The sequence below is a fragment of the Oncorhynchus nerka genome, linkage group LG1 (genome assembly GCF_034236695.1).
Source record: "Oncorhynchus nerka isolate Pitt River linkage group LG1, Oner_Uvic_2.0, whole genome shotgun sequence".
Classification (NCBI taxonomy): Eukaryota; Metazoa; Chordata; class Actinopteri; order Salmoniformes; family Salmonidae; genus Oncorhynchus; species Oncorhynchus nerka.
Genome location: NC_088396.1, coordinates 32485784 through 32614324, shown reverse-complemented (window position 1 = coordinate 32614324; position 128541 = coordinate 32485784). Strand labels below are relative to the sequence as shown.

The following is a 128541-nucleotide window of genomic DNA, read 5'->3' as shown; positions in this document are numbered from 1 at the left end:
GTGAGTGTTTCCAAACAAGGACCAGTTGTGCTCTGAGGCAGCTGTGGTTGGTGGGATTTGGAGGATTATGGAGGCAACAGGGGAAAGAGCCTTAGATCCACAAAGTTCCTTACACCAGGTGGCTGATGCAATATGGCAGTCGTGCCAACATATCTCATCTCCATCCCAAAGTCCTTGCTTGGAAGTGTACTTCGCCAGACTGCCAAGAACCTTGCTCTCATCCAGGCCAAGGTGGCGAGACACGGTAGTAGTAGGCATTGTTGATCTCTGCACCAGACAGGATGCTCTTGCCAGCCTGCTTGGGATCCAACATGTATGCTGCGGCGTGTTTGGGCTTCAAGCAGAAGTCTTCACGCGTTTTGATGTATTTCAGAACTACAGCTTCCTCTGCTTGGAGCAACAGTGAAGTGGGCAGGGCAGTACAGATTTCTTTTCTTACTATCAAGCCCTGATCTGTTTCACATGTCCCTGTGATTGTGTTTACCCCCTCCAGGTGTCGTTTATTTCCCCCATTTTCCCCAGCCAAGCTTCCTGCCATCCAGGACTTATATAATAGGCGGTGTCAGAGGAAAGGCCATAAAATTGTCAAAGACTCCAGTCACCCAAGTTATAGACTGTTTTCTCTGCTACCGCATGGCAAGCGGTACCGGAGCGCCAAGCCTTGGACCAAAAGGCTCCTCAACAGCTTCTACCCACAAGCCATTACACTGCTGAACAATTCAGAAAAATCGCTACCGGACAATTTACATTCACCCCCCACCTACATGTACAGATTACCTCAACTAGCCTGTACCCCTGCACACTGACTCGGTACCGGTGCCTCCTGTATATAGCCTCGTTATTGTTATTCTTATTGTGTTACTTTTTATTTTAGCCTACTTGGTAAATATTTTCTTCTTGAACTGCACTGTTGGTTAAGGACTTGTAAGTAAGCAGTTCATGGTAAAGTCTACACTTGTTGTATTCGGCGCATGTGGCAAATAAAGTTTGATTTGATGGGGCTGTCCATATCGGCAGACTGTGATATGGCCATTTCTTGGAGAGACTCCTTCCCCTCCAGGAGACTGTCAAACATGATGACAACACCAGCCCAACAGGTGTTGCTGGGCAAGTTCAATGTGGTGCTCTTATTCTTCTCACTTTGCTTGGTGAGGTAGATTGCTGCTATACTTTGATGACCCTTCACATACCTAACCATTTCCTTGGCTCTCTTGTAGAGTGTATCCATTGTTTTCAGTGCCATGATGTCCTTGAGGAGCAGATTCAATGCATGAGCAGCACAGCCAATGGGTGTGATGTGAGGGTAGGACTCCTCCACTTTAGACCAAGCAGCTTTCATGTTCGCAGCATTGTCTGTCACCAGTGCAAATACCTTCTGTTGTCCAAGGTTATTGATGTCTGCCTTCAGCTCATCTGTAATATAGAGAACGGTGTGTCTGTTGTCCCTTGTGTCTGTGTTCTTGTAGAATACTGGTTGAGGAGTGGAGATGATGTAGTTAATTATTCCTTGGCTACGAACATGCAACCACCCATCAGAGATGATTGCAAAACATTCTGATTTCTCTATGATTTGCTTGACCTTCACTTAAACTCTGTTGAACTCCGCATCTAGAAAATGAGTAGATTACATTTACATTTAAGTCATTTAGCAGACGCTCTTATCCAGAGCGACTTACAAATTGGTGCGTTCACCTTATGACATCCAGTAGATAATGCATGTCTGGTTGGAGGGATGTATGCTGGGGGAAGAACATTCAGAAATCTCTTCCAATACACATTGCCTGTGAGCATCAGAGGTGAACCAGTTGCATACATAGCTTGAGCAAGACATTCATCAGCATGGGAATCCAGAACACAGAAATAGAATCACAAACAATTCCATTGGCATTCCAAGATGGCGTAGCAGTCGGACGTGTGTTTTGTCTTGTCCCGTCCTGTCTGGTGTAAATATAGTTTTCCTCGTTTTTTTTCTGTATATATTTCGTACATATTTTAATCTCACTTTCCAACTACAGGCTGAATATACTCTCCTGCAACCCGCATCACCCAATGTGGTACGGATCTGCTTTTTCTATACTTTAGAACCGGAACCCCCATCAGAAGCTAGCCAGCTAACTAGCTACTAGCTAGTACTCAGTTAGCCACTGCTAGCGGTCTTCAAAGCTAACCAGGACACCAGCGCGACATCAACCCAGAGCATATCAGACTGCTTTTTCTCTACCACATCTCCGGATTCCTACCGCAAGCTCTGAACCTTTACACCGGATCATCGCAACTAGCTAGCTGCAATCCGAGTGGCTACTCCTGGCTAACGTCTCTGTCCCAAAGCAATCACCAGTTAGCCTTGAGCTAGCCTCGAGCTAAGCCCATCTCCCGACTAGCCGAAGAGGTCCAACAATACCTCTTTTGCCAATTGGCCTGGACCCTTTACTGCCGACACGGAGCCCCGCCGATCCATCACGACTGGTCCGCCGACATAATCGTCCGAGGTGGTTTCAACAGGCTTTTCCGTTGCGACATCGCCAAAGATCCATCTGCTGGCCAAGGCCCGCGAGCTTTCTGAATCGCTGTGTCTCCAGCTCACCTAGCGTACTAGAGCACCTGTAGCATACTCCTGGGCTACAATTACCCGGGCCCACGACCGGTCTGTCGATGTCACCGCATGAAGAGGAATAAACAGACTCACCCCATCGCGACGTCCCCCAAAGGTTAACTCTCTAGCCCTCGCTATCTCCCTGCCTGCTAATTCGGCCTGCTAACGGCTAGCTTGTCTAGCTCCGGTCCGCTAACTGCTACCTTGTCTAGCCCGGGCCTACGAACTGTTAGCTTGTTAGCACAGGCCTGCTAACTGTCTGAATCACCGCGTCCCAAACACTCTCTGAACCCATTTACTTTCTATCTCTTTTTGATTTTAATTTGTTTATATCTTCCGGAAACCTGCCTCACCCAATGTGATACGGAATCGCTATTACTTTTAATTTTATTTTTATGACACACTCAAGAACCTCCAGACGCTAACCAGCTAACTAGCTACAAGCTATTTAGTCATTGTTAGTTTGTTTTTTAAAAAACCTGGATAACACTCGCCAGCCCAGCTTCCCTGCCCATCCACCGCTGCCCCCTGGACACTGATCTCTTGGCTACATAGCTGACGCACGCTGGACTGTCCATTAATCACGGTACTCCATTCTGCTTGTTTGTTTTATCTGTCGGCCCAGTTGCCTAGTCAACGCCATTTTACCTGCTGTTTGTTGTGCTAGCTGATTAGCCTCGCCTACTGTTTTTAGCTAGCTTTCCCAATTCAACACCTGTGATTACTGTATGCCTCGCTGTATGTCTCTCGCAAATGTCAATATGCCTTGTATACTGTTGTTCAGGTTAGTTATCATTGTTTTAGTTCACAATGGAGCCCCTAGATCCACTCTGCATACCCCTGTTACCTCCTTTGTCCCACCTCCCACACATGCGGTGACCTCACCCATTACAACCAGCATGTCCAGAGATACAACCTCTCTCATCATCACCCAGTGCCTGGGCTTACCTCCGCTGTACCCGCACCCCACCATACCCCTGTCTGCACATTATGCCCTGAATATATTCTACCATGCCCAGAAACCTGCTCCTCTTATCCTCTGCCCCCAACGCTCTAGGCGACCAGTTTTGATAGCCTTTAGTCGCACCCTCATACTACTCCTTCTCTGTTCCGCGGGTGATGTGGAGGTAAACCCAGGCCCTGCTTGTCCCCAGGTACCCTCATTTGTTGACTTCTGTGATCGAAAAAGCCTTGGTTTTATGCATGTCAACATCAGAAGCCTCCTCCCTAAGTTTGTTTTACTCACTGCTTTAGCACACTCTGCTAACCCTGATGTCCTTGCCGTGTCTGAATCCTGGCTCAGGAAGGCCACCAAAAATTCAGAGATTTCCATACCCAACTATAACATCTTCCGTCAAGATAGAACTGCCAAAGGGGGCGGAGTCGCAGTCTACTGCAGAGATAGCCTGCAATGTAATGTCATACTTTCCAGGTCCATACCCAAACAGTTCGAACTACTAATTTTGAAAATTACTCTCTCCAGAAATAAGTCTCTCACTGTTGCCGCCTGCTACCGACCACCCTCAGCTCCCAGCTGTGCCCTGGACACCATTTGTGAATTGATCGCCCCCCATCTAGCTTCAGAGTTTGTTCTGTTAGGTGACCTAAACTGGGATATGCTTAACACCCCGGCAGTCCTACAATGTAAGCTAGATGCCCTCAATCTCACTCAAATCATCAAGGAACCCACCAGGTACAACCCTAACTCTGTAAACAAGGGCACCCTCATAGACGTCATCCTGACCAACTGGCCCTCCAAATACACCTCCGCTGTCTTCAACCAGGATCTCAGCGATCACTGCCTCATTGCCTGTATCCGCCACGGAGCCGCAGTCAAACGACCACCCCTCATCACTGTCAAACGCTCCCTAAAACACTTCTGTGAGCAGGCCTTTCTAATCGACCTGGCCCGGGTATCCTGGAAGGACATTGACCTCATCCCGTCAGTTGAGGATGCCTGGTCATTCTTTAAAAGTAACTTCCTCACCATTTTAGATAAGCATGCTCCGTTCAAAAAATGCAGAACTCCAGAACTGACTGCCCTCGACCAGCACAAAAACATCCTGTGGCGGACTGCAATAGCATCGAATAGTCCCTGCGATATGCAACTGTTCAGGGAAGTCAGGAACCAATACACGCAGTCAGTCAGGAATGCTAAGGCCAGCTTCTTCAGGCAGAAGTTTGCATCCTGTAGCTCCAACTCCAAAAAGTTCTGGGACACTGTGAAGTCCATGGAGAACAAGAGCACCTCCTCCCAGCTGCCCACTGCACTGAGGCTAGGTAACACGGTCTCCACCGATAAATCCATGATTATCGAAAACTTCAATAAGCACTTCTCAACGGCTGGCCATGCCTTCCGCCTGGCTACTCCAACCTCGGCCAACAGCTCCGCCCCCCCCCCGCAGCTCCTCGCCCAAGCCTCTCCAGGTTTTCCTTTACCCAAATCCAGATAGCAGATGTTCTGAAAGAGCTGCAAAACCTGGACCCGTACAAATCAGCTGGGCTTGACAATCTGGACCCTCTATTTCTGAAACTATCTGCCGCCATTGTCGCAACCACTATTACCAGCCTGTTCAACCTCTCTTTCATATCGTCTGAGATCCCCAAGGATTGAAAGCTGCCGCAGTCATCCCCCTCTTCAAAGGGGAGACACCCTGGACCCAAACTGTTATAGACCTATATCCATCCTGCCCTGCCTATCTAAGGTCTTTGAAAGCCAAGTCAACAAACAGGTCACTGACCATCTCGAATCCCACCGTACCTTCTCCGCTGTGCAATCTGGTTTCCGAGCCGGTCACGGGTGCACCTCAGCCACACTCAAGGTACTAAACGATATCATAACCGCCATCGATAAAAGACAGTACTGTGCAGCCGTCTTCATCGACCTCGCCAAGGCTTTCGACTCTGTCAATCACCATATTCTTATCGGCAGACTCAATAGCCTCGGTTTTTCGGATGACTGCCTTGCCTGGTTCACCAATTACTTTGCAGACAGAGTTCAGTGTGTCAAATCGGAGGGCATGCTGTCCGGTCCTCTGGCAGTCTCTATGGGGGTGCCACAGGGTTCAATTCTCGGGCCGACTCTTTTCTCTGTATATATCAATGATGTTGCTCTTGCTGCGGGCGATTCCCTGATCCACCTCTACGCAGACGACACCATTCTATATACTTTCGGCCCGTCATTGGACACTGTGCTATCTAACCTCCAAACGAGCTTCAATGCCATACAGCACTCCTTCCGTGGCCTCCAACTGCTCTTAAACGCGAGTAAAACCAAATGCATGCTTTTCAACCGATCGCTGCCTGCACCCGCATGCCCGACTAGCATCACCACCCTGGATGGTTCCGACCTTGAATATGTGGACATCTATAAGTACCTAGGTGTCTGGCTAGACTGCAAACTCTCCTTCCAGACTCACATCAAACATCTCCAATCGAAAATCAAATCAAGAGTCGGCTTTCTATTCCGCAACAAAGCCTCCTTCACTCACGCCGCCAAGCTTACCCTAGTAAAACTGACTATCCTACCGATCCTCGACTTCGGCGATGTCATCTACAAAATGGCTTCCAACACTCTACTCAGCAAACTGGATGCAGTCTATCACAGTGCCATCCGCTTTGTCACTAAAGCACCTTATACCACCCACCACTGCGACTTGTATGCTCTAGTCGGCTGGCCCTCGCTACATATTCGTCGCCAGACCCACTGGCTCCAGGTCATCTACAAGTCCATGCTAGGTAAAGCTCCGCCTTATCTCAGTTCACTGGTCACGATGGCAACACCCATCCGTAGCACGCGCTCCAGCAGGTGTATCTCACTGATCATCCCTAAAGCCAACACCTCATTTGGCCGCCTTTCGTTCCAGTACTCTGCTGCCTGTGACTGGAACGAACTGCAAAAATCGCTGAAGTTGGAGACTTTTATCTCCCTCACCAACTTCAAACATCAGCTATCCGAGCAGCTAACCGATCGCTGCAGCTGTACATAATCTATTGGTAAATAGCCCACCCATTTTCACCTACCTCATTCCCATACTGTTTTTATACTGTTTTTTATTTATTTACTTTTCTGCTCTTTTGCACACCAATATCTCTACCTGTACATGACCATCTGATCATTTATCACTCCAGTGTTAATCTGCAAAATTGTATTATTCGCCTACCTCCTCATGCCTTTTGCACACATTGTATATAGACTGCCCATTTTTTCTACTGTGTTATTGACTTGTTAATTGTTTACTCCATGTGTAACTCTGTGTTGTCTGTTCACACTGCTATGCTTTATCTTGGCCAGGTCGCAGTTGCAAATGAGAACTTGTTCTCAACTAGCCTACCTGGTTAAATAAAGGTGAAATAAAAAAAATAAAAAAATAAAAGTTCTCTGACTACATTCCTCCATTGAGTCAAAAAACTTCTGATTCCAGGAGGACCATGAGCTGTTGCTATCGATAAGGTGTCTGATTCATCATTTTCACCTCGAATATAAAGTGGGACTTTTGTCAGAGGTTGCTTGCTGTGAGCGCTGAGGGAACTTTATGCACTTGGCCAGATGATTCTGCATCTTTGTTGCATTCTTCACATATGATTTGGCACAGTATTTGCAAATGTACACAGCTTTTCCTTCTACATTAGCTGCAGTGAAATGTCTCCACACATCAGATAGTGCCCGTGGCATTTTCCTGTAAAGATGAGGAAAAAATGAGTACATAAAAAAAAAAATACAATTCCATGTACAGATAAATAGATTAAAGTTAGATTAAACAACTCCTTTGTAAGATACATGTTTTAAAATGAAACATGGAAACTGTCACAGAGTCTGTTTCATTTTTGATTGTGCTCCCTTAGGTTACTGCTGGAGGGCACCCTTACTTTGTTTCTAGTGTCCAGGTTACCCTGATTGTTATTATTGGTTTCACCTGTGGTTGATTGCCCTCTCGGTTCACCTGTTGCCTGGCTATTTAAGTTCTTCTGTGGGCAGGGATCTTTGCTTAAGTCTCATGTTTTAATTAGTGTGCTCTTGCTTTGTGTTTTCTGTGAGGACCTTAGTAAATATTCTGGATTTACCCTTACTTCTGCCTGCTGTGTTTCTCTGCGCCTGGGTCTGAGTTCGTACTGGCATTATTGTCACAGTAGACCTAAGCCATAATGGACCCAGCAGAGATTTCTCCATCATCCGAGTGACACTCTGAGCTCCACCATTTACGGTCGGCTCTCACCCACCATGGAACTATGATTAGTCGTCATGAGGCACGGCTGAAGACATTGTCTGAGGATTTAAGAACTCGTGTCCGCTCTGCAGACAGGACAGAAGGGAGCAACGGCTGCTACACCTGTGACGATTCCTTACCCTCCACTCCCTACCAGCTCATCGTCTTCCTTCCCTCGGGAGCCTCATCTCCCGGCACCGGAGCGCTAGGAGGGGCATCGTGGGAGGTGTCCTGGGTTCCTGCTCCATTGATCGCTGGTCTTTGAGCTGCAGGCATCAACGTTTCCCACCGAGCGTTCCAGAGTAGCATACGTCATCTCCTTGCTCTCAGGACGGGCTCTGGTCTGGGCCACGGCCATATAGGAGCAACAATCAGACATTTGTTTTAATTGGCAAAGCTTCAGCCAGGAAATTAACAGGTTTTTGTTCACCCCATCAGTGGCAGGAATGCTGCCCAAAGACTCATTGAGCTGCGGCAGGGCAGCCGGAGCGTAGCTGATTACGCATTGACTTTCGGACGCTCACCGCTGAGAGCGGTTGGAATACAGAGGTACTTCACTCAGCCTTTCTGAACAGACTCAGCGAGGTTCTCAAGGATGAATTGACTTCCCGAGACAACCCTGACACTCTGGATGAGCTTATCTTTCTGGCCATTCAGATTGACAACCGGGTTCGGGAACGTTGTCGGGAGGGGACGGAGGAGTTAAGTGTTGGTTCCAGTGTTTTGGGTTCTGCTGAGGGAGTTGATTCTTTGTTGGTTTGCACTGCCTTGTATGCTTGTCCTGTACCCCGTCAGTGTTCTCAATTCAGCTCTGGGCCTCCTTCATATCCTTCAGAGGAGTTGATGCAATTAGAAAGCACCAGACTGTCTGCTCTGGAGAGAAGGCGCAGGATTAACGAGTAACGTTGTCTTTACTATGGACAGTCTGGACATTTCCGTGCCTCCTGTCCCGAGCTGATGGGAAACGGGATGACTCGTCAGTAGATGGAAGAATACTGGTGAGTCAGATACAGTCTCCAGCTGCTGACACAGTATGCGCCTTGCTTCCGGCCAACCTGCAGTGGGACAATGGTCAGTTGTACATTCCTGCTTTCATAGACACTGGGGGCTACCGGCTGTTTTCTAGATCGCACGTTAGATCTCCAATAGGGGCTGCCTCTCACTAAACTGGACATTCCATTTTCGATCACTGCGCTGGATGGTCAACCCCTAGGGTCTGGGGAAGGTGAAGCAATGTACCATGCCTATTCAGCTACGAGTTCTGGATTACCATGTGGAGCTTATACAGTTACATCTGGTGGAATCCCCTGAGCTCCACCTGGTTCTTTGACATCTGTGGCTTTCCACCCATAATCCTCAAATTGACTGGCCCTCTGGAAAAGTTCTGGAATGGAATCCTTCATGCCAGTTCACCTGCCAGCAACTCTCTCCACCTCTTTCCGGCCCTGCTCGTCTTTAGGTTTCCGACTCTCCTGTTCCCCCGACTGGGGATGACAAGCCTGATCTTTCTCGCGTACCTCGGGATTACTGGGATCTGGGTCAGGTCTTCAGCAAACGAAGGGCCAGCGAACTACCTCCTCACAGGTCCTACGATTGGGCCATTGACCTCCTGCCCTGCACCACTCCTTTGAGAGGAGGGATGTATTCTCTCTCAGGTCCAGAGACTGCAACCATTAATAGTTATCTTAAGGAGGCGCTGGTGGCTGATTTTTTATTCGGCCGTCCACTTCACCTGCAGGAGCAGGTTTTTTCTTTGTTGGGAAGAAGAACCGTTACCCTCTTCCTCATATGTTGTCAGCTTTTGAGAGACTCCAGGGAGCTACAGCTTTCTCAAATGTGTACGCAATCCGTAAATCCAATATGGTGCGTATCAGACAGGGAGATGAGTGGAAGACAGCGTTCAACACCCCTAATGGACATTATTAGTACCGGATCTTTGGACTTACTAATACTTCCAGGTCCTTCAAAGACTCCTCTCTCATCACTTGTTATTGAAGGCCGAAAAGTGAGTTTCACGTTCTTCAGATATCCTTCCTACGATACATCGTGTCTCAAGGCTGTGTAAGTATGGACTCCCAAAATATAGAAGCAGTGGTCAACTGGCTGATGCCCAACACAGTCAAACAAGTCCAGTGTTTTTGTTTTGCTCATTTCTCCCAGAGATTTGTGAGTGACTTTTTAGTTCTGTGGCTGCGCCATTGACAGCGCTCACCAAGGGCTCGGCTGGGCATGTATGCTGGACCTCTGCTGCTGAGATGGCATTCCAGTACCTGAAACATCGGTTTTCTTTTGCACCCATTCTTGTTCATGCGCATCCTTTTATTCCCTTTGTGGCAGAGGTGGACGCCTCTGACGTCGGCGTGGGTGCGGTTCTGTCTCATCCCACGGCTAAAGACCAAAAGCTTCATCCCTGTGCCTTTTTCTCCAGGCGTCTCTCTCCAGCGGAGAGGAACTATGATGTCAGAAATCTGGATTTTCTTGCAGTCAAACTGGCTTTGGAGGAGTGGCGACACTGGTTGGAGGGTTCGGAACACCTCTTTACGGTTTGGACTGACCACAAGAACCTGGCCTACATCCAGGAGGTTAATGCCTCAGTCCCCGGCAGGCTCTTATTCACTCGGTTCAGATACACGTTATCTTACCGTAAGGGGACTAAGAACGTGAAGCCGGATGCCCTTCTCACCAGTTTCCCAGCTCCAGTGAGGATCGGCCACTTGGTTCTATCATCCCCAGGTCGCTCATCCTCGCGCCGGTGTCCTGAGGTATAGAGACTGTAGTGAGCGAGGTGCATGGTATGGAGGCAGTTCCAGACGGCTGTCAACCTAACAGACTTTTGCCCCTATTGGGGCATGGTCCAATGTACTTCAGTGGGCTCACTCGTCGTGTCTCATCTCTCATCAGGGAGGGCAGCGAACGATAGAGTTTTTGAGGAGGAGGTTGTGGTGGACCTCAGCAGAGGCGGACACTCGGACCTTCGTGGCTGCTTGTCCGACCTGTGCCCGGAACAAGACTCCTCGTCAGCAGCCTCTGGGGCTTCTTAATCCGCTGCCAACACCTTCCTGACCCTGTTCTATGGATCTATGTATTTGTGGTCATTGTGGACCACTATTCCAAGGTGGCACATTTTAATTCCGCTGCCTAAGCATCCATCTGCCTGTGAGACTGCTCAGCTAGTCATTCAGCATGTTTTCCACCTTCACGGACTTCCTCTGGACATCGCCTCCGACCGGGGCCCCCAGTTTGCCACCAGATTCTAGAGGGCATTCTGTACTCTTCTGGGGTCATCAGACAGTCTGTGCTCGGGATATCACCCTCAGTCCAACTGTCAAACAGAGCAGGTGAACGCCTTACGGTGCTGTGTGTCCACCAACCCCGCCACTTGGAGTCGGTACCTTCCCTGGGTGGAGTATGCACACAACACTCTCCAGTGTTCCTCCACTGGCCTGTCACCATTCCAGGTGTTGTAAGGTTACCTGCCCCCCGTTTCCTGGTCAGGAGATTGAAGTGGCGGTCCCTTCCGCTCAACGCCTCATCTCTCGTTGCCGCCAGACCTGGAAGAGGGCTCAGTCAGCGCTCCTGAGGTCCTCAGCTCGGGTTCAACGACAGGCTGTTCATTGACTACAGCTCAGCATTCAACACCATAGTACCCTCCAAACTCATCATTAAGCTTGAGACCCTGGGTCTTGAAGATGCCCTGTGCAACTGGGTCCTGGACGTCCTGACAGGCCACCCCCAGGTGGTGAATGTAGGAAACATCTCCACTCCGCTGATCCTCAACACTGGGGCCCCACAAGGGTGCGTTCTCAGCCCCCTCTTGTACTCTCTGTTCACCCATGATTGCGTGGCCATGCATGCCTCCAACTCAATCATCAAGTTTGCAGGTGACACAACAGTGGTAAGCTTGATTACCAAAAATGACGAGACAGCCAACAGTGAGGAGGTGAGGGCCCTCATAGTGTGGTGTCAGGAAAATAACCTCTCACTCCATGTCAGCAAAACAAAAGATATGATCATTGACTTCAGGAAACAGCAAAGGGGGCACCCCCCTATCCACATCGACGGGACAGCAGTGGAGAAGGTGAAAAGTTCCTGTGTTCATATCGCCGACAAACTGAAATGGTCCACGCACACAGACAGTGTGGTGAAGAAGGCGCAACAGCGCCTCTTCAACCTCAGGAGGCTGAAAAAATGTGTCTTGTCACTGAAAACCCTCACTAACTTTTACAGGTGCACAATTAAGAACATCCTGTCAGCTTGTATCACCGCCTGGTATGGCAACTGCACCACCCACAACCGCAAGGCTCTCCAGAAGTTGGTGTGTTCTGCAAAACACATCACAGGTGGAAAACTACCTTCCCTCAAGAACACCTACAACACACGGTGTCACAGGAAGGCAAAAAATATAATCAAGGACAATAACCACTCGAGCCTCTGTCTGTTCACCCTGCCTCCACCCAGAATGCGAGGTCAGTACAGGTGCATCAAAGCTGGGACAGAGAGATTGAAAAACAGCTTCTATCTTAAGGCCATCAGTTCGTTAAACAGCCACAACTGGTACATAGAGGCGGCTGCCTACCTACAGACTTGATATCATTGGCCACTTTAATAAATGGAACACTCGTCACTTTAAGAATGTTTACCCATCTTGCATTACTCATCTCATATGTATATAATATACTGTATCCTTCACTATCTATTCTTTAATATCTGTTGCATCTTAGCCACTCTGTCACTACTCATCCATATATTTTATACTTATGTATTCTTATCCCATTCCTTTACTAGATTGTGTGTATTTAGGTTTTGTTGTGGAATTGTTACATATTACCTGTTATATACTGCTGCACTGTCGGATCTAGAAGCATAAGCATTTCGCTACTCTCGCAATAACATCTGCTAACCATGTGTATGTGACCAATACAATTTGATTGGATTATATTGTAATGACCTGACTAGATCGTAAAGGAACAATTGTCCAGGCAGAAGATTGAGTTTACAAATTTACGGTTTATTAACCCAACTTCACACAGGCTACTGTTTGGCCGTAGCCCACGCCAAATAAATGAAGGATGCCCTGTAAAACAACCATACCCTATAAAACAATCAGACGTAAGAGCGAGAACAATGGCTAAATCTGGTTTTAACTTCCAATGCTCCATCCCCCTGCCCAACCCCCCTCCACGCTACTCAGCCAACCACCAGGATGCCCGGCATCAGAACATTCCAGGCATTCCCGTGATTGGAAGATAGCAGGTTGATTGGCACGTTGATTGGCACGTCGGACCCCGCGAACACTGGGTACTTACTGGTAAGTACAACACAACCAACTAATAGCCTAACACACACAGCTGTCTGTGCGGGTCGCTACAATATAGACCTAAATAGATGTGTCTAGTCTATGAGACAGTAAACTGTACTTGGAAAACACTTATTTGTCACACTTAACATAGTCATACATACCTTTTCTGCCATATTTGCATTGACATACTGTAGTGTGGTAGCAGACCTTTATGCACCTTTGAACCTGGTTGACTCAGATTCCTTGATTTGATATGTCGGTTGCCAAGGAAAACTCAGCGATGAGTTTGCCCCCAAAAAGTGACAATATGATGTAAACTAGGTAACTAAATGCGAAATTACGAATGTGATGTTAATTTTGAACGAGTTTCAAATGTCATTATTTGGTAGATTCATTGGTTGCTGTTATTGTATGACTGGTTGTTGGTTAGCTTAGCTGGCTAGCTAATGAATATGTTTCATGTGTGTCAACTACTAACGTTAGCGTCAATGCTGCGTTTAGACAAGACACGCAAAAACCGTCTTAGAGTGGGTATAGCGGGACAAGAAAGCAAGAAAGAGGGTTACGACAAAAGGAAGTCAGCACGACGGAATGCGTTGCTATGGTGATTTTAGTAAACAAACCGTGCCAATCAACATCCGGTAGAGAACAACGCTAAGACAGACAGAAAAAGTTTAAATGTTTTAACTGTCTCTGGCGGTAAATCCCGTCTACTGTGGCGGCTGACGGCATATACAATCGTATGTTCATTGAAAACAATGGCATCCGGTTTGCCGTCTACCGACGACGTCTACCGCCTACCACATAAACGCAGCATTAGGCTTGCCAGTTTTTCTCCCTCAGTTGATTAATTAGCTACTTAAAACAGATTACAGGCCGTTTAACCAGGGGATGACGCTTAGGTTATATTGGGCAGACACACTTGATGCTGATGGGACTGGATAGGTAGCCTATAAAGACTTTGGTGATGGTTCTAACTTACTTAGCTAGAAAACTCTAGGACTTTTATATTATTCCCATCATACTGCTACCATTGGCTCCCATTTACAGCTTCATGAAATATTTGTAGATTGGTTTGTCAGGCATTTATGCTACTCTAAATGTCTACAGTTAACTTAGCTACTTTACTTTTAGCCAGGAATTAAAAACGTTCAACGTGGAGTCGCTATGCCATCAGAACATGCAAGGCTTCTTCGGTGGCCTTTGCCCCCTAAAAAGATTCCCCCCATTGTGAAACCACTTCCTCCACCTATATTTTCAGGTAAGTTAAGTACTTTACCCTCATTGAGCATGTCTCATTGCATTTGATAACTGCAGAAATGAACTGCAGGAAGCATACAATTAGTATCCTTCTTAATCTAGATTTATGTTTGATGCAACAGTTAAAAGTGTCATGGGAAACTTGTGAACTCATTTGTATTTGTTTTCTCCAAGTACAATCATAGACTCATTGCCATCAACAGAGAGAAAGGCTCTGAAGGACAGTGCCACAGAGGGGATGGAGTCGAGTTGCCATGTGCTTCCTCTTTGGGACTATGACCCTGCAGCCTTCAGAGTGGCCCCCACTCCCCTGACCTCAGTCCCAATGATGCTGATGCCTAAAATAATTGAGGGCTTCTCCTGTTAACCCCAATGCACCCTCCCTAAAATACCCCTCCTCGACCGCCTCAAGACAGACCCCAGATGCATCCCTTCTCTCCCTACCTTTAGCTTCAATGATTTCCTGCGGGACCCTAATGGCAGCAGTGGGCACCAGTTGCTGGAGGGCCTGAAGAAAGTGGCCCTGTCTCGCTGCAACTAGAGGAAGTTGGTTGGGTTCTTCCTAATGTAACTGCACCAAGGGCAGCGGGCTGAAGTGGCCAAGCAGCTGAAGTGTCCAAGTCCACTGAGAAAGTGCTAGAGGCAAAGACCAGAATCCCACAGAGGCAGATCATATGTGAAACACACTGTATATAATATATTACATTTACATTTAAGTCATTTAGCAGACGCTCTTATCCAGAGCGACTTACAAATTGGTGCATTCACCTTATGACATCCAGTGGAGCAGCCACTTTACAATAGTGCATCTAAATCTTTTAAGGGGGGGGTGAGAAGGATTACTTTATCCTATCCTAGGTATTCCTTAAAGAGGTGGGGTTTCAGGTGTCTCCGGAAGGTGGTGATTGACTCCGCTGTCCTGGCGTCGTGAGGGAGTTTGTTCCACCATTGGGGGGCCAGAGCAGCGAACAGTTTTGACTGGGCTGAGCGGGAACTGTACTTCCTCAGTGGTAGGGAGGCGAGCAGGCCAGAGGTGGATGAACGCAGTGCCCTTGTTTGGGTGTAGGGCCTGATCAGAGCCTGGAGGTACTGAGGTGCCGTTCCCCTCACAGCTCCGTAGGCAAGCACCATGGTCTTGTAGCGGATGCGAGCTTCAACTGGAAGCCAGTGGAGAGAGCGGAGGAGCGGGGTGACGTGAGAGAACTTGGGAAGGTTGAACACCAGACGGGCTGCGGCGTTCTGGATGAGTTGTAGGGGTTTAATGGCACAGGCAGGGAGCCCAGCCAACAGCGAGTTGCAGTAATCCAGACGGGAGATGACAAGTGCCTGGATTAGGACCTGCGCTGCTTCCTGTGTGAGGCAGGGTCGTACTCTGCGGATGTTGTAGAGCATGAACCTACAGGAACGGGCCACCGCCTTGATGTTAGTTGAGAACGACAGGGTGTTGTCCAGGATCACGCCAAGGTTCTTAGCGCTCTGGGAGGAGGACACAATGGAGTTGTCAACCGTGATGGCGAGATCATGGAACGGGCAGTCCTTCCCCGGGAGGAAGAGCAGCTCCGTCTTGCCGAGGTTCAGCTTGAGGTGGTGATCCGTCATCCACACTGATATGTCTGCCAGACATGCAGAGATGCGATTCGCCACCTGGTCATCAGAAGGGGGAAAGAAGGGGAAATATTAAAAGATGACCTGCCATTGTAGTAGGCTAGAGTCCAGATTGTATTATTAAGTGGGTATTGTATGACAAGGATGCTTGCTTTTGTAAGTTACAGTGGTGTACTAGTGGTGTACTGTTTCCTCATGCGTATTGTGTGTGTGTTAGTATTTGTTGTGTTATCTGATTAAAACGGACAGCATTGATCCGTATGGAGGTGCAGGCTCAGATGATGTGTCGGTTGAGCTGTCAGGGAGAGGAGACCTGCAGGTCTGAGCAGAGGTCTGTAGAGATCTGGGTACCACCAGGGGAAAGACAATATGTTCAGAAGCAGGAAAATGTATAGCCCCAGGCAAGAACATGTTTGCCTTCTCACTTACTATACCATAACCAACACTACATAAACAGCCCTCTTAAAACACACCTTTTTATTGGTGTGCTGTATAAATAAAGCTTGATTTGATGAGTTGTTTGTACCAAGCCAAGCTCAGAATTTATTGTAGAAAATGAATCTACTTTTAATTTGAGCAGGAATGGAGGTAATCCTGAACTCTGAAGCTCAAGCACTTCCGGGACTTTCGGCAGACCCACTCCCTGTTCAGGCACTCTGGAGAGGCCATCAGCCCATCTGAGCTGGCCATACTCGACTGTCTGATAGAGGGGGGCAAGGCATTCACCCTGAATGTGCTGTGTGTTGTTGACTGTGTTTTTGTGGGGGTGTGTCCTTTGGCAATTATTTATATATTATTATTTATTCCTTATGTCTTTGTTGCCTTTGAGGCTTTGCAGCATAATTTAGAGAGTGACAGAAACACAAACATCCTTTGTTCGACCGACCTAACATTAAAAGGAAATAAAAAGACTATCACTCAAATATAGCATAACAGGAAGTAGAAGAGGAATATGTGAGCTAGAGCTTATCTTTCTCTCTGAACCTTGACAGAGGGATTCACAGTGTGTTTCTCAGACCCACATCATCGCCCTGCTTCCTGATCCGGCTCCTCTGGACCAGAGTCTGCTGTACCTTAACCTGTCCTTCAATGACCTCACTATCTTCACAGTGGAAGTGAGATTCCTTGTGAACTGAGACAAACCACAAGCATGTCATACCGAATTACAGGGGCTTATTTTAGAGCCTATTTATTTGAAAAGGGTCTTCTGAATGCATGTCGCAAAATGGCACTGCAATTCCATGGCAAGACAACGTCCATGTCTCTGGGAAGTATGTATATAGCCAAATATGTATTTCCCCCACTCTCTTTAAACAGGTGTATGAGCTGCAACAGTTGGTGGTGCTGAAGATGAGAGACTGCCCCATAGAGGAGATTCATACCAACATCCACAGACTCACCAGGCTCAAGACCTTTATCATGTCCTTCTGCAAGAACACCTCCCTGCCATCTAAGTAAGAGCCACAATGTGGAGCTCCAGTGTTGGGAACCTGTTATACACAGTGTTATAAACCTACCCTGCTGTCAGAAGTCTCTGTTGGTGTCCCAGATCTGAGTCCTGTGCTGTTTGTCCTACCTACAGACTATACCAGCTGCCCTCTCTGCAGTTTATAGATGTCTCCTACAATCTTCTCTCATCCCTAACCAATGGCATCAGAAAACTCAGGTACAGTCCAGCGAAGGCAGTAAGGTTGCAAATACCATAATATAGAGCTTTTCCCAAGATCTTACATTGTGTGGGGGTAACTCACCCATTTCAACACCTTTGTATAGTACCCACCTTGTGTTATTATTGTACCAGAACACCTCTGGCTGCAGGACTCTGGAGTACCTGAATGTGTATGGGGGAACCAGTTGCCTGGCCTGCCCTGTGGTGCCCTGCGCCTCTCCCTCACACAGCTCAGGATGTCCCAACTACATGCACCCCTACTTCTGGAAGAGCTGCACCTGGAACTGCTAAATTACATTTACTTTGATACTAAGTATATTTAAATCCAAATACTTTTAGATTTTTACTCAAGTAGTATTTTATTGGGTGACTTTCACTTTTACTTGAGTCATTTTCTAATAATAAGGTATCTTCACTTTTACTCAAGAATGACAATTGGGTACTTTTTCCACCAATGCATATTTTAGCCATCAAGTAGCGTGTAGCTTTAATTCTGACATCCTATGTAAACAACGACATATGGACCAATCACATACACTCACCTCAAAAGTCAGCGCTACAACTACATCTGGTGTCAAAGTTTGTGTTGTCAAGATGGCTGGCCATGCTCATCATCATGCGACTTCATCAGGTAATAATCATTAAATAAATGATGTTGCTTTGTTTCTAACACCTGTCGTAGTAAATGCAGATCGTAGTTATCTTAACCTTGCAGTTATTGCCAACAGAAACTGGCTATATGAAGAAAGAACAAGTGACAGTCATAGATAGATAAAGTTAGCTAGTTAATAACCATATCTATGACTATAAAGAAAGAACAAGTGACAGTCATAGCTAGCTAGTAGCCATATCTATGACTAAAAATACATTTTAAAACCGGAGTTCATTGTATCGACATAACATTGTCAAATACTGGTGTTAAATTCATAGCTAGCTAGCTACTGAGAACCAGTCAGCCAGCCACCCACCATGGTGTTATCGCTAGTAGTATAATTCTTCCTGTCTTTAAACAGATTAGTATGGGCAATGGTGCTGCCACGCATGTATCTGAACTTGGTGCTGACGCTGCTTCTGTTTCTACTGGCCATGGGTGTCGGAATGTGGCTGCAGAGGAGTCGGAAAGCACGCCTGGCTCAGCACAGCTCCCCAACGGTGGCCTTTTCCCACCCCTACTGCAATGCAGAAGGGGGCGGGGAGCGTGTGCCCTCAGAGAGCTTCAGAATAGGTAGTTTTACACTGTCTGAGCCTATTTTTAGATTTTAATGCATTCATAGAGTGCTCATGATCTTCATAACCTGTATTTTCCATTACTTAATCTCCTGATGTGTTGAGTTGTCTCTTCTAAATCAAATCTAATTTGATTTGTCACATACACATGGTTAGCAGATGTTAATGCGAGTGTAGCGAAATGCTTGTGCTTTTAGTTCTGACAATGCAGTAATAACCAACAAGTAATCTAACTAACAATTCCAAAACTACTGTCTTATACACAGTGTAAGGGGATAAAGAATATGTACATAAGGATATATGAATGAGTGATGGTACAGAGCAGCATAGGCAAGATACAGTAGATGGTATCGAGTACAGTATATACATATGAGATGAGTATGTAAACAAAGTGGTATAGTTAAAGTGGCTAGTGATACATGTATTACATAAAGATGCAGTAGATGATATAGAGTACAGTATATACGTATGCATATGAGGTGAATAATGTAGGGTATGTAACATTATATTAGGTAGCATTGTTTAAAGTGGGGCGGTAGTCGTTTAGCTCAGTTACCTTAGCTTTCTTGGGAACAGGAACAATGGTGGCCCTCTTGAAGCATGTGGGAACAGCAGACTGGTATAGGGATTGATTGAATATGTCCGTAAACACACCGGCCAGCTGGTCTGCGCATGCTCTGAGGGCGCGGCTGGGGATGCCGTCTGGGCCTGCAGCCTTGCGAGGGTTAACACGTTTAAATGTCTTACTCACCTCGGCTGCAGTGAAGGAGAGTCCGCATGTTTTCGTTGCAGGCCGTGTCAGTGGCACTGTATTGTCCTCAAAGCGTGCAAAAAAGTTATTTAGTCTGCCTGGGAGCAAGACATCCTGGTCCGTGACTGGGCTGGTTTTCTTCTTGTAGTCCGTGATTGACTGTAGACCCTGCCACATACCTCTTGTGTCTGAGCCGTTGAATTGAGATTCTACTTTGTCTCTATACTGACGCTTAGCTTGTTTGATAGCCTTGCGGAGGGAATAGCTGCACTGTTTGTATTCGGTCATGTTACCAGTCACCTTGCCCTGATTAAAAGCAGTGGTTCTCGCTTTCAGTTTCACGCGAATGCTGCCATCAATCCACGGTTTCTGGTTAGGGAATGTTTTAATCGTTGCTATGGGAACGACATCTTCAACGCACATTCTAATGAACTCGCACACCGAATCAGCGTATTCGTCAATGTTGTTATCTGACGCAATACGAAACATATCCCAGTCCACGTGATGTAGATACCCACACATCTCTGTTGTTGTGTACACCGGTGACCAAGGTGTCACGGGGGAATAGATTCGGGAGGGTGCCACGACAATGATTCAACATCAGCTTGCCTCGTCCAGTGACTTTCATATTCCTGAAGAACCGTATTTTGCTTGAGGATAGCTCCTACCCCCACTTCACCCTGCTGGGGCAGAACATGGACACCATGTTCCTGGGCTGGGAGACCCTCACATCCTTTAAACCAGACCTCTATATGGACTCCATGGGCTATGCCTTCACCCTGCCTATCTTCCACTACCTGGGAGGACGCAGGGTGGGCAGCTATGTGCACTTTTCCACCGTCAGTACTGACAATAACCTGCCCAGGGACTGCGGTTGAAAATTAGCCGGCTGGCTAAAACCGGCTCTTTTACTGAAACGTTGATTAATGTGCACTCTCCCTGTAAAAATAAAATAAACTCAATAAACTCAAAACTCAACATGCTTTCTGTGGTGAGAGGAACCCCAGGTCAGTACTGCTTATTTGAATTACATAAAGCATATTGGTATTGTTATTAATTGTGATACTGAAGATAATGTGCTCTTTAATAGTGTTTTTGTTATAGGCCTAGTTATCAAATTGATTTTCCTCTGCAGTATTTGTAATCATCCACTCTCTCCTACAAACCCAACAGGTTCAACAATGCAGACTACATCTCTACTAACCCTGTCCTTAGTATGGCTAAGGTGATGTACTACTGTGCCTTCACTCTGATCTACGGCCCAACTCAACCTGGACACTGGGCCACATCCCGGCTCTGTGGCGCACCCCCAGCCGCACCGGCGTGGTCTACCCGCCCTGTGACGTCCGTTCCTTCATTGACATGCCATTGGAGGATGAGGTGAAAGGGGAGGTTATCAGAGACAGGAAGTGCCATTCGATAGTGTCCGTGGGTCAGGTCAGTTCTGACCAGAAAAGACCATCGGCTACATATAAGGGCATTTCAGAAGCTTCTGGAGAGGAAAGGGGCGAGGGCGGGAGTCTCAGAGACTGGTGTTGATTGGTTGCTGCCATAACCAGGAGGATGAGGATAGAGTACTGATGCTAAGGGGTTGTGCCAGGAGCTGGGTGTGACTGGCAGGGTGGAGTTTAAACTCAACGCTTCCTTTCAGGAGCTAAAGAGGGAGCTGATGGATGCCACCATTGGCGTGCACACTATGTGGAACTAGCATTTTGGTTTAGGTATTAATCTTATCTCTACCATGTTATCTTTTAGACAAGTATTGTAAATGCCAAACTTGTGATCCTTGTCCCTACTCTGCCTCCTATTCTCTTCTGTCTCAGGTGTAGTAGAATGTATGGCTGCAGGGACTCCTGGTTCACAAGTCCGGCTGCCCCAAGCTGGACATCGTGGTTCCCTACAAGGGTGGACAGACTGGCTTCCTGGCCGACAGTGAGGAGAGTTACGCCACCGCCATGGAGACCATGGAGATCAGACCCTGTCGGTGGCGGCACGATGAAGATCCGGCGGAACACCCGGCGGTCCGTTCACCGTTTCTCAAACCATGAGTTTGACTCTAGCTTCCTGTCTTCCATGGAACCTCTGATGGGAACACAGCAGCGATGAAGGAAGACCAATCACTCCCACCTCCGACTGAAGCCCCAGGCCTGATTGGTCGAATCAATTTGAATGTTGGAACGCTGATGGTCTATCGGAGCTTGGCTGGCTTTATTAATATGAATAAATAAGGATGCTTATCTTACCTGCTCTGTCTTGATAGAGTTACAGTGAAGTAACGTGGTGGGCATTCTATTTATACATTTACACTCAAAAAGCATTTGATCCTGAATAGAGGTTTCTGTACTGGTTTCACCTGTGAAGAATGACCAAATATCATTGTGCTATTTTTTTACTGTGTGATTTTTATTCCCGCCCTCTGTAAGGGACCATGGCTCAGAAATGTTACTGATTTAATGTGCAGAAAAAGTAAATATACAAGTTTTATTTTGGAAAAGTACATGTATTGTTCATATGTCTGATGAATAAAACATTCAACCTTGTGTTGTATTTTATTATTTTGATTTAGTCTTTAGAGGTTGCTCCATGTAACAAACATTTTCAACACCCAAATACTTGTCTGCCTGCTTGTTATACTGCCACCCTGTGGCAAGAATAGGTAGCACCAAACTAACCTGCAGTTTAAAAAAATGTAAGGCAGGTCTACTAGGTTAAAGTTTGGGCCAAGTGATACCTATTTTTGCCACAGGTTGGCAGTGAAGGCTGCTGAGGTGAGGACGGCTCATAATAAAGGCTGCAATGGTGCAAAATCATGTATTTGATACCATTCTACTCCAGCCACTACCATGAGGCCGTCCTCCCCAATTAAGGTGCCACCAACCACCTGTGACGTCTACTTATAGCCAAGAAAACAATATATGCAAGTTATGTTGCTGAAAATTATAAAGATAGCTTACTCAAACTTGCTGTTTTTTGTAGAAAATAATCCATTAACAAGGTCCTTGTCATCGTTTCACTTAAATCTCAATAATATGAACACTAATTTTCTGGCTGTTGCTTCTTATTGGCCTCACAGTCCTCGTCTGAAACCTGGGTATTCCTTGGTTGCTCTGCCCGAGTCTCACACCCTGCAGCTTGAGTCTGAGAGGGTTTACCCTCTATGGAGGTGTAACCAGTGGGCTCTATCACAGGGTGTATTTGCTGGAGATCTACAGTTTCCTGACTGTCTAACTCTATTTCCCCCACTACTCCATCTGTTACTCCCTCCTCTTTCACACTCTCTCCATCCTCCATTATAAAAAGGTTCATCATTGACTCTGCCACCTCCTCTCTCAGCTCATCTTCAGACTCCTCAAAGTTCCTGAGGAAGGAGAGATTGAAAAATGTAGGAAGATTGAAATGTCATAAAGGTTGGCCGAGTAACACAAGCACATTCATTGTCAGCATCAGCCCAGTGTCACACTCACGTGTCGTCATCATCTGATCTGGGCTCTAGACGCTCCTCGTCCATCTCCACATCTGAGTCTTCATCCTCCTCCGCTTTTTCCTCTGTTTCGGCTCCCTCTTTCTCTGGCTCCTTGGCGCGGTCTTTCTCAGTCAATGGTTCTAAGAGGGAAGGAGAAAGGTGTTTAATGGCTGTGCTCTTGTATTTGAGAATTCTAGACCTGGGGAGAATCTCAATTGCATACTCCTCGCATCCTCTCTCCTCGCCTCCTTCTCAAAACCCAAAGCCAGAGGTCCCTTCCATGTGACTTTCTCAACCAATGGGTTTCGAGAAGGCGAGGAGAGAGTATACAATCGAGATTCTCCCTATCAATCTAAAACCCTTGGGTCAAGTCTAAGAGGAGTCTGACCTGGCATTACAGAGTCCAGGGTGGAAGTCAGCTCAGCCTGGCCCAAAGCATGGAGCAGGGTGTTGGGGGGACCCTCTCCCCACGATCTCCTCTCCCTTATTGCATTCCCTTCGAGATCTGCAGCATCACCTGGGGGAAGGAAGAGAGTACAGTACTGACCCTGCTGAACACTGACACTAAGGGAAGATCTCAATTGGGGTGTTTTTCAACTCCTGCGTCCTCTCTTGAGGAGAGGCGGCAAGGAGAGGGAAAGTGGACAAAAATGCACTTGTATGAAGTTAGACTCTCCTTCTCCAATCATGTGTCATCAGGAAAATTCCATATACAGGGTGGAATCCCAAAATAAATGTGTACATTCGTAACACTATTTAAGTTAGTTGTTCAAGACATTTTATAGATTAAAGGATAAGTAGCGTATAGTTTTTAAAAATGTTTAAGCTTTCCTCCTGCAAGAAAACAACAGCTGATTCAAAGGGCGTGTGGCGGATTAAAAAAAAAACATCCACACTTGCCGCTGGGAGGATACTCTTGTGGATCCTTTGGCGAAGTAGGTAATTGAGGAGGGTAGCATACTCCTCGGTTCGCCTACTAACGAATTGACACTCCCCTTGACCACTTATCAGTTTCTGGGACACGAAGGACAGAGGACAGAGGAGGGATTGGTCCTGGCCGCTTCAAAACCCATTGGAGGACCGCTGGCTTTCTCATCCAATGGGTTTGGACAAGGAGACAAGGAGAGAGGATACGAGGAGTATGCAATTGAGATTCTTCCATTGTGTCACTTCCACTCACCCAGTTCAGGCACAGCCATGGTGGTACACACTGATGACACGTCCATCTCAGCCAGGGCATCCAGTAGGGTCTGTGGTGCTGCCTGGCCCCACCCCTTCCTCACCTTTGACCTGGGTGTGCCTTCATCCTGCCCTGCCCCCAATCCTGCCCCGGACCAATCCCTGTGCCTCAGCTCCTCCCCTGCCTGGAAGCTCAGGGTCTGGTTCAGTGGGTCCACCTCCCAGACAGACAGACACACAGACACACACACACCGGGTAAACGGTGAGATGCTTGAGAGCCCCACCATTGTCCTAAGTGAAGTCACACACCACGTTGAAATGAACATACTCACTTAGGCAACATGGTAACATGTCATCTTTTACCTCGTCTTTCTCGTCTTCCTTTTTGTCCTCCACTATTCTCTCCTCATCCCTCTTCTCCTCTTTTTCTTTGTCTTCATCCTCTTGAATCCTTTCATCATTTAACTTGATCTCAAACATGATAGCTTTCTTGTCTTTGTGCTTCTTCTGTAGCTCTCTCCTCTCCAGTCTGTTCTCCTGCCTGATCTGTCTCAGGGCTCCTTCAATGTCCTAAATGTTGCAGATAGAAATTTAAGATACAGGCCTGAAATGATTATTTATTGTGAGAGACTTCTGTTTTACACAATCCATTTCTATGTGAACGTTCGCAATAAGCCCCTTGTCTTACCTGGTCAGTTTGGGGTCTGTCTCTGTCCTGGTCTCCATTATGTGTTGGTGGCTCTATGTGTCTGGGCTTCTCTACCAGGTATGTGCCTGGTTTCACTTGTGGCTGGGGCTGAAAAGATATGTCTGTTCTGTTAATATCAATGTCATTGTATAGACTTAAATGTTGGAAAAATCTGTGTTTGGTACAGTGAGAATGGTATTAGAAACATGCCGTGGTGTTATGCAGATAGCACGTGGTTATGATAAAGAATGGTAGGGCATAGGGAATGACAGAGAAACCTTTACGTCAATATGTTATTGTGTTTACCTCAGCATCAGCTCTCATTCTGATATCTCTCATCTCATTATAGTATTGCTGTCTGATGTGCTGCAACTTCCGTAGATACTCCTACACATATAGACATGAACCTGAATGTTTGACAAATAAACAATAAATCACGTATTCACTTTTCCGCACCTTCTCCTGCCGTTCCGTCTTACCTGCTGCCCATCCTGCCTCCTGTCGTGAGGTGTGGGTGGGTGTGCAGGTCGCCCTGCCCCCTGGTCCTGCTCAGGCTGTCTGTAACGCTCAGCGTCTGCTGTGGATGGCCGCAGGCCCTGGGGGGGAAAAAGGGAAGGGCCAGGGTTCATATTTACAGATATTACAGTTACAATACATCAGCAGCATGTCCAGGTTGTCTAGTATTTAACAGAAGCCAGCAAACAGCTGGCTGTTTCAACACAATACAGCCTGAGACCCACCAGCTGTTTCTCTGCCCTCAGCTTGTACTGGTTGGCCTCCTGTCTCCTCTGGCGGTATTCATCATGAGCAGCAGCCACCCTGAAGGCAGAACACACACAAATTAACAAAAGCCTGCAAACCCTGTATCTCGCAAGGACCAGGTTTGAAGAACACTTCATTATTCTATAATTATGGTTATACTTGAATGAACACTCACAATTGATAAGGTTCTGGGCGATTCTCTCTGTCATCATAGCGCTCCACAGGTCTCTCCTGAACCACCGGAGGATGACGAGAGGGAAGAGGAGGACGAGGAGGTAGAGGAGAGTATCTCCTCTGGATGGCGTCCAGCTGGGCATAGTAGTGGTCATAAGGGTTGACTTCAGCCTGACCGTCCCACCTGGGGTTCTGTTGACCGTATTGTCTGTCCACTGGAACCCTAATCTGTGCTGCTCGTGGATGAAACGGCTGAGGAACAAAAACATAAACCCAAAAGATAAGATGGAACAAGATCAAATGGAATTTCAGTGGTACAGTTCTAGGAACATGCTTTCATGTAGTAGCTGTTATACAGTAGTAGGCTACTGTAGGAGTAACTGATTTAGTTGTTCTTTAGACAGGTGAGTTACTTTGTGCTGTGGCATGACTCTGGTAGGGGGTTTCCAATTTGGTTTGGGGGACGGTTTCTTCACCGAGGGCCCAGGCTTCGACCGAGGAGGAGGCCTCTCTGAAACTCTGGCTTTGGGGACTATGTCTGGACACCAACAGAGGATGAAAAAATGGAAAGTTACAAAAAACAAAAAGGAGATACATACAGTATGCAGCTAACAGATAGGAGGTAAATCATTGTGATGAAATATCACAAGCTACAGGACTGTTTTGTAATCACAGACTGGAATGTGTTCCCGGGATTCCCCCGATGGCACTGAGTACACCACATCAGTCACTGGCTTCATCAATAAGTGCATCGATGACCTCGTCCCCACAGTGACCGTACGTACATACCCCAACCAGAAGCCATGGATTACAGGCAATATCCGAACCGAGCTAAAGGGTAGAGCTGACGCATTCAAGGAACGGGACTCTAACCCGGAAGCCTATAAGAAATCCTGCCTTCTGACGACCCATTAAGCAGGCAAAGCGTCAATACAGGACTAAGATTGAATCGTACTACACTGTCTCCGATGCTCGTCAGATGTGGCAGGGCTTGCAAACCATTACAGACTACAAAGAGAAGCACAGCCGCGGGCTTCCCAGTGACACGATCCTACCAGACGAGCTAAATTACTTTTATGCTCGCTTCGGGGCAAGTAACACTGTGTGATCACTCTCTCTGTAGCCAATGTGAGTAAGACCTTTAAACAGGTCAACATCCACAAGGCCAGACGGATTACCAGGATGTGTACTCCCAGCATGCGCTGACTACCTGGCAAGTGCCTTCACTAACATTTTCAACCTGTCCCTGACTGAGTCTGTAATACTAACATGTATGACCACCAAAGTCCCTGTACTCAAGAACACTAAGGCAACCTGCCTTGTTCTGGGATTTAGGCAACCTGCCTAAATGAATACCGACAGGTAGCACTCAAGTCTGTAGCCATGAAGTGCTTTGAAAGGCTGGCCATGGCTCACATCAACACCATTATTATCCACAGATGATGCAATCTATTGCACTCAACACAGCCCTTCCCCACCTGAACAAAAGGAACACCTATGTGAGAATGCTATTCATTGACTACAGATCAGCGTTCAACACCATAGTGCCCTCAAAGCTCATCACCAAGCTAAGGACCCTGGGACTAAACACCTCCCTCTGCAACTGGATCCTAGACTTCCTGACGGGCCGCCCCCAGGTGGTAAGGGTAGGTAACAACACATCCACCACGCTGATACTCAACACAGGGGCCCCTCAGGTGTGCGTGCTCAGCCCCCTCCTGTACTCCCTGTTCACTCGTGACTGCATGGCAAGGCACGACTCCAACACCATCATCAAGTTTGCCGATGACACAACAGTGGTAGGTCTGATCACCGACAACGATGAGACAGCCTATAGGGAGGAGGTTAGAGAACTGGCAGTGTGGTGCCAGGACAACAACCTTTCCCTCAACGTGATCAAGACAAAGGAGATGATTGTTGACTACAGGAAAAGGAGGACCGAGCAAACCTATTTCCCCTCAGCAGACCGAGAAGATTCGGCATGGGTCCTCAGATCCTCAAAAGGTTCTACAGCTGCACCTTCGAGAACATCCTGACTGGTTGCATCACTGCCTGGTATGACAACTGCTCGGCCTCCGACCGCAAAGCAGTAAAGAGGGTAGTACATATGGCCCAGTACATCTCTGGTGCCAAGCTTCCTGCCATCCAGGACCTCTAAACCAGGCAGTGTCTGAGGAAGGCCCATAAAAATGGTCAAAGACTCAAACCACCCTAGTCATAGACTGTTCTCTCTCCTACTGCACGGCAAGCGGTACTGGAGCGCCAAGTCTAGGTCAAAAAGGCTTCTACCCCCAAGCCATAAGACTCCTGAACAGCTAATCAAAGGGCTACCCAAACCCCTTTTTTCCGCTGCTGCTACTCTATTATTATCTACGCATATTCACTTTAACTCTACCTACATGTACATATTACCTCAATTACCTCGACCATCCGGTGCCCCCACACATTGACTATGTACCGGTACCCCCTGTATATACAGTTGAAGTCGGAAGTTTACATACACCTTAGCCAAATACATTTAAACTCAGTTTTTTACAATTCGTGACATTAAATCCTAGTAAAAATTCCCTGTCTTAGGTCAGTTAGGATCACCATCAGAATAATAGTAGAAAAAAATATTTCTTTCAGATTTGATTTCTTTCATCACATTCCCAGTGGGTCAGAAGTGTGCATACACTCAATTACTATTTGGTAGCAATTGCCTTAAATTGTTTAACTTGGGTCAAACGTTTCGGGTAGCCTTCCACAAGCTTAGCACAATACGTTGGGTGAATTTTGACAGAGCTGGTGTAACCGAGTCAGGTTTGTAGGCTTCCTTGCTCGCACATGCTTTTTCAGTTCTGCCCACAAATTGTATATGGGATTGAGGTCAGGGCTTTGTGATGGCCACTCCAATACCTTGACTTTGTTGTACTTAAGCCATTTTGCCACAACTTTGGAAGTATCCTTGGGGTCATTGTCCATTTGGAAGACCCATTTACGACCAAGCTTTAACTTCCTGACTGATGTCTTGAGATGTTGCTTCAATATATCCACATCATTTTCTTACCTCATGATCCCATCTATTTTGTGAAGTGCACCAGTCCCTCCTGCAGCAAAGCAACCCCATGGTGTTCTTCGGCTTGCAAGCCTCCCCCTTTTCCTCCAAACATAACCATGATCATTATGGCCAAACAGTTCTATTTTTGTTTCATCAGACCAGAGGACATTTCTCCAAAAAGTATCATCTTTGTCCCCATGTGCAGTTGCAAACCGTAGTCTGGCTTTTTTATGGCGGTTTTGGAGCAGTGGCTTCTTCCTTGCTGAGAGGCCTTTCAGGTTATGTTGATATAGGACTCGTTTTACTGTGGATATATATAATTTTGTACCTGTTTTCTACAGCATCTTCACAAGGTACTTTCCTGTTGTTCTGGGATTGAGTTGCATTTTTCGCACCAAAGTTCGCTCATCTCTAGGAGACCTTCCTAAGCGGTATGACGGTTGCGTGGTCCCATCGTGTTTATACTTGCGTACTATTGTTTGTACAGATGAGCATGGTACCTTCAGGCATTTGGAAATTGCTCCCAAGGATGAACCAGACTTGTTGAGGTCTACAAAAAAAATTCTGAAGTCTTGGCTGATTTCTTTTGATTTTCCCATGATGTCAAGCAAAGATGCACTGAGTTTGAAGGTAGGCCTTGAAATACATCCACAGGTACACCTCCAATTGACTCAAATGATGTCAATTAGCCTATCAGAAGCTTCTAAAGCCATGACATAATTTTCTGGAATTTTCCAAGCTCTTTAAAGGCACAGTTAACTTAGTGTATGTAAACTTCTGATTCACTGGAATTATGATACAGTGAATTATAAGTGAAATAATCTGTCTGTAAACAATTGTTGTAAAAATGTCTTGTGTCATGCACAAAGTAGATGTCCTAACTGACTTGACAAAAATATATTTTGTTAACAGGAAATGTGCGGAATGGTTGAAAAACTAGTTTTAATGACTCCAACCTAAGTGTATGTAAACTTCCGACTTCAACTGTAGGCTCGCTATTATAATTTTACTGCTGCTGTTTGATTAATTGTTACTTTTGTTTTTTATTTTCACATTTTTACTTAACACTTACTTTCTTAAAATCTACTTAAAGCATTGTTGGTTAAGGGCTATTCAGTAAGCATTTCACTGTAAGGTGTTGTATTCGGCGCATGTGACAAATAACATTCGATTTGATTTGACATCATTGTGATGTTGAGTTGGCATACCCAGACAAGCCAAAGTTGCTATAATGGTACCATAACAATACAGGTGCCAGAATTGACGTCAGCACTGGCATGCTTCCTATTAGAATGACAACATCTATTGCCATTCACCAGATGATTGTACTCTGAGAATGAGAGACACGGCTGAAGTCATTTACATTTCATGCCCAGCAATCTTTGAACTGTGCTCACAGTTCAGTTCTGTGTAACTGGTTTTGATGCCAAGAGTTTTAGTGAATGTATTCTGATGACGATGAGCAGATATCGGAGAGAATGCTATGACCCTGACCACCAGGTGGTGTAACTGACAACACTTCATCACAGCTACTGTGAAGCCAAGCCTATGAGCCAAGCCTATTTAAGTAGGAAACTTTGTTGTTGGGTAATGTGTGGCTGAAACCATTCTGAGAAAAGCTAATGATTATGTTAAGGGGATGTTTGGACTCAGACAGAAATACAGCAATACAATCTTTTCACTTATGTCCCTTAAGCATGTGTACCGGTGATCTGTACTGGTGCGGCCCGCACTCTAGGTAGTGGGCCTGCAGCTCTCTTTCTGTGCAGCACTGTGTGGCTGAATTCCTCCTCAATGACCTAGAAACACCCAGAACAAAGTAAGGAAACAGCACAGGACATCCTGAAGTTAACACAATAATACAATAACACACACACTGTACATGTTTATTTTACTATCCTTGTGGGGACCAAACAATTCATTCCCATTCAAAATCCTATTTTCAGTAGCCCTTAACCTAACCTTAACCTAAACCTTGACCCCAAACCCTTAACTCCTAACCCTAATTCTAACCCTAATTGTAACCTTAACCATAAACCTAACCCCTAAGGCTAAAATATGTTTTCTTGAGGGGACTGGCATAATGCTCCTTGTTTTATTATCCTTGTGAGGACTTCTGGTCCCCACAAGGATAGTAAAACCAAAAACACACACACAAACATGCAAGCTAATAATATCTGTTATTGACAAGAAGTCACAAGACTTCTATAAAGTGTGAGTAGTTAGGACATTTGGGTTGTGCAAGTTTTGTTTAACCGTTTCAACCCAAAAATATTTCAATGTTCATTTCCGTAAACAGAAAGTCACCCCTCTGTTTATAATTATCTAAGCCTAAGGGGGAACGTATAGAAAGGTAACCGGCCGAGCCTCCAGTCCCTTTCTTTGTACCCTAGTAGTTACCTGGGGGTCCAGGTGTTTGCTGATGTGTTTCTCCAGGAAGGGCCGTTTGAGGACAGAGTTGACGGAGGGCCGGTCTCGCGGGCTGACCTTGAACAGCTGAGTGACCAGCAGGCGCAGGTCGTAGGAGTAGCGGGTGGAGACTGGGTTATAGCGCCCCCTACAGATCTTCACTACCAGCTGCCTCAGGCTGTTGCCCTCAAACTGCAGGTGGAGAGAAATACTATTGAGATAGTGTGGCTTTGAATTGCATGTGCATATGTGTGTGCATTCGTGTGTTTGTCTGAGTGTGAGTGCGTGTGAGTGTGTGCATTTGTGTGTTTGTAGCAGTGCTTACTGGATGTCTGAGGGTGCAGAGCTCATACAGGACACAGCCCAGAGACCAGATATCCCTGAGGAACAGAGAGAACCAGTCAAAGATTGCTGTTGAATATAAGAGCAATCATTATAAAATGCACAAGGATACTTTGCAGCTGTGGTAATGGTGGATGACAGTTTATGATATATATGATGATCTGTGAACTATTCGTGATAGAGGGGAAATTACACATTAAAATGTATGTGACAGTAAAACTCAGGGAGCGCCCTCTCTATCCCAGCTCTAGAAAGCAGAACAATAGCTGCCTAGACAAAGTGTGTATGTGTGCTTAGTAATGGAGGGAGGACACCCATTTCAGACTAGCCAGAATGAGAGTATGATGGAAAAAATGGTGGCGTTGTTGCAGCCACATGGCTGATTGATCAGGCAGCTAGCTAAGGCTCTAAAGTCCTGTCTGCTTGCTTCACTGTTTACACAAACAAGTTCCAACACGAAATACATTACGTCACACAATGTTTTGATTGCTCAGATGGAGCAAGGTGTTTGCAACACAACAGTTATGGCCATATACTGAATGAACGTGTTAACTTCTCCCCACAGTCAGTCAGTGTCTCATCAGGTAACATATCACCATATTAGACACCGCCGACATATGTTATTGGTAGAAAGTAACACAGGGTCTATTTTTGGGTTGTCTAAACACATAACAGCATAACAGGAAATCCTGCGGGTGTGCTAGGAAGAGGTACAGTAGCTCATTTAATCAAAACACAACACTGACATTTTGGCTTTTACTTTTGCAGGCCAAGACACTGGATGAATCAACGTTGTTTCCACATCATTTCAACCCCAAAAATCTATGTGATGACAAACTAACTGGATTTCGTATTTTTTTCAACAGCATGGTGATTTTTTTGTTGTTGATTTCATGTTGCATTCATGTTAGACAACTCCAACAAATGTAAATCAAAACTAGACGTTGAACTGACGTCTGTGTCCAGTGTGAGGCTGTGTGTGAATAAGAGAGAAAGACATCGGTAGAGTGAGAGAGAGAGAGAGAGAGAGAGAGAGAGAGTAATAAAAAGAAGGGATGATAATATGGTACATACGTTTTGTTATTGTACGGTCTGTTGTCACAGATCTCAGGAGACAGGTAATATGGCGTCCCAACACAGGTCCTGGCTAGCTCCATGGTACTAGCCAATCACATTCATCAGAACATAAATATACATGAGTTGTAATACACAATGTAACAGTATGGTTGTGGAATGTGGAATGTTAATAACACGGTTTGGAACATGTCCTAGCTCTCTGTAATCAGCAGCTGTTATGGAGAAAATACCAGTAGTCTCTTTCCTGGCTGTGAGTCTTCTGCCACTATCATAGAAACTCACTTGTTTAACATTCTTGCAATGCCAAAGTCTCCCAGCTTGGCTTTCATCCCCTTCATGGTAAGGAATATATTCTAGAGGAAAGCAATACAAAAACAAAACAATGATCAGGTAGATCAAGTTGTTATAAGTGGTAACTGTGCTTTGATATCTATGTGGCTTTTGTCTGACTATGACAGCTGTCTAATACCTGTGCTTTGATGTCTCTGTGCAAAACCTTCCTGTCATGGATGTGCTTCAGTCCCAAACAGATCTGTACAAACCAATCCACTATCTGAGTGGGAACAAAATAGTTTACATGAGTATTTCCTTGAACCTTGTGTTTGTGTGTGTGTCTCAGTGGAGGCTGCTGAGGGGAGGACAGCGCATAATAATGTCTGGAATGGCGCTAATAGAATGGCATCAAACACATGGAAACCATGTGTTTGATGTATTTGATACAATTCCACTCATTCTGCTCCAGCCATTACCATGAGCCAGTCCTCCCCAATTAAGGTGCCACCAAACTCCTGTGGTGTGTGTGTGTCTGTACCTGCTCCTCAGTAAACATAACCCCTCTTTGCATACTGATCTTCTTCATCAGATCTCCTCCATCACAGTACTCCATCACTATGTACAGGTTAGTGCTCTCTGTTTCAGACAGGATAAACTGATCAACATCACACACAAGCAAGCACGTACGCATGTATGCACACACACACACAGACATATTGACTGGATACAAACCTTGAAATGATTTGAAAAAGGTGACAATATTTGGATGCTTCATCTTTGCAAGCAGCATGACTTCCTTTTTGGATGCTTCCTTTTCCATAGGTGACATCTATGAATGACATTGCAACAAAAAAGGGGATGGAAATTCTCATAACAAATTCCTGGCCTACTGGTTAAAACAATGCAGTTGGCTGTGTAGAGGCTTGGTTATGATTTGATGAGCATCACAGATAAGTCTATGGTTGGTACCTTTCTGAGGTTGATCTCTTTGACCACGCACTGGCTCTCACCACCCCAGTGTCTGTCCCTGTCCAGGGCCAAGAAGGCCTTCCCAAATGCCCCCTCTCCAATCTGATGGACCACCTCATACTGGTTCATAACACAACAGCTGAGGAAACAGTGGGAGAAACTTAGGGGTTTTGAAAACACACACCTATCGTCATACATTTACAATTCATCCTTATGTGTGTTCTCAGAAAATGAGACCTCTAAGTGCATGAACTTGTATAATGCAATTTCACACACACGAGAATGGTTTGGATTTCATATGCTTAATTCACCACGCCACATTTATTTATAGCAAGACGTGATGGCGGGTGATAGCAGTATTCCTGTCATTGGTTGGGGATAGGATGGATCAGATGATACCCACAAAATCAGCTGCCAAAACGCCAGGACAGCATGAGCCCGTTACCATGACGACAGATACACAGAGCCGATTGCATGTCTGCTAGCTAGTTTACTAACCTTCTTTGGTGTAATATTGGGCTTTACTTTACATTAAAAACAAACAAACAAAAGTGGTACTTACCAAGACGACACGTTCCCTTTCAAATGTACATTTGTGGGAACACTGTGTGGTGATGTGTTTTTTTCAACAGAGTTAAATCTAACCCGAAAAGTATGTTGACAAAGATGGCAGAATGCACAAAAAAGCAAAGTACTCTGGGACTTGTAGGCAATGTCTTCAATACAATTGTCTACCTGGAGCCAAATACTAGGAGTGTCATATTTCAAGGGCTAATTATTAGAGAGAGAGATTTTATGGCATTGTTTGTTACACTTCTTTCAATGGAATATTCTGGCAATGCTGAATCAAATGTTTAGCACTGAGCAAAATTACCAACACCGAAAGCACACTTCATTGAGATGGATTAGGTAACAGGAGCCATCTAAACTAGTGGTGTCAAGAGCCTGAAATGTATCATACATATATCCTCAGTGAATTCAGTTATTATTACACTGTTAATGAGGGACAAATGTGTTCCAATGGTCGACACCACATTATAAATATCAATACACACCATGATGACATGGTTATGCATCAATGATTGATGGAATGTATATTAATAATGCAATTCTATCTTTAATTTATCTTTGACTGGTAATCTGATATGGGTTTGAGGCAAGTGCAAAGACAAGTCACTTTTTAACACTTGGTATGGCAGCTGAATTTTTTAGGCTTATTCAAGGCCAAGGGATCATATGGCTGTTACAAGATTAGCCTATATCACACCCAAAGTTGAAATGCAAGGGAGTGTGTTTGTGCTCCAGACCAGTCAGTGGATAAGGTGCAGCTGGACCAACTAATGCCAATGTAAGTTATACCCTATAGCCCAGGCCTGCGAGCAGAAACACAGGACACTAGCTAGCCATAAGGCCTCTACTGTATGTGGGATCAGTGACTCTTTAGGAGGCATCAGACTCATAGCACTCCATGTAATCCCCTGCATTACCAGCATCTCTGTGGTCTGTCAACAGAGCTGAGCTCTCCCACAGGGTCAGTGGAGGGCCAGCCCTCTGTGTGCAAATGTGCTTCACAGATTCCTCCTCTAACTGGGAGCAATGTTCCCATAATGCAAACATGGAAACACGTACTGCCCGAAATACACACATGCACATCACTTTAGATTCTAACCTGTACTGTGCCTTTTCTTAACAAAAATGAAGTCATACTGAGATATTTTGAACTTCAATCTATTTGATGTGATCCTTATGAATACATATGAATACACAAGCCACAAGACTTGACCAGGCTTCCCATCCCTAAACTGTCAGTGCAGTGGATCCACATACATAAGAGCTATTCAATCATTCATCCTTTCTGGTGTGAAGTGACAGCAACCATTCAAGAATATCAGGCAACAGAATTCAAAGAGCATATTCCATGAATCAGTGACTCAGAGCAGGCCTCATAAATTTATGACAGGAAGCCTTCCTACTCTGGGCTGACAGCCTTATTGATGGCTGGCATCTCCCTCCTCACAGAGGGAACTAGCTTACGACAGGAGTCTAACGACTGCTATATCGGTCTCTTCTTGTCGCCTGTCTACGTGTTCCCCTGCCATCTGTGTGTGTGTGTGTGTGTGTGTGTGTGTGTGTGTGTGTGTGTGTGTGTGTGTGTGTGTGTGTAGAACAGGGTGATAGAAAAAGCAGGATGTTCTTGAGATGGGAGTGGAAGTCACAGAATTTTGATAATTCTGAGAAATTAAAAAAGATTGTCCCAACATGGACTAACTAAAATGAGAGAAAGTAAGAATTGGTTATTCAAAACAATATCAAAATGGTGCTCACAAAAGCATATGTACTCTACATGCTGTAGAAAAATCTATAGGACCCTCATCACCTTGAGTACGTCGGTGTGAAGGTGAACATGCAGAACCCATCTGGCATCTCTCCCATGACACCCTTCTGCAAGGTCCAACTCATTAGGATCTTAACCAGAGATATTTCCACTATGATCATATAACAGGGCTTATAGTTATAGTACACGTCAATTGATAGCTATCAGAGATGAGACATACTGCTATGGGAGCAAACGTAAGCAAATGCAACCACACAAAATAGACTGCATACAGTGAAGAGGATCCAATGACAACAGAGGCGAAGCCAGCATGACTACATTCAAACAAGTGGCAAATGTGTTCACATAGGGCTGACATAGGGACAGGAATGGATGAGGTTGCCAAATGTAAAAGAATGAACATGTGTATTAAAAGGAAAGCATCTACACTCCTACAGTGCATTCGGAAAGTATTAAGTCATCTTGACTTTTTCAACATTGTTATGTTACAGCCTTATTCTAAAATTGATTAAAATGTTGTTTTTTTCTCCTCATCAATCTACACACAATACCCCATAACACCAAAGCAAAAACAGGTTTTTAGAAATGTTTGCAAATTTATACAAAAATATTGAAACTGAAATAACACATTTACATAAGTATTCAGACCCTTTACTGAATACTTTGTTGAAGCTCCTTTGGCAGGGATCACAGCATCCACACCTGTATTTGGGGAGTTTCTCCCATTCTTCTCTGCAGATCCTCTCAAGCTCTGTCAGGTTGGATGGGGAGCATCGCTACACAGCTATTTTCAGGTCTCTCCAGAGATGTTCGATCGGGTTCAAGTCTGGCCTCTGGCTGGGCCACTCAAGGACAGGAAGTTTGTCCCGAAGCCACTCATGCGTTGTCTTGGCTGGGATGGTGCCAGGTTTCCTCCAGACGTGACGCTTGGCATTCAGGCCAAAGAGTTCAATCTTGGTTTCATCAGACCAGAGAATGTTGTTTCTTATGGTCTGAGAGTCCTTTAGGTGCCTATTGGCAAACTCCAAGCGGGCTGTCACATGCATTTTATTGAGTGGCTTCCGTCTGGCCACTCTACCATAGAGGCCTGATTGGTGGAGTTCTGCAGAGATGGTTGTCCTTCTGGAAGGTTCTCCCATCACCACAGAGGAACTCTGGAGCTCTGTCAGAGTGACCATCGGGTTCTTGGTCAACCTCCCTGACCAAGGGCCTTCTCCCCCGATTGCTCGGGAGGCCAGCTCTAGAAAGTCTTGGTGGTTCCAAACTTCTTCCACTGAAGAATGATGGAGGCCAATGTGTTTTTGGGGACCTTCAATGCTGCATAATTGTTTTGGTACCCTTCCTACAATCCTGTCTCGGAGCTCTACGGACAATTCCTTCGACCTCCTGGCTTGGTTTTTGCTCTGACATGCACTGTCAACTGTGGGACTTTATATAGACAGGTGTGTGCTTTCCAAATGATGTCCAATAAATGTAATTTACCACAGGTGAACGCCAATTAAGTTGTAGAAATATCAAGGAGGATCAATGGAAACAGAATGCACGTGAGCTCAATTTCAAGTCTCAGACAGTGGTGGAAAAATAATCCAATTGTCATAAAAGTGAAGATACCTTAATAGAAAATGACAAGTGAAAGTCATCCAGTAAAAGTATTTGGTTTAAAATATACATACAGTGGGGCAAAAAAGTATTTAGTCAGCCACCAATTGTACAAGTTCTTCCACTTAAAAAGATGAGAAAGGTCTGTAATTTTCATCATAGGTACACTTAAACTATGACAGACAAAATGAGAAGAAAAAAAATCCAGAAAATCATTGTAGGATTTTTTTATGAATTTATTTGCAAATTATGGTGGAAAATAAGTATTTGGTGACCTACAAACAAGCAAGATTTCTGGATCTCACAGACCTGTAACTTCTTCTTTAAGAGGCTCCTCTGTCCTCCACTCGTTACCTGTATTAATGGCACCTGTTTGAACTTGTTATCAGTATAAAATACACCTGTCCACAACCTCAAACAGTCACACTCCAAACTCCACTATGGCCAAGACCAAAGAGCTGTCAAAGGACACCAGAAACAAAATTGTAGACCTGCACCAGGCTGGGAAGACTGAATCTGCAATAGGTAAGCAGCTTGGTTTGAAGAAATCAACTGTGGGAGCAATTATTAGGAAATGGAAGACATACAAGACCACTGATAATCTCCCTCGATCTGGGGCTCCACGCAAGATCTCACCCCGTGGGGTCAAAATGATCACAAGAACGGTGAGCAAAAATCCCAGAACCACACGGGGGGACCTAGTGAATGACCTGCAGAGAGCTGGTACCAAAGCCTACCATCAGTAACACACTACGCCGCCAGGGACTCTAATCCTGCAGTGCCAGACGAGTCCCCCTGTACATGTCCAGGCCCGTCTGAAGTTTGCTAGAGAGCATTTGGATGATCCAGAAGAGGATTGGGAGAATGTCATATGGTCAGATGAAACCAAAATATAACTTTTTGGTAAAAACTCAACTCGTCGTGTTTGGAGGACAAAGAATGCTGAGTTGCATCCAAAGAACACCATACCTACTGTGAAGCATGAGGGTGGAAACATCATGCTTTGGGGCTGTTTTTCTGCAAAGGGACCAGGACGACTTATCCGTGTGAAGGAAAGAATGAATGGGGCCATGCATCGTGAAATTTTGAGTGAAAACCTCCTTCCATCAGCAAGGGCATTGAAGATGAAACGTGGCTGGGTCTTTCAGCATGACAATGATCCCAAACACACCGCCCGGGCAATGACGGAGTGGCTTCGTAAGAAGCATTTCAAGGCCCTGGAGTGGCCTAGCCAGTCTCCAGATCTCAACCCCATAGAAAATCTTAGGAGGGAGTTAAAAGTCTGTGTTGCCCAGCAACAGCCCCAAAACATCACTGCTCTAGAGAAGATCTGCATGGAGGAATGGGCCAAAATACCAGCAACAGTGTGTGAAAATCTTGTGAAGACTTACAGAAAACGTTTGACCTCTTTGTTGGCAATGACAAAGTATTGAGATAACCTTTTGTTATTGACCAAATACTTATTTTCCACCATCATTTGCAAATAACTTCTTTAAAATTCCTACAATGTGATTTCTGGAGTTTTTTTTCTCTCATTTTGTCTGTCATAGTTGAAGTGTAGCTATGATTAAAATTACAGGCCTCTCTCATATTTTTAAGTGGGAGAACTTGCACAATTGGTGGCTGACTAAATACTTTTTTGCCCCACTGTACACCACTCGGGGGGTTTAGGCTGTATCACAACCGGCCGTGATTGGGAGTCCCATAGCGCACAATTGGCTCAGCGTCGTCCAGGTTAGGGTTTGGCCAGGGTAGGCCGTCCTTGCAAATAAGAATTTGTGCTTAACTGACTTGCCTAGTTAAATAAAGGTTAAATAAATAATAATAAAAACTCCATGTAATCCCCTGTATGACCAGCATCTATGTGTAGTCTGTCAGAGTAAAATGTGGCATTAAGGAACACACTGGCCACACTAAAATAGCTGTATTACTGGTTTAAGATTTATTGTGGTGTTGGTCATATCTTTACAGAAGTTATATACAAATTAGTACGAGTGATAAAAATAAAAAAGTACATTTGGAGGAAGAAACATTCCCTTAAAACAATTGTGAAAAAAAGATAGCGTGTATGTTTTACTTTGCTGTATAAGAATGAACGCATTCTTGATTAGAATTCTTTAGATAATTGTCTTGGTTTTGACTTATTCTTAAAGCTAGATGAAAGAAAAACATGTATCCACACTGTTATCTTATGTTTTACAGTTAAGAAATCATATTTGCAGTATATTAATAGTTACAGCAGACAATTAAAATATAAAACCTAGAAAACTCCTTGGAATAGTCCCTTCTAAAACCAGGTTCAGTGGTACAAAAGTATCAATTTGCCATGCCTTTGAACATTTTCATTTCTGTACTAAAAAATACAATTAGATTCTGTTTCATTAAGTCTATACCATACATGTTCTGCATCAATTCAACCCTTAATCACAGTTTTGGATTATTCAAGTAATCTAAACATTTGACAAGCTAGCAGTCCCGCCCTCCAAAAGATCCTCCCTAAAATAGAACCCTACGGTCTTTTGTTGAAGAATTGCGTCCGTGCATAATAGTAAAAATATACACGCAACTGTTACCCTTTTTTTTACATGTTTTAAGCAGAGACGAATTGCCCCATTTCACATTACAATTCTCACGCACACAAAACTACCTGAAGTAAAATAACAAATGGAAACATTTAAAACAGAAAAAACTACAATTACAAATCTCCATCTGTGCTCGCAGTAAAATGAAGCAAGGTTGTATAGAGACGATGCACCACTTTTCCCACGGCTACAACGACATCACTAGGGCTCACAGATCAAGGTCTCCACCACAAACTTGTTCTCAAAGTGACGGATCTTGTGGCAGTTGAGAGCTTCGCGCTTCTGCATACCTGTAATGTGGGGGATAAAAACCCTTATGAGCTGCCACAATATGGTGGATGGTTGTTCATACAGGCTCATACAAGACTTGGGAAAACATCATTTTGGAAAGGTATGAATCAGATATGTCGCAATGCCCATGTGGTAGTTTTGTAAGACGTGTGCGCTTGTGCGAATGCATGCACATCTGTGTGAGAGGTGTGTTAGGTATGTGAGGTCTAACTGTGTGCTTAGAGACCAGTCAGTCAATATCTCATGCAAAAGATGGCTGAATGTAGAAGCCATTTTCTTTTGGGCATGTTAGCATAATTCTTCACTTGTCCAAACAACTATGTAGCGCGTGTGTGTGTGATCTGTGATGTATATGCATGCGTGTTGTATATGTGCGTGTGTGTATTTATACGAGTCTGTGTGTACTGACCCAGAATCCTGTCTCTGCGCTCCAGCTTGTAGGTGTCTTTGCCCTGGCAGAGGTTGTTAATGAAGTATCCCAGTTGTTCCACATCCTCCAGGCGCTCAGTCACCACCATCTCCTCATGGACCAGGTAGGACTGGGGCAGGTAGGTACCAGCCTGGGGGAGGGGGGAGAAAGAGGGGTACAACATTGAATAACATATCCTACCAGTATGAGCTAAAGCTACTGGGTGGTTAATTTCAAAACATTTATTAAAACCACCGAAACGGTCTTATTTCATTTTTAAAAAATAGTATAGTGGGTAAAAAAATCCAAAGTTTTACAATCATTATTGTAACATATTCATAAAGCAGTTCCTGTTACCTTGATGTTGACCAACAGCTCCAGGAAGTCCTTGGGAGGCATGACGATGGAGGTGTTGAGGGGGATGACGTAGCATTTGTTCAGGAACAGGTCCAGGTAGGCAGTCAGTCTCTGTGGAAGGGTGCCAACAGAACAAACTCAGTCAGGAAAAACCTCATGGAACTCCACTGAATACAGAAAATCCATGATCTGTGGATGGTTATCGCCACAGAAACATCGCAGGGGTTAGCAATAAACAGCAGGGTTGAAGTCGATTAAATTTCCTTACCCTTTGGAAGTCGTGGACGATGTCAGCGGGGTCACTGTCGTCGAACTCAGGCACGGGTACGTTGATGAGAGCAACCTCCTGGTCCTCCAGTACGCGGATGTTCTCCTGGATCATCTTGAATCTGGAGGGCATGTCCACCTCCACATCCTCCTCCTCCAGGATCATCATGTCTTCTTCACGGTACTTCACCCCACACACAAAGACCTGGCCCTTCTGGTAGACGGGAGAACACACAGCACTTGGTGGAAAACATTTATATTTATACATTTTACTGCATGGAGCTCTACCCTTCCAGCATCATGTCTCTTGTCAATTACACATTTGAACTTTAATGTTGTATTCAAAAACAATAAGTTCTTAAAAGTATCAATTAGATTAGAATCAAGCCAGCTACAGTGTATTCAGTAAGCCATAGATCTCCACTGGGGTCTGAGTAATCCAGTCTCACCTCCAGGATGTAGTACCTGTACAGGTAGGCCCCTCCCACCACCACACCAGACAGCATGAGGGCCAGGCCCAGGCACATGCACCAGCACCAGGCCTTGGACTGCTGACGCAAAGGTAGAGCCACCTCTGGATCCTGGAGAAACAGAAAAGAGGAAGGATTTGAGAAAGACATTGTTTTGAAATTTGACAAAGAATTCATTTTAATTCTTCATTGTCAAGTGCACAGTTCACCAGATGTTCCCAAGTCATTCAATCCTCATCTTTCTCTTTACTCCTCACCTCATTCACTTGAAACACTTCTCACCATCTCTACACTCTCCTTTCCCGGCTCTTTCTCTCCAATCACCATGCATTTCTCTAACTTTCTGTAACTGACAGTTAGACTTACAGGTTATGTCGTTGTCTTTTGTTTGAATTGTTTATGTGTCCGCTGTGCGGGGGAAATGATAATACAAGCGGAACTACGTAGCTAATACTGTTGTAACGGGGATCCTTATTGTAGCAACACACTTTTGGAGGGAAGGCAATCCTGCGCTGCGTTAGCTAAGTTTTCATGTCATCGGGTGTAGTTCATAAAGGTTGAAGAGTATATGTTAGGATGAAGTGTGAATTCATGCCAGGAATAATAAGTGTGAAGTTTGATTTCCTCCCTTCTGTAATAAGCAGCCAATGAGGTATTTGTTCCTTTATTCATGTGTTTAATCTGAACCCGTTATAACGCCGGTTAAACTGTTATGCATGTAAGCACTTCAGAGTTATACCAAGCTAATAAGTCACTCGTAAGATAAGGTGTGCTTAACTGTATTTTTCATTTACAGTATAGTTCTCACGGAAGGTGATAATTCTGACTAAAACTACAGAATAAAGCCGCCAGTTAAAATCAAGGAACGGTTGTGCTCGTGGTTACTGAAGGGAGCTACACTTTCCTTGTCCCTCTCACCCCCACTTGCTTCCAGGCAGCGTAGGAGGGATGGGCACAGGCAGCCAAACTAGTTATGAGAGTTTTGGCAACACTCCGGTTTCAAAACAACAAAAAGAGGTAGGGCTCAACGTTGATTAAGGGAGCAGCACATTGGGAGAGGGGGGGCCTGAGTCCAAACAAAGGCTGTGTTTGAGTAAGGGATGAAGAGGGCTCCAGAGTCCACCCGAGGCACAGAACAGGGTGAGTCATCATTATGCAAATCAGAGAAACAAATAAGCACCATGAGAGAGGAGAAAGAGAGAGCAGAAGGAGAACATAGAAAGAAAAGAGGGTGAGGAGTAGACCATTTATCTTCCTAATAGCTTGACGTCATATGATTAGTCAATTTGTAATATCACAGCCTGCTTGATCCTTGGACCTTGGTGTAATAAAGCTGGTCTTATGATCCTTTTGAATTAATAAATTCAGTCTCAAGTTCATTCCTTTGATTGTTATTAGGGAATTTGAGACGGGTCAAATATCTACAGGGCTCTACATTGTAGTGTTGTCATGATACCAGAATTGTGACTTCGATACCAATACCAGGTTAAGTATCACGATACTCAATACCAAAACAATACTACTACAAAAAAAGGTCACAGAATGGCACTTAATCCAGACAGAAACTCAGCTACTGCGCTGTTCAATAGTTGGGAATCAAATCACATGTATTTATATAGCCCTTCGTACATCAGCTGATATCTCAAAGTGCTGTACAGAAACCCAGCCTAAAACCCCAAACAGCAAGCAATGCAGGTGTTGAAGCACGTTGGCTAGGAAAAACTATTTTGGCTAGCACGTTGGCTAGTAATCTTTTGAGTTCAATATCACAACATTATACATTTTTTACATCAACATTTTCCAGACATCCATGTATGCATTGATGAAAAAAAAACAACACAATCAATTTGATATTTATTTTTACCAATCTACAGAACGGTAATCATTTATTCAAATGGTAAATCTATATTGACAAACCGGGTAAATAAAGAACTAGCCTAGGACTATTTACAATACAGTTCAATAGGAATGTGTGCTTACAGGGAGTTATTGATCATGTCTTTGGCTGATTTTACAGGGCTACAGATGTGAATCAGTTTCCATTTGGGACTTATTTTATTGTACTGATCAACAACATTTGCATAGAAGTAGCTAATTTGATCAAAGCAATTTTTTTTGTTTTGTTTAATCATAATACAAAATGATCAACAACTTCCATCAAACATGTTTAACAAAACAAAAACAGGTATAAACAAGAAAATACTAAAGACATACAACAAAAACACACCCACGTCCCTTTTTCAGGACACTGTCTTTCAAAGATAATTCGTAAAAATCCAAATAACTTTCCCATGCTTGTTCAATGAACCATAAACAATTAATGAACATGCACCTGTGGAACAGTCGTTAACCTCTTCAGTCGACCCTCTACTTTTTTGAACATTTTGTTAAAAATCGCGCAACATTTCAGCGCCCTGCTACTCATGCCAGGAATATAGTACGTTCATATGGTTAGAATGTGTGGATAGGAAACCCTCGGACGTTTTTAAAACTGGTTAAATCACCACTGTGGCTATTACATAACGTGCGTTACATCGGAAAGCGCAGGAAAACCTGATCACAGAAAATGGAAATAAATATCCTTGCGCCACTTCCAGCAATTGTTAACAGTGAGCCGAATTAGATAAGACCGAGCATTCAACTCCCACAGCATCCCCATGTTGTCTAGAGTCTTGTGAATTGAATCATCTTTGATTCTTGGTTGAACCGAAAGAGGGGCACCACTTACCTCCGGTCTCCGCCCAGATCATTCCGGAAGAGCTCTCTCCTGAAATTTTTTCCAAGACGACAGCTAATGATATTTACGTCGCCTACGGATGATTTTTATCGCTTATTAACGTTTACTAATACCTAAAGTAGCATTACAAACGTATTTCGAAGTGTTTTGTGAAAGTTTATCGTCTACTTTTTGAATTTTAAAAAATGACGTTACGTTGTGAAATCGCTGTTTTTTTCGTTTATCACACAGTCTACATATAACGATATCTTGGCTTTATATGGGCCCGATTTAATCGAAATAAAGACCCAATAGTGTTTATGGGACATCTAGGAGTGCCAACAAAGAAGATGGTGAAAGGTAATGACTGTTTTCTATTTTATTGTGCGGTTTGTGTAACGCCGAAATGCTAATTATTTTGTTTACGTCCCCTGCTGTGCTTTTCTGTTGTAGTGTATTGGTGCATGCTATCAGATAATAGCTTCTCATGCTGTCGCCGAAAAGCATTTTAAAAATCTGACTTGTTGCCTGGATTCACAACGAGTGTAGCTTTAATTTGATACCCTGCATGTGTATTTTAATGAACTTTTGAGTTTTAACTAATACTATTAGCATTTAGCGTAGCGCATTTGCATTTCCAGAGCTCTAGTTGGGACGCAAGCGTCCCAAGTAGAGGCAAGAGGTTAAGACACTAACAGCTTACAGACGGTAGGCAATTAAGGTCACAGTTATGAAAACTTAGGACACTAAAAGGAGGACTTTTTACTGACTAAAAAACACCAAAAGAAAGATGCCCAGGGTCCCTGCTCATCTGCGTGAATGTGCCTTAGGCATGCTGCAAGGAGGCATGAGAACTGCAGATGTGGCCAGGGCAATACATTTCAATGTCCGTATTGTGAAACGCCTAAGACAGAGCTACAGGGAGAAAGTACGGACAGCTGATCGTCCTCGCAGTGGCAGACCACGTGTAACACCTGCACGGGATAAGCACACAGGATGGCAACAACAACTGCCCGAGTTACACCAGGAACGCACAATCCTGCCATCAGTGCTCAGACTGTCCGCAATAGGCTGCGAGAGACTGGACTGAGGGCTTGTAGGCCTGTTGTAAGGCAGGTCCTTCACCAGTCATCACCGGCAACAACGTCGCCTATGGGCACAAACCCACCGTTGCTGGACCAGACAGGACTGGCAAAAGGTACTCTTCACTGCCGAGTCGCGGTTTTGTCTCACCAGCGGTGAGGGTCAGATTTGCATTTATCGTTGAAGGAATGAGCGTTACACCGAGGCCTGTACTCTGGAGCAGGATCGATGTGGAGGGTCCTTCATGGTCTGGGGCGGTGTGTCACAGCATCATCGGACTGAACTTGTTGTCATTGCAGGCAATCTCAACACTGTGCGTTACAGGGAAGACATCCTCCACCCTCATGTGGTACCCTTCCTGCAGGCTCATCCTGGCATGACTCTCCAACATGACAATGCCACCAGCCATGCTGTTTGTTCTGTGCGTTATTTCCTGCAAGATAGGAATGTCAGTGTTCTGCCCTGGCCAGCGAAGAGCCCGGATCTCAATCCCATTGAGCACATCTGGGACCTGTTGGATCGGAGGGTGAGGGCTAGGGCCATTCCCCCCAGAAATGTCCGGGAACTTGCTGGTGCCTTGTTGGAAGAGTGGGTAGAATCTCACAGCAAGAACTGGCAAATCTGGTGCAGTCCATGAGGAAGAGATGCTCTGCAGTACTTAATGCAGCTGGTGGCCATACCCCCCCTTTATTCAGAGACATATTATTCAATTTCTGTTAATCACATGTCTGTGGAACTTTGTTCAGTTTATGTCTCAGTTGTTGAGTCTTATGTTCATACAAATATTTACACGTTAAGTTTGCTGAAAATAAACACAGTTGACAGTGAGAGAGGACGTTTCTTTTTTTGCTGAATTCACACCAAAAAGTTGGGGTCACTTAGAAATGTCCTTGTTTTTCAAAGAAAAAAATAACGTCAAATTGATCAGAAATACAGTGTACATTTACATTTAAGTCATTTAGCAGACGCTCTTATCCAGAGCGACTTACAAATTGGTGCATTCACCTTATGACATCCAGTGGAACAGTAGTGCATCTAAATCTTTTAAGGGGGAGGGGGGGTGAGAGGGATTACTTTATCCTATCCTAGGTATTCCTTAAAGAGGTGGGGTTTCAGGTGTCTCCGGAAGGTGGTGATTGACTCCGCTGTCCTGGCGTCGTGAGGGAGTTTGTTCCACCATTGGGGGGCCAGAGCAGCGAACAGTTTTGACTGGGCTGAGCGGGAACTGTACTTCCTCAGTGGTAGGGTAAACATGGTTAATTTTGTTAATGACAATGTAGCTGGAAACGGCAGATTTTTAAAGGAATATCTACATAGGCCCATTATCAGCAACCATCCCTCCTGTGTTACAATGGCACGTTGTGCTGATTTAAAGAAGCAATAAAAAAAACTCTAGAACTTCCTCTTGTTGAAATGGACGTCAGGGTGTTACTGAAGAAGGTTGTTGAGTATCTGGAGCAACAGCATGTGTGGGTTCGATTACAGGCTCAAAATGGCCAGAAACAAAGGACTTTCTTATGAAACTGAGAAATGAAGGCTATTCCATGCAAGAAATTGCCAAGAAACTGAATATCTCATACAACACTGCGTACTACTCCATTCACAGAAGAGCGCAAACTGGCTCTAACCAGAATAGAACGAGTGTGAGGCCCCGGTGCACAACTGAGCAAGAGGACAAGTACATTAGTGTTTAGTTTGAGAAACAGACGCCTCACAAGTTCTCAACTGGCAGCTTCATTAAATAGTACCCGCAAAACACCAGTCTCAACGTCAACAGTGAAGAGGCAACTCCGGGATGCTAGCCTTCTAGACAGAGTTGCAAAGAAAAAGCAATATCTCAGACTGGCCAATGAAAAGAAAAGATTAAGATGGGCAAAAGAACACAGACACTGGACTGAGGAACTCTGCTAAGGCGGCCGGCGTCCCGGAGTTGCCTCTTCACTGTTGACGTTGATAATGTCTTAACAAGATTATTAAATTCAATCAAAAATAATAGTAATTTTGGTATAGAACTCTGGAATTTTTGTTTGTGTATAAATTATTTGGTAAAAAGAATCATTGCAAAAATAACATATCCTTCATGTCAAAAACATTGGTAGTGTTCAAAAAAGGGAAATAAGTATTCTGAGAGGTTTTCCCAAAAATCTAGTGAGTCAGATCACCTTTTTTCACAGAAAAATGCAGATATTATCAATAGTCACAAATTTGGACAACAAATAATTACAGAATCTTTAGAATCTTAAAGTGCACTTCCTTAAATTGGTTTGGTATACAATATTCGTAAGGCATCAACCAAGCTTTTTTGCAGGCAATGTCAGGAATAAGCATGTTCCAGAAAGATTTTCCTCTAGGCGTAAGTTGGATCCGTGAATGGAACATTTTTCTTATGTATTTATTACAACAAGATTTCTCAAGTAAGCCCATTCCTTCCAAACAGAGTTCTGGATAAGCTTTGTGATCATCACCAAAGCTAAGATGAGTTTTCATTAGTGTAGTTAGACCACTGGGAATGGATTTGATCACAGGAATAAACTCTCCGAAAGGTATTGGAAACTCATCAATGTTATAAATTGTTCATATGCACGAATATTACCCGTTGTCAAAAACATCAAGAACAAAGTCAATATTCCTCTCATGTCAGCTAGAACAAGTACTTATTCCTTACAGTTAAGTCTGAAATATTCCACAATATTGTGTAGGAAACATACTTCCCAGGACATTAAAGCTTGTTGGTGAAACCTAGTCAATTTAGCAGGTAATCAGTCAGGAATATAATTACATTTCAGTAAAAATTGAAGACCTCCCAACTAAAACACCAAATTGATTCTGTATTGACCAAAGATATTTTCAACCAATTGATCTTGAAAGTGATATTCATGTCAACAAAATCAACACTTCCAGACCTCCAGCTCTTATTTGAGAGGACTGACTTTTTTAGTTTCTGACTAGATTTTGTTGACCTCGTTACAGATAGAGGAATTTACAAATAAAGATAATGAGGGGTACACAAAGCGAGACAGTCCCTCTGCCTTGGGCAGAATCACTCTCCCAAGTATAGAAAGATCCCTTTGTAGCCACTTATTAAATATATTCTTGTTTCTTCATTTTAGGAAAGAAATTCATATGTTGTCCGACTAAGTGTTTTTTTTTTGACAAATGTATTCCTAAATATTTAACACAGTCCTTTGCTTATTTGATCAAAGTGTGCGCCGTCTCTAACCAGTAATGATGTCATTCACGAGGCAAGTGGGGAGGGGTCCAGCTTTTGACAAAACGTCAGATTTGACTTTTTGTAGCAGGTTAGAACTTACACAGCAGGTCAGAATAATTAGGTTAAGGGTCAGAATTTTTTAATGAAAAAATATATATATATATAATTTTTAAACGTTTTATGTTAATTTTACAAAAGCTGGATCCCTTCCGGCCATGACCGGGCCACCCGGAGTCAGTTCGCTGAGACAATAGGTCTCTTTCATGTCTGTCCAAAAGATTAAGTAAATTAATAAAGTTTGTGGCAATCAGTATATTTCGCATTATGGTATCAAACAAAGTACCAAGTTTGAATTGATGATAGCCTAAGCTGTAAGCTAGCAACCAACGTTAGCCTACCAGTAACTTTTTGCCTTGTAAAAAGTGTTCTAGCATGTATGGACATTGTTCATTACTGTTCGCAAAACAGTTTCAAAATGTCATGTCGCATTATTCAAGTGTGTTAACGTCGGTGCAGCATGAGTGGGAAGCTAACATGATTACATTTACATTTAAGTCATTTAGCATGATGCAGCCCAGACTCCCAGTGCAGACTAAGTGGAGCAGGCAGAGGGCTTTCGTGCTATAAGGCGGACATCGGCTACACTTAGTTAATCTGTGAGACACATTTGACAGAAACAGCAAAAAAAAAAATGTTTTTTAAAAACTTGTACGGAACCGTTTTCATGTTCTAGTATTGAAAAAGTACTGAAGTTTCAGCATACCGTGCAACACTACTGTAGTCTGACCATTTCTCCCTCATATGTGCCTAAATATTTTGCTGTTAGACCTGAAATTGTTATTTTAGGAGCACCAGTTCGTTCGCTTTGAATTTTTTTTTAGGATTCTAGCTTTAAATACCAAAAATATTTTCACATGTGCTCCTTGTAAAAAAGGTCAGCGTAGAGCCCTTATCTAAAAAGGGAGGACTGGCACCCACCTAAAGGCACTGCTGGCTATAAAGAACAGCAGAGTGCTCGGATCCACAGCCATAAACGTTGAGCTGATTGAGGTTGACAGAGGGAGTGAGTCAGGTGGACACACAAAGGTGTTTATCAACCAGCGAACATGGGAATACACAGACTTAATGGACTCTGACCAGCAATAAGGTCTCCCTTCTTTAAACATGCCAAGGCATGTTCCCTCCACCAACTGCATATCACCTTGTGAAGGGGTTTTCTAGGCATTGGGTTGACCCCTGGTCTAGCTGACCAGGGTAATGGCATTGGCAGACAATCATTATCCACCAAAGTATTAACCTTCTTCAGTAACACCCCAACGTCCATTTCAACAAGAGGAAGTTCTAGAGTTGGCCTCCGAAGAAACAAGTTTGCTGACTGAGAACATTGCTGAGCTCATCATTACAGTTGTTGTAAAAGATATGACATGAGTCATGTTTCTAGGTCAAAAGGAGCTCATTGAAAGAAAGAGCCGTTTTTCACAACCAAACTTCAGCTGAAAAGCTACAGTGAAACGAGAAGAATCAAGCAACTAGCCACTTCCCAAGAATTAAGTCAGCCTGACCTCAATCAATTTAATAACGTCAACAACTCTGGGAGCAGCATAGTGGTGTTTCTAGGAAGATCAAAAGCTGGCACTGGAGAAAGAGATTAACATTCATCCCATTATTCACTTTGTTTTAGTCTCCTTTGCTGCAAGTGATGTAGCCTACAAGAGATAGCAATAAGGGAATATTTCCTTGGGCTTTCTGGGTGCGTTTACACCTAATCTCTTGCCCATGAGATAAATGCCAGAGCGGTTTTGCCTTTTATGAGTGAATGCAGGGAGTTCCCAGGGATAGGCTTCGATTTACAGTAAGAGGAAATGGGGTAATACGCTGAACAGACATATAAACTCAACATTAAATATTTCACTGAGTTACAGTTCATAAGGAATATCAGTCAACTGAAATAAATTCATTAGGGCCTAATCTATGGATTTTACATGACTGGAAATACAGATATCTGTTGGTCATATATTATTTTTTAAAGGCAAGTAGGGGAGTGGATAAGAAAACCAGCAAGTATCCATTTGCCTCATGCAGTGTGATATCTCCTTCACAGAGTTGATCAGGCTGTTGATTGTAGCCTGTGGAATGTTGTCCCACTCTTCTTCAATAGCTGTGTGAAGTGGTTGGAATGGATATTGAGGAAAACTGGAACAAACTGTTGTACAAGTCAGTCCTGAGCATCCCAAACATGCTCAATTGGTGACTGGGACATTTTCAGCTTCCAAGAATTGTGTACAGATCATTGCGACATGGGACCATTAATTACCATGCTGAAACGAGGCGATGGCGGCAGATGAATGGCACGACAATGGGCCTCAGTATCTCTTCACGGTAGAATGTGTTTGTTGTCCGTAGCGGATGCCTGCCCATACCATAACTCCACCAACGTTGTGAACAGAGTGCCCCATGACATCAACAAACCGCTCGCCCAGACGACATCATACACATCTGCCCGGTAGTTGCAACCATGATTAATTTGTCAAGAATCCACTTCTCCAGCGTGCCAGTGGCCAACAAAGGTTAGCGTTTGTCAACTGAAGTCGGTTACGACCCCGAACATACTATCTGGTCAAGACCCTGGTGAGGACAATGAGCAGGTAGATGAGCTTCTCTTAGACGGTTAAACAGTTTGTGCAGAAATTCTTCCATTGTGCAAACTAGAGGTCAACCGATTAATTGGAATGGCTGATTAATTAGGGCCGATTTCAAGTTTTCATAACAATCGGAAATCGCTATTTTGGGGCGCCGATTTGTCGATATATATATATTTTGTTATTATACCTTTATTTAACTAGGCAAGTCAGTTAAGAACACATTCTTATTTTCAATGACGGCCTAGGAACGGTGGGTTAACTGCCTTGTTCAGGGGCAGAACGACAGATTTTCACCTTGTCAGCTCGGGGGATCCTATCCTTGCAACCTTACAGTTAACTAGTCCAACGCAATATCGACCTGCCTCTCTCGTTGCACTCCACAAGGAGACTGCCTGTTACGCGAATGCAGTAAGCCAAGGTAAGTTGCTAGCTAGCATTAAACTTATCTTATAAAAAACAATCAATCATAATCACTAGTTAACTACACATGGTTGATGATATTACTAGATATTATCTAGCGTGTCCTGCGTTGCATATAATCTGACTGAGCATACAAGTATCTGACTGAGCGGTGGTAGGCAGAAGCAGGCTCGTAAACATTCATTCAAACAGCACTTTCGTGCATTTTGCCAGCAGCTCTTCGTTGTGTGTCAAGCATTGCGCTGTTTATGTGTAATACCTAGGATAGGATAAAGTAATCCTTCTCCCCCCCCCCTTAAAAGACCTAGATGCACTATTGTAAAGTGGCTGTTCCACTGGATGTCATAAGGTGAAAGCACCAATTTGTAAGTCGCTCTGGATAAGAGCGTCTGCTAAATGACTTAAATGTAAAATGTAAATGTTTATGACTTCAAACCTATCAACTCCCGAGATGAGGCTGGTGTAACCGAAGTGAAATGGCTAGCTAGTTAGCACACGCTAACTAGAGGGACGGAAGCTATACTGTTACACTGGCAATACTAAGTGCCTATAAGAACATCCAATAGTCAAAAAGTTAATGAAATACAAATGGTATAGAGGGAAATAGTCCTATAATTCCTACAATAACCACAACCTAAAACTTCTTACCTGGGAATATTGAAGACTCATGTTAAAAGGAACCACCAGCTTTCATATGTTCTCATGTTCTGAGCAAGGAACTAAAACGTTACCTTTCTTACTTGGCACATATTGCACTTTTACTTTCTTCTCCAACACTTTGTTTTTGCATTATTTACACCAAATTGAACAAGTTTCATTATTTATTTGAGGCTAAATTGATTTTATTGATGTATTATATTAAGTTAAAATAAGTGTTCATTCAGTATTGTTGTTATTGTCATTATTACAAATAAATAAATAAAAAACGATCGATTAATCGTATCAGCTTTTTTGGACCTCCAATAAATCGGTATCAGCATGGAAAATCATAATCGGTCGACCTCTAGTGCAAACCCACAGTTTCAGCGGGTGGCTCGTCTCAGACCAAGCCAGATGTGGGAGTCCTGGGCTGGCGTGGTTACACGTGGTCTGCGGTTGGGAGGCTGGTTGGACGTACTGCTAAACGTCTCTAAAACAACATTGGAGGTGGCTTATGGTAGAGACATTAACATTCAATTCTCTGTTAACAGCTCTGGTGGACATTCCTGCAGTCAGCATGCCAATTGCACGCTCCCTCAAAACTTGACATCTGTGGCATTGGGTTGTGTGACAAAACTGTTCATTATAGAGTGTTCTTTGATTGTCCCCACCTGTGTAATGATCACGCCGTTTAATCAGCTTCTTAATATGCCACACCAGTCAGGTGGATGGATTATATTGGCAAAGTAGAAATGCTCACTAACAGGGATGTAAACAAATTTGTGCACAAAACGAGAGAAATATGATTTGTGTGTATATGGAACATTCCTGGGATATTTTATTTCTTCCAATGACAACAACTGATTCAAATGATGTGGTGGGGCCTACATCTCACACCATCGCACCAAAACACACTCAGAGTGATCACATCTCTAGCTGGGGTAGATCACTGCTTACTTCCTGTACTTCTTGGAGATGATTTTGTACCAGTCTGGTAGGGTAACTATGTGCCCAAAACCATGAACGTGACCCAACATGCCAACCGATGGGTTTCAAAATTTCTGAAACACCCCAGTGTCTTTGGTGTGGATACACTCGGTTTGGAGTAAGATGCTTTACCAAAGTTTACTCTCATACCATAACCCACATACTTCCCCTCTGGTTTTTTCTCTCATTGAACTCTGACCACAAGGCTGCTGCGCTCAAATTAACTTGAGTTTTGTTTTCCCGGCCGGCTACAATTCACTTCCTCGTCTGTGTTCGTCTGTTCTGATGATGTTTATTTCCCCATTTCCGTGAGAGAAGGGTTAGAACATACACACATCCAGAGGCTTGAAGCTGGTACGGGATATCCAAGTAGATATTCATCTGGGGGACAGAAAAAAATACCTAATGGTCTCGATAAAGACCAAGTGTCGATTGTTACAATTTTATTATTTTACACTCCATCATTTGCTTGAAAATACTTGACGTGCTTTACTGTATGCAGCTTAATCTTTTCCTAATGCCTATACTTTGTTCATGTTTACTCTCCCACTCTGCTCAGACAGAGATTGGCTTCAGCTCTACTGCTCTGCCAAGCCCCCTCAGGCCACAGGCTCTTCATCTGGGCTGCAGTCACATCAGTCACGCTAGGGTGATGATCAATGCTCTGTCTGTGTGTCCAAACCACCCATATCAAGGAAACCAATACACACTAACACTTGTGCTTCCTCTCAGATAAATGCCCCGTTCCTTATATGGTACGAGACCCCACATGAGCCATGTGTTTGAGCTTCAAAGTATTGCTGGGTCTTCACCCCTTTGGAGGAAGCCACAACAGACAAAGATGTATGCTTTACCTTTGATGAGACCTCATGATGGGGGTTTCACATGGTATAAAGGTAACCAACCATATGCTACGTGGGTTGGGAGGGTGTATTCATGAGTTCCAAAATGTTGTTTTGGCCTCTCCTTTATCCCTATGGCATTGAGGATAAACTCAGCTGCTCACACGTCCTATTGTAAGAAAACTAAATGGGCTGCATTAGAGAGAGTCCTCCTATCCCTTGGTTGTTTTCGTCGTCTAGCCTCTCCCTCTGTTCCGACCAAGACCCATCTGTCCCTCAGGTGTGTTCCTGCAAGTTTACACTTGCTCCCCAACCTACTGCTGCCACGAATGACGATGATACAGCAGGTGTGGCCAAGTTCAGTATGCAAACTACCTGGCCTAGACTAGGCCTATATCTAATTCAGTGGTACTGACACACTGGTCTTCATGATCAAGCTGTACTGTATTACAGTGGCATTTACATTCTCATAAATGACAGTGACATGAGTATAATTTGTTTAACTTCTGAATTTCTATTGTTATAGTATGCCTCTTTCCCAGCAAGGAGAGAAAATACTTCCCTTTCTACTTTCACATTAAAATTAAGATGTTCAGTCAAAGTTCAGAAATGTAACAATACCCTGAAAAGAGGTAGAGTTTCAGTAGCTTGGAGTGATGTAGTCGATCACTGTGCCAGAAGAAGAGCTACAGTTTCAGTAACTCAAGGATTCTCTGTGAAACCTCATCCTTCATTCTGAAAGAGATAATCAGTGTGGAGGTAGAGGCAACCATGTTGTTCAGTCTGTTGGGCACTGAGCAGACTGTCTGGGGTGGAGGTGAGCTTGTTCTGGGGTTTAGGGCCAGAGGTAGTGAGCTCGGGGGGTAAATGGAGTGACAGAAGCGGTGTTCGAATACCCATACTAAAATACTGTATACAACATACTATTATTTAATTTTAGTATACTGTAAACGAAAGGTATCCTTCGGTTGAGCGAACTAGCACATCGCCTGTCTACCGGAAGTTGATAGCATATCAAATGACTAGCTCGACATTTTACGATTTTGGGTGTGTTTGTAAATTCAATCTGGAGCATTCAACGGCAGTCAAGCACCCAAGCTAATTGGCTAACGTTGGCTAGCTACTTCCAGACACAAATGAGAGAACGCCTCACTGTGACCATTTTACTCGTCCTAGCAGAGCTGGTTAGGCTGTTTTCATGTCATCAAGAGCGCTGGCGACTATAACTGTGCTGCAACAATTGAATTACACTTTTTTTGCAGATGTTTACTGACACTGGCCATATTCTACAGGTTTCGTAAATTCAGCAGTTATTCTGCGCTCTGGCACACTCAGCCGAGAGTGATCTGAAATCGGAGTAAATAGCCAGAATTAACCATGTCCATTGAAATGCACAACGACTATACCACTCAGCTAAGAATGATGTCAATAATCAAGTCAACAAACATTGCGTAGTTAGTTAATATACTGCCTGGCAAGTTCCTGACATTATTACATTGCTCAACATTTTATTAACATTTGTCATAATTAGTTAAAGCAAAGAATTTGTATCCGTTTCGTCGGACTTCGGCTGCATATTTTCCGCCATTTTCTTATACTCTGAAAACGTGAAGCCACGGCCATTTTCTGATGAATTGCATTGTGGGCCCTAAAAGCACAGAAATTGTGTACACTGCTTGTATACTTCATATTTTGGCTAATTTAGTACGACACCAGTACACCTTTTGGCTTAATAACTATATCCATACTATGACCAATAAGCAAACTATATACTAAATTCAAGTCACAAATAGTACAGTTTGTATGAGTATTTCAACACAGCCTGAGTGTCAGTCAGTGAGTGAAGTGAAAGCTGCAATGTTACTTTTTAGGCAACCTGACCAAATTCACATTGAAAGCAAGTCTAAGAAGTGGTAGATCTGTTCTATTCCCATTCTTAAATTTAGTTTTTGCGTCTCTTACTTTCGGTTTTGTACACCAGCTTCAAACAGCTGAAAACACAATATTTTGGTTATTGAAAAGATACTTCACAGCGGTTTAGATGGTACAATGGTTCTGTACAGTATACTAGCTTGTTGTCACAAACTGAAATTAGGAGAACTATTCGAATTTTAGCAACCAGGAAATGGCAGAGTGATTTCTACATTGTGTACTTTGAATGGAGTGAATGTAATGAGAGGAGGGACGTTGTACTCTGCTTGCCTTTTCTCGAGGCTGGTTGGTTAATCTCTCCCAGTTTTAGTGGTCGACGCCCTGTGGGAGGCACTAGGCTAAAGCTCCCTGGCTGAGTCCGTCAGAGCGATTAGGGTGTAATCCCCCCAGGGATCCACATGCCTCACAGGCTCGTAGAACACACAGGCGCGTAGAACACACAGGCGCATGGAACACACAGGCGCATGGAACACACAGGCGCATGGAACACACAGGCGCATGGAACACACAGGCGCATGGAACACACAGGCGCATGGAACACACAGGCTCAGATAGCAACATAAGCAGCATGAGCATGCAGTGCCAGTGTGAGAGTACTGTGTACCAGACTAGCCCTCTATTCTCCCTCCCATCTACTTCAATTTGCACCCCTCTCTCCATCTGACTCTTCTACAAGGCCCCAACTGTCTGCTGATAGATCAAATGGTTGTTTTTGGCCTGGGCTCTAGACCAGACAATTCAGAACCATATCACACTTGATTCTGCTGAGGAGCTATGGCTCCATATGTCCACAAGAGAGAAGGAAATCTGTGGGGTGCAACAACCCAATTTAAGCCTTTGACGATAAGCCTTCACCATGGTCATACCATCATGTTTCCACTCGAATTAACCAAAATCACAATACAATAAATTGACACACACCCACAACAACTAGGTAACACAGTAGGTAGCCTAGTGGTTAGAGCATTGGACTAGTAACCGAAAGGTTGCAAGATTGAATCCCTGAGCTGACAAGGTTCAAATCTGTCGTTCTGCCCCTGAACAAGGCAGTTAACCCACTGTTCCTAGGGGCCGTTAAATATAGGTAAGATAAAAAAAACAACAACCAGTACACAGACAAGCAAGCACATGTAAATAAACATGCACAGGCAACTAAATCCTTGTCTCCTCCCATCTCCACCCCAACATGCCCAGAATATCTCCTCAGTAATGCGCAGTGAACTCATTGCCAATAGGTCTTATTTAAGATAGCCATGCTAACCACTTTGCTGTTTGAGCCTAATGAAGAAAAGAGTTCAGAGCCAAGCCAGCTCTACTGTCCGATATGCCTTTACTCTAGAATACGTGGACAACTACAAATACTTAGGTGTCTGGTTAGACTGTAAACTCTCCTTCCAGACCCATATCAAACATCTCCAATCCAAAGTTAAATCTAGAATTGGCTTCCTATTTCGCAACAAAGCATCCTTCACTCATGCTGCCAAACATACCCTTGTAAAACTGACCATCCTACCAATCCTCGACTTTGGCGATGTCATTTACAAAATAGCCTCCAATACCCTACTCAACAAATTGGATGCAGTCTATCACATTGCAATCCGTTTTGTCACCAAAGCCCCATATACTACCCACCATTGCGACCTGTACACTCTCGTTGGCTGGCCCTCGCTTCATACTCGTCGCCAAACCCACTGGCTCCATGTCATCTACAAGACCCTGCTAGGTAAAGTCCCCCCTTATCTCAGCTCGCTGGTCACTATAGCATCTCCCACCTGTAGCACACGCTCCAGCAGGTATATCTCTCTAGTCACCCCCAAAACCAATTATTTCTTTGGCCGCCTCTCCTTCCAGTTCTCTGCTGCCAATGACTGGAACGAACTACAAAAATATCTGAAACTGGAAACACTTATCTCCCTCACTAGCTTTAAGCACCAACTGTCAGAGCAGCTCACAGACTACTGCACCTGTACATAGCCCACCTATAATTTAGCCCAAACAACTACCTCTTTCCCAACTGTATTTAATTTATTTATTTTGCTCCTTTGCACCCCATTTTTTATTTCTACTTTGCACATTCTTCCATTGCAAAACTACCATTCCAGTGTTTTACTTGCTATATTGTATTTACTTTGCCACCATGGCCTTTTTTGCCTTTACCTCCCTTCTCACCTCATTTGCTCACATTGTATATAGACTTGTTTATACTGTATTATTGACTGCATGTTTGTTTTACTCCATGTGCAACTCTGTGTCGTTGTATCTGTCGAACTGCTTTGCTTCATCTTGGCCAGGTCGCAATTGTAAATGAGAACTTGTTCTCAACTTGCCTACCTGGTTAAATAAAGGTGAAATAAAAAATAAATAAATAAAAGCATCCCATGCATAAGCCAGAACACAAGGCCTAGTCTGTGCACTAGAGGTCGACCGATTAATCGGAATGGCCGATTAATTAGGGCCGATTTCAAGTTTTCATAACAATCGGAAATCTGTATTTTTGGACACCAAATTTTTTGTATATTTTTTTGACACCTTTATTTAACTAGGCAAGTCAGTCAATAACAGATTCTTATTTCCGATGACGGCCTAGGAACGGTGGGTTAAATGCCTTGTTCTTACCTTGTCAGCTCGGGGATTCAATCTTGCAACCTTACAGTTAACTAGTCCAACGCTCATACCACCGGATTACATTGCACTCCACGAGGAGACTGCCTGTTACACGAATGCAGCAAGAAGCCAAGGTAAGTTGCTAGCTAGCATTAAACCGATCTTATAAAAAACAATCAATCATAATCACTAATTAACTGCACATAAACCAAATTGAACAGGTTTCATTATTTATTTGAGGCTAAATTGAACTTGATGTATTATATTAAGTTAAAACAAGTGTTCATTCAGTATTGTTGTAATTGTCATTATTACAAATACATTTTTTTAAATTTAATCATCCGATTAATCGGTCAACCTCTACTGTGCACTGTTGAATATTATTTGACCTTAATTTGTATTAATTTCCATACAAGTCATCTCTCTCCCATCTAGACAGGCATTGATACAGCCCAAAACTTCCATTAACAGCCTACTGTACATTTGCATGCCCCATCCTTTATTTCCATGCTACAGTTCACATTGATGTACAGACACGCTGCCACAGCAGTCTAATAACAACTAGCTTAGTAGCTGATACAGCGTTTCCCCTAGGTTTTTTTAAGCAGCAGTGGAAAGGGTAGCTGTCCCCATAGACTTCCAGACATTGCGCTAACAGTAGTTACAAACTTCCTTCAAACTGTATGCAGTTCATTGGACTGTGGGTCAGTAGAAAAAGGGCTTAATTGCCAACGTCTTGCACTATCCCTTTAAAAAGCGCATCTCGGCAGAAATAGAAAATATATTTTTAAAAATGCTATCATATTTTTTTTGAGCCATGGCAACAATTTGGGCCACCGCTGCTAAGTGAATATAGAGGAAACACTGGCTGACACGTTCAGCTGACAGGAAAAGACTGAGGTGTTAACTCAACATCAGATCGGCTTCTGTGTTCAAACAAGCCGACCAGATAGACATCCCCTTGAAAGTTGCCTAGTAGAGGTCATGCATACACCATGGGGATCTGCGATCAACTCTGTCTCCTTCTAGACCTGCTGATGTGCGCTCACTGGGCCGCCTGTTTGTTTGTTTAGAACGTGGCTAGTAACTATAAAAAAAAAAAATAATAATAATTAAAAAAAAATTGGCTTTATTCTTTTCACAAATTCTGTTTTCTCCATTTACTTTTAAAAGTTTTCTGTTTAAGGTTATTGCTCTACAAATCACATTTAATAGAATATCGAATTTTGTTGTTTTTGTAAGACCACAGCAATGCCAGAAACAGCAGGAGACCACTTGAGGTCTGGGAAACATTTTGAATTTTGGGTGTAGTTACCCTTTTACTCAACTGGGCACCAGCCAGAGACCTTTATTTGGTTAGCGGGGTTTCTGTAGCACTCATGTGATTGCAGTGTTTGCAAAACAAATGGCCACTGGATTGATGCAAATAATCATGAGATCATTCTGCCAGGTAGGCATAGGCTACTTTGTAGTTCATATTTAATTGAAAAGGTTTTTGGGAAAGCCTTTCCATTTACCAGAAGGCGGTTGTCATTACATTAGCATCATCACTAACAGCTACACAAAGTGGTAAACAAATGTGCACACAGACAGGGGCATCATTGATGTATTTTGTTCATGTCATATGATAATCTCAGGAAAATTAAGGAATTTTCTACTAAGTTCAATGGAGTTAGTTGATGTCATAAATGTAATACATTTTTTATATTGTTGAATTCCGTTTCAATGTCTTGATTCCGTGTCCGTCTGCATCGCAGATTTTATAGGGCCCTATAATATTACCATATTCTAGGGTGCCTCTGTGTTGTTAGGGAGTGTCTGTATAATTATGAAGTTGGGCAATATTTACATAATATTAGTGAACTGTTAAGTGGTTGCAGAGGAGCACTCTGGCTTGCTCTTGGCAGAACCCCTGATACACACAAGGCATGTGCAGCTGCCCTGTCTCCTGCCCGCTGCCAATCACTCTGCGCCTGTTAATCAGGCAGAGTGTGAACAAGAGCCGACCCTCCCACTGTCCATCTCTCACGCCATCTGATGAGCTTCTGCCACTGACCTTCACTTCCCAGTAGGCAAGATAATGCTTCCCTGGCTGGGAAAGCAGTCTCAGGGAATGTGGTTGGTTATTTAGAAACAAAAACACAACTATGGGGCAAAACAGACAGGGTTGGATTAGACCAGGAGTCTCCAACCCTGTTCCTGGAGATCTACCCTCCTGAAGGTTTCCGCTCCCCAGTTGTAACTAACCTGATTCGGCTTATCAACCAGCTAATTATTAGAAACAATAAGATACAAAGAGCAGAAACAAGCCACCTATGATTCCTCACATGGCAGCTTCTTGTCATTGTTACTAGCTATCTGACCATTCAGAATCATAATGCACACGCCTTCCTGGCCACCGATGCGTGCACATCCTTTTCGTGCCATTGTCAGCCAGCCCATCTACGAAGCCCAAGAAATGTTGGCTATTTGGAATGGAGCCTATGCCTAAATGCCTCAAGGAACAATCCTGAATGAATGTTGCCTATTGGGTCCAAGAGAAGGCTACTCTGGTCCTCTTGCTTTGCCTCGAAACTCAAAACTTATTGATGTAAACATTTGGCCAGCATGAAAACGCTGACTTACCAAAGAAAACAAGATAACGGTTAACAAAATAATTACCCAAGGTTCAAAGGAGCAAGCATACTGTAATGATAGGTCTTATTCATCTTGTTACTCAAGTGAATAAAGTCTGAAGATGTTAATATAAACTAATTATAGCATGTGGAACCACTAGGCAAAGCTACAGAAATCCCCCTGCAGAGGTGAAAAATGCATTTGTTAAAGGCCACTTCAAACCAGGGAGGAAGAACATAACTGTGATTATACAGACAGACAGAAGGACTATAAGGTCAGAGGCTAAGAATGTGTGGGAAGGTGAAGATCAAAAGCCTATCTCTGTACAGTTTGTGGTCAAGATAAAGAGGTCCAATTACACATTTCTAGTGGAAAACCACAGAAACTCACTGAGGTTGGTGGAATATCCCACCTATATGAGAAAGTTAGGGTGGTAGGTCAAATAGTAGCTGATGAGGTCATCATCAATTCAGTTGACACCCTTTAATACCTAGTGGCAAGTGAGTTGACCACTTTCTCTCCAGTTTGAACTTTTGTAAACAATTAAATGGATTTTAATATTCATGTTTACAAAGAGACTTGACTCCAAGGACATTGAATTTAGGAATCTTTTGAGCTCCATGGACTTTATCCAACATGTTACTGGGCCCACTCATAACCGCAGCCATAATCTGGATGTGGTTATTACCAAGGGGCTTTCTACTGACATATCCTCTATTGTTGATGTTGCTTTATCTGATCACCACTGTGTTTTTTACTAGCTTGTAGCCCATAGCACAGGGTATTACTGAACACATTATTAAGAAACGCTATCTTACCTCTGAAGGTACTACAGATTTTATTCCAATCTGTTTTTTTTGTGCCCACCACAGCACAGAGACAGCCTTATCGGTAAATTATCTTAGAGCCAACACAGATGCCAAACAGCTCTCGGTCCTTGTACTCTTGGATATAGTGGAGCATTTGACACTGTTGACCATGATGTCCTTCTGGACAGACTGGAGAGGAGGGTCGGCCTCTACGGTCAAGTTCTAAATTACAAGGCTAATCTGAAAACAAGGCTCCCTAAATTATATCAGCATATCGATTGCGCGACCCGGGCTGGCATATAAGGCCCTCCTCCACCCTCCTTTCGTTAAAGCTGACCACGACTACATTTTGTTGCTCTCAGCCTATAGACAGAAACTAAAACAGGAAGCACCCGAGCTCAGGAATGTTCAACGCTGGTCTGACCAATCGGATTCCACACTTCAAGATTGCTTCGATCACGTGGACTGGGATATGTTCCGCATAGCGTCGAACAACAACATTGATGAAAACGCTGAGCCGGTGAGCGAGTTTATTAGCAAGAGCGTCGGTGAGGTTGTACCCACAGCGTCTATTAAAACATTCCCCAACCAGAAACCGCAGCATTCGCGCAAAACTTAAAGCGTGAACCACTGCCTTTAATCAGGGTGACCGGAAACATGACCAAATACAAACAGTGTAGCTATTCCCTCTGCAAGGCAATCAAACAAAATAAGCATCAGTATAGAGACAAAGTAGAGTCGCAATTCAACGGCTCAGACACGAGAGGTATGTGGCAGGGTCTACAGTCAATCACGGAGTACAAAAGAAAAACCAGCCCCATCGCAGACCACGATGTCTTGCTCACAGACAAACTAAACAACTTCTTTGCTTGCTTGAGGACAATACAGTGCCACTGACAAGGCCCGCTACCAAAACCTGCGGGCTCTCCTTCACTGCAGCCAACATGAGTAAAACGTTTAAACGTGTTAACCCTCGCAAGGCTGCAGGCCCAGACGGCATCCCCAGCCGCGTCCTTAGAGCATGCGCAGACCAGCTGGCTGGTGTGTTTACGGACATATTCAATCAATCCTTATCCCAGTCTGCTGTTCCCACATGCTTCAAGCGGGCCACCATTGTTCCTGTTCCCAAAAAAGCTAAGGTAACTGAGCTAAATGACTACCGCCCCGTAGCACTCACTTCTATCATCATGAAGTGCTTTGAGAGACTAGTCAAGGACCATATCACCTCCACCCTACCTGACACACTAGACCCACTCCAATTTGCTTACCGCCCCAATAGGTCCACAGATGACACAATCGCAATCACACTGCCCTAACCCATCTGGACAAGAGGAATACCTATGTAAGAATGCTGTTCATTGACTACAGCTCAGCATTTAACACCATAGTACCCTCCAAGCTCGTCATCAAGCTCGAGACCCTGGGTCTCGACCCCGCCCTGTGCAACTGGGTCCTGGACTTCCTGACGGGCCACCACCAGGTGGTGAGGGTAGGTAACAACATCTCCACCCCGCTGACCCTCAACACTGGGGCCCCACAGGGGTGCGTTCTGAGCCCTCTCCTGTACACCCTGTTCACCCACGACTGTGTGGCCATGCACACCAACTCAATCATGTAGTTTGCAGACAACACTACAGTGGTAGGCTTGATTACCAACAACGACGAGACGGCCTACAGGGAGGAGGGGAGGGCCCTCGGAGTGTGGTGTCAGGAAAATAACATCACACTCAACATCAACAAAACAAAGGAGATGATCGTGTACTTCAGGAAACAGCAGAAGGAGCACCCCTCCAACCACATTGACGGGACAGTAGTGGAGAAGGTGGGAAGTTTTAAGTTCCTTGGCGTACACATTACGGACAAACTGGAATGGTCGACCCACACAGACAGCATGGTGAAGAAGGCGCAGCAGCGCCTCTTTAACCTCTGGAGGCTGAAGAAATTTGGCTTGTCACCAAACACACTCAAACTTTTACAGATGCACTATCGAGAGCATCCTGTCGGGCTGTATCACCGCCTGGTACAGCAACTGCTCCGCCCATAACCGTAAGGCTCTTCAGAGGGTAGTGAGGTCTGCACAACGCAAACTACCTGCCCTCCAGGACACCTACACCACCCGATGTCACAGGAAGGCCAAAAAGATCATCAAGGACAACAACCACCCGAGCCAATGCCTGTTTACCCTGCTATCATCCAGAAGGCGAGGTGAGTGCAGGTGCATCAAAGCTAGGACCGAGAGATTGAAAAACAGCTTCTCTCTCAAGGCCATCAGACTGTTAAACAGCCATCACTAACATTGAGTGGCTGCTGCCAACATACTGACTCAACTCTAGCCACTTTAAGATGGAAAAATTGATGTAATAAATGTATCACAAGCCACTTTAAACAATGCCACTTTATAGGTTTACATACCCTACATTACTCATCTCGTATGTATATACACTGTACTCTATACCATCTACTACATCTTGCCTATGCCGTTCGGCCATCACTCATTCACATATTCTTATGTACATATTCTTATTCATTCCTTTACACTTGCCCAGCAACAGCCCCAAAACATCACTGCTCTAGAGGAGATCTGCATGGAGGAATGGGCCATAATACCAGCAACAGTGTGTGAAAACCTGAAGACTTACAGAAAACATTTGACCTCTGTTATATACCCTTTGTTGGCAATGACAAAGTATTGAGATAAACTTTTATTATTGACCAAATACTTATTTTCCACCATAATTTGCAAATAAAAAAATCCTACAATGTGATTTTCTGGATTTTTTTTCTCATTTTGTCTGTCATAGTTGAAGTGTACCTATGATGAAAATTACAGGCCTCATCTTTTTAAGTGGGAGAACTTGCACAATTGGTGGCTGACTAAATACTTTTTTTGCCCCATATATATATATATATATATATATATATATATATATATATATATATATATATATATATATTTTTTTTTTTATTAAAAGAAATTGGCCAATTAATCGGTATCGGCTTTTTTTTGCTCCTCCAAAGGTGTTTGATTGGAGGACCAATAATTGGTATCGGTGATGGAAAAAAATCATAAAATCGGTCGACCTCTACATGGACACAAGTAATTTTTTCAACAATTGTTTACAGACAGATTATTTCACTGCATCACAATTCCAGTGAGTCAGAAGTATACATACACCAAGTTGAATGCGCCTTTAAAAAGCTTGGAAAATTCCAGAACATTATGTCATGGCTTTAGAAGCTTCTGATAGGCTAATTGACATCATTTGAGTCAATTGGAGGTGTACCTGTGGATGTATTTCAAGGCCTACTTTCAAACTCAGTGAGTCTTTGCTTGACATCATGGGAAAATCAAAAGAAATCAGCCAAGACCTCACAAAAAAAATTGTAGACCTCCACAAATCTGGTTCATCCTTGGGAGCAATTTCCAAACACCTGAAGGTACCGCGTTCATCCGTACAAACAATAGTAGACAAGTATAAACACGATGGGACCACGCAGCCTTCATGCCTCAGGAATAAGACGCGTTCTGTCTCCTAAAGATGAACGTACTTTGGAGCAAAAAGTGCAAATAAATCCCAGAACAGCAAAGGACCTTGTGAAGATGCTGGAGGAAACAGGCACAAAAGTATTTATATCCACAGTAAAATTAGCCCTATATCAACATAACCTGAAATGCCGCTCAGTAAGGAAGAAGCCACTGCTCCAAAACTGCCATAAAAAAGCCAGACTACAGTTTGCAACTGCACATGGGGACAAAGATCATACTTTTTGGAGAAATGTCTTCTGGTCTGATGAAACAAAAATAGAACTGTTTGGCCATAATGACCATGGTAATGTTTGGAGGAAAAGGGGGAGGCTTGCAAGCCGAAGAACACCATCCCAACCGTGAAGTGCGGGGGCGGCAGCATCATATTGTGGGGGTGCTTTTGCTGCAGGAGGGACTGGTGCACTTCACAAAATAGATGGCATCATGAGGAAGTAAAATTATGTGGATATATTGAAGCAACATCAAGACATCAGTTAAAGCTAAAGCTTGGTCACAAATGGGTCTTCCCGAATGGACAATGACCCCCAGCATACTTCCAAAGTTGTGGCAAAATGTCTTAAGGACAACAAAGTCAAGGTATTGGAGTGGCCATCACAAAGCCCTGACCTCAATCCCATATAAAATTTGTGGGCAGAACTGAAAAAGCGTGTGCGAGCAAGGAAACCTACAAACCTGACTCAGTTACACCGGCTCGGTCAGGAGGAATGGGCCAAAATTCACCCAACTTATTTTGGGGAGCTTGTGGAAGGCTACCCGAAACAGTCAAATCAAAACTTATTGGTCACATACACATGGTTAGCAATGTTCATGCGAGTGTAGCGAAATGCTTGTGTTTCTAGTTCCGACCACACAGTAATATCTAACAAGTAATCTAACAATTTCACAACAACTACCTTATACACACACCAGTGTAAAGGAATGAATATGAATATGTACATATAAATATATGGATGAGCGATGGCTGAACGGCATAGGCAAGATGCAGTAGATGGTAAAGAGTACAGTATATATATATATATGAGATGAGATGTAGGGTATGTAAACATTATACAAAGTGGCATTGTTTAAAGTGACTAGTTATACATTTATTACATCCAATTTTGAATGATTAAAGTGGCTAGAGATTTGAGTCAGTATGTTGACAGCAGCGACTTAATGTTAGTGATGGCTGTTTAACAGCCTGATGGCCTTGAGATTGAAAAACAGCTTCTGTCTCATGATCCCTGCTTTGATGCACCTGTACTGACCTCGCCTTCTGGATGATAGCGGGGTGAACAGGCAGTGGCTCAGGTGGTTGTTGTCCTTGATGTTCTTTTTGGCCTTCCTGTGACATCGGGTGGTGTAGGTGTCATGGAGGGCAGGTAGTTTGCCCCCGGTGATGCGTTGTGCAGGCCTAACTACCCTCTGGAGAGCCTTGCGGTTGTGGGCGGAGCAGTTGCCGTACCAGGCGGTGATACAGCCCGATATGATGTTCTCGATTGTGCATCAGTAAAAGTTTGTGAGTGGTTTTTGGTGACAAGCCAAATTTCTTCAGCCTCCTGAGGTTGAAGAGGTGCCGTTGCGCCTTCTTCACCATGCTGTCTGTGTGGGTGGACCATTTCAGTTTGTCCGTGATGTGTACGCCGAGGAACTTAAAACTTCCCACCTTCTCCACTACTGTCCCGTCAATGTGGATAGGGGGGTGCTCCCTCTGCTGTTTCCTGAAGTCCACGATCATCTCCTTTGTTTTGTTGACATTGAACGTGAGGTTATTTTCCTGACACCACACTCCGTTTGATCCAAGTTAAACAACTTAAAGGCAATCCTACCAAATACTAATTGAGTGCATGTAAACATCTGACCCACTGGGAATGTGATGAAAGAAATTAAAAGCTTAAAAAATAATTCTCTACTATTATTTTGACATTTTACATTCCGAAAATAAAGTGGTGTTACTAACTGACCTAAAACAGGGCATTTGTACTAGGATTAAATGTCAGGAATTGTGAAAAACTGAGTTTAAATGTATTTAGCTAAGGTGTATGTAAACTTCCGACTTCAACGGTGTGAGATATATATATATATATATATATATACATATTACCCCTTGACAGCATTATCAGAAAGCACAGCAAGATACACAACTTTACATTTGTGCCACCAGAGGATTTTAGCACCACAAATCAATTATTAGACTACATAAGTGATTAAAATACTTTGATGACTCACAACTTCCTCCAGCTAAATCAAGACAAGACCGAGGTACTTATTGTCAGAGCCAAAGCACAGAGAGAATCTAGCCGCACATTTAAATTCACATGCAATAAAGATAAAACACCAGGTAAAAAACCTGATTTAGATTCTGAACTAAATTTGTCAACTGCAAAACATACAGAATGCTGCAGCACACGTAATGACCAAGATGGAGAGCACACATTACACCAGTTTTAAGGTCTGCACTGGCTGCCTGTGAGATTTAGAATACATTTTAAGATTCTTCTATTGGTTTTTAAAATCAACCCACAATTGTGCACCAAAATACATGTCAGACATGCTTTAATGGTATCTACCTAGTAGGTCCCTCAGTGATTATGCCCCCAGCCTCTGGAATAGCCTGCCGGAGAACCTGAAGATGCTTTCCTGTAAAGCATATTGTCTGAAATGTGCTGTATAAATAAAGCTTGATTTGACCAATGCATGGTAGTTCCATTATCCATATTGACTGTATGTAACCCTGTATTGTTTTGTGTTGTGATAAATGTAATACAACGCTGGGCTTGTTGGGAGACCCAAGACAAATTTCCTGAAGGGGAAACAGTCTAGGCTGTGAGAATCTTAATGGGTGGAAGGATAGAAGACAGAACTGTGTACTGAAAAATGTATTGAATGGTATGAGTCAGCGAGCGGAGACAGAAGGAGTTATTTGCAATGCAGACTCGCCTGCCACTTCACATCATCTTCTCAGAGGCAACCTGCCCAATTGGCATGGATCTGATGATAAGTGAGTGCTGTCTCACGCTCCTACTCTTCTTATCAGTTGTAAGCATATGCATTGTGTCATGTAGGCATCTGTACTACATATTTCATATACCATATTTATTCATGTATTTTTAAGATGTTGTTAATGTGCAATAGAAATTTCCCCCTTGGGGACAAAGTTTCTTATTTTAGATTATTTCTAAATAGCTGGCATCATACCGTTCTTAGAAATGAATGTTGTGTCTGTCCATTTCTTGGTCCAACCAACACTGACAAACAACAGAATGATGACAATTCAGTGTTGATAACCCTTATCAAAACGCTACTGCTGTCTTGGAATGAGAAAGAACAGTTGATGGTGTATCAATGTAAGCAGCGGGGACTGAACAAGTGCTGGCTTCAAGTGACAAACAAGTTCCAGCTGATCTCCAAAACTCAAAACATTACATCGACATTCAGCCTGCCATTTGCAAAGAAGGGGAAAGAAAGCAGTAACTGGCAGCCCCTGTAGGGTATAATTTCACGTTAGATAATGGTGGTCAGTGAATTGTTGAGAGCTGATTAAGCAAGTCTCAGACCTAATGTTAAATTTAGACACATTTGGCCAAATATTACTTTCGCTTAGTTCAAATGTATCTAATTTCGGTAATTAACTAGCTATATATAATGTATTGGCTAATCTCTGATCTGGCTAAAGGAGCTAACTAGGGGATTGACGTCTTAATTTTGCCATCTGTGTCTGTTCAACTGTGACAATGTTTTCTAACGTTAGATAACCAACGTTAACGTACTTACTATTATTTATTTTTTCACCTTTATTTATTTAACCAGGTAGGCCAGTTGAGAACAACTTCTCATTTACAACTGTGACCTGGCCAAGATAAAGCAAAGCAGTGCGACAAAAACACAGTTACACATAAACAAACGTACAGTCAATAACACAATCCTTGATGGCTATTCGCAGTTGTAATTACTCACCTTGTCCTCGGGAATTAGGGTTTCGCTGTCCTTTTTCATGTCTTTCTGCCCGAGGGCCGAATTAAAGGATACCTTCACCATCGTGAAATTTGCACTGGTTGATTTCAAAATAACAGAGCGAGTGTGTTTAGCACGTCGAAGTTCTTTGGAATCTTGCTGCTGTAGCTAGCTCCTACGACCGCGCAGATAAACACACACAGCTCGTGCTGCCCGACTCAACCAAATATTCTCCTCAACTCAACAGCTGATCGCCGAGCACCTAACTTCTAGAGAATACTATTTTCTTCTGTATAGATGTGGCTCCGCCTCTTTCTATTTTTGCCTCAGTGACTTCGCCAACAGAATGCCTTTTCACTCCTTTCCAACAGACGTCGCTAGCACGCTTTATTTCCACACAACAAAACATCAGCTCTATTTCCTGTTCTGCGCAGTGGCGTGGAAACAATAATGGCGGTGACTGATAAATCTACGAAAGAGCGGTTATTATCGGTACTGGACGATTTAGAAGTGTTATCCAGGTACGAATGTATTATTTTCTCACCGGAATCATTTTTTCCTTAACAACCATTCAAATGATCTAGTTTGTAGTTTATTCAACAATGCCTACGTTTCGTGTTCTGAGTGTAATGTTACTGCTAGGCCAGTGGTTCCCAACAAGGGGTACTGGGACCCCTGGGGGTAATTGGCCTATCCACAAGGGGTACTTGAGAAGACTCATGAGATCATAGGGTTACTGGTTAAATGCACATGAGGGGGTACATTAGGTGTACTCCAGGCAGAGCAAAATTCAGTTGGTGGTACAGTAACCGAAAAATGTTGTGTATAGGCTATAACGTCAGCCATGGATTGTGTATATACACTGCTCAAAAAAATAAAGGGATCACTAAAATAACACATCCTAGATCTGAATGTGTTGAATGTGCTGACAACAAAATCACACAAATTATCAATGGAAATCAAATTTATCAACCCATGGAGGTCTGGATTTGGCGTCACACTCAAAATTAAAGTGGAAAACCACACTACAGGCTGATCCAACTTTGATGTAATGTCCTTAAAACAAGTCAAAATGAGGCTCAGTAGTGTGTGTGGCCTCCGCGTGTCTGTATGACCTCCCTACAACGCCTGGGCATGCTCCTGATGAGGTGGCAGATGGTCTCCTCCCAGACCTGGACGTTGGTGGATGGAGCGAGACATGATGTCCCAGATGTGCTCAAGTGGATTCAGTTTTGGGGAACGGGCGGGCCATTCCATAGCATCAATGCCTTCCTCTTGCAGGAACTGCTGACACACTCCAGCCACATGAGGTCTAGCATTGTCTTGCATTAGGAGGAACCCAGGGCCAACCGCACCAGCATATGGTCTCACAAGGGGTCTGAGGATCTCATCTCGGTACCTAATGGCAGTCAGGCTATCTCTGGCGAGCACATGGAGGGCTGCACGGCCCTCCAAAGAAATGCCACCCCACACCATGACTGACCCACCGCCAAACCGGTCATGCTGGAGGATGTTGCAGGCAGCAGAACGTTCTCCACGGTGTCTCCAGACTGTCACATGTGCTCACTGTGAACCTGCTTTCGCCTGTGAAGAGCACAGGGCGCCAGTGGTGAATTTGCCAATCTTGGTGTTCTCTGGCAAATGCCAAACGTCCTGTACAGTGTTGGGCTGTAAGCACAACCCCCACCTGTGGACGTCGGGCCCTCATACCACCCTCATGGAGTCTGTTTCTGACCGTTTGAGCAGACACATGCACATTTGTGGCCTGCTGGAGGTCATTTTGCAGGGCTCTGGCAGTGTTCCTCCTGCTCCTCCTTGCACAAAGGCGGAGGTAGCGGTCCTGCTGCTGGGTTGTTGCCCTCCTACGGCCTCCTCCACGTCTCCTGATGTACTGGCCTGTCTCCTGGTAGCGCCTCCATGCTCTGGACACTACGCTGACAGACACAGCAAACCTTCTTGCCACAGCTCGCATTGATGTGCCATCCTGGATGAGCTGCACTACCTGAGCCACTTGTGTGGGTTGTAGACTCCGTCTCATGCTACCACTAGAGTGAAAGCACCGCCAGCATTCAAAAGTGACCAAAACATCAGCCAGGAAGCATAGGAACTGAGAAGTGGTCTGTGGTCACCACCTGCAGAACCACTCCTTTATTGGGGGTGTCTTGCTAATTGCCTATAATTTCCACCTGTTGTCTATTCCATTTGCACAACAGCATGTGCAATTTATTGTCAATCAGTGTTGCTTCCTAAGTGGACAGTTTGATTTCACAGAAGTGTGATTGACTTGGAGTTACATTGTGTTGTTTAAGTGTTCCCTTTATTTTTTTGAGCAGTGTATAAAACCCAATGTTACTCGTATTTCAGGGAATTGATAGAGATGCTTGCACTGTCAAGGAGCCAAAAACTCCCCCAAGGAGGCGAGGACACCCAGGTAACAGGCACCTGATTCAACCTTAAACTATATTTAAATGTAGCAACAATATCTGTAATCCAAGCTATTCAAAGAATTATAAGATGTGCACCATAACTGAACATACCACTCAGATTTACTTTGCATTTTGTGAAATAGGTTTGAGAGTGCTTTAATCCACACAACTTTGTGTCAATAGTAGTCTATCTTACAATGTGCAGTCGGTCAGAAGTCTGAATGCACATGTTTTGCTGTGGGTAGATCCTGGAGCTGCTGGTGCAGCGAGACAGAGAGTTCCAGGAGCTGATGAGGGTGGCACAGGAGCAGGGCAAGGTGCACCAAGAGATGCAGGTCCTGGAGAAGGAGGTGGAGAAGAGAGACTGCGACATCCAGCAGCTCCAGAAACAGCTGAAGGAGGCTGAACATATACTGGTGAGAATAGTGGCGCTGGAGAATGATAAGAAATCCTAAAGAGTCTAGAATGTGTTTCCTTTACTAAATTGGAACCCAATAGCACATTGTTTATGGCTTTGATTCAACCTAACCTTTTTTGCCCAAACTTCTCTCTTCTAGGCGACTGCTGTATACCAAGCAAAGGAGAAGCTAAAATCTATTGATAAGGCCAGAAAAGGTGAGCCTGATTTTCACAGCATTTGTCTGAGTACCTGGAGAACTTTCTGATACATAAATACCACCAGAGATTATAGATGTGAAACTAAAATAACTGTTGTCTTTTAGGGAGCATCTCCTCAGAAGAGATCATCAAATATGCCCACAGGATTAGTGCCAGCAATGCAGTGTGTGCCCCTCTCAACTGGGTACCAGGTTTGTCTTCTTTCTGACCTCTTAGATACCCTTCCCCCCTATCACTACCTCTCCCAGATCCTCCTTCCCTTGCATGTTCCTTCTCTCCAGACTGGAATTTCCTCTCAGTAGTGATAGTGGCTGAGGTTCAAATACTCCCTATCACAGCAGTGACTAGCATTCACAATACTACAGTAATTACTCTTCAATCGACTTGATGACATTCCTTATAACAGGTGATCCACGTAGACCTTACCCGACTGACCTGGAGATGCGTAGTGGAATGTTGGGTCACATGAGCAATCTGCCAACTAATGGCGTGAACGGACACCTCCCTGGAGATGCACTGGCTGCTGGGAGATTGCCGGGTATGCTTTTGTTTTATGTGTGGTTCCTTTCTTCTACAAATTAAGTCAACTGTTTTTTTCTTCTATGGTCTGTGTGTTTGATATGATTCTGTGGACTATACTGTATAATACTAACCCTATCACGCAGCTCAAATACTCTTTCCTTCCTTCCCTCCTCAGATGTGCTTACACCCCAGTACCCCTGGCAATCGTCCGACGTCTCAGTGGGTATGCTCCCCCCGCACCATGGCAACGACTTTGGGCTGGAGCCCCCCGGCCACAACAAAGAGAACGAGGATGACGTGGAAGCTATGTCTACAGACTCATCCAGCAGCAGCAGCGACTCGGACTGACTGGCTGAGTGTGTGTCTGTCCATCCGTCCATCAGCCTGCCCACCTGTGTGTATATATCTGAATCATCAGCTGACTGTGTGTTGGGAATTGGACACTCCCAGTACCTCGTAGAGCCAGCTATCCATCACACTCATAACCTATACGAAAAGCTAGAGTTTGATCACTCTGACCCTCTCTTTTCCCAGCTTGTTGATGAAACATTTGTACTAAATTATGTCATCCCCAATGTAATACACTATATATACTTTTTAATGTGGACACTCCTTCAAATGAGTGGATTTGGTTATTTCAGCCACACCCTTTGCTGACAGGTGTATACAATCGAGCACACAGCTATGCAATCTCCATGGATAAACTTTGTCAGTAGAAGGGCCTTACAAAAGAGCTTAGTGACTTTCAACGTGGCAACATCATAGGATGCCACCTTTCCAACAAGTCAATTTGTCAAATTTTTACCCTGCTAGAGCTGCCCCTGTCAACAGTGCTGTTCTCTGGAGTGATGTGTCATGCTGTGCCATCTGGCAGGCCGACGGGCAGATCTGGATTTGGCGGATGCCAGGAGAACGCTACCTGCCCGACTGAATAGTGCCAACTGTACAGTTTGGTGGAGGAGGAATAATGGTCTGAGGCTGTTTTTCATGGTTCGGGCTAGGCCCCTTAGTTCCAGTGAAGGGAAATCTTAACTCTACAAGATACAATGACATTCTAGACGATTCTGTGCTTCCAACCTTGTGGCAACAGTTTGGGGAAGGCCCTTTCTTGTTTCAGCATGACAATGCCCCCATGTACAAAGCGAGGTCCATAAAGAAATGGTCTGTCGAGATCGGTGTGGAAGAACTTGACTGATCTGCACAGAGCCCTAATCTCAACCTCATCGAACACATTTGGATACGCTGATTCAGTTCAGGGAAATGTCTGATACCGCGTAACTCTAATGGTGATAACAATGGCGTATTCCTTTCATTGTCTATCTGGCTCCCCATCATTTGTTTATTTTTTTTTTTTTTAGACTGACAATGGGGAATAGTGTTGAAAAGTACATGTACCCTTGAAGGGAATATAAATGTATTTGTTTTGAAAGAATGTGTTGCAGATTTAAACCCAAGTGCTCCTTAACGTCTCTGCTATTGGTTAAAACATCTCTCCAGGAGTAGATTTTTAATTTCTTCTGCTTGCCGGCCAAGGTTCATCAAGCACACCATATATTCTTTATATAGAAAGTCATTTTTGTTTTGTTTGACTGATGAGTGTTTGCTCCAAGTGTAAATAGGTCTGTATATACAGTAGGTTTTTCCAAACCGGATAAATAAATACCACTTTTGAGTAAATACGTTTGTGTTGCTCATATCTTAGAGAAAACCATTTGAAAGGCCACCATGACCTCGTTTTAAGTATGCATTATATAATGTCCAGTTGACCGTGTGTATTTATAGCCGTCTTCAAATTGTGAAGACCATTGAATGTGAGCCAAGCCTATGCATGGGGCGGGGCGCATGTTTTTTTTATGTCACTACGCATGCACCCAATTCGTTAGCTTGAGAAGGGAACATGGCGGCGTCCCTGATTTGCGGCCGATTGTCGGCAAGCCTGAGAAATTCTGGGGCAAGATCGACGCGTAACACTGCATCCAAAGTAAGTTCTACCTTGACAAAAATGTTATGAAATCCGGCTGCCTGTACCTGTGATTATTTTTCTGCTGCACCATCTTCGATGTCCCCGAGAAATGGGGTGAAATTTGACATTCGCTTATCTCATTTGAGGTAGCTAGGAAGCTGGCTCTTTTGGCTAACTAGCCACATAGCCAGCGAGCTAAACATTAGCAAACGTCGTTGCTTGTTTAGCTATGGAAAGACGAATGTATCAATCAGTACATGTATTTAAACAAGCTTATGGGGGTTCAGGGATTTGTTTGTTCGCAATAGCTTTTCCCTCACATACAGTACTAGTTAAGACTGTGACCTCCAACACAGCTGTCATAGACTAGAGACGACAGGACAGGGGGGTGCCAGGAGCGTCATGCCCATCGGGGGTACAGGGGTAAGTGCCCCCTCAGATTTGTCCTGTATAATAGCACTTAACAACTTTTTGCTTATATATATATATATATGATTATGACTAGATTGCAGGTAAAAGCTGGTTCACGTGTTTGGAAAAAAAAGTTGTTCTAAGTTCTCCAGCCCCCAAAGCATCCTCACATACTTTCTGCCTCCTTGGATTTTTGGGGTGCATGATGCCTCTGGGGGGTGAAGAGAGGATATGCACCATCCAGGCTGTTTGTTCATCCTCACTTGCACTGACAAAGCTGACATTTTGAGACCCAAGTTCCAAGTTTGAAAAAAACAAGTTTGATGTTGACATGTTTAATGTGTTCCTCTTTCATATCTGCAAACTTACAGTATTGCACACATCTACTCCACATTTTTTGTTGTGTGTATGTGCCCTTTTAGTCTTTTGTATGGGTGTGGCTATTCTTATTCAGTGTCCTTTCACAGAGCACTATGTACTCCCCCTGACATATGAGTAGGTACTGTCATGTTACTGCATCATGTACCCCCTACAACTTTTTCTCTCTTCTATCCCCCTCTGCCCCCCCCCCCCTCTCCAGGTGCTGGGTGGTTCCTCCGGCCTTCTTGGGGCTCAGCAGCAGCCCTCCCACCTTCAGCAGCAGCAGAGGAACCTCTCCCTGCATGAGTACATGAGCATCGGCCTGCTCAAAGAGGCTGGCGTCTGTGTGCCCGAGGGCAAGGTTGCCAGCTCACCCGATGAAGCCTACTCTGTTGCCAAGGAGATTGGTAAGCCATGCCTTAATAGGATGTGGTCAAATTAATTTGAGTAGGCTAACTTGGGGGTGCGTGTGTAGTCCCCTCCTGTACTCCCTATTCACCCACGACTGCGTGGCCAAACCCGACTCCAACACCATCAAGTTTGCTGACGACACAACGGTGGTAGGCCTGATCACCGACAACGATGAGACAGCCTATAGGGAAGAGGTCAGAGACTGCCAGGACACCATCCTCTTCCTCAACGTGAGCAAGACAAAAGAGATGATGTGGACTACAGGAAAATCAGGCGCAAAAGCACCCATTTACATTGACAGGGCTGTAGAGTGGGTCGAGAGTTTTATGTTCCTTGATGTCCACATCACCAACAAACTATTATGGTCCAAACTAGAGGTCGACCGATTAATCGGAATGGCCGATTTTAATTAGGGCCGATTTCAAGTTTTCATAACAATCGGAAATCGGTATTTTTGGGCGCCGATTTTATTTTTTATTTTTATACCTTTATTTAACTAGGCAAGTCAGTTAAGAACACATTCTTATTTTCAATGACGGCCTAGGAACGGTGGGTTAACTGCCTTGTTCAGGGGCAGAACGACAGATTTTCACCTTGTCAGCTCGGGGGATCCAATCTTGCAACCTTAGTTAACTAGTCCAATGCAATATCGACCTGCCTCTCTCGTTGCACTCCACAAGGAGACTGCCTGTTATGCGAATGCAGTAAGCCAAGGTAAGTTGCTAGCTAGCATTAAACTTATCTTGTAAAAAACAATCAATCATAATCACTAGTTAACTACACATGGTTGATGATATTACTAGATATTATCTAGCGTGTCCTGCATTGCATATAATCTGATTGAGCATACAAGTATCTGACTGAGCGGTGGTAGGCAGAAGCAGGCGCGTAAACATTCATTCAAACAGCACTTTTGTGCATTTTGCCAGCAGCTCTTCGTTGTGCGTCAAGCATTGCGCTGTTTATGACTTCAAGCCTATCAACTCCCGAGATGAGGCTGGTGTAACCGAAGTGAAATGGCTAGCTAACTAGAGGGACGGAAGCTATACTGCCACACTGGCAATACTAAAGTGCCTATAAGAACTTGTCAATAGTCAAAGGTTAATGAAATACAAATGGTATAGAGGGAAATAGTCCTATAATTCCTACAGTAACTACAACCTAAAACTTATTACCTGGGAATATTGAAGACTCATGTTAAAAGGAACCACCAGCTTTCATATGTTCTCATGTTCTGAGCAAGGAACTGAAAAGTTAGCTTTCTTACATAGCACATATTGCACTTTTACTTTCTTCTCCAACACTTTATTTTTGCATTATTTAAACCAAATTGAACAGGTTTCATTATTTATTTGAGGCTAAATTGATTTTATTGATGTATTATATTAAGTTAAAATAAGTGTTCATTCAGTATTGTTGTAATTGTCATTATTACAAATGTTTTTTTTTAAATCGTCCGATTAATCGGTATTGGCTTTTACAGTCCTCCAATAATCGGTATCGGCGTTGAATTTTTATATATATATATATATATGATCCCCAAAAATATATATATATAAAAATTTTAAAAAATGTATATATAAAAATCATAATCCAAACCGACCTCAAAGGCACTAATCAGTCAGCACTACTGAGTAAGGTATGTTGTCATAGTGGGCTGTAGGCCTATACTGTAATCTAGGGATTTCTCTGTATCATCGTAGTGCCATAGTAAGAGGTCAGAGAGAACGTCTGGAAGTTTATAATATCTTATAAGAATTCAAAAGGCACAAAGACAGCCCTAAAACGGCACTTAGTAGCTTTAATTACTAACGATAACCAGCATCTGTTGACTGTACCTGATCCAAAACTTCGATACTTCTCATACTAATAGCCTGTTCTCCATATTATATCTTCTTTGTAAATGGTGAGCCAACATGTTTTCAACATTTATCAAGTTTGAAGTTTTATTAGGCGTATGTACAGGATACGGATGGTATACATTGTCCAACAAATCATTTATTATTATAATATATATACACTGCTCAAAAAAATAAAGGGAACACTAAAATAACACATCCTAGATCTGAATGAATTAAATATTCGTGTTAAATATTTTTTTCTTTACATAGTTGAATGTGCTGACAACAAAATCACACAAATTATCAATGGAAATCAAATTTATCAACCCATGGAGGTCTGGATTTGGAGTCACACTCTAAATTAAAGTGGAAAACCACACTACAGGCTGATCCAACTTTGATGTAATGTCCTTAAAACAAGTCAAAATGAGGCTCAGTAGTGTGTGTGGCCTCCACGTGCCTGTATGACCTCCCTACAACGCCTGGGCATGCTCCTGATGAGGTGGCGGATGGTCTCCTGAGGGATCTCCTCCCAGACCTGGACTAAAGAACCCGCCAACTCCTGGACAGTCTGTGGTGCAACGTGGTGTTGGTGGATGGAGCGAGACATGATGTCCCAGATGTGCTCAATTGGATTCAGGTCTGGGGAACGGGCGGGCCAGTCCATAGCATCAATGGCTTCCTCTTGCAGGAACTGCTGACACACTCCAGCCACATGAGGTCTAGCATTGTCTTGCATTAGGAGGAACCCAGGGCCAACTTCACCAGCATATGATCTCACAAGGGGTCTGAGGATCTCATCTCGGTACCTAATGGCAGCAAGGCTACCTCTGGCGAGCACATGGAGGGCTGTGCGGCCCCCCCAAAGAAATGCCACCCCACACCATAACTGACCCACCGCCAAACCGGTAATGTTTGAGGATGTTACAGTTAGCAGGACATTCTCCATGGCGTCTCCAGACTCTGTCACGTCTGTCACATGTGCTCAGTGTGAACATGCTTTCATCTGTGAAGAGCACAGGGCGCCAGTGGCCAATCTTGGTGTTCTCTGGCAAATGAAAAACGTCCTGCACGGTGTTGGGCTGTAAGCACAACCCCCACCTGTGGACGTCGGGCCCTCATACCACCCTCATGGAGTCTGTTTCTGACCATTTGAGCAGACACGTGCATATTTGTGGCCTGCTGGAGGTCATTTTGCAGGGCTCTGGCAGTGCTCCTCCTTGCACAAAGGCGGAGGTAGCGGTCCTGCTGCTGGGTTGTTGCCCTCCTACGGCCTCCTCCACGTCTCCTGATGTACTGGCCTGTCTCCTGGTAGCGCCTCCATGCTCTGGACACTACGCTGACAGACACAGCAAACCTTCTTGCCACAGCTCGCATTGATGTGCCATCCTGGATGAGCTGCACTACATGAGCCACTTGTGTGGGTTGTAGACTACGTCTCATGCTACCACTAGAGTGAAAGCACCGCCAGCATTCAAAAGTGACCAAAACATCAGCCAGGAAGCATAGGAACTGAGAAGTGGTCTGTGGTCCACACCTGCAGAACCACTCCTTTATTGTGTGTGTCTTGCTAATTGCCTATAATTTCCACCTGTTGTCTATTCCATTTGCACAACAGCATGTGAAATTGATTGTCAATCAGTGTTGCTTCCTAAGTGGACAGTTTGATTTCACAGAAGTGTGATTGACTTGGAGTTACATTGTGTTGTTTAAGTGTTCCCTTTATTTTTTTGAGCAGTATATTTATATATATATATTTTTTTAAATACCTTTTAATTTAACTAGGCAAGTCAGTTAAGAACTCATTCTTATTTACAATGATTGCCTACATTGGCCAAACACAGATGACGCTGGGCCAATTCTGCTCCGCCCTATGGCACTCCCAATCACGGCTGGTTGTGATACAGCCTGGAATCAAACCATGGTGTCTGTAGTGATGTCTCAGGCACTGAGATGCAGTGCCTTAGACTGCTGCACCACTCGGGAGCCCCAAATGCTAACTTGCAAGTTCCTTCTTGACAATGCAACAACAATGAGAAATAATAAAAGTTAAGAATACGAACATAGTCTCATGTTATGTTAAAATACTTACCTGTCCCTTTAGGGGCTGGGGGGGGTACCATTGTTATGGGGCATTCTGGTGTGTGTGACTGCTCATCTGCATTTGCGAATCAGCAAAAGTGATTTGAATCAAATCGGAGTTAACAAATCGAAATCGAATCTATTCAAATCTTTGCAGTCAGCCCTAGTGTACTTTCTTGTTACTTTGAAAATGACATGTATACACATTCACCCAAATATCTCTGGACTAATCTGAGAGTGCTGCACACAGAACCTGTAGCCTACATCTGACATGGTGTGACCCTTGGCCTTGTTTAGGGTGTTTTTAATAGCCTCTGAGGCGGCAGTAGAGACTACAGTCTAAACATAACACTGAACCCAAGGCTATCAGTTAACACTTCTGCAGCCTGCTGTGCTCAGCTGGACACACAGTAACCTGTTTACACCTATCTGTGCTTCCTTTTCCTCAGGGGCCAGTGTCATGGAATTACTCTACTCCTGGACTAGCCTTTTTGATAAATGGCATTGCTCTGGACTAGGGATAATCTTTTAATTTGATTCAAACTAGTGTTTATTATTTACATTACATTTAAGTCATTTAGCAGACGCTCTTATCCAGAGCGACTTACAAATTGGTGCGTTCACCTTAAGACATCCAGTGGAACAGCCACTTTACAATAGTGCATCTAAATCTTTTAAGGGGGGGTGAGAAGGATTACTTTATCCTATCCTAGGTATTCCTGAAAGAGGTGGGGTTTCAGGTGTCTCCGGAAGGTGGTGATTGACTCCGCTGTCCTGGCGTCGTGAGGGAGTTTGTTCCACCATTGGGGGGCCAGAGCAGCGAACAGTTTTGACTGGGCTGCGCGGGAACTGTACTTCCTCAGTGGTAGGGAGGCGAGCAGGCCAGAGGTGGATGAACGCAGTGCCCTTGTTTGGGTGTAGGGCCTGATCAGAGCCTGGAGGTACTGAGGTGCCGTTCCCCTCATTATTATATGTTAATGAAATCAAAATGTCCTCCCAGGTTTTACATAGAGGTTTTAGGTAGCTGTAATAGTGTGTTGTTGTCTAACTTTGTTAATATGTTACAATGCTAGATCAATAAAGTTAAATCATTGCTGACCTACTGAATTCCTCTGTGGTAATGAGTAGGGCTAAACATGACGTAGAACAATGTATCCATTCACTGTGTAGCTTACTCAATGCTAACACAGTTTTCTGGTTGTGGATAAAGATTAACTTGACAATGTCCAGAAGTAGCCTAGTCATTTAGGGCCATGAGTGCATGCCTTTGCTAGAAAGGTTGTGTTAGGCAGTGTTTGCACTGACAACGTTTTGTGTAGTTTGTACATCTGCATTATTATCGGTCTGTGTGTGTAATTGGCAGAGGAGTGTTGGGCTAGTCTGTAACTGCTATGGTCTCTTTCTCCCTCGTGTGGGTGTCTCAGGCACCAAGGATCTAGTGGTGAAGGCTCAAGTGTTGGCTGGAGGCCGAGGCAAAGGCACCTTCGAGGGAGGTCTGAAGGGAGGAGTGAAGATTGTCTACTCGTGAGTGTCCGAGAGAACCCCTCTCAAACTGCACCCATTTCTACTCTGTGTCAATTATTCTGTCTCTCTTCCCCTCCCTACAGTCCAGAGGAGGCCCGGGACATCTCCTCTCAGATGATTGGTCGTAAGCTGTACACCAAGCAGACAGGCGAGCAGGGCCGTATCTGTAACCAGGTGTTCATCTGTGAGCGCAGGTACCCCCGCAGGGAGTACTACTTCGCCATCACCATGGAGAGATCCTTCCAGGTGAGGTCATTCCCGCCCCTTCACTCCTCTCAGGTGACAACAGCTGATAAATCACGCTCAGCCATTCTGGGTCAGGCCGTCAGATTTGACATATTGGGCAGCTGTTATTCTTGATTTTGAATGTTGATTGTGTTGTGTTGGATGGTCCCACTAGATGGCGTAGTGGTAAAGGACATGGCCGTGGACATGTTGAAATACTTGTCCAGCTGCTGTTATAGCTCTGTTCTCTAAATAGGATAATGAGACACCCGTTGTCCTTGAGAATTTGAAGACCAATGGATCAATTCAATCGTTTGTTACATTTATTTATGATAGCCCAGGTAGTATTAGGTTAACTATTTAATATCTATATTGACCCTTTTTGCACAACTCTTTTTACTCATCACATATGCTGCTGCTTTTTATTATCTACCCAGTCACTTTAGCCCTACCTTCATGTATCTACCTCAATTACCTTGTACCCCTGCAGTACCACTGTAATGGTATATATATAGCCAAGTTATTGTTACTCATTGTGTATTTATTCCTTGTGTTATTATTTTTTTGTTTTTCTCTGCATTGTTGGGAAGGGCCCGTAAGTAAGCATTTCACTGTTAGTCTACACCTGTTGTTTACGAAGCATGTGACAAATACAATTTGATTTGCTGTGAGACATATGTTCCATTAATTTGCTCTTTTTTAGTTTGATTGCCACTCAATGAATGTGTAAAATGATTGGCTCATAATCTCTCGGCCCCTCCCTCTGAACAGGGCCCCGTGTTGATTGGCAGCTCTCAGGGGGGCGTGAACATCGAGGATGTGGCAGCGGAGAATCCCGACGCCATTGTGAAGGAGCCAATCGACATCATGGAGGGAATCAAGATGGAACAAGCTGTTTCGGTACAGTTGAGATCGGGTTGTAAAAATACCTCTTGATTTGTCTTTCAGTCTCTTAGATCCCAGGAAACATTACATATCCTGGTAAATAAACAATACTCCACCTGATTTTAAAGCTAGCTATTTTGGTCCATGTTTAAACAAACAACTTGCGGTAACATTTATATTCAAATTAGGTCTGTTTTGAGTTTCTCTCTAAAGACAAGGGCCTCAGAACCTTATTAGTTAGGCAGTGTAATATCTTTAAATGTCAGGTTTTGACTTTGATATGCTCAGTCAACATTGCATCTCACACACTACATGCGTCTTAAAGTGCCTGCAATGTTACCATGACCTGCCAACGTCTCTCACATTCACTATAAATCTAATTTATTTATATAGCCCTTCTATATAGCCCCCCTTACATCAGCTGATATCTGTACAGAAACCCAGCCTAAAACCCCAAACAGCAAGCAAAGCAGGTGTAAATGTACGGTGGCTAGGAAAAACTCCCTAGAAAGGCCAAAACCTAGAGAGTAAATGTCAGTTGGCTTTTCATAGCCGATCATTAAGAGTATCTCTACCGCTCCTGCTGTCTATAGAGAGTTGAAAACAGCAGGTCTGGGACAGGTAGCACGAACGGTGAACAGGTCAGGGTTCCATAGCCGCAGTCAGAACAGTTGAAACTGGAGCGGCAGCACGGCCAGGTGGACTGGGGACAGCAAGGAGTCATCACGCCAGGTAGTCCTGAAGAATGGTCCTAGGGCTCAGGTCCTCCGAAAGAGAGAATTAGAGAGAGCATACTTAAATTCACACAGGACATCGGATAAGACAGGAGAAATACTCCACATATAAGACTGACCCTAGCCCCCCGACACATAAACTACTGCAGCATAAATACTGGAGGCTGAGACAGGAGGGGTCAGGAGACACTGTGGCCCCATCCGATGATACCCCCGGACAGGGCCAAACACCTGCCCCACCCACTTTGCCAAAGCACAGCCCCCACACACTAGAGGGATATCTTCAACCACCAACTTACCATCCTGAGACAAGGCCGAGTATAGCCCACAAAGATCTCCGCCACGGCACAACCCAAGGGGGGCGCCAACCCAGACTATACCCCTCATTGTCATTTGTTCCTGCTCTCCTTCAACTCCTCTCACCTTCAATTGAATTCAAGTGTTTTACAAGCTGGTAATAGATTTCTAAATGTTGCTAAAGTAGAAGTAAATGACAAACAATGTAGATTTGAAGAACTGATATTGATATTTCTTTCTTTTGCTCTTTTCTCGGTCTTCTCTGTCTTCGCTCTCTCTCCAGATTGCCACAAAGATGGGCTTCCCTGCTGCTCTGATTGACGACGCAGCTGCTAACATAATCAAGCTCTACAACGTCTTCTTGAAGTTTGACGCCTCCATGCTGGAGATCAACCCCATGGTGGAGGACGCCTCTGGCCAGGGTACACATACACTTGCTTTTCGTTCCTAGTGATGTTGTTAGTCACGACAGTGTTAAGAGCTGGGTGAGAGTGTGTTGCTTGGTTGGAGGCTTCTCCCATTGATCTATGACTCAGTCAATCATTCTCATTAACACACTCTCAGTGAAAAACCCTAGTGTGAATCACTGCACTTTTTAACTGATGGGCCAAATAGGCAGCTAAACCCCATGGTACTGAAGGAATGATGGTGTTATTGCACAACCAACTGTCTTCAACATCATAGCCATACATGGTAGAGTATGGTGGCTGGGTCAAATAAGAGGCCTTATGTTAGCTTTGAAATGTAAAAGGCATTCCAGTGCTCATATGCACTTCGAATTACCTTGTGGTTATGGGCTGACTTGACCAACCCCAAACATACCAGGAGAGTTGATTGACAGTAGGAATGGCCAGTGCTGACCCTTTGACCCTACTACATTAGCAACATCTGTAGAGGTCTCTATCTTATGTCACTAACCCAGATCTGTCCTTGACATGTACAGTACAGCCAACCATGGTTACACAGTAAAGCTATGTCACAGAACTATACTCAACAAAAATATAAACGCAACATGTAAAGTGTTGATTTCATGAGCGGTAATAAAAGATCCCAGACATTTTTCATACACGTAAAAAGATTATTTCTTTCAAAGTTTGTGCACACATTTGTTTACAACCCTGTTAGTAAGAATGTATCCTTTGCCAAGATTGTCCATCCACCTGACAGGTGTGGCATATCAAGAAGCTGATTAAACAGCATGATCATTACAATGGCTATCACCGGCTAAAAGAAATCTTGGTTGACCAAGAATTATTTTCACCAATCGATTGGTTGAAATGTTAAAAGGTGTATTTTTTCATATATAGACAAATCCTATGTGTTTTAATCAAATCAACTATTTGCACTGAGCTTGTCTGATGCTTTAAGCACACTGTTTGATTAAGAGACACAAATGTCTCGAGGGAGTCCGACCACAATTGATTTGATTGTGCCGGGCCTGGTTCAGACTTTCTGTGTTAAAAAAAAAAAAGCAAGTGACTGTGTGACTAGCACCCGGTGTCTGTCTCTCCTTGCTGCAGCGACCACTACAGAATATCAGCAGTGTATCACACTGTCTGTGTTGTTGAAGCTGCAACATAATTATAGCTATTTCTGACTGAAAAGTTGTTACTGTAATCCCTAATTTGTTAAGGAAAAACCTTTTCCTCTTCCCTCAACCATTGCTCTCTTTACGTGAAACATGACCAATAGGACGTGACCTATAGCATATCATAATCACATCAATAAATAGGCTATAACAAACTCTGGACACCATAACACGTGACAGAAAAATGGATGCAGAGGATGTGACAAATAAACAAAATGGGGTATGTGGTTTCTCAGCGGGTAAAGGGGAAGTCAGATATGTGGAATGAATGTGATCGTTGTAGAAAATAAAAAGGAAGTAAGGAGCAAATGATGCGTGCATATTATGTGTGCCAAACATGCTGTTAGATTAGAATATAATTTTTCTGACAGTTTGGAACAATGTAAACTATTAGAACACAGACACTGGACAGAGGAACTCTGCCTAGAAGGCCAGTATCCAGGAGTTGCCTCTTCACTGTTGATGTTGAGGCTGGTGTTTTGCGGGTACTATTTAATGAAGATGCCAGTTGAGGACTTGTGAGGTGTCTGTTTCTCAGACTAGACACTAATGTGTCTAGTGTCTAGACTGACGAGTTTCAGAAGAAAGTTCTTTCTTTCTGACCATTTTGAGCCTGTAAATCGAATCCACAAATGCTGATGCTCCAGATACTCAACTAGTCTAAACAAGGCCCATTTGTTTTATTGCTTCTTTAATCAGAACAGTTTTCAGCTGTGCTTACATAATTGCAAAAGGGTTTTCTTATGATCAATTAGCCTTTTAAAATGATAAACTTGGATTATCTAACACAACATGCCATTGGAACACAGGAATGATGGTTGCTGATAATGGGCCTATGTACATATTCCGTAACAAATCAGCCGTTTCCAGCTACAATAATCATTTACAACATTAACAATGTCTACACTGTATTTCTGATCAATTTGATGTTATTTTAATGAACGCAAAATGAGCTTTTCTTTCAAAAACAAGGACATTTCTAAGTGACCCCAAACTTTTGAACGGTAGTGTTTATGGGTGATTTTGAAGCCAGACTGGTGTCTAGTACACCATGATTTTTATTTATTTATTTTGCTACTGCGTGACTAAAGAAATGTCAGTCGACAAACAGCCCATCGACCAAACAATTGTCCAGTCTACTAAATGGGGTCAACCCTAATCATTACACAGGTCCACCTTGTGCTGGGGACAATAAAAGGCCACTCTAAAATGTGTTGTTTTGTCACACTGCACAATGCCACAGATGTCTCATGTTTTGAGGGAGCATGTAAATTGGCATGCTGACTGCAGGAATGTCCAACAGAGCTGTTGCCAGATAATTTTATGTTAATTTCTCTACCATAAGCCGCCTCCAATGTCCTTTTAGAGAATTTGTCAGTTGTGTGGATGAGCAGTTTGCTGATGTCAACGTTGTGAACAGAATGCCCCGTGGTGGTGGGATTATGCTATGGGCAGGCATAAGCTACTGACAACAAACTCAATTGCATTTTTATCGATGGCAATTTGAATGCACAGTGATACCGTGACGAGCTCCTGAGGCTAATTGTCGTGCCATTTATCTGCAGCCATCACCTCCATGTTTCAGCATGATAATGCATGGCCCATGTCGCAAGGATCTGTACACAATTCCTGGAAACGGAAAATGCCCCTGTTCTTCCAAGGCCTGCATACTCACCAGACATGTTACCCATCGAGCATGTTTGGGATGCTCTGGATCGCCGTGTACAGCAGCGTGTTCCAATATCAAGCCACTTTGCACAGCCATTGAATAGGAGTTGGACTACATTCCACAGGTCACAATCAACAGCCTAATCAACTATCTGCGAAGGAGATGCATGAGGCAAATGGATACTTACTGGTTTTCTGATCCACACCCCTACTTTTCTTTTTAAGGTATCTGTGACAACATTTGTATTCCTAGTCATGTGAAATCCATAGATTGGGGCGTAATGATATATTTTTTTTTCAATTGACTGATTTCCTTATATGAACTGTAACTCAGTAAAATCTTTGAAATTGTTGAATGTTGCGTTTTTATATTTTTGTTTAGTATAGATAATCTGTTGCACCTTGGACCAGGCATTGGAAAATGTTCCCTCCAAGTACAAACGGACATCTGCCTCTGGCTTTGTTGTAATGAAGTTACAGGGTCATTGGGTTTTTGTCAGCCATCTTGGGCTCAGCCTCTGTCTCCTGTGTGTCCCTCTGACAGTGATGTGCATGGACGCCAAGATCAACTTTGACTCGAACGCAGCGTATCGCCAGAAGAAGGTGTTTGACATGCAGGACTGGACCCAGGAGGATGCCAGGGACCGACAGGCAGCCAAGGCTGACCTCAACTACATTGGCCTGGACGGATCCATCGGGTGTCTGGGTGAGTGCCACAACACACCCAACACTGCTTCACAGCACCACACACCTAGCTTTATAGTAGCAGTAGTAATAAAAATGTATATTCACTCTATATTCTCTGTGTTTGTGTAGTGAACGGGGCTGGTCTTGCCATGGCCACCATGGACATCATTAAGCTGCATGGTGGCACGCCCGCCAACTTCCTGGACGTGGGGGGCGGAGCTACAGCCCACCAGGTGATGGAGGCCTTTAAACTCATCACCTCTGACAGGAAGGTAAGGACTGGGAATGGGGGACACTTACCACTAACACCTAGCATCTCTGGTTGTCATTGAAGAAGCATTAATCTGCAGTAGGCACTCACTTCTCACTGTGGCACCAATAAGCACAGACACAGACAGTGTTCCACAGTCCTTCACCCTGACCTCTATCCCCAACTGGAACGGGACGGCTGGGTATCTAGAGCAGTAGTAGCCTGCAGTTGATACTATTGATGTTTTGATGGAGTTAGGGGGTAGGGATTCATTAGGAATTCCTGATGTTTGGACCTTCAGGTAGGTTACGGTTGTATAAAGTCACTTTTCAGTACACGCATCCCCTAGTTAGTAGGTGTATCTTTTGACAGACATTAGTCTGGAGTTACCTGAAGATATCAGTAGGATAGCTCACTTGGAGGGTGGGGTTTACTATTGGTGGAACCTATTGGGTGACATTTAACTGTGGGATTTTGAATGGGCGAGGACTTTAGAGGAAGTACAGGGAGGGTTCTAACCTGCTGTGTGACATACAGTTAGTCATTCATTCATTGATGGGTGAGTAGGTTTTTGATAGATGGTTATAAGCTCTCATGGGAGATTTGTGGCTATTTTCCTGTCGCTGTGTTGACACCAGCTTAGTGTGGTCCTAGTGGTGTCTGGTTTATTATGGAGCCTCAGTAATGGTGTGGTATGTATACGTGTTAATTTAAACCACTACAGTTTTATAATACACATTACATTTACAGTGCGATCTTGATTTTGTTGAAGTTATATGATATTTTTATTAAGGTTTGGTTATTGTTCCTGTATGAATTTGTGATCAAGCTTTTGTGATTGCTTGGTTTTTGGTCTTCTATGGTCAATATCTTCATTTATGCTTTCATGGTCAACTTCTTTGGTTTGTGGTCCTCAGGTGCAGGCCATCCTTGTGAACATCTTTGGTGGCATCATGAGGTGTGACATCATTGCTCAGGGCATCATCATGGCTGTTACAGACCTGGACCTGAAGATCCCCATTGTGGTGCGGTTACAAGGTGAGACTGACCTCCCTTATACCGTCAAGCACGAGGTAGCCAGCACAATAGCAGCTTGGCATGACCACCCTGTGGCAATTACAGTGAAAACTATTTTAGCTTTGTTATATAGGCTACTACACTGCCATTTTGGCGCACATACTGGGCTGGGAGAGAGGTAGGGGGCGACAGTGGAGCGTGGCATTTTAAAGGTCAACGAGCAAGCAGCTTGTCAGGATTAGGCTCTTCTAGTACTTCCCCACACACACTAGTGATGTGAGGGTAAAAATTGATACAGTTGCATATTGGGATGTTATTTTTTACGATTTACTATCGCAATATTATTTTTCCTTCATAGCTTGTTCTCTATCTTTTTTTAAGTAAGGTACCAATTTGTTTTCAGCACTTATTTCCATGACTGATAAATGTGTTTTCTCATGGCTCACTTTCTGCAGCAGACATGGTGAGCAATATGTTTAGAACATCGAATCGCAATAAAATCACAGTATCGAATCGCAATAAATATAGAATTGTGAGAATTGCAATGCATATCGTATTGGACCTAAGTATCACATAATACCGGCACTATGGGACCCTGTAGCTCCCAGCCTCTCCCTTCTGGACATGTTTGAAACACACAGGGACAAATAGAATGTGTGAAGTTATAGGACAGCGGAGTCAATCACCACCTTCCGGAGACACCTGAAACCCCACCTCTTTAAGGAATACCTAGGATAGGATAAAGTAATCCTTCTCCCCCTCCCCCCCCCCCCCCCCCTTAAAAGACCTAGATGCACTATTGTAAAGTGGCTGTTCCACTGGATGTCATAAGGTGAAAGCACCAATTTGTAAGTCGCTCTGGATAAGAGCGTCTGCTAAATGACTTAAATGTTAAATGTAAAAATGTTATACAGAACTCAATCACTCATAAACTAAATGTAATTGTACTAAAATGATTTCCTTCACAAACGGTTTAGTAATGTATAATGAACTTTCACAAATTAGACTTCTCATTTATTTAGTCTGCTATTTTAAATGCTTTTGTAATCATGATGCAGGGTTATTATTCCAATTGTCTAGCCCTGGTATTCCCAGGGCTACTCGCAATGCCGTCGGGGGTACGCCAAATAAAAAATGTGATTCACATTTTTTTAAATGTATATAATTTTTTTTTAAAGTTAACATTTTTTTCTTCACATTTTCAAACAGATAATTTATATTTTCAAACTGGGCTATACATTTGGGTGAGGTTTTTTTCTTGCCTGAATAGCCTCGTTTCACTGCCAAAAATAAAATGAAACCATCTAGTGTTCAGGGAAATAACAACACAATGTCAAATACAGGTAGTCTTCTCAAATAATTAACATCCAATCACATTAACCGTTACTCTCTCGTGGGAATTCCACTAACGGTTTGTCTGTAGCCAAACTTAGCTGCTGCTCATGTTGGTGTCTGTACTGATGACACAAAAGCCATGATAGGGAGACATAGTGGAGCGGTAACGTACGCGCAAGCAATTGCTCCCAACACCACTTGGGTACACTAGCATCCACGGGAGGCTCGTGCTGCCAAGGGAATGCCTGACAGCTTGAAATACGTTTTGGACACTACAGTGAATATGGTTAGCTTTGTTAAAGCAAGGCCCCTGAACTGTGTATTATTTGTGCTATGCAATGATATGGGCAGCGACCATGTAATGCTTTTACAACATACAGAAGAAGTGCGCTGGTTATGAAGGGGCAACGTATTGACACGTTTTTTTAAATTGAGAGACAAGTTTAATTTTCACTTGTCTGACCGCTTGCATGATGATGACGTTTCTCACACAACTGGCCTATCTGGGTGATGATTTTTCTCGCCTGAATGATCTGAATCTTGGATTACAGGGACTCTGTGCAACTATATTCAATGTGCGGGACAAAATTGAGGCTATGATTAAGAAGTTGCAGCTCTTCTCTGACTGCATTAACAAGGACAATACACAGGTCTTTCCATCATTGTATGATTTTTTTTGTGTGCAAATGAACTCAAGCTTTACGGACAATGTCAAATGTGATATAGCGAAGCACCCGAGTGAGTTGGGAGCACAATTATAAATTACGGATGACACAAATAACTGGATTTGTTATCCCTTTCATGCCCAGCCTCCCTCCAGTCCACTTACTGATATCTGAGCTATATAAAAGAGAAGCAAAGCGCTTTCTAAAAGATCAGCATTCCTTCAGCCTCATTCTGTTATGTTTCAGGATCCAGAGTGGATGATGCCAAAGCTTTGATTGCCGCTAGCCCACTGAAGCTCCTGGCCTGTGACGATCTGGACGAGGCCGCTAGAATGGTACACACACCTCTCTACCTCTACCCCTCTAAGCACCCGGTCTGGTTTATGTAGGGTGGTGTGTGTGTGGTACAGTAGGTCTATGTGAAGTGTGTGAATGTGAAAAGGAATGTCAGGAACTGTTTGCGGTGTGTGTGAGGGCAGTGTGTAAAAATGTGTGTGAGACGAGAGTCACCAGCAGGGTTGAATGTGTGTGTGTGCGCGTGTGGTGTGTGTCAATTGACACAGTCAGGGTATAGGTTGAAGTGACACTGCCTGAGTTTTATGGCTTTGATTTCTGGCAGAGCTAGCAGCAGTGACATTGAGTCAGAGCAGAGGCCCCCTTTCTCTCATCTCGCCCCTCCATCTATCTTTCCCTCTACCACTAGTCTGGCTTTGCTCTCACTGACTCCCACTATCTCTCCTCTCCACTCGCTCTCCTTTGTTTTTGGAGTGTTTTACACCCAAAAGAGACAAGCATCAGTTAGCCAGCACAATGGCAGCTTGGCATGACCACCCTGTGGCAGTTACAGCCCCCCGCAATTAAAACTATTCATTTTTAGTGTTTTTGTCTGTTTTATAATGAGATCACTCATATAGTTCCCTTCTGCTGTGCTTCTGTTTAAAGTATTCTCTCTCTGTTTCCTCTTTGCAGGTTGTAAAGCTTTCTGAAATTGTGTCGCTGGCTCAGGAGGCTCATGTGGACATCTCTTTCCAGCTGCCACTCTAAGCCATGTCCCTTGACTCTATGACCACATCTGAACCCTGACACCCCACCCCTTGAACAACAAGAAGAGCCTCTCATTACTGAGCGAATACTCCAATACAACACAGCCCACCAACTTCTGTTAGTTCTGTTTCTCTCTTTCTCTCTCTGTGGCAAGGCTCCAAAATACACACACACATACAGGTAACTGCCAAATTAAAGGAAACTAAGTAAATGAGGGATACAAAGTTGCCTGGCAACCCAGACTCCTTGCTCGTGCCAAACGCTATGCCACACCCACGAACGTTAGTTTCTTCACTGCAAAGAGTCTGGATCTGAGTACCTTCCCGACCCTTCATCAAATGCGAACACATTCAGGGTCGTCTGATTGGTCCAGAAACCGATGATATGAGCCAGAACACACGTGTGTAAAGCTGCGGTTTGAAAATGTCATTAACTTTAGCTACTTTCCTCACTCTGTTTTGTTATGTGTGAAGGGGCTTCCTACTGTGGCTTGTCGGTTTGTTCAAGCACACTTATCAGATTAGACACTGGTGGCGCTCCTCCAGATTAGTCCAGTATTATTCACTCTGTTGTGTTGCTTTTTCCCCCGTGAGGAGAGAATGGTTTTGGTTACTTCATCACCCCTCTGGCCACCTCTCTTCCTCAGCTCCCACAATGCATAGCACTACTTATAACGCACAAACCCCCAACCTTTCTCTTTCCTGGGAGAGAGTGGTGTTTCTATCTATTTACTGTAACTTGGGCTCTGAAGGTACAGCTAATTCCCCTTTGAAAAATAGTTTATAGTCTAAGTAGGAGGCAACGCAATGGGTATGTCTACAAGAATATGCTATACAATTAGTCATCAATTAAACACTTAGTTAAGAGGTAAAAACAAAGCACACAGTGTACAACAATAAAGAAGGTCTTCCTAATTTTGAGTTGCACGCACATACAATCCATGTATCAAGGCTTAAAAATCCTTCTTTAACCCGTCTCCTCCCCTTCATCTACACTGATTGAAGTGGATTTAACAAGTGACATCATTAAGGGATCATAGCTTTCAGCTGGATTCACCTGGTCAGTCTGTCATAGAAAGAGCAGGCATTCTTAATGTTTTGTCCTCAGTGTATGTGTTACATTTACAACAATGCTCAAGAGACTTTTCACACCACATTCTTGCAATACTTAGTCAATAAACGCATATCTTAGGTTCCATGCTGGTATGGTTGAAAGAGGACTAATTACTGCAGGTGGGGGCATTTAAAGGGGTAACCCCGCCTCTCAGGTGGATGTGATCTGATTGATTACTTTGACTGAGGTGTGTGGTGACCAATAAGGATCAGGCTCCCCTCCAGGAGGTAGGGGTTTTGTACACGGTTCATTCTCCTGGATCAGTGGTTTCGAGAGGGTTACTGCTGGATGCAATGTCACAGTCAGTCATAGCCCCCCCACCCTTAAGTGTCCAGTCTGCCCCTGCAGGAGTGCCTTATATTGAGTGGTCTGAGAATGGGAGATGGGGTAAGAATTAGGGGGGGTTTATAGGGGAGGTGCCCATTGTAATGACAGCTGCTAGGTTGTGACACTGGACTAATACTTGGCAAACTAAGAAAATAGTTTATGGAATGTAAATCATTTTGTCAATCATTTCATCTCCATGCAATTTGAAATGCATAGCTGAATAGTGGATTGTTCTGATTCTGGCAAGAGAGACTGACTCATACCTGGATAAAAGCATCGGAGTACTCCTTTACTCCTGAACTAGTAAGAGTTATTTGTGAGTGTTTAGTGTGTGTGATATCTAAACTACTGCTTATCTGGTTGACTGCATGTTTGTGTATTTGTCTCTTCCATCCCTTCTATCGGAGGGTCTCCTATATAATAGTCTGCCACCATGTCACAGGAACAACCTTTCTCACTCTGTTCAGGTACATATGATGACAAAAATGGGGGTGGGCCGTGTCCACTCAACTGTTAAAAGATTGTACTGTAGTTTAGTTAAGTCTTCTCTCTATTTCTCCTTATCTCCCTCCATTCCTCTGTATATGTTACTCCCCAGCCCTCAGAACACAGAAACACACACATTGTGAGTTGTAAGACATTTATTATATCTTGTAAATAACGAGACCGCTGTTCTCTTCTATAAAATATTTATGCTTCTCTTGGGGAGTAAAAAAAAAGAATAAATGGAGAACACCGACTTTGCTTTTTTGTTTTAGTTTTTTTGCAGCACTTGTACTTGCAATGTGAAAGTTGTGTTTTACATCTCCTTATGGCTAGTTAGGTTGTGTTTGGCATTAGTCATGTCAACAAAACAAAACAGAGGAATTGCTAAAGTGCAAATGTATATAATGACCAGGCTCATGTGACTCCAAATTAGCTTATATACTGTTGATATTAGCATAGTAGTGTTAGAATCTTTCAACATTTTCTACATGCCAGACATAATAATTTCAGCCTCTATTCAAATTTCTGTTCTAACCAATAGAATCCAACTTTATTTTCTATCTCTAGAGCCACTGTGTGGATGCATACTGGGTTAAAACTGAATTGTGCACTGACAGAGCAGGGCTTACCTCCTGTTGCAAGCAGTGTCTCTGGAGACGCACTTCAAGGAGAAATTAGACTTGAAGATTCTTGAAACTAGGGACCACAACACATCATACCATAATGTGGAGTTAATAATACTGTCTTAATATTAGAGGTTCGCTTGAGTGGCTCTGCTTCTCTTTCTTTCTTTCAAACATTTTATTTCCCATACAGACAAAACCAACAATTTTAAAATAATAATAAAGCAATTTCCATGTCTTCAAGAATAGAATGAGATTGAATAGGCAAAAAAAAGTATCTATCTTTTTGAAAATTGTCTTTCCATGATAACTACAGTGGCAAGAAAAAGAATGTGAACAATCTGGGTTTCTGCATAAATTTGACATTTGATCTGATCTTCATCTAAGTCACAACAATAGAAAAACTTGGTGTGCTTAAACTAGTAACACACAAATGATTGTATTTTTCTTGTCTATATTGAATACATCATTTAAACATTCACAGTGTAGGTTGGGAAAAGTATGTGAACCCCAAGGCTAATGACTTCTCCAAAAGCTAATTAGAGTCAGGAGTCAACTAACCTGGAGTCAAATCAATGAGATTGGAGATTTTGGTTAGAGCTGCCCTGCCCCATTAAAAAAAAACACTCACAAAATGTGAGTTGCTATTCACAGGAAGCATTGCCTGATGTGAACCATGCCTCGAACAAAAGAGATTTCAGAAGACCTAAGATTAAGAGTTGTTGCCTTGCTTAAAGCTGGAAAGGGTTTCAAAAGTATCTCTAAAAGTCAGTCCACGGTAAGACAAATTGTTGATAAATGGAGAAATTTCAGCACTTTTGCTACTCCCTAGGAGTGGCCGTCCTGCATAAATGATGCAAGAGCACAGCAAGAATGCTCAATGAGGTTAAGAAGAATCCTAGAGTCTCAGCTAAAGACTTACAGAAATCTCTGGAAGATGCTAACATCTCTGTTGACGAGTCTACAATACGTAAACATGAATGGTATTCATGGGAGGACACCATGGAAGAAGCAACTACTGTCCAGAAAAAAACATTGATGCGCCTCTGAAGTTCGCAAAAGAGCACCACAGCACTACTGGCAAAATATTCTGTGTGGAGAAAAAAAGGCACAGCACAACAGATTTTATAACCAATTTATGCAGAAATACAGGTAATTCTAAAGGGTTCACATACTTTTTCTTCCCACTGTACGTATATCCCTGTCCCACCCCTCTCTCTTCCCCTTTCCGCCCAAACAAATTATTATAATGAATGAATTCCAAATGGTACAAAGAGCGAAAGCCAGATGCTTGGTGCGTTATGGGCTGGCAATCCCCTTCTACAGTATATTCCCACACTCATCTATGAATCGAAATACAGGGCTCCAGATATGCAAAAACAAATCAAGTTTACCAAACTGGATGAAATAAGTCAGTCTTTCCAGAGGAAACAACCACAACAGGTTTCGGAGCAACCAGGGATGTTTGGGTTCTTCAACCATGATTGAAGAATTGTTCATCTAGATTTTTGCATGACATTTCAGTGCAGGGTTAGCCGAGTATCGATCCAGAGAGCATTGGAGAGGCTGTAACTCAACTGGAGAGCCCAAAATATTTGAGATTTTCCCTTCCACGCCTATTCCAGAAATCTTTTAACAATGGGACAGTACCAGATAAGATGTACTGTACATAAGTACCTTTCTATTGCTTACATTTGGGACATTCCCCAGAACATGCAGGGTCATATTTACAGGTGTAGTTTGTAATTTATGTATCATTTTTAACTGAGTTTATAGAACTGAGTAAACATGCTCTTAATCTCATTGGAGCCTAAACATAATTTGCCTGATACATCTTTAACGCACGCAACAGAGTTGTGATTAAGGCAACAACAAATAAGATTAGCTAAGAGACTTGCAGATTTATTATCATGCTCATATATAGTTGTCTATTAATGAATAGCTCTTTTCCTGCTCTTTGAGAGCAGTTTGTAAAGAGCTGCCCTTGTCACCACCAATTTCTCCCAGCTGTCCTTGGACGGGTGCTGTTTATGTTCCTGTTCTTAATGAGACAGTTATATTTCCTGATTTATTTGTATATATATATATATATATATTTTTATTTTTATTTTTTTGCACTACAATATGATATTATCAGGCCATGCAAATAAGCTTTGGTGTTTTCCCCATAACATAGAAGGATTAGTGTTGTCATTCTCTTTAACAAAAAGTATGCTCTCACGGAAGTCTGGCTCAGACAGGATAGCGTGATTACAACACCAGTTTGCTCTTTGGGGAGTTGGGTTCTTAGAGAACAACTCTATAGAAATGAATGCGTTATCAGAAATATGGATTGAAATGACTGCACAGCTCCTGACCAGACCAACAAGGTTACTTGGAATGAGAAGTCTAACCTCAAATATGAACAATGAAGGTTAGAGAAGACTGTGTAGTCTTTGGTTGAGGGATGTGTTCAATGCCAAATATCAACCAGCCCTATTTCATTAGTAATTTTGCCTAATGATTTAGCTCTTGGTGACATATCAAGATCCTTATCAAGAACACAGTTCCCATCTCCTCCAATGATTGTTATTGATTGCCAGCAGCATACTACCCTGCATACCACTGCTGGCTTGCTTCTGAAGCTAAGCAGGGTTGGTCCTGGTCAGTTCCTGGATGGGAGACCAGATGCTAATGTCTCTATTATATTATGACAGACCAGCTAGATCTACTGTCTGTATTATATTACAACAGACCAGCTGTATCTACTGTCTCCATTTCACTTTGGCCATTGTTGTGGGCCTGCCCTCCCCTCAACAGACTCAAATAGGCTATTTCATGTGGGGGTGGGTTGGGTTGGCAGACACACGCATCTCACATTTCATTACATTACATTTTTATATATTGCTACTAAAAAAAAATTAAATCACAAATAATATTTTATATTATTAATTTCAAACAACGGCATTAGCATGAGAAGAATTTACTAGTCCAAAACGACGTCCTCTCCGTTCAAAAAATATTCCTCCATTTGGGAATCACTAAATGAATCGTCCTCCAACAATCTCTGTCTCACTTTCCCGATCAATTTCTTCTAAAATTGTGTGTACATCTGTATATCTAGACTTAGATTTAGCTTTCCCTGACTTAGTCGCCATACTGATTGATATATAAACAGCTGAAGATGCGCTTTACCAAAACAACGCTGTGCGTAACATGCGTTGCTCCTTCCGGTATGAAACTTCAATGGCGAATGACTCTCTTTACACCGGAGTTTACTACATTGGTTGGTCTTCCAACACATAAACATTACATATTGCCGTTTACCTCAGCTCATTGGCTATCTACCCAGCTAGATTTCAAGACGATCAGTGGTCATTGGGTTAAAATACAGTCAATCAACGAAACAGCGGTCATATCCTTGGTGCACAATGATGTCATTACTTGTTACAAATCGGTTTCTTTCAGTCAATACGTCCCGCAAAATACCCATCAAGTTTGGTTGTGTTACAAACAAACCAGTTGATTGCAATGAAACCAAACATGACTGGAAAAGTCATGTTTAGTGTGTGTATTACATCGAATGTGTACGGAATTCACGACACAAGCGGTTCACGAAATGTTTCGTGTTAGGCTATAAAAATGGATTTGATCAAACAACAGACCATGGGATTGCAAACAGAGGAATATCGTCAAAGGTAAACAATTTATGTTATTGCAGTTTGTGATTTTGTTACGCCTGTGCTGGTTGAAATAGTTGTTTTTTATGGGGCTCTATCCTCAGATAATCACATCGTATTCTTTCGCAGTAAATCCTTTTTTAAATCTGACAAAGCAGTTAGATTAGCAAGATTCTAGGCTTTCGAAACATGTGAGATACTTGTATTTTCATGAATGTTTAATATGACTATTTATGTAGGGATCACCGTAGGGTTCGGTGCGCAGAGGTTAATGAGTATAGCCATACCTCTACTTGAATAACTCTACAGTTGAATACGAAGAAGAGTACACTCGACCGATCCAATCTTTCTTCAACTTTTCAGGTTTCATGCTTATGCTTCTCTGTTCTGAAAGAAAAAAAACGAATCAAACAGATGTCCACACTCTTTACTGATTCATTTATATATATATTTTTTACCCCCTTTTTCTCCCCAATTTCGTGGTATCCTATTGTTAGTCGTTACTCTCTTGTCTCATTGCTACGACTCCCACACGGACTCGAAACACAACCCAATCAAGCCTCACTGCTTCTTAACACAGCGTGCATCCAACCTGGAAGCCAGCCGCACCAATGTGTCGGAGGAAACACCGTACACCTAGCGACCTGGTCAGCGTGCACTGCGCCCGGCCCGCCACAGGAGTCGCTAGTGAGCGATGAGACAAGGATATCCCTGCCGGCCAAACCCTCCCTAACCCGGACGACACTAGGCCAATTGTGCGCCGCCACATGGTCCTCCCGGTTGCGGCCGGCTGCAACAGAGCCTGGGCTCGAACCCAGAGTCAGTGCTGTGCAGTGCAGTGCTTTAGACCACTGCGCCACCCGGGAGGCCCTGATTCACTTATATTTTCCTTTTGGAGCTCGAAATTATTTGATGTTTTCAGCTGACTCACGGCAACATTATCCCAAATAACGTTGTGGAGACGGCACTGATTGTACCCGTGTAGAGAGGGGGTGTCTGATTTGATTGATGTGCGTCTGGAACCTTCAAAGGGCAGGAGCTAATGGCTGTGGCCCAGTGGGATATCACTGTGTGGGTGGAATCAGTTATACTGTACTGTAATAAGGTCTTGTTGGCCACAAGGTAATGGGGGTTTGATTGCTGGAGAGGGTATTTTGTATCACTTTAAAGGTTGAGGAGGAAGATGAGGGCTTAAAGAGCTGTGTAGGGTTGGTTTGTTATTCTTTACTGACTGCTTCAAAAACACACGGTGATCAATTCTAGCAGTTGAGTTGATTACAGTGATCGTTATGAAGACTGGACTCTGCCTGGACCCTGTCCATATATCTGTCCTTTATAAACCTGTTCAAATTCCGGATTAGAATATTTGAAGAAAGAAGGCAAGAACAAGGCAAGAATTCTGGTGATGTTCCCATATTTTGAAGGTAGGGCATGTCTCTCATGGCTTCGTACATTTGGGCTGCCAGTATAAACAGACATGGATGTAAAATAAATGAGTTGTCTAATTTCCATGTGAAGGTGATTGAACACAACGCACATGAATGTAAACAAATGCATTGGGTCCCATTTTATCATGTAAAATGTCTATAGCATACGGGATTGAATGAGATATTGTAAAGCAGTTATAGAACACGACCATATCTTTATTTATATCTATCTGCCTTACCTTATCTAGTTAGCTGACATCACCCTCCTAACAAACTTTAATACATTGAACTTCCTGTGTCTGGTGGTGTACCAAGACTATGTACACATTTAATGTAGACAAATATCTCCCAGACACTTTTATTAAACTGACTGAACCAGCGACTCAGCAAAGAAAAGCACCATTAGGTTGATAATGAAGGGTATTATCCCTGCTTGTCTGCTGGTGCCTTCAACTAAACTAAATAAACCCAGACACCTTGGAACATTAGGTCCTAAGCTGGTTGTTCTTATCTGAGGGTGTGGAGAAGCAGTGTTACGACTGTCTTTTCTTCCATTAGGATAAACTCCTGCCGGCTACGCCATTACCAGCTGGGTTGAGGTAGAGGAGCTCTTTCCCTGTCTCCTGGTGTCCGCGGCTAATCCAAATCATGCTTGGTCACCAGCCTTCTGTTCTGTTCCTTGGCACACCATGCTCTGTAAGGAGGATTATGGAGATGCCCTAGTTAGCAGGTTGAGCTCGATGTGAGATGGCATTTAGACTGCTTTCCCAGAGGGCCTTTGGTATGCCAGGGTGCGAAGAGCGGTCAAATTCTTCATGTGGGTTACTCATACCCGTCAGTCAAACCTCATTCAATGTACGTACATGGTGTACTAACTGTGCAGCTCAGTGGCTGGGAGGGAGAGAGGATGTCCCCTGTCTTGTTCTAGTTCTTTGCTCTTCTCCTCTCACACATCACTCTCTTTTTCACTTTCCCATTCAATCTCTCCCTCCTCCATTATCTGTCCCTCTGTGTGTCTGTCTCCCCTCTCCAGTGCTATATGACAGGAGTGTATACATCTCTATGGGTAAACTCAGCTGGAGATGAGTGATTGGGCAGAGCGTTTCCTCCTGTTTGCCTATTCATGCATGATAAAGGGCATCAATCTGACCCGTTCTGTCAAGAATGGGTGGGCGGAGGCCTCCCGGGTGGGCAGCAGAGGAGGCTAGTAGGAGGACTGATAGGAGGACGGGCTCATTGTCATGGTTGGAATGACTTGTGATGGTATAGTAAAAGTTAATGCGCAGAAAAGCGTACTGCATAAGGGAAATACCAAAACACCTTGATAGGGGAGGCAGCAGATGATCAATTTGTCCAGATACTCTAGTGGCCGCTCTAACAATGAAAATACATGTCTTAAAAAATGGAAGGCAGTCGTAGGAGGCAAGATCAGGTGGGACTATTCTAGCAAATGAGAGGGCTATACACGTGTGAGAATTTTTTTTTTCTCAACGTTGCTTGGATGTCACTTGTCCTACTTACAGTGCCTTCAGAAAGTATTCACACCCCTTGACTTTTTCCAAATTTCGTGTTACAGCCTGAGTTAAAATCTACATTTTATTCATTTTATGTCACTGGCCTATACACAATAAGCACAATGTCATGTTTTTTCACGCTGAAATGTACTCAACCCCTTTGTTATGGCAAGCCTAAATAAGTTCAGGAGTAAAGGTTTGCTTAACAAGTCACATAATAAGTTGCATGGACTAACTCTGTGTGCAATAATAGTGTTTAACATGATTTTAAAATGACTACCTCATCTCTGTACCCCACACATACAATTATCTGTAAGGTCCCTCAGTTGTGCAGTGAATTTCAAACACAGATTCAACCACAAGACCAGGGAGGTTTTCCAATGCCTCACAAAGAAGGGCATCTATTGGTAGAAAGCAGATATTGAATATCCCTTGGAACATGGTGAAGTTATTAATTACACTTTGGATGGTGTATCAATACACCCAGTAACTACAAAGATACTGGCATCCTTGCTAACTCAGTTGCTGGATAGGTTGGAAACTGCTCAGGGATTTCACCATGAGCCCAGGGGTAACTTAAAAACAGTTACAGAGTGATAGGAGAAAACTGAGGATGGATCAACAATATTGTTTTTACTCCACAATACTAAAGAAGGAAAAAGAAGGAATCCTGTACAGAATAAACGTTTTCCAAAATATGCATTCTGTTAGCAGTAAAGCACTAAACTTAAACTACAATGTCGCAAATGTGACAGAGAAATTAACTTTATGTCCTGAATACAAAGCATTTTGTTTGGGACAAATCCAACACAACACACCACTGAGTACCACCCTTCATATTTTCAAGCATGGTGGTGGCTTCATAATGTTATGGGTATGCTTGTCATTGGCAATGACTAGGGAGTTCAGAGCTATGCACATGCGAAAACCTGGTTCAGTGTCACGCCCTGATCTGTTTCACCTGTCCTTGTGCTTGTCTCCACCCCCTCCAGGTGTCGCCCATTTTCCCCACTTATCCTCTTGGTATTTATACCGGTGTTTTCTGTCTGTCTGTGCCAGTTTGTCTTGTTTGTCAAGCTTACCAGCGTTTGTCCTGTCAGCGCCTGTCTTTTACCAGCCTCTCTTTTTCTTGTCCTCCTGGCTTTTGACCCTTGCCTGACCCCTCTGCCTGAGCCTGCCTGCCATCCTCTACTCTGGATTATCGAACCTTGCCTGCCTTGACCTGTTGTTTGCCTGCCCGTTGTCACAATAAACATTGTTACTTCACACAGTCTGCACTAGCATCTTACCTTGATACCTGATAGTTCAGTCTGCTTTCCAACAGACACTGGGAGACAAATAACCTAAAACTCAAGGCGGGTGGGACAATAACCTAAAACTCAAAGCCAAACATACACTGGAGTTGCTTACCAAGATGACATTGAATGTTCCTGAGTGGCCTAGCTACAGTTTACTTAAAATTGCTTCAAAATTTGTTGTAAAGACTTGTCCTAGCAATGATCGATAACCAATTTGACAGAGCTTAAAGAATTTCTTCAAGAATAATGTACAAATATTGTACAATCCAGATGTGCAAAGCTCTTAGAGACTTACCCAGATAGACTCACAGCTGTAAATGCTGTCAAAGGTGATTCTAATATACACTGCTCAAAAAAATAAAGGGAACACTAAATTAACACATCCTAGATCTGAATTAATGAAATATTTGTATTAAATACTTTTTTCTTTACATAGTTGAATGTGCTGACAACAAAATCACACAAAAAAGTATCAATGGAAATCAAATTTATCAACCCATGGAGGTCTGGATTTGGAGTGACACTCAAAATTAAAGTGGAAAACCACACTACAGGCTGATCCAACTTTGATGTAATGTCCTTAAAACAAGTCAAAATGAGGCTCAGTAGTGTGTGTGGCCTCCACGTGCCTGTATGACCTCCCTACAACGCCTGGGCATGCTCCTGATGAGGTGGCGGATGGTCTCCTGAGGGATCTCCTCCCAGACCTGGACTAAAGCATCTGCCAACTCCTGGACAGTCTGTGGTGTAACGTGGCGTTGGTGGATGGAGCGAGACATGATGTCCCAGATGTGCTCAATTGGATTCAGGTCTGGGGAACGGGCGGGCCAGTCCATAGCATCAATGCCTTCCTCTTGCAGGAACTGCTGACACACTCCAGTCACATGAGGTCTAGCATTGTCTTGCATTAGGAGGAACCCAGGGCTAACCACACCAGCATATGGTCTCACAAGGGGTCTGAGGATCTCATCTCGGTACCTAATGGCAGTCAGGCTACCTCTGGCGAGCACTTGGAGGGCTGTGCGGCCCCCCAAAGAAATGCCACCCCACACCATGACTGACCCACCGCCAAACCGGTCATGCTGGAGGAGGTTGCAGGCTGCAGAACGTTCTCCATGGCGTCTCCAGACTCTGTCACGTCTGTCACGTGCTCAGTGTGAACCTGCTTTCATCTGTGAAGAGCAACAGGGCGCCAGTGGCGAATTTGCCAATCTTGGTGTTCTCTGGCAAATGCCAAACGTCCTGCACGGCGTTGGGCTGTAAGCACAACCCCCACCTGTGGACATCGGGCCCTCATACCACCCTCATGGAGTCTGTTTCTGACCGTTTGACCAGACACATGCACATTTGTGGCCTGCTGGAGGTAATTTTGCAGGGCTCTGGCAGTGCTCCTCCTGCTCCTCCTTGCACAAAGGCGGAGGTAGCGGTCCTGCTGCTGGGTTGTTGCCCTCCTACGGCCTCCTCCACGTCTCCTGATGTACTGGCCTGTCTCCTGGTAGCGCCTCTATGCTCTGGACACTACACTGACAGACACAGCAAACCTTCTTGCCACAGCTCGCATTGATGTGCCATCCTGGATGAGCTGCACTACCTGAGCCACTTGTGTGGGTTGTAGACTCCGTCTCATGCTACCACTAGTGTGAAAGCACCGCCAGCATTCAAAAGTGACCAAAACATCAGCCAGGAAGCATAGGAACTGAGAAGTGGTCTGTGGTCCCTACCTGCAGAACCACTCCTTTATTGGTGGTGTCTTGCTAATTGCCAATAATTTCCACCTGTTGTCTATACCGTTTGTACAGCAAAGTATAGGAATGTGTCTGTTACACAATAGCAAGTGTTTTCTTGAGATAATATTAGGAAGGTGTTCTTAATGTTTTGAGTTGCACCCCCTTTTACGATCAGAACAGCCTTAATTAGTCGGGGGATGGTCTCTACAAGGTGTCAAAAGTGTTCCACAGGGATGCTGGCCCATGTTGACTCCAATGCGTCCCATAGTTGTGTCAAGTTGGCTGAATTTTGATTTGATTTATTTAACCTTTATTTAATTAGGCAAGTCAGTTTAGAACAAATTCTTATTTAAAATGATGGCCTGCACTGTGCCGCCCTATGGGACTCCCAATCACGGCCGGTTGTGATACAGTCTGGATTCAAACCAGGGTGTCTGTTGTGATGCCTCTAGCACTGAGATGCAGTGCCTTAGCCCGCTGCGCCACTTGGGAGCCTTTGGGTGGTGGATCATTCGTGATACACAGAGAAAACTGTTGAGCGTGACAAACCCAGCAGAGTTGCAGTTCTTGCACAATCAAACCGGTGCATCTGTCACCTACTACCATACCCCGTTCAAAGGCACTTTTTAAAATGTTCTTGCCCATTCCTCTGAATTGCACACATACATCCTTCTTTAACCTGTCTCCTCCCCTTCATCTACACTTATTGAAGTGTATTCAATAATAGATCATAGCTGTCACCTGGTCAGTCTATGTCATGGAAAGAGCAGGTGTTCTTAATATTTTTTACACTCAGTCAATGTTCCCTCAAAAATGTTTCGGCACTGACTAAATTTCAGGTCTGCTGAGCGCAAACTTGAAAGTGGGGAAAATTCTGTGCTACTTCCAGCACGTGTTTACTGTGAACACTTAGGCTGTACCCACTTTAAGTTACAGTTTTAACAGTGGTCAAGTAAGGCTACTGTAGCTATTTGATCATAATGTAGGCCTACCAGAGTAGCCTACCATCAAAAACAATGTTGAAATAATACCCCATGACATTTTAACATGGAAATAGCTCTTATATCATTCAACCCGCAGTAGCAGCCAATGTGTAGTGTTCAATGTAGGCCTAGATTCCATGAGATTTTGAAATAACATGCAGAGCTTGACATTAACCTGTTTATCCACAGTGTCTCCTGACCCCTCCTGTCTCAGCCTCCAGTATTTATGCTGCAGTAGTTTATGTGTCGGGGGGCTAGGGTCAGTTTGTTAAATCTGGAGTACTTCTCCTGTCCTATTCGGTGTCCTGTGTGAATTTAAGTATCCTCTCTCTAATTCTCTCTTCCTCTCTTTCTTTCTCTCTCTCAGAGGACCTGAGCCCTAGGACCATGCCTCAGGACTACCTGACATGATGACTCCTTGCTGTCCCCAGTCCACCTGGCCGTGCTGCTGCTCCAGTTTCAACTGTTCTGCCTTATTATTATTGGACCATGCTGGTCATTTATGAACATTTGAACATCTTGGCCATGTTCTGTTATAATCTCCACCCGGCACAGCCAGAAGAGGACTGGCCACCCCACATATCCTAGTTCCTCTCTAGGTTTCTTCCTAGGTTATGGCCTTTCTAGGGAGTTTTTCCTAGCCACCGTGCTGCTACACCTGCATTGCTTGCTGTTTGGGGTTTTAGGCTGGGTTTCTGTACAGCACTTTGAGATATCAGCTTATGTACGAAGGGCTATATAAATACATTTGATTTGATTTGATTTGATCCACATGTCTTTCAGACAAGTAGGTGACTGAAAATGTTGTTGTGTTGTTTGATGCAAGAAACCGCTTTACAAAATGAAATGCATCATTATTCTCATACCATTATTTCATTGAATCAGACAAATTATTCTACCCTCTGCATATTGGTTACTTAGCTTATTCAAGCCTGTCTCAAAATACAGCACTGCCCCTTTAAGACAAAAACAGATCTTTACCTGACTAGCTTTTTAAAGATGTCTAGAAATGTACAAGTTTTGTGCTCTTGTAGGAAGCAATCACTCCCATAATGCTGACTACAAATGATCTATGACTGGGGTGGTAACTCACTAGCTAGCAAAGGACATGAACAAAATGTACACACATGGCTACATGCAGCTCTCGCTTTGATCTCATAACAAGCGCATCTACTCACAACTGCTCATGCTGTAAACACAGTCCAGTTAAAGGAAATGGCACAGATCCATATATGGTGATGTTACATTTGCATATAAGCGTACTGCAGCTCTGATTGTTTATACCTCATGTCTGTGTAGAATATTTGCTGAGACTTGGGTGTCAATGCAATAGAACCCTACTCTGATGCATTCTTTCTACAACAAAATCTCTTGCATAGTTTGTTTTGTTTCGGTATGTTGTATTGAAAATGGCTAATACTGCATTGATTAGACCACAATTGTCACAGTAAAGGGAAACGTTGATTGCGCTAACAGAGAAAACTCTAGAACAGGGGTCACCAACCTTTTCTGGGTCAAGACCACTTTCTGAGTCAAAAAGCAAGCCTAGATCTACCACTCAGATTTTTTTTACATGACGTTAGCCTATGAAACATTAACCAATTAAAAACAGTACTGTAGCAATGAGGTTTGTGCAGTAAGCTACAGGCCCAATACATATCACCGCATATGGCTTTGCTTGAATTGCCCTGCCAATGTATTGATATTTATGCCATTTTTTGGGGTATCTTGACCCCTCCTGTCTCAGCCTCCAGTATTTATGCTGCAGTAGTTTATGTGTCGGGGGGCTAGGGTCAGTTTGTTATATCTGGAGTACTTCTCCTGTCCTATCCGATGTCCTGTGTGAATTTAAGTATGCTCTCTCTAATTCTCTCTTTCTCTCTTTCTTTCTCTCTCTCAGAGGACCTGAGCCCTAGGACCATGCCTCAGGACTACCTGGCATGATGACTCCTTGCTGTCCCCAGTCCACCTGGTTGTGCTGCTGCTCCAGTTTCAACTGTTCTGCCTGTGATTATTATTATTTGACTATGCTGGTCATTTATGAACATTTGAACATCTTGGCCATGTTCTGTTATAATCTCCACCCGGCACAGCCAGAAGAGGACTAGCCACCCCACAGCCTGGTTCCTCTCTAGGGAGTTTTTCCTAGCCACCGTGCTTCTACACCTGCATTGCTTGCTGTTTGGGGTTTTAGGCTGGGTTTCTGTACAGCACTTTGAGATATCAGCTGATGTACGAAGGGCTATATAAATACATTTGATTTGATTTGATTGATTTATTATGTGCATTTTTTTGAGGTTGGCTATAAGATCACACAGGTAATAGATCTGTTGAGGTATTACTTATGAGGCACAGCTGAGTGAGGATACATTTAAATAATTCGCTTTTTATTTGTATTTGACTGATGGTCAGTCTCAAAGGAGGAAAGAGCAGCAGACTGAGGTTCCGCCTCTCAACTTCCCTCCACTCTACCTTTCCTCCACTGACACTGACCAGCTGATGGCAAAACTTGAGTCGCACCGCATTTTCTACCTCATGCACAAATTCATGTTGTTACTCCAATGGACAGAGAAAGAGAACAGAGAAATATTCTTCGACATTAAAAAAAGCTGCTAATAATAACAACAACACAAGCCTATAGATATACTTTTATAATCATTCATTACTGCTGCAGTGCTTGTTGTAGCGCTGAATGGAAATAGGAAGAATGCGCATTTTATGACTTATAAAAGTGTTGAATACAATGTGTTGACAGTGCTGAGTAAGAACATAAACATGAACTCACTCATAAAAACAGCAGCTCTTTGCTGTATTCGTTGAGTCTCTCTATTCGTGGTTTTAAACGTTTTGAAATCAGTTTTGCTGTAGCTTTCTTTTATGACTGCTATATTACTGCAGACATAGTAATCTGAGCTATCTAATTGGCCAGTGGTAGGCCTATAGTGCACTTGATTTGCTCTCTGGGCCCGCCGGGAAGGCACAGATACATGAAATGGTGAAAAGGGGCAACAGTTGCCTACCTGGCAGTTGAATCGGGTGAGCCTACACCAACAGCCCAAGACTAATTCAAAAAATAGGAACACAAGGCTTTATTGTTGGGGTTTTTACATAAATGTTTGGCGATCGACTATGAATGGTGACCACTGCTCTTTAAAGTCGAATAAAGTTCAATCCTGTGCTTCTCTCTGTAGCCTAATATTTCTGCAGCAGTCCCAGGGAGCTGTGTGGCAGTCTCGGAGCTACTATACGCCCACGCAGGCTCGCAGTTTAGAGGGAACATTTGACTCAGTGTATGTGTACTCTGTAAACAATTCTCATCTCTTGTGAAAATGACTGTTGTTTTTTCTTTTCTTTATATCCTTGTCTTCGAACAGGAGGAAGAGAGCCATTCTCTGGAGAAAGTATATGAGATGATGACTCACTCTGGAGAAAGTCTTTGAGATGATGACTCACTCTGGAGAGAGTCTTTGAGATGATGACTCACTCTGGAGAGAGTCTTTGAGATGATGACTCACTCTGGAGAAAGTCTTTGAGATGATGACTCACTCTGGAGAGAGTCTTTGAGATGATGACTCACTCTGGAGAGAGTCTTTGAGATGATGACTCACTCTGGAGAAAGTCTTTGAGATGATGACTCACTCTGGAAAGAGTTTATGAGATGATGACTCACTCTGGAAAGAGTTTATGAGATGATGACTCACTCTGGAGAGTCTATGAGATGATGACTCACTCTGGAAAGAGTTTATGAGATGATGACTCACTCTGGAGAGAGTCTATGAGATGATGACTCACTCTGGAAAGAGTTTATGAGATGATGACTCACTCTGGAAAGAGTTTATGAGATGATGACTCACTCTGGAGAGTCTATGAGATGATGACTCACTCTGGAAAGAGTTTATGAGATGATGACTCACTCTGGAGAGAGTCTATGAGATGATGACTCACTCTGGAAAGAGTTTATGAGATGATGACTCACTCTGGAAAGAGTTTATGAGATGATGACTCACTCTGGAGAGAGTCATTTTTCTCTCCTCCACAATGAAACAGCAGTAAATGGAGCTTCTTACTCTCTGGGTTTATGTGAAATTGCCAGTAGATAGAGCCGTCACACTACCACGTCACACACGCATGCACGCACACACTCCACCAGTGGAGGCCCACCCATGGTTCTTCCCCTCTTGTTCCAAGCCAAAACATCAGCATTTTCAAGGACTGGCGGAGGTCATTTTGGAGCACACACACACCAACTTATGATGCCTGGTGAGGCTCTTCCTTTATGATGCATTTGTTCTTCTCCAGGTTGTAATATGTGTGAGATATCTTGTTACCTTGGTGCTCCTGGGGAGAGGATTACTTGAATCACATAACAGCAGGATATTTCTGTGAATGTGTTTTTGTCCACAGGTGGGTTTTTGCCTCTCTCTTTCTCTTTCTTGAACCCCTACAGTATGCAGACATGCATGTAGAAGTGAAGCCACACACACACACACACACACACACACACACACACACACACACACACACACACACACACACACACACACACACAAAACAATGTGAGAGACAATTTCTGGAGTAAATGTCAAACAGTCTATTCTCAGCTTGTGAAAAGGTTGCAGTCCTGACTATGCAGAAGTCAGGTTGTGTAAAAGAGATGGCTTCTAAAATGGAAGATGCTAGTAGCTAACAGTTTCTGTATGATAACTGGGTGATCAATTTTCTGAAGCTTTTTAAAGTAAGTGTTGGGAATATACAGGTAACTGCTAAACCCCGTCCTGTGCAATTGGGTCCTGGACTTTCTGACAGGCCGCCCCCAGGTGGTGAATGTAGGAAACAACATCTCCACGTCGCTGATCCTCAACACTGGGGTGCGTGCTCAGCCCCCTCCTGTACGCCCTGTTCACCTTCGTGCACGCCTCCAACTCAATCATCAAGTTTGCAGACGAAACAACAGTAGTGGGCTTGATTACAAACAACGACGAGACAGCCTACAGGGAGGAGGTGAGGGCACTCGGAGAGTGGTGTCAGGAAAAGAACCTCTCACTCAACGTCAACAAAACAAAGGAGATGATTGTGGACTTCAGGAAACAGCAGAGGGAGCACCCCCTATCCACATCGAAGGGAAAGCAGTGGAAAAGAAGGTGGAAAGTTTTAAGTTCCTCGGCGTACACATCACAGACAAACTGAAATGGTCCACTAATACAGACAGTTTGACTGAAGAAATTTGGTTTGTTACCCAAAACCCTGACAAACTTTTACAGATGCACAATTGAGAGCATCCTGTCGGGCTGTATCACAGCCTGGTACGGCAGCTGCACCGCCCTCAACCGCAAGGCTCTCCAAAGGGTGGTGCGGTCTGCACAACGCGTCAAACTACCTGCCCTTCATGACACCTACGGCACCCGATGTCACAGGAAGGCCAAAAAGATTATCAATGACATCAACCACCCTAGTCACTGCCTGTTCACACCGCTACCATCCAGAAGGCAAGGTCAGTACAGGTGCATCAAAGCTGGGACCGAGAGACTGAAAAACAGCTTCCATCTCAAGGCCATCAGACTGTTAAACAGCAATCACTAACTCAGAGAGGCTGCTGCCTACATTGAGACCCAATCACTGGCCACTTTAATAAATGGATCACTTATCAGTAAATACAATGCACTCTAAATAATGCCACTTTAATAATGTTTCATATCTTACATTACTCATATCACATGTATACAGTATACTGTATACCATCTATTGCACCTTGCCCAAGTCGCTCAGCCCTCGCTCATCCATATATTTACATGTACAGTTGGAGTCTGAAGTTTACATACACCTTAGTCAAATACATTTAAACTCAGTTTTTCACAATGCCGGACATCTAATCCAAGTAAAAATTCCCTGTCTTAGGTCAGTTAGAATCCACTTTATTTTAAGAATGTGAAATGTCAGAGTTAATATTAGAGAGAATGATTTATTTCAGGGTCAAACATTTAGGGTAGCCTTCCACAAGATTCCCACAATAAGTTGGGTGAATTTTGGCCCATTCCTACTAAAGGAGCTGGTGTAACTGAGTCAGGTTTGTAGGCCTCCTTGCTCGCACACACTTTTTCAGTTCTGCCCACAAATGTTCTATGGGATTGAGGTCAGGGATTTGTGATGGCCATTCCAATACCTTGACTTTGTTGTCCTTAAGCTATTTTGCCACAACTTTGGGAGTATGCTTGGGATCATTGTCCATTTGGAAGACCCATTTGCGACCAAGCTTTAACTTCCTGACTGATGTCTTGAGATGTTGCTTCAATATATCCACATACTTTCCCACCCTCATGATGCCATCTATTTTGTGAAGTGCACCAGTCCGTCCTGCAGCAAAGCACTCCCACAACATGATGCTGCCACCCCCGTGCCTCACGGCTGGGATGGTGTTCTTCGGCTTGCAAGGTTCCCCCTTTTTACTCCAAACATAATAATGATCATTATGGCCAAACAGTTCTATTTTTGTTTCATCAGACCAGAGGACATTTCTCCAAAAAGTATGATCTTTGTCCCCATGTGCAGTTGCAAACCGTAGTCTGTCTTTGGAGCAGTGGCTTCTTCCTTGCTGAGCGGCCTTTCATGTTATGTCGATATGGGACTTGTTTTACTGTGGATATTGATAATTTTGTACCTGCTTCCTGCAGCATCTTCACAAGGTCCTTTGCTGTTGTTCTGGGATTGATTTTCACTTTTCGCACCAAAGTATGTTAATCTCTAGGAGACATAACCCGTCTCCTTCCTGAGCGGTATGACGGCGTCACGTTCTGACCTTAGTTCCTTTTGATGTCTGTGTTTTAGTATGGTCAGGGCGTGAGTTGGGCGGGCAGTCTACGTTCTTTTTTCTATGATTTGGTATTTCTGTGTTTGGCCTGGTATGGTTCTCAATCAGAGGCAGCTGTCAATCGTTGTCCCTGATTGAGAACCATACTTAGGCAGTCTGTTTTCACCCTTGAGTTGTGGGTGATTATACTTTCTGTTTTGTACCTGACGGAGCTGTTTTAGTTGTGTTTTTTTGTTTCTTTGTTAGATGTTGTTTAAATAAATAACAGGAACAAGTACCACTCTGCGCTTTGGTCCATCTTCCACCGACGACCGCTACAGACGGCTGCATGGTCCCATGGTGTTTATACTTGCGTACTATTGTTTGTACAGATGAACGTGTTACCTGCTCCCAAGAATGAACCAGACTTGTGGAGGTCTGATTTCTTTAGATTTTCCCATGATGTGAAGCAAAAAGACACTGAGTTTGAAGGTAGAAATTGAAAATCATCCACAGGTACACCTCCAATTGACTCAAATGATGTCAATTAGCCTATCAGAAGCTTCTAAAGCCATGACATCATTTTCTGGAATTTTCAAAGCTGTTTAAAGGGACAGTCAACTTAGTGTATGTAAACTTATGACCCACTGGAATTGTAATACAGTGAATTATAAGTGAAATCATGTCTGTAAACAACGGTTGGAAAAATGACTTGTCATGCACAAAGTAGATGTCCTAACCGACTTGCCAAAACTATAGTTTGTTAACAAGAAATTTGTGGAGTGGTTGAAAAACTAGTTTTAATGACTCCAACCTAACTGTAAGTAATCTTCCGACTTCAACGGTACATATATTCATTCACCCCTTTAGATTTGTGTGTATTAGGTTGTTGTTGGGGAATTGTTAGATTACATGTTAGATATTACTGCACTGTTGGAACTAGAAGTACAAGCATTTCGCAAACAATGTGTATGTGACAAATACAAATGGATTTGATTTGAAATGAAGGAAACACTTGAGTAAATGAGTGCTACAAAGTCAATTGAAAGCAGGTGCTTCCACACGTGTGTGGATCCTGAATTAAGCAATTAACATCCCATCATGCTTAGGGTCATGCCCAGTTGCCAATTATTTTGGCTTCCTTGGCAAGAATAGATCTCAGTGACTGAAAGAGGGGTCTCAAAGGAGCTTAAATTGTGTGTGTGTGTGTGTGTGTGTGTGTCTCTCTCTCCCTCCCTCTCACTAAAGCTCAACCCAATTGAACACTTTTGGGAGATTCTGGAGTGGAGCCTGAGAGCTTTTTCCACCACCATCAACAAAACACCAAATTATGGAATTTATTGTGGAAGAATGGTGTCGCATCCCTCCAATAGAGTTCCAGGTGTGTTGAAGCTGTTCTAGTGGTTCGTGGTGGCCCAATGCCCTATTAAAACAGTGTTTCCTTTATTTTGGCAGCTACCTGTAGGTTAGAAATTATTGGTGTGAAATTGTTTGAAGAGCAACCATCAAAAGCTCTCTTATAGCTTTACTTCACTCAGAGCAAGAATGCCACTACTGTATCAAGAGAGAACACTGACAACATTTAAGAGAACAAAGATAAAACATAGGTAGCAAATTCTGTATGATTATGGTTTCATAATAAATGTTCTTGTCTTTTTTCCTCAATAAGTCATTAGGCAATGGCATCAACTTTGTTCCAGCCCTGTCTCTGGCCAGCTCTGCTACTGGTAAGATTTGTACTTAAAATCCCTCCATTTTAGAAACTCTAAATACTCTGCCTTGCAAAAATTTCAGACCGCTTGGATTTTTTCACTTTTTCTGTCAACGATTTACACAAAATACTCTAATGTGAAAATGGAAGAAACATTTGATTGATATAATTTATTTATAAATCCCTTTTTACATCAGCCGATGTCACAAAGTGCTGTACACAAACTCAGCCTAAAACCCCAAGCAATGCAGATATAGAAGCACGGTGTCTGACTTCCTAGAAAGGCCAGAACCAAGGAAGAAGCCTAGAGAGGAGCCAGACTCTGAGCGGTGGCCAGTACTCTTCTGGCTGTGCCGGATGGAGATTATAACAGTACATGGCCAAGATGTTCAAATGTTCATAGATGACCAGCAGGGTCTAATAATAATAATCAGTGGTTGTAGAGGGTGTAACAGGTCAGTACCTCAGGAATAAATGTCAGTTGGCTTTTCATAGCCGAGCATTCAGAGTTAGAGACAGCAGGTGCGGTAGAGAGAGAGTCGAAAACAGCAGGCCGGGACAAGGTAGCACGTCCGGTGAATGGGTCAGGGTTCCATAGCCGCAGGCAGAACAGTTGAAACTGGAGCAGCAGCACGACCAGGTGGACTAGGACAGCAAGGAGTAATCAGGCCAGCTAGTCCACTCCTCCGGGAGGAGAGTGAGAGAGAATTAGAGGGAGCATACTTAAATTCACACAGGACACCGGATAAGACAGGAGAAATACTCCAGACATGAAGTGACCCTAGCCCCCCAAAACACAAACTATTGCAGCATAAATACTGGAGGCTGAGACAGGAGGGGTCGGCGACACTGTTGCCCGACCGACGATACCCCCGGACAGGGCCAAACAGGCAGGATATAACCACACCTACTTTGCCAAAGCACAGCCCCCACACAACTAGAGGGATATCTTCAATCACCAACTTACTACCTCGAGACAAGGCTGAGTATAGCCCACGAAGATCTCCTCCACGGCACAAACCCGAAGTGTGCGCCAACCCAGACAGGAAGATCATGTCAGTGACTCAAGTGACGCACCCCTCCCTAGGGACGGCATGGAAGAGCGCCAGTGACTGGCCAGGCAGAGACAACAAGAACGGATCGTCGCTCCAGTGCTTTTCTGTTCACCTTCGCACCCATGGGCCAGACTACACTCAATCATGGGACCTACTGAAGAGATGAGTCTTCATTAAAGACTTAAAGGTTGAGACCAAGTCTGCATCTTTCACATGAATAGGCAGACCTTTCCATAAAAATTGAGCTCTATAGGAGAAATCCCTGCCTCCAGCTGTTTGCTTAGAAATTCTAGGGACGACAAGGAGGCCTGTGTCTTGTGACTGTAGCGTACGTGTAGGTATGAAAGGCAAAACCAAATCGGAGAGATAGGTAGGAGCAAGCCCATGTAATGCTTTGTAGGTTAGCAGTAAAACCTTGAATTCAGCCCTAGCCTTAACATGAAGCCAGTGTAGAGAGGCTAGCACTGGAGTAATATGATCACATTTTGGGGTTCTATTTAAGTGCTAAACACGGATGCTAGAATCTGAAGTTTATTTAGTGCTTTATCCGGGTACCCGGAAAGTAGAGCATTGCAGTGGACTAATCTAGAAGTAACAAAAGCATGGATTAGTTTTTCTGCATAATTTTTGGACAAAGTTTCAGATTTGTGACGTTAATGAGATGGAAAAAAGCTGTCCTTGATATATTCTTGATATGTTCGTCAAAAGAGATCAGGGTGCAAAGTAATGCCGAGGTCCTTCAGTTTTATTTGAGACGACTTTACAACTATCAAGAGAAATTGTCAGATCCAACAGCAGATCTCTTTTAAACTCAAGAAACAAAGATAACATTTGCCGCCATCCACTTCTTATGTCTGAAACACAGGCTTCCAGAGTAGGCATTTTGGGGCTTCACCATGTTTCATTTAAATGAACAGCTGTGTGTCCTCCGCATAGCATGAATGTTGACATTGTGTTTCCGAATGACATCACCAAGAGGTAGAATATATATATAGTGAAAACAATACAGGTCCTAAAATGGAACCTTGAGCAACGCCGACACTTACAATTGATTTGTCAGAGGACAAACCATCCACAGAGACAAAATTATATCTTTCCGACAGATAAGATCTAAACCAGGCAAGAAGTTGTCTGTGTAGACCCGTTAGGGTTTCTAATCTCTTCAAAAGAATGTGCTGATCGATGGTGTCAAAAGCAGCACTAAGGTCTAGGAGCACGAGGACAGATACAGAGCCTTGGTCTGACGCCATTAAAAGGTAATTTACCATCTTCACGAGTGCAGTCTCAGCGCTATGATGGGGTCTAAAACCAGACTGACTCATTTCGCATACATTATTTGTCTTCAGGAAGGAAGTGAGTTGCTGCGCAACAGCCTTTTCTAAAATTTTTGAGAGGAATGGGAGATTTGATATAGGCCGATAGATTTTTACACTTTCCTGGTCAAGTTTTGGCTTTTTCAAGAGATGCTTTATTACTGTCACTTTTAGTGAGTTTGGTACACATCCGATGGATAGGGAGCCATGTATTATGTTCAACATAGGAGGGACAAGCACAGGAAGTAGCTCTTTCAGTAGTTTAGTTGGAAAGGGTCCAGAATGCACTTGGCGGTTTAGTCATTGACTATTTTCATGAATGTGTCAAGAGATACAGGATTAAACAACTTGAGTGTCTCTTGATCCTACTAGGTTGACAACTGAGCTTTGGAGAAATACGCAGATTCAAAGTGGAGTCTGTAATTTGCTTTATAATGATCATGATCTTTTCATCAAAGAAGTTCATGAATGTATCACTGCTGAAGTGAAAGCAATCCTCTCTTGTTGAATGCTGCTTTTAGTTAGCTTTTTTAGTTAGCTTTGAGACCGTATCAAATCAATCAAATCAAAGTTTGTCACGTGCACTGAACACAACAGTTAAGCTCTACATCATTGTAGACCTTACAGTGAAATGCTTACTTACAAGCTCTAACAAATAGTGCAAGAAGGGTATTAGGTGAACAATAGGTAAGTAAAGACATAAAACAACAGTAAAAGGACAGGCTATATACAGTAGTGAGGCTATATACAGTAGCGAGGATATAAAAGTAACAAGGCCACATACAGACACCGGTTAGTCAGGCTGATTGAGGTAGTATGTACATGTAGATATGATTAAAGTGACTATGCATATATGATGAACAGAGAGTAGCAGCTGCGTAAAAGAGGGGTTGGTGGGTGTCAACAAAAATTATAATATTATCTGCCATGACTACAAGGTCTGATAGGAATTCGGGGAACTCCGTGAGGATTGCTGTATATGGCCCAGGAGGCCTGTAAACAGTAGTTATAAAAAGTGATTGAGTAGGCTGCATAGATTTCATGACTAGAAGCTCAAGTGTTTTCTTTTTTTTTTTTTTTTTGGGGTAAATTTAAATTTGCTGTCATAAATGTTAGCAACACCTTTGCCTTTGCAGGATATGCAGGGCATATGGTCTCTAGTGTAACCATCATTTAACACATTAAATTCATCAGGCTTGAGCCATGTTTCAGTAAGGCCAATCGCATAAAATTGTTTTATTTAACATCAAGTTCAGTGATTAGTTAATTGACTATGATTGCCTTGGAAGTGAGGGATCTAGTATTAAGTAACCTTATTTTGAGATGTGAGATCACAATCTCTTTCCATAATGACAGGAATGGAGGAGGTCTTTATGCCAGTGAGATTGCAAAGGCAAACACCGCCATGTTTTGTTTTCCTCAACCTAGATCGAGGCGTAGACACGGTCTCAATGGGGATAGCTGAGCTGGCTACACTGACTATGCTTGTCCAATGCAAATAGTCCGGGTAGCATTTTGATTAGCTGTTCAGCAGTCTTATGGCTTGGGGGTAGAAGCTGTTAACTTCTTAGGGCTAGGGGGCAGTGTTCGGATGAATGACATGCCCAAAATAAACAGCCTTTTACTCAGGCCCAGAAGCTAGGATATGCATATAATAGGTATCATTGGATAGAAGACACTCTGCAGTTTCTAAAACTGTTAAAATAATTTCTGTGAGTATAACAAAACTAATATGGCAGGCGATAAATGGTCACAGGCCATTTCAATGCTAGTCCATGGGATATACAAATACATTTCTCCCAGATTGCAGTTCCTATGGCTTCCACTAGATGTCAAGTCTTTAGAAAGGGTTTCAGGCTTGTTTTTTGAAAAACGAACAAGTAGTTGTAGTTTTTCCAAGGTGTCTCATTAGAAAAGTAGTCTTGTTGCGCGCTCTTTGTTATTTATCTTCCCTATTGAACATACTATTCTCTGTCTTACATTTGACAGTTTATTTAGATATTAGAGTACCTGAGGATGAATTAGAAACATCGTTTGACTTGTTTGGATGAACTTTACCGGTAAATTTTGGGATTTGTTTGTATGCATGTTGGACAAGTGGATTACTGAAATCAAAGGCGCCAACTAAATTGACTTTTTTTGGATATAAAGGACTTTATTGAACCAAACAACCATTCATTGTGTAGCTGGGACCCTTGGGATTGCAAACAGAGGAAGATCTTCAAAGGTAAGTGATTTATTTTAACGCTATTTGGGATTTTGTGACGCCTGTGCCTGTTTGAAAAAGTATTTTGACGTGTGGCGCTGTCCTCAGATAATTGCATGGTATGCTTTCGCCGTAAAGCCTTTTTGAAATCTGACAACGCGGTTGGATTAACAAGACGCTAAGATTTTAAATGATATAAGACACTTGTATGTTCATGAATGTTTAATATTATGGTTATGTAATTTGAATTTGGTGCGCTCCAGCTTCACCGGATGTCAATTTTGATCCCGATAGCGGGATCCGTGCGCTAAGTTAAGAAGCCTTTTGGAAGTAGACTTTGCGCTCTGTGTGGTAGCAGAGTGAGCAGTCTTTGACTAGGGTAGCTGGAGTCTTTGGTAATTTTTAGGGCCTTCCTCTGACACCCCTGGCATAGAAGTCCAGGATGGCAGGAAGTTTGACCCCAGTGATGTACTGGGCCCTACACACTACCCTCTGTCGCGCCTTGCGGTCGAGTGCCAAGCAGTTGCCATACCAGGTGGTGATACAACCAGTCAGGATGCTCTCGATGGTGCAGCTGTTAAAACATTTTAGTATCTGAGGACCCATGCCAATATTTTCAGTCTCCTGAGGGGGGATAGGTGTTGTCGTGCCCTCCTCACACCTGTCTTGGTTTGTTGGGGATGTGGACACCAAGGAACTTGACGCTCTCAACCTGCTCCACTACAACCCCATCGATGAGAATGGTGGCGTGCTCGGCCTTGATCGCGTTGAGGGAGAGGTTGTTGTCCTGGCACCACACTGCCAGGTCTGTGACCTACTCCCCTATAGGCTGTCTCATTGCAGTCAGTGATCAGGCCTACCACCTTTTGTGTGATTGGCATACTTAATGATGGTGTAGGAGTTGTGCTAGGCAACGCAGTCATGGGAGTATAGGAGGGGACTAAGCATGCACCCTGAGGGGCCCCCGTGTTGAGATTCAGCATGGCAGATGTGTTGTTGCCTACCCAGGATGTCCAGGATCCAGTTGCAGAGGGAGGTGTTTAGTCCCAAGGTCCTTAGTGCCCTCAAAGCTTATCACTAAGCTATGGTGTTGAACGATGAGCTGTAGTCAATGAACAGCATTCTCACGTAGGTGTTCCTTTTGTCCAGGTGGAAAAGGGAAGTGTGGCGTCCAATAGAGATTGAGTCCTCTGTGGATCTGTTGGGGTGGTGTATGAATTGGAATGGGTCTAGGGTTTCTGGGATGATGGTGTTGATGTGAGCCATGACTAGCCTTTCAAAGCACTACAGATGTGAGTGCTACCGGTCGGTAGTCATTTAGGCAGGTTACCTTTGTTCTTGGACACGGGACTAGGGTGGTCTGCTTGAGACATGTTGGTTTTACAGACTCGGTCAGGGACAGGATAAAAATGTCAGTGAAGGCACTTACCAGTTGGTCAGCGCATGCTCTGAGCACACGTCCTGGTAATTAATCTGGCCCTGCTGCCTTGTGAATGTTGACCTGTTTAAAGGTCTTACATTGGCTATGGAGCGAGTGACCACACATTCGTTCGGAACAGCTGGTGCTCTCATACATGCCTCAGTGTTGCTTACATCGAAGTGCACATAGAAGTAATTTAGTGCATCTGGTAGGCTCGTGTCACTGCATAGCTCGTGGCTGGGCTTCCCTTTGTTGTCCGTAATAGTTTGCAGGGCCTTGCCACATCCAATGAGCATCGGAGCTGGTGTAGTAGGATTCAATCTTCGTCCTGTATTGAGGCTTTGCCTGTATGATGGTTCATTGGATGGCAGGCAGAATTTCTTATAAGCGTCCGGGTTAGCGTTCCGCTCCTTGAAACGGCAGCTCTACCCTTTAGCTCAGTGCGGATGTTGCCTTTAATCCATGGCTTCTGGTTGGGGTATGTATGTATGGTCACTGTGGGGACAATGTCATCGATGCACTTATTGATGAAGCCGGTGACTGATGTGGTATACTTTTCAATGCCATCGGATGAGTCCTGGAACATGTTCCAGGCTGTGCTAGCAAAACAGTCCTGTAGCTTAGCATCTGCGTCATCTGACCACTTCCGTATTGAGCGAGTCACTGGTATTTCCTACTTTAGTTTTTGCTTGTAAGCAGGAATCAGGAGGATATAATCATGGTCAGATATGCCAAATGGAGCCTGAGGGAGAGCTTTGTACGCGTCTCTGTGTTTGGAGTAAAGGTGGTCTAGAGTTTTATTCTTCTTCTTTTTTCCCCCTCTGGTTGCACATGTGACATGCTGGTAGAAGTTAGCTGAAACGGATTTAAGTATCCCTGCATTAAAGTCCCTGGCCACTAGGAGCCCTGCCTCTGGATGAGCATCTTCTTGTTTGCTTATGGCCTTATACAGCTTGTTGAGTGCGTTCTTTGTGCCAGCATCAGTTTGTGGTGATAATTAGACAGCTACTAATTATATAGATGACTCTCTTGGCAAATAGTACAGTCTACAGCTTATCATGAGATACTCTACCTCAGGTGAGCAAAACCTAGAGACTTCCTTAATATTAGATTTTGCGCACCAGCTGTTATTGACAAATACACACCACCACCCCTTGTCTTACCGGAGGCAGCTGATCTGTCTTGCCGATGCACAAAAAACCCAGCTGACTATCTATGTCTTCGTTCAGCCACGACTTGGTGAAACAGTTTTTAATGTCCGTTGGTAGGATAGTCTTGAACTGAGCTCATCCAGATAATTCTCCAATGATTGCAGGTTGGCCAATAGGACGGATGGTAGAGGCAGGTTACCCACTCACCAACAAATTCTCACGAGGCACCCCGACCTGCGTCCCCTGTATCTGCGTCGCTTTTTCATGCTAATGACTGGGAATTGGACCTGGTCTGGTATCAGCAGTAAATCATTTGCGTCCAACTAGTTAAAGAAAAGGTCTTTGTCCAGTTCAAGGTGAGTAATCGCTGTTCTGCTATCCAGAAGCTATTTCCAGTCATAAGAGATGGTGGCAGAAACATTATGTACACACAAGTTACAAACAATAAGAAAAAACACACAAAATAGCACAATTGGTTAGAAGCCCGTAAAACGGCAGCCATTTCCTCTGGCGCTGATGACGTCGATTTAAGGCAGCCCCCTGCACCTCTCTGATTCAGAGGGGTTGGGTTAAATGCAGAAGACACATTTCGGTTGAATGCATTTAGTTGTGCAATTGACTAGGTATACTCTTTTCCTATTGTCCTGCTGAAATTTAAATTCCTCTCCCAGTGTCTGGTGTTAAGGAGACTGAAGCAGGTTTTCCTGTAGGATTTTGCCTGTGCTTAGCTCCATCCCATTTTTTTGTGCTGAAACTCCCCACTATTTTCCGATGTTACGCATAACCGTACCATGATGCAGCCACCACTATGGTGAAAAGGAGGCTGTCGGCCTCCCGGGTGGCGCAGTGATCTAGGACAGTGGTCTTGTGCCACCAGAGACTGGGTTCACGCCCAGGCTCTGTTGCAGCTGGCCGCGACCGGGAGGTCCGTGGGGCGACGCACAATTGTCCTAGCGTCGCCCGGGTTAGGAGGGTTTAGCCGGTAGGGATATCCTTGTCTCATCGCGCACTAGCGACTCCTGTGGCGGGCCGGGCGCAGTGCACGCTAACCAGGTCACCAGGTGCACGGTGTTTCCTCCGACACATTGGTGTGGCTGGCTTCCGAGTTGGATGCGCGCTGTGTTAAGAAGCAGTGCGGCTTGGTTGGGTTGTGTTTCGGAGGACGCATGGCTTTCGACCTTCGTCTCTCCCGAGCCCGTACGGGAATTGTAGCGATGAGACAAGATAGTAACTACTAACAATTGGATACCACGAAATTGGGGAGAAAAGGGGATAAAATTCAAAAAAAGAAAATGAGGCTGTTACTCAGTGATGTGTTTTGTTGGATTTTCCCCAAGCATAAGTTTTGCATTTAGGCCAAAATGTGTATTCCTTTGTGTTTTTTTGCTATATTACTTTAGTGCCTTGTTGCATACAAGATGCATGTTTTGGAAAATATGTTTTATTCTCTATATGTTTTCTTCTTTTCACATTATTGTGGAGTCACTACAGTGTTGTTGATCCAGCCTCAGTTTTCTCCCCTCACAGCCATTGAACTCTGTGGCTGTTTTAAAATCACCAATGGCCTCATAACATCCCTGAGCAGTTTCATTATTGTCCTGCAGTTCAGGTCAGAAGGATGACTGTATCTCTGATGTCTGTGTACTTTAATACATAATCCACAAAATGATTTTGACCATTCTTAAAGACATATTCTATGTCTGATTTGTTATTGTTACCCATATAGTAAATCACTTCCCTTCTTTGAGGATTTGAAAAGCTCCCCTGTCTTTCTAATTGAATCTGTGCTTGAAATTCAATACCTGACTGAGGGACCTTACAGATAAGGGCACAGGGTGAGACCCAGATGCAGATACGGGAAGTAGATCGTTCGAGTCTGATATTTATTATAATCAAAGGGGCAGGCAAGAGAATGGTCGTGGACAGGCAGAAGATCATAAATAAGGTCAAAGTCCAGGAAGTACTTTGTGGCAGGCAGGCTTGAGGTCAGGACAGGCAGTATGGTCAGGCAGGCAAGTTCAGAGTCAAGGTAGGCAGGGGTCAAAACCAGGAGGACTAGCAAAAGAGATGAAAAAACAGGATCACGGAAAAACACACTGGTCGACTTGACAAGAAAACTGGCAACAGGGAACACCGGAATAAATATCCAGGGACTAATGGGGAAAATGGGTGACACCTGGAGGTGGGTGGAGACCATCACAAAGACAGGTGAAACAGATCAGGGCGTGACAGATGTTGCATGTATGGGGGACAGAGGAAGGGTAAGTCGACATTTCACACCAAGTGAGTCCATGTGACTAAATGTGATTTTCTACGCCAAAATAACTCCTGAACAAATTTAGGCTTGCCTAAACAAAGGGGCTGAAGACTTACGCAAGAACTATTTTAGTTATGATTTTTTTTTGGTATCTTTAATTAGATTTCTTCCACTTTGACATTAGAGTATTTTGTGTACAGTCATGGACAAAAGTTGAGAATGACACATTCATTTTCACAAAGTCTGCTGCCTCAGTTTGTATGATGGCAATTTGCATATACTCCAGAATGTTATGAAGAGTGATCAGATGAATTGCAGTCAATTGCAAAGTCCATCTTTGCCATGCAAATGAACTGAATCCCCCAAAAACATTTACACTGCATTTCAGCCCTGCCACAAAAGGACCAGCTGACATCATGTCAGTGATTATCTCATTAACACAGGTGTGAGTGTTGACAAAGCTGGAGATCACTCTGTCATGCTGATTGAGTTCGAATAATAGACTGGAAGCTTCAAAAGGTGGGTGGTGCTTGTAATCATTGTTCTTCCTCTATCAACCATGGTTACCTGCAAGGAAACATGTGCCGTCATCATTCCTTTGCACAAAAAGAGCTTCACAGGCAAGGATATTGCTGCCAGTAAGATTGCACCTAAATCAACCATTTATCGGATCATCAAGAACTTCAAGGAGAGCGGTTCAAAGAAGCCACTTCTCTCCAGGAAAAACATCAGGGACAGACTGATATTCTGCAAAAGGTACAGGGATTGGACTGCTGAGGACTGGGGTAAAGTCATGTTCTCTGATGAATCCCTTTTCCGATTGTTTGGGGCATCTGGAAAAAAGCTTGTCCGGAGAAGACAAGGTGAGCTTTACCAATCTCCCATCACATTCATTATTATGGGACACAGTGGAGATCGAATTGACATTTTTTTAAAGTATGAAAATGTATGCACTTATTATTTGTAAGTCGCTCTGGAGAAGAGCACCTGCTAAATTACAAAAATATTACAGCAATGTTGCAAATGTCTGAGATAATGTAGAGATGCTTTTTACAGTGAAGATCAAGTTAAGTTGCGTCGCTGGGCAGATGAGACAGTGGAGCTGTTAAACTAGTGCGTTTCTAGGTAACAATGTAAAGATGGAACTTTTTATGAATGTGACCATGTGTTGTCTAGTATATCATAGGCAGGATAGGCTCTAACAATGGGAATTCCAAACCACCCATTGTATAAAATGTAATAAAAGTGCTCAAATGTAAGTCTCACCTCATTGAGTTTGAGGTTACATCTTTGACTGAATCTATATGTGAAAAGCACAGTAAACATTGAGAACACAGGTTTTTTTTACCTTGTGTTTCTTAACTTTCATACCAAAAGAGGGAAATACTCCTCTTTACAGCCCAATGTAAAGGTCAAAAAGACATTTTTATTTTCCCTCTCCTCTTTCCAAGGTTGATTTTGCTGGGATTAATAGGAAACTAAAATGTCACACATTCTCCCCATATTCTCAAATGGTCAATTTTCTCCATTCTATTGAATTAGGGAGCTCCTCAGGCACAACCCATCCATGCGACCTGAAACCTCCAGAGCTCTTGTTAATCTCACTTTAAGTTCAGTTTCTCTGCTCATCCTCTTTTCCGCTGACCTTTTCTTACAGTTTTCCTCATAGAGAACTATAGCGGACTCATATATCATTGTCACTGAGCTGTAGCCTAATCTGGATACTGTGCTACACTCTTAGAAAAAAAGAGTCTTGGAATCTTTGGCTGTCCCCATTGGAGAACCATTTTTGGTTCTAGGTACAACTCTTTTTGGTCCTATGGGGACAGCTGAATAATCCTTTTAGGTTCTAGATAGCACTTTGACTGTTTTTTTTGTACTTTGATGAACTATACTTTCGACAGTAGCTTCTCTTCCTCTCTCTTATTCCTGGGCCAATTCTTCATAAAAAATGGTATCTCTTTCTAGGAAGCTAGTTTATATCAATATGAGACAGTCGCAGTATGATGGATGAAAAGTACCAGATGAAGTAAATGAGGACTAAGGAAGTTTTCAGCTTGAATAGCACACACAACACAATGAGCCTCTCTGCAATACGAGTACATTCATGTCCACCCACCTCAGCTCAAGATGCGCTACTGCGGCTATTTCCCAGCCAAGTCCTTCAAGAATACACAGACTTAAAGGACTATTTAAGGCCAGTTGTCAAGGGCCTGCAGGTTTCCACCCTTGTCTTATAAAACAACCGGGAAGCACAGGTGTGAGAGTGAGTGGCTCTTAGGCCAGTCATTGTTATATGTAGATCAGTTAAGTTGACCTGAAGACAGGGAGAGCGGCTCTCCAAGACTGGAGGTGGATATTCCTACAGATAGTCCAATACACTACATTATATAAAACATTAGTACTTCTGGACACTACAGTATACCATCGTTCAATAGGTTAAACAGCAGGACACATCATTACATAGGTCTGCATGAACCAAAATAGTATATCTAACACTTTACTTCATCACACTTGAATAACCATTCTTTTACCATGACATACTAATATTTTAAGTGACAGAAAGTGAGTCTGGGGACCCATCACACCAGCCCACATAGCCACACCACAAGTCCTCACAGCCATGTGTGCCCGATGTTCTGGACATGCTCCATGGGATCTGTCAGTACGACTGAGGCCCCCCTCCACGTGCTGATGTAATCTGTGACAGGTAGGGTCACCGCTCCAGTCCCAAGGCAGCCAATGGCCTTTGAGAACAGCAGCCCCAAGTCTCACCTGCAAGGCTATTTCCAGTTTCAGGGATTTAATGGAGGTATGTGTCTGTTCCATTAGCTGGTGGTCGGCGAGGTGTGACTTTACTCCCAGTGGACTCTGTCGGAGTTAGGTACACAGCAGCGCTTTGAGTGCATTTGTGGACCTGTGGGTCACCTGTGGGTCACCTGTGGGTCATTACCTGGGTTGGGAATCCATTTAAATTTGATCAATTCTGGGGATGCAGTTAAATTCTCATTGTGTTTCTATGTGAACTTTTCTCTAGCTCATATCCCAGGGGTGGGCAAACTTTTTGGCTGAAGGGCCACATCAGGATAAAAAATTAAACAGCGGACTGCATTTTATAGATGGTTTGGAAGGGTGGCAGGGTAGCCTAGTGGTTAGAGCGTTGGACTAGTAACCGGAAGGTTGCAAGTTCAAATCCCTGATCTGACAAGGTACAAATCTGTCGTTCTGCCCCTGAACAGGCAGTTGACCCACTGTTCCTAGGCCGTCAGTGAAAATAAGAATTTGTTCTTAACTGACTTGCCTGGTTAAAACATTTTTTTTTAAAGTAGTTCTCTTTCTCGCTCCTCAATTCGTCAGGGCACGTCTCAAGGCTTAAATCTTTCTTTAACCTGCCTCTTCATCGACACTGATTGAAGTGGACATCCGATAAGGGATCAAAGCTTTCACTTGGATTCACCTGGTCAGTCTATGTCATGGAAAGAGTTAATGTTTCGTACACTAAGTGTATCTACACTACCATTCAAAAGTTTGGGGTCACAGAAATGTCCTTGTTTTTGGAAGAAAAGCTAATTTTGGGTCTTTAAAATAACATCAAATTGATCAGAAATACAGTAGAGACATTGTTAATGTTCTAAATGACTGGAAACGGCTGATTTGTTATGGAATATCTACATAGGCGTACAGAGGCCCATTATCAGCAACCATCACTCCTGTGTTCCAAAGGCACGTTGTGTTAGCTAATCTAAGTTTATCATTTTTAAAAGGCTAATTGATCATTAGAAAAAACCCTTTTGCAATTATGCTAGCACAGCTGAAAACTGTTCTGATTTAAAGAAGCAATAAAACTGTCCTTCTTTAGACTAGTTGAGTAGCTGGAGCATCATTTGTGGGTTCGATTACAGGCTCAAAATGGCCAGAAACAAAGAGCTTTCTTCTGAAACTCGTCAGTCTATTCTTGTTCTGAGAAATGAAGGCTATTCCATGTGAGAAATTGCCAAGAAACTGAAGATCTCATACAACGCTGTGTACTACTCCCTTCACTGAAAGCGCAAACTGGCCCTAACCAAAACAGAAAGAGGAGTGGGAGGCCCCGGTGCACAACTGAGCAAAAGAACAAGTACATTAGTGTCTAGTTTGAGAAACAGACGCCTCACAAGTCCTCAACTGGCAGCTTCATTAAATAATACCCGCAAAACACCAGTCTCAACGTCAACAGTGAAGAGGCGACTCAGGGATGCTGGCCTTCTAGGCAGAGTTGCAAAGAAAAAGTAATATCTATGTTCAGTGTCTGTTCTTTTGCCCATCTTAATCTTTTCATTTTATTGGCCAGTCTGAGATATGTTTTTTTCTTTGTTACTCTGGACTAGAAGGCCAGCATCCTGGAGTCGCCTTTTCACTGTTGACGTTGAGACTGGTGTTTTGCGGGTACTATTAAATGAAGCTGCCAGTTGAGGACAGTTGTGGCGTCTGTTTCTCAGCACCCAATGTCACAGGATGGCCAACAAGATCATCAAGGACATCAACCACCCGTGCTACTGCCTGTTCACCCCGTTATCATCCAGAAGGCGAGGACAGTACAGGTGCATCAAAGATGGGACCTAGAGACTGGAAAAACAGCTTCTATCTCAAGGCCATCAGACTGTTAAACAGCCATC

General features: G+C 43.6%; 4 protein-coding genes and 1 pseudogene across 4 annotated transcripts; 3 read left to right on the top strand and 2 right to left on the bottom strand.

The window, feature by feature from the left end:
* The first annotated feature begins 18142 nt into the window (after positions 1 to 18142).
* On the top strand, positions 18143 to 22151 carry LOC115129359 (GDP-Man:Man(3)GlcNAc(2)-PP-Dol alpha-1,2-mannosyltransferase-like; annotated as a pseudogene).
* Positions 22079 to 34648, bottom strand: LOC115129353 (serine/threonine-protein kinase Nek5). Its single transcript, XM_029659604.2, has 21 exons — positions 34551 to 34648; positions 33989 to 34127; positions 33752 to 33848; positions 33558 to 33655; positions 33216 to 33299; positions 33029 to 33099; positions 32744 to 32830; positions 31653 to 31707; positions 31319 to 31519; positions 30624 to 30717; positions 26292 to 26416; positions 25880 to 26130; positions 25683 to 25761; positions 25422 to 25538; positions 25249 to 25329; positions 24943 to 25050; positions 24618 to 24824; positions 24255 to 24471; positions 23463 to 23591; positions 23076 to 23214; positions 22079 to 22969 (listed from the first exon to the last, which is right to left on the bottom strand). Exons 2-21 carry the CDS (start codon positions 34115 to 34117, stop codon positions 22648 to 22650), a joined length of 2691 nt encoding a protein of 896 aa, XP_029515464.2. The 5' UTR covers positions 34118 to 34127; positions 34551 to 34648; the 3' UTR covers positions 22079 to 22647.
* A 5193-nt stretch (positions 34649 to 39841) lies between these two features.
* On the bottom strand, positions 39842 to 70569 carry LOC115129338 (integral membrane protein 2B-like). The gene is made up of 6 exons (XM_029659580.2): positions 70283 to 70569; positions 42278 to 42409; positions 41830 to 42042; positions 41562 to 41672; positions 41205 to 41355; positions 39842 to 40794 (listed from the first exon to the last, which is right to left on the bottom strand). Exons 1-6 carry the CDS (start codon positions 70361 to 70363, stop codon positions 40706 to 40708), a joined length of 777 nt encoding a protein of 258 aa, XP_029515440.1. The 5' UTR covers positions 70364 to 70569; the 3' UTR covers positions 39842 to 40705.
* Positions 70570 to 70693: 124 nt separating this feature from the next.
* Positions 70694 to 75522, top strand: LOC115129346 (mediator of RNA polymerase II transcription subunit 4). The gene is made up of 7 exons (XM_029659590.2): positions 70694 to 70800; positions 72644 to 72710; positions 72951 to 73121; positions 73263 to 73320; positions 73428 to 73514; positions 73730 to 73861; positions 74021 to 75522. The coding sequence occupies exons 1-7, from the start codon at positions 70730 to 70732 to the stop codon at positions 74191 to 74193; spliced, it is 759 nt and encodes a 252-aa protein (XP_029515450.1). The 5' UTR covers positions 70694 to 70729; the 3' UTR covers positions 74194 to 75522.
* Positions 75523 to 75709: 187 nt separating this feature from the next.
* On the top strand, positions 75710 to 95011 carry LOC115129332 (succinate--CoA ligase [ADP-forming] subunit beta, mitochondrial). Its single transcript, XM_029659572.2, has 11 exons — positions 75710 to 75826; positions 76800 to 76986; positions 82338 to 82437; positions 82521 to 82683; positions 83434 to 83562; positions 84862 to 85000; positions 88379 to 88540; positions 88651 to 88793; positions 89689 to 89809; positions 92035 to 92123; positions 92758 to 95011. The coding sequence occupies exons 1-11, from the start codon at positions 75743 to 75745 to the stop codon at positions 92830 to 92832; spliced, it is 1392 nt and encodes a 463-aa protein (XP_029515432.1). The 5' UTR covers positions 75710 to 75742; the 3' UTR covers positions 92833 to 95011.
* The last annotated feature ends 33530 nt before the right edge of the window (positions 95012 to 128541 follow it).

Coding starts and splice junctions, on each gene's coding strand:
- LOC115129353 (XM_029659604.2), bottom strand. CDS start 34,117: ATGAACCAGTATGAGGTGGTCCATCAGATTGGAGAGGGGGCATTTGGG. Junction 33,849..33,988: donor AAGAGATCAACCTCAGAAAG/GTACCAACCATA, acceptor TGTCATTCATAG/ATGTCACCTATGGAAAAGGA. Junction 26,417..30,623: donor CGCACCAGTACAGATCACCG/GTACACATGCTT, acceptor GTTGGTGTCCAG/ACATAGTCCCCAAAGCCAGA.
- LOC115129338 (XM_029659580.2), bottom strand. CDS start 70,363: ATGGTGAAGGTATCCTTTAATTCGGCCCTCGGGCAGAAAGACATGAAA. Junction 42,043..42,277: donor ACAGGTACTACATCCTGGAG/GTGAGACTGGAT, acceptor CCCGTCTACCAG/AAGGGCCAGGTCTTTGTGTG. Junction 41,673..41,829: donor TCGTCCACGACTTCCAAAGG/GTAAGGAAATTT, acceptor ACCCTTCCACAG/AGACTGACTGCCTACCTGGA.
- LOC115129346 (XM_029659590.2), top strand. CDS start 70,730: ATGGCGGTGACTGATAAATCTACGAAAGAGCGGTTATTATCGGTACTG. Junction 73,122..73,262: donor AGGAGGCTGAACATATACTG/GTGAGAATAGTG, acceptor TCTCTCTTCTAG/GCGACTGCTGTATACCAAGC. Junction 73,321..73,427: donor TATTGATAAGGCCAGAAAAG/GTGAGCCTGATT, acceptor GTTGTCTTTTAG/GGAGCATCTCCTCAGAAGAG.
- LOC115129332 (XM_029659572.2), top strand. CDS start 75,743: ATGGCGGCGTCCCTGATTTGCGGCCGATTGTCGGCAAGCCTGAGAAAT. Junction 76,987..82,337: donor CTCTGTTGCCAAGGAGATTG/GTAAGCCATGCC, acceptor TGGGTGTCTCAG/GCACCAAGGATCTAGTGGTG. Junction 89,810..92,034: donor CATTGTGGTGCGGTTACAAG/GTGAGACTGACC, acceptor GTTATGTTTCAG/GATCCAGAGTGGATGATGCC.